The sequence below is a fragment of the Macaca nemestrina genome, chromosome 8 (assembly GCF_043159975.1).
Source record: "Macaca nemestrina isolate mMacNem1 chromosome 8, mMacNem.hap1, whole genome shotgun sequence".
Classification (NCBI taxonomy): domain Eukaryota; kingdom Metazoa; phylum Chordata; class Mammalia; order Primates; family Cercopithecidae; genus Macaca; species Macaca nemestrina.
This window is the reverse complement of record NC_092132.1, coordinates 44,620,023-44,748,767: the sequence shown is the minus strand read 5'-3', so window position 1 is coordinate 44,748,767 and position 128,745 is coordinate 44,620,023. Positions and strand designations below refer to the sequence as shown.

The following is a 128,745-nucleotide window of genomic DNA, read 5'->3' as shown; positions in this document are numbered from 1 at the left end:
AAAGGTGAATTAAGAGAAAGGAAGTTATACGTAGCTTTGTTTTGAAGTCACAAAGTAGTAGTAATAGCATACATTTCAAGACATTTCATTTTATGAGGATAGTAATTGTTCTCATTTTAAGACTTGCTCTGATTTTGCAGAGCTTTTGAAGACATTTTCCCCTTGTTTGGGAATCAATATGAAAACATTGATTGTCCTGCAATTATCAATGTTACATTGTCTCTGGAGTTTCTGGCCTTGTTTCAACGCAATAAATCAAGTTGTAGATTGCTGGTGGCCTTAGCAGAGCAATTATCACTGCAGCACACAATATCCAGCTTGCTGCCTTATTGTGATTCAGAGACCTAGTCACAAGCTTGCTTTTTGTCTAACAGCCAAGAACTAAAAACCCAAGTTTACATCATCAACAGAAGGAATAAATTGTGGTATATTCATACATGGAGTACTATGCGGCAACACAGGAGCTAACTACTGCTACATATAATACGGAGAAATCTCAGACATGAGTTGGACAAAAGCAGACAAGCACAAGTCAGTATGTGTGTATTTATTTACATGAAATTCAAAACAGCTACCACAAATATAAGACATAGGAAGAATGTCTACCTTTGGGGAAGGGGGCAAATATTAACTGAGTAGGGGCCCAAGGGAACCCTCTGAGGTACTGGAAATGTTCTACATTTTTATATGAGTGATTACAGGATATAAACATTGGTCAGGGCCAGGCACGGTGGCTCATGCCTGTAATCCTAGCACTTTGGAAGGCGGAGGCAGGTGGATCGATCACCTGAGGTTTGAGACCACCTGAGGAGTTTGAGACCAGCCTGACCAACATGGCAAAACCTGGTCTCCACTAAAAATACAAAAAATTAGCTGGGCGTGGTGGCAGGCGCCTGTAATCCCAGCTACTCAGAGGCTGAGGCAGAAGAATTGCTAGAACCTGGGAGGCAGAGGTTGCAGTGAGCCGAGATTGCACCACTGCACTCCAGACTGGGTGAGAGCGAGACTCTGTCTCAAAAAATAAAATACAATAGGCCGGGGGTGGTGGCTCATGCCTGTAATCCCAGCACCTTGGGAGGCCGAGGCGGGCAATCACCTGAGATCAGGAGTTCGAGATCAGCCTGCCCAACATGACAAACCCCTTCTCTACTAAAAATACAAAAAATTAGCTGGGTGTGGTGATGGGCGCCTGTAATCCCAGCTACTCAGGAGGCTGAGGCAGGAGAATCACTTGAACCCAAGAGGTGGAGGTTGCAGTGAGCCGAGATCCCATCCCTGCACTCCAGCCTCGCGACGAGTGAAACTCCGTGTCAAAAAAATTAAAAAATGAAAAATGAAAAATAAATTAAAAATAAACATTGGTCAAAAATCATAAAGCTATATCAATTGTACATAAATAACTCCATTAAAATATCATACATAAAATCTGGGTATAGTAAAAACAAAGAATAATTTTTTTAAAACCCAAAGCAAGGCAAGGGGTGATGTTCCCAAACTGCCATGTATCAAAGATGTGATTAAAAGGAAATTCTTCAAGGGGAGCTTATTTATGGTATGCTAGATGTCTTCTGGCTCAATTCACACATGATAAATAACACCACCTCTCCAAGTCCACTGGTTTGTTTCTTCAAGGAAAGAGCTGGAACAGGATCAATGTTTACACTCACATGGCACAAAACATCTATGTCATCTCCACGAGATCAGATGAAAGCTAAGTTTAAATGACAGTAGTTATTATTCATTAATATAATCGGTAAAGAAAATATCAAACATTCTTGTCTTCATAAATAGCAAGAGAAATAAAAGCAAAATTAAACAAGTTAACAGCACAGACCCTGATGTCAGAGAGCCAGGAGTTCTAGATTGGGCTTTGCTACTTAACTGGCAGTCTGTACTTATCTGAAAGAAAACATTCCCAATTTATTGGAAAGTTCTTTAGCAGTAGTAATCCGTGTTTTATCCAACATATTTCTTAGTAACTGTTGAGAAAAGGTTGAAACATCTTCCTAATTGGCACAGAAGTGCAATACAAGGTCAGAACATTAATTTCACATGTTCTATTAAAAACTCATGGTAATTAAAAGGTTTTCATTAAGTCTATTTATCAATTCTAAGAGAACCTAGAACAGGAATATGAACAAGCTCAGCAAAATGTTCACAAGGCCACTAAAGGAATGTCTGATATTCCCCAGGCAGTCGAAGATGCTCAAAGGAAGTATCCTGATTTAGAATTTTATACCCAGCACGGGTAAAGATCTCCTTTTTCTTCTATTTGTTTTTCAACTTTCTTTTTTCTTCTCTTTCAAGACAACTCGTCACTACGATTCCTTTTCTTCTAAACAATGACTTTCTCATTCCTTTTGACTGCCTTAAAATATGACAACAAAAAAGCATCTTTGTACATTAGGAAGCCGAGGCAGGCAGATCACTTGAGGTCAGGAGTTCGAGATTTGCCTGAGCAACATGGTAAAACCCCATCTCTACTAAAAATACAAAAATTAGCTAGGTGTGGCGACATGTGCCTGTAGTACCAGCTACTTGGGAGGCTGGCGCAGGAGACATGCTTCAACCTGGGAGGTGGAGGCTGTGGTGAGCTGAGATCGCACCACTGCACTCCAGCCTGGGTGACAGAGTGAGATTCCATAAAAAAATAAAAATTTAAATTAAAAAAAAAAAAGCATCTTTGTTTTTGCTTTATATTTCATGCTTTAATAAACATAAAAATTTGCTGCCTGTGTCTCCCCATCCCCCATCTCTCAGACTGAAGGTAGTCCAAGCACCTGAGATTTTATGGAGTTTTACTTTTTTATAGTTTATAGGCAGTTTACGCCAAACCTAAAAGCGTGAACTCTAGAGTCTGTACGTCGGCTTGGATTTAAAGCCCAGCTCCACCCCCACTTACTCTGTGACTTTGGACAAGTAACGGTTCAGTTTGATGCTTCAGTTTCCTCATCTGCAAAATCAGAACATATTACTGAACCAATTTCATGGGGTGGTTTTAAGAATTAAATGAGATAGGGCATGTAAAGAGTTTGCTTGATAAGTAAACACATTCATATACTCAATATTAGCAGTTACAAATGTTAATTCCGAGTTGGCTCTGGTAAATTTTTTTTAAATTAGTTGATTAAAAAACAGGCTTATCAGCCAGGCACAGTGACTCACACCTGCAATCCTAGCACTTTGGGAGGCCGAGGCAGGATAACTAGACTGCCTGAGCTCAGGAGTTCAAGACTACTCTGGGCAACATGGTGAAACCCTGTCTATACTAAAAATACAAAAATTAGCCAGGCATGGTGGCGGGTGCCTGTAGTCCCAGCCACTTGGGAGGCTGAGGCAGGAAAATCATTTGAACCTAGGAGATGGATGTTGTAGTGAGCAGATATTGCACCACTGCACTCCAACCTGGGCAACACAGCAAGACTCCATCTCCAAAAAATTCACTGCTCTGTACCTCTAACAATCTTCTAAGAATCCCTGCTTCCCTTTTTTTTTTTTTTTTTTAAGTGCACATGAGCTTGGTTCCTCAGGCAATTATTTTACAATTTTCATTGTTGGCCATAATTGCAGTGCCATCAAATTACCAGCGCATCACAATTGGATTTGTAAAGAATAGTCACCCGTATTTATAAATGATTTGCTTATAAAAATATGTTAAAGCTGGGCGCAGTGCTCATGCCTGTAATCCCAGCACTTTGGGAGGCTGAGGCAGGCGGATCACCTGAGGTTGGGAGCTCGAGACCAGCCTGACCAACATAGAGAAACCCCATCTCTACTAAAAATACAAAATTAGCTGCTGGGTGTGGTGGCACATGCCTATAATCCCAGCTACTCAGGAGGTTGAGGCAGGAGAATCGTGTGAACCCGGGAGGCGGTGGTTGCAGTGATCCAAGATTGTGCCATTGCACTCCAGCCTGGGCAACAAGAGTGAAACTCCATCTCAAAAAAAAAAAAAGAAAAAAAGAAAAAAAGAAAAAAGAAAAAAAAAAAAAGAAAAATATTAACTTAAAAATTTAAAGGACTTGTTTAGCACATAATCTGGCATTTAGTCCATTTTACATTACAACTTTTTATTCTTAACAGCAAAAATGTCTTCTAATGATTTAAATAGTTTGGGAAATATTGACATTTAGGGGCTTAAAATACTTTTGAATGTCAGGTGGCCATCTACCTGGCAATTCCAAATAAGCATAATAAAAAATATTCCATGTACCACACACTTTTTTTTTCACTTGGCGTGGGGTATAGAAACAAAAACCCATCACCAATCATAAATCCAGCTGCTCATGTATGCCTTATCAATGATTATATATCTTGTGGGAACTTTCTGAAAAGGACAAATATTCTAACATGTAGAGCTTTTTCTCTACAAAAAGAACATCAGAGCTAATGAAAAACTCATGTTGTCTCTGTTTCTGGGGATATTGTAAACAAAGAAAATAAATTGCATGTTTTTCTACCTTTTTAGATAATACAGTATTTTGCAAACTTGCCATGATTTTGAGGGTCAAATAAAATAATACTATCTAAAATTTAAAAATTAAGTTATCCTGGCTGGGTACAGTGGCTCATGCCTATGATCACAGCACTATGGGAGTTCAAGGCAGGTGGATCACCTGAAGTCAGGAGTTCAAGGCCAGCCTGGCCAACATGGCGAAACCCCGTATCTACTAAAAATACAAAAATTAGCTGGGTGTGGTGGCACGTGCCTGTAGTCCCAGCTACTCCGGATGCTGAGGCAAGAGAATCGCTTAAACCTGGGAGGTGGAGGCTGCAGTGAGCCTAGATTGCACTACTGCACTCCAGCCTGGATGACAGAGCAAGACTCCCATCTCAAGAAAAAATAAGTAACAAATAAAAATTAGGTTATCCTGCAATTCTGCCATGTATCTCTCTAGCATGTGAACCTAGGTGGTAGAGAAGATACAGCAACAGAAGATGTATCAAAGTGATCTGAGTGTTATACAAAGTGGTAACTAAAAACCCTTAAATTTAACTTAGAAGACAGGCTGTATTTACTGAAGAGGGAGAGTCAATATGAGGCCTAGAAAATGGAAGACAAATAATTCATTCCCAGGCATGGTGGCTGACACCTATAAGCCCAGCACTTTGGGAGGCCTAGGCAGGAGAATCAGTAGTTCAAGACTAACCTGGGCAACAGAGCAAGACCCCATTTCTAAAAAAGTAATAAATTAACCAGATGTGGTGGAGTGTACCTGTGGTCTCAGCTACTCAGGAGGCTAGGCGGGAGGATGGCTTGAGCCCAGGAGGTTGAGGCTGCAGTGAGCTGTGATCATGCCACTGAACTCCAGCCTGGGTGACAGAGCAAAGACCCTGTCTCTATAAAAAATAAATATAAAAATTAAAAAATCATTGGTGTGGGGCCAGGTGTAGTGGCTCACACCTGTAATCCCAGTACTTCGGGAGGCCAGGAGTTTGAGACTGGCCTGGGCAACATAGCAAGACCTCCATCTCTACAAATAAAAAAATTAGCTGGACGAGGTGGTAAGTGCCTGTAGTCTCAGCTACTTGGAGACCGAGGTGGGAGGGTCTCTTGAACCCAGGAATTGCAGGCTACAGTAAGCTACAACTGTGTCACTACACTCCAGCCTGGGCAAGAGTGAGACCCTGTCTCTATAATACAAAAAAGTAAAAAAAATTCGTTGGTGTAGCACTGGCATTGTGTGTCTGCCCTGACTGGTTTACTCAAAGATGTCCCTATGACTGGCTAGGTCTCCTAGCAGAGAGCCAAGAAGCAGACTATCATAGTCGGACAGTGTTAGGCAGTATATTGAGTAGCTCCACCCATGGTGCTTCCAACTCAGACTTAGGATTTTACTTTGCTTCCATGACAACTTGTCTACTGCACTCATTAAATGTTAAGTATCCAGATGCTCTTTAAAGTTATATACTTGATTTCGGCCAGGCATGGTGGCTCACGCCTGTAGTTCCAATACTTTGAGAGACTGAGGCAGGCAGATCACTTGGGGTCAGGAGTTCAAGACCAGCCTGGCCAACATGGCGAAACTCTGTCTACTAAAAATACAAAAATTTTAGCCGGATGTAGTATTGTGCACCTGTAATTCCAGGTACTTGGGAGGCTGAGACGTTAAGAATTGCTTGACCTCGGGAGGCAGTGCTTGCAATGAACTGGGATCGCACCACTGCACTCCAGCCTGGGTAACAGAGCAAGACTCTGTCTCAAAAACAAAAACCAAACAACAATAACAACAACAAAAAAGTCATATACTTGCTTTAAATGAATAATCTGGGATCACAATTTTAAACCAAAAATAAGCAATTTTCAAAGTACTCTCCATTAACGTCTCTCGCATAACCAAACCAAAGATAGCATACTATAAACAAGGCACATTACTTGAGCTTATTTCATCTATGCAAGTCTTAGCATACATATTGAAACAGAGAAAAGATTCCAGAAGTTTCTAATTAACCATCATACATCTAGTATCCACAGAAAAATGTCACCTATTAGTTTGTGTCAAAACTGTCAAATGATGCAGTCATATACATGCTTTAAAAGATACATGGTAGCCCAAAAAATGTCAGTTGTCTTATTCTGTTTTGCATCTCAAATCCTGCTATGAAACTAGGCAGTTTCAAACAAACCATTGTGGATTATAAGCTACGTTATTTACCATATACAACTACAGTCAGTTTTTTTTACTCATAGCAGTTATATTCTATGAAATCACTATGGGCCAGGCCCCATGGCTCACGCCTGTAATCCCAACACTTTGGGAGGCTGAGGAGGGTTATCACCTGAGATCAGAAGTTTGAGACCAGCCGGGTCAACATGATGATACTCTGTCTCTACTAAAAATGCAAAAATTAGCCAGGCGTGGTGGTGCACGCCTGTAATCCCAGCTACTTGGGAGACTGAGGCACAAGAATCGTTTGAACCCAGGAGGCAGAGGCTGCAGTGAGCCAAGATCGTGCCACTGCACTCCAGCCCGGGCATCAAGAGCAAGACTCTGTCTCAAAAAAGAAATAAATCACCATGAACACTGAATTAGAAAATACAGGTTGAACATCCCTAATCCAAAAAGCTCCAAAACCCAAAACTTTTGAGTGCTGATATGACACAAGTGGAAAATTCCACACCTGACCTCATGTGATGGGTCACAGTCAAAAACTTTGTTTCATGCACAAATTTACTGAAAATACTGTATAAAATTACATTCAGGCTGTAACGTGTATGAAATAAATTGTGTTTAGACTTCAGTCCCATCCCCAAGATCTCATTCTGTATATGTGAATATTCCAAAATCCCAAGCATTTCTGAAAAGGGATAATCAACCTGTACCAAATTGTTGCCCCCCTAGAGGAAAGACAGGGTTAGGTTCCCGTAAGCCTGTGACATGTCCAGCAATTAATACATGACCTTGTTTTATGTGTTTCTGTTGAGATACCTTATTTAACATACATTAATACTGAACTCATATACCTCATGACACCCATGCCTGAAAAAAAGCCTCCCTAATACCCATTTTCTCCAAAAGGCTCATCTCTTCCTGCTTGTGCTGAGGAACACCAGGTAACACTTCTGCACTATCCTTGGGGCCATTTTAAACAGCAAAATCCACCCACAAAAGGCACAAAAATGTCAAGAACATAGTACTCAAGAGACCATGAAAGGGATACTCGTCTGGAAGTGTGATGTCAGGTGACGCAAACTTTTTGTTGCTCTGTACACGTCCATGAAAGCAGCATATAGGGGTTACAAATAAATTTTAGTGAGCAGGCAAATTTGCAAATATGGAATCTGCAAATGAGGATCAACTCTGTTTCCTTAATTCCTGCAAGAATCCAAATGTCTACTCTCCAGAGCTGTTGACTCTGGCCACTTAGTTTGCTACACCTGAAAAAGTAGACATTTCAAGAACAGATGAATGACTTATCTTCGAATTCACAACAAATACTGACTTCCAATCAGCCACCTAACATAGAAAGCTATAACCCAACCTGGCACTAGATTTTGGAACTAGTGTGTGAACTTTATAGATCTGACTTCAAGTGTCTCAAAATAGCCAGCTCTTTTAAATCCTCAAAATCTGAATCATTTTGTATTACAATTTTGAAAAAATAAGGTGTTTCTCTGCCTTCTTAACACAGTGAAGAAAATCTTTCAGAAGAAATTGTAATGAACCACCAGCCCGAGAGGGTATGTCTGCAGTGAGGCAAAACACAAAATAATCAGGATCCCCACTGGATGCACTGTTCTATGCTAAAAGGTAGGAGGGTGGAGTCTGTATTATCTTGAGTTTCAAAAGAAGCCAGAGTGAAAAGCATCCTAGGTACGGAAGCATCACTAGGCTTCATCAGCAGGGAGGGCTGCCACTGTCACAAGCCAGGGTTTTGTTTGGATTTATTTAATCCCAAAGGTTAATAGAATTGTTTATTTAGCATGGAATGAGATAACCACATGTTTAACTTAGAAAGCTAACTCTGGCAGTAGTCCACAGAGAATGATGGGTTAGAAGTTAAAACTCAAAAGTGTAAATTGCCTGGGTTATCAGTTTTATGCAGATACTCTATACCCCAGGCTAGATCTTGTAAATCCATCCTCCTAAAAGAACCCCATATCTTCACCTTTAACAAGTACTTGGGGTATTACACTAAAATTAAGTCACAATCATGAACTACCAAATTAAAGACCTTACAAAAATAAGGTTTAAAACTAATCATAACTTTTAACACTTTAATATTAAAATCATACCAAAGCTTATCTTATCTACATCCTCTTCAAGAGTAGCTGTCATTGTTTTACATGATGTAAGAGTTTAAGCTAATAATCTCATAGCCTAGAAACCTCAATATAATCATAAACTGGCAGGCCAGGCATGGTGGCTCATGCAGGAGGACACCTTGAGCCCAGGAATTCAAGACCAGCCTGGACAAAATAGGAAGACCCCACCTCTACCCGCAAAAAAAAAAAAAAAAACCCATAAACTGGTTTATCTTCAAAAGCTGATGGGTGTCAGTCTTGTACATGAAATATTAAGATCATAATCCATATGGAAACCTTAACTCATAAAATGCACTACAGGAATTGTCTTGTGCCTTTTACATAAAACCAATAGACCCCTTGAACTTAACAGTACATTTTTCAAAGATTCTTATGTCAGCTCAGCACCATTAAGATATTACCTATTTATGCATGGCAATTATAAAGACTTTGAAAAAAAGCAAAACCGTGCACTGTTTAAGGAATTTTTATTAAAGCAAGAATTTTATAATCCAAATTACGTTTCCTTGCTCAGTTATCAATTCTGTTATTTAAAACAGAACTGACATTTTGAGCTATTCCACAGTAAAGAATTACAAAATTAAAGAAAGGAATGCTTTAAATTTTTGTACTTTGCTGAAAATTCTTTTTCCCAGGGTCTATAAAACATTAATTTGTTTTTATATTTTACTATTTTTTTGTGTTTTTTTTTTTTGTTTTTAAATCAATAAGTAATCTAGGACTAGCATTATGTTTGCTAGACCTGGCATTTGCTCGGTACATAAGGTTCAAAGTTTCCTTTCCTTTTTTTATTTATTTTATATTTTGCAATGTTTTTTTTCCATAATATTTAAGTTTTTCGATGTTTAGATATTTTTCTTCGGTGAAGCACAAGTTTCTTTTCGTGGTCCCTGATCAATCTGTAAATGTTAAAAAAATAAATTAAGACCAGGACTATCACTTGTCAGTAGCAAATTAAAGCCCTTAGCCAAATCCAATGTAGCTGCCTGTTTTTATCTATAGTTTTATTGGAACACAGCCATAACTGTTCATTTGTATATATACTGTATACGGTTGTCGTGACATGGTAACATTGGAACAAGATCATTTCAGAGATAACATGGTCCTCAAAGCCCAAAATATTTCCTATCTGGCCCTTTACAAAAAAGATTTACCAATCCCTGGTCCTGATCCTGGCTGCACTACTCAATTTCTTGGGAGTAATGAAAGACAGCAGTAGAGACCCAAGGACATCACCCGAAAAGGAAAGGTGTAACCATGAAAGCCAACCTGTGACAGGCCATTTAATATATATTACTATACAAAATCTGGCAGGGCGCAGTGGCTCACGCCTTGTAATCTCAAGACTTTGGGAGGCAGAGATGGGAAGATCACTTGAGGTCAGACGTTTCAGACCAGCCTGGCCAACACGGCAAAACCCCGAGTCTAGTAAAAATACAAAACTTAGCTGGGCATGGTGGCATGGGCCTATAATCTCAGCTGCTTGGGAGGCTGAGGCAGGAGAATTGCTTGAACCTAGGAGGCAGAGGTTGCAGTGAGCCGAGATCGCGCCGCTGCACTCCAGCCTGGGTGACAGAGCGAAACTCCATTTCAAAAAAAAAAAAAAAAAAACCTGAAAGTGCTGGGATTTTAAGAATCCAACAGTTAACAGCTAAAATTCCTTTAATTCCTCTATAGTTAGTTCTACTTTTCCTTGAAAAATTAGCAATACATTTAAATGACCTGTAAAATGATCTTTTACTACGTACATTTCAAAAATATGCTCAACAAACTTAATAAAAGATGAAGAAAATAAGCTTAAAACAATAAACCAGAGGGAAAAGCTCACTTTAAACAGTTGGAACACCGGTGGCACTGTTAACTGCTTTCTGGGCAGCCTCTTTAGCTTGGTGGGCTTGTAGTACAGCTACAGCTTCATCAACCTAAGAAAGGTGCAAACAGATAAACTGGTTCAGGAAAGGAAATAAAGAGTTTCATATTGGTAACATACCAATTCCCAACAAAGGTAAGTTTCTTCCCTCAGATGAAAGTATAAATTGTTACGTTAAACTATATACATTCAATTTTGAGTTCCATTACACCATTATTCTAGAATTATGAATCGCCCCCTTGCACTTCTCTTTCCTTGTCCTCCCCATGCTTGAAAAATATTTCTGTCTCCACTAGAGAAAGCAGCAGCAGTTGAGAGTATGACTGTTGGAGCTGATGGGATTTGAAGCCAGGTTCTGCCACTTAAGAGCTGTGTAGGCATTTGGCAAATTACTCAGCCTGTTTCAGTTTCCCTATCTATAAAATGGGGATAATAGCACCACAGGTTATTATGCAGACTTTACAATTGTACATGGCTTATATATAACATGATGTAAGTGTTCTGTACAATTAAGTCCCCATAAAAAGCCATGTAATAACTGTGTAAAGAGGCAACATGGTAAATAAATTTAAATCACCTTAGAACGGAGTGACTCAGGAGACTCGAGCATATGAAGAAGTTCTGAATTATCAATCTCCAACAACATGCCAGTGATTTTACCAGCAAGAGTAGGGTGCATGGCTTGAATAAGAGGAAACAGCCGTTCACCTAGGAACAGAAACATTCAAAAACTCCCTTCAATAAAAAAAAAAGTTTTTAACTGCATTGAATTACCACATTAAACTGGGGTTTAAGAACCATACTTCTGTCTTACGTATATAATAAACCATAATCCACAATTTCATTATGTCTTCATGGGAACAACAGAGTTAAGAAAATCAGCCACGAGGCAATTAACTCTTGACATTATCGGCTTGCCAATTAAGCAATGTTACCATTAGATTGTCAAATCGGTGTTCAGGCAAAGTCACAAATTTTCTTCTCATTTGCTTCCAAATTCCTTATCTCAAAAATGTAGTGAGGGCCCACAGTGACTAATGCCCTACTACCCTATTTATTACTAACAATACATTTTCTTACTGGCTTTCCAGTGGTTTTAATTAGGCAGACCAACTGTGTATCATAATCATTCATGCCAATTCAGATCAATTCCACTGCCCTAGTTGTCAATTTTAGGTACAAACGGTTCCTAAGTGATTCCTATATTTTCTAGTCTCTTTAAACTGGCAAGGTGAGACGAAAGTACTCACCCAACATTTGCTTTTGCTCTTGAGGAGGGGCAGATGCCAACATGGAAGCAGTCAAAGGTTCCTGACCTTGTACATGAACAGCAGGCTAGACAGAAAATGAGAACTTAAGTTTAAAGCACAGAAAAAAAGGCAAATACAGTCATCAATGGACATCTGCTGAAGTGGTAGACTTCCATCGAAACATGAGGTGGAGAAGTTGAGTCAGTGAATCAAGAGGCCAAAGTAGTTATTATATATCATATACCATAGATATATATATATTTTTTTGAGATGGAGTCTCGCTTTTTCGCCCAGGCTGGAGTGCAATGGCGCAATCTTGGCGCACTGCAACCTCCGCCTCCCGGATTCAAGCAACTTTCCTACCTCAGCCTCCCCAGTAGCTGGGATTACAGGCATGTGCCACACCACACCTAGTTAATCTTTGTATTTTTAGAGCTGGGGTTTCACCCTGTTGGCCAGGCTGGTCTCAAACTCCTGACCTCAAGTGATCCACCCGCCTCAGCCTTCTAAAGTGCTGGGATTACATATAGGTGTGAGCCACCACGCCCGGCCCATAGCTACTTATAATAGTTGTTTTAGACCAGGCATGGTGATTTAGGATGTGAATTTCTGGCTGCTTGACCAATTCCTGAAGCATAAGACATCTTACATACTATCATATTAGCAGGATGATCCAGATAGGCTAAGCTCTCAAAAATCTATCATGCAGGTGTCTTTACATTTTTTCTTTTGAGACAGAGTCTTGCTGTCACCCAGCAGGGATTACAGCTTGCTGCAGCCTCAAACTCCTGGGCTCAAGCAATCCTCCTGCCTCAGCCTTCCTAGTAGCTGGGACTACAGGCATGTGCCACCACATCCAGCTAGTTTTCTTTGTGGAGACAGGGTCCTGCTATGTTGCCCAGGCTGGTTGGTCCCAAACTCCTGGTCTCAAGCAGTCTGCCTGCCTCAGCCTCCCAAAGTGCTGGGGTTACAGGTGTGAGCCACTGTACCCAGCTGTCTTCACACCTTTGACTTCACCCAAGAAATGTGATTTTTATTAAGAAATCATTAAATCCATACCTGTTGCATTGTAACTTGTGGCTGTGCATTAAGATGTTGCTGAGGATTGCGAACTCCTGCAGCATATTTATACTGTGGAACGGTGCGGACAGCAGGAGTAGCTGCAGCAGCTGCAGCTGCAGGACGTGGACCCATTGTCTGTGTTGATGTGTTAGCTAAAAAATAAGAACGTTTTGTATTTTTATCTTGCTCTTTCAAATTGGTGATCAATTTTTAAAGGAAGGATTAAGACTCACCAACACGCTGTGTTGACATGACTCGTGGAACCTGTGAAGAAGCTGGTCTCATAGTACTAAATGGTGGTCTAGGAGCAGCTGGGCGGATAGCACCGGGCATATTTTGGAATGCTGCATTTTAAAGATTTGAATATACATTAACTGGGAAAATTTACTGACTGAAAAGTGTTCATGCTTTTTTCTTCGATCTGAGGTTTGCATAAAAGACTAAAAAGTGACAAAGCTTTTTAAAGCTGAGTCTTACATCTGCCATTTTCCCAGACTCAAGAGCATCAGTAAGTAAAAACATTAATTCATACAGGATGAGTACTTATAAATATACCTGGAACAAAATCATGGTAAAATTCTAAGTGCTCCCAGCCGGGCCAACAGGGCAAAATCCCGTCTCTACAAAAAATTTAAAAAATTAGCTGGGTGTGGTGGTGTGTGCCTGTAGTCCCAGCTACTTGGGAGGCTGAGGCCGGAGGATCACTTGAACTCGGGAGATGAAAGCTGCAGTAAACCAAGATCATGCCACTGCACTCCAGCCTGGAAGACAGAGTGAGACTCTGTCTAAAAAAATAAACTCTAAGTGCTCTTGGAATATAACGTACTGTTCCACAGGACAAGACTTAAAATGCCACGACTCTGATTCTCATACATGATTAAATGGAACGAGACCTTTAAAACTGTGGCCTAACAAAATACGAAACTGGCTGGGTACCACAGCTCACACCTGTACTCTGAACACTTTAGGAGGCTGAGGTGGGCGGATGACCTAAGATCAGGAGCTCGAGACGAACCTGGCCAACATGGTGAAACCCCGTCTCTACTAATAATGCATTAAGTTAGCTGGGTGTGGTGGCGGGCACCTGTAATCCCAGCTACTCCAGAGGCTGAAGCAGGGAGAATCGCTTGAACCTGGGAGGTGGAGGTTGCAGTGAGCCGAAATTGAGCCACTGCACTCCAGCCTGGGGCAACAGAGCGAGACTCTGTCTCAAAAAGAAAGAAAGAAAGAAAGAAAGAAGAGCTGTACCTATTCCCAAAACTCTTATAAAAGGAAATCAAACCACTGTAGACATTACTATCTTAGCACTGTTTTTAAATGCTATAAAAATGAACATCCATAACCACAAATTACGTGAAATGCAATAGTTAACCTAACATTGATATAGAAGAGCTGTTTTACCCAATGCGTATTTTTAAACTCAATCCCCAACCTTAATTAAAAGAAAAAATACTTACGATGAGGTCTGGCACCCTGAGCAGTCCAGCGAGGACTTGGTCTTAGTTGAGCAATTTGGCTAGGAGGATAGTATGCAGCACGGTTCTGAGTCTGCAGGGAAAAAAAAGCACATGAGTTTATCAGTTGAAGAAAAAAGCAAATAATACAATAAATTATACATACTTTTTCAAAACATTTACCAGGCCTTCAGACTCAGGCATTTTTTCCAACTCAATCATAATTCACCTTTCTTAATGTTTCAGATTTGGGGGGCATGGGGCATAAAAAACACTAGAAATGACCAAATATGAAAACCTTCATGGTTCTGGTTGCCTCCTAAAACCTACCTGTGGGATAGCTGCCATGAAGTAACCTGAAGGAGGTGCTGGCTGGTAGGGGTTGATTACAGGGTTGGGCACAGCTCGTACACTTGCCATTCTCTGCATATACTGGTTAGTGAGGTGAGCCTGGCGCTCTTCTTTGCGCTGAGCTAAAGCTACATACAATGGCTTTGTGGCCACAATTCTACCGTTCATTTCTGTAACTGCTTTAGTGGCTTCTTCTGGGGAGGAGAAACATACAAAACCAAACCCTTTGCTGCGACCACCCTCCATCATAACCTATTAAAAGGAAAAAAAAAAAGTTAATGCAATGGTAGAATGAGGCACATAAAAACAGTATTACAATTTAGACAATGATAAATCACCGAATCAAATAACTAAACCATATTAATGCTTAATCTTGTATTCACCCATTGAGTTCACAATTTTTCCTTAATACCCAAGTTACTAAGGGCAAACTACACACATGCACTGCCCTAGTCAAGCCAAAGAACTGACAGAAGTGAAGGCCGCACAGAAACTTTTAAAGATTTTAGATACTAAATTTGATTGTATTTTCAATATTAAAATTATCTAAATAAATACATCCCAGGTCTACTAAATGGGCTTTTGGGCACCACTGGAAGCATTTCCCAATTAAATTGTGACTACTCTAACAATTCAAGCTGACAAGATGCTTTACTATGCCTTTGAGAAAAAAAGTAGTTGCATCTTACAATACCCACATCTTAAAGTTTTCACATTCAAGAGCAGAGGATCCATAAATATTACACTACAAAGAACACTCAAGAGGAAGGTTCCTCTAAAATTGATTGCAAAGACCTTTTAAATGAGAAATGAAGACTTGCAAAGAACCACTCGCTAGGCCAGCAACATATATACACGTGCTATAAAACTAAATTAACAGTATGCGAGTGGCACAGGAACAAATGGTAATAAAATAAGAGTTCAGAAATATACCCAAGCAATTATGGGAATTCATTGTGTTAAAAGTTAACATTTTAAAGTACTGGGGAAAAAGGACTTTGGGCTACTCAATATATGATACACTGGGACAAATGAAAAAATGTAGAACTCTTATTCACATTACATTGAAAAATCTTAAATGCCAGGTAGATTCTGAATCTGAATGTAAAAAATGTAGAAATAGAAAGCCTTTCTAAGATCACACACACACACACACAACTGAAGTCTATAAAGTGGAAAATCCGAAGAAAATATTTCCAATATAAAACAAATGTTCGGCCGGGCGTGGTGGCTCATGCCTGTAATCCTAGCACTTTGGGAGGCCGAGGCGGGTGGATCACCTGATGTCAGGAGTTCAAGACCAGCCTGGCCAACATGGAGAAACCCCGTCCTTACTAAAAATACAAAAATGAGCCAGGCGTGGTGGCAGGTGCATATAATCCCAGCTACTCAGGAAGCTGAGGCAGGAAAACTGCCTGAACCCAGGGGGTGGAGGTTGCAGCGAGCTGAGATCGTGCCACTTCACTCCAGTCTGGGTGAAAGAGCAAAACACCGTCTCAAAAAAATAATAAAACAAATGTTCCCTCAATCAGTAAAAAGACAATCAGCCAGGCACGGTGGCTCGCGCCTGCCCAACACTTCAGGAGATCACCTGAGGTCAGGAGTTGAAGACCAGCTTGCCCAACACGGTGAAATCCCATCTCTACTCAAAATGCCAAAAATTAGCTGAGCGTACGCACGCCTGTAATCCCAGCTTCTCGGGAGGCCGAGGTAGGAGAATCACTTGAACCCGGGAGGCGGAGGCTGCAGTGAGCCGAGACTGCACCACTGCACTCCAGCTCAGGCGAGAGTGAGACTCATCTTTAAAAAAGGCAAAAAAATAAAAAATAAAAAATAAACCCTCCTAAGTTTAAGCATTTGCGTTGTGCCACATTAAAAGCACTCTTGGGCAGCATGTGGCCTGCAAGCAGCAGGCTGGACAAGCTTGGCATAAGCCCAGGAAAGGCTGAGGCTGCAGTGAGCTGTGACTGTGCCATGCCCCTGCACTCCAACCTGGGCAACATAGTAAGATCCTGTCTCAAGAAACAGAAAAACATGCATGCTTCATACATTCAAAATATGCTGATGCACAACACTCAATTTAAACAACATCCAGGGAACACACTGAAGACAAAAACATTCAGGAATAAATTCTATCATACTCTAAGTACTCTTACATAAAAAGCATAATCTGAAACACAAGACAACCATAGGACTTCCATCTTACTTGTATTCACACACCTTTCCCCTAACATTTCCTCACTCTCACAGAAGCTTCCTCGGGCTTGCCAGGAAAAGCTGACTAGAAAGATCAGCCACAGCGTCATTCCAGTTCAGTTGAGTTGTAATTTTTTCTATGCACTCTTCCCCAACCCCAGCAAAATTACATATGCACAAAACTTTGCATATAGAGGGACTCTTGGCCCACGGACACTAGACAAAAACATCTAGAAGAAAACTTCTTAAATCAAGATTTCAGAATCTGTACTAGAATACTACTGTTGTGTTTCTTAATCTCTCATTTCAAGTAAAAGAAAATATGATCTCTATTCTTACTGCTAGGGGGCAGGGGAAGGAATTGGGGCTTGACTACCCAGAATGAATTGTAGACATGAACAAACAGATCAGAACTATACTAACAATTATAAGTCCCTAATAAATTGCTTTAGTAAAATGACTAATTGTTGGAATACTGCATATCATGTGAGGATTATCAGTCTTCCTTAGCAAAGAGTTCAGCACTTGCCATTTATAAGTTAACCCTTAGGCTACGACAACTACTTCAAATGTGAATATAAGTTTTAGAAGTAATGAAGCAAACACCTCTCTAATGGCTATAATTAATGCAAAATTTATATACATATATCTACATGTATGAATTTTTATCAAACCTCAAAAAAACTGCACCATATGTTTTCTTACCTTTGCACTAGTGATTGTACCAAATGGAGAAAACTCTTTCCGGAGACGTTCATCATCAATACCATCATCAAGATTTTTCACATAAAGATTAACACCCTAAAAAGAAGAAAAGAAAACTATAAAAAAAGAAAACCATGGTGGTACCTAATTACATCTCCTATTATTTTATCCCATGTTTCTTCTCCTATTCCCCTCTCAAACCCTCCAGTTACCTGGGAGTAACTGAAATCAACGTAAAATAGGTTTCCTCATCCCTGTCTTATTTTGCTTGTTCAATTAAAAATGAACCTGGTATCTGGTGATCCTATCTTGCTTCATCTGTTCAAATTTGCGCTTAAGTTCCGTCTGCCGTTCCACCTTTTTCTGAGCTCGACCAACGTAAATTTGTTTTCCATTGAGCTCCTTTCCATTCATCTCATCCACAGCCTTCCAAAAAAAAAAAAAAATCACAAAACTTTCAACTTATAGTTCATTTCCTTAACAGTTAAGACGAATTTGTTAAGTCACAAAAGCTAAAGACAAACCCATCCCAAAATCTCAAGGTTTTGGGACAACATAGGTTACCAATTTATACTCTCAAAGCTAATGCATAAAATGCAAATAACTGAAAATATAAGAACATGTAAAATAGCTATTAGTATGCACATAAACTTCAACACAAGAGCAACTCAACTTTGCACCCCCTTCTTCCTGCTGAATACAGACCACTTACTTTCTGTGCATCTTCATGCCTTTCAAAGCTTACAAATCCAAATCCTTTGGATTTTCCACTTTCATCAGTCATTACTTTCACACTTAAGGCAGGCCCTAAAAAATTTTTTTAAATAAATCAAAAATATTCCATACAATATTCATGTTATACATTTCAAATTTCAATATGCAAAGACAAAGCCACGAAAAAAATGAGATAAAATTTCAAAACTCCATAAATTGACTCCTCCCTCCCACCTTGAAAGACCCTTTATTATTAAGAAGGTAAATACCTTCCCTCCCCTGAAGGATTCCTCCTTCCATTTAAGGTTTACTTTAAATGGCTGTAAAAAGTTTCATTCTCAGCTCTAGCACAAAACAGAGTTGCGTTTTTTACCCAATAATTTGAAGCCTTCCCTTTTCTATATAGTATCTCATTCCATCGCCCAGGCTGGAGTGTAGTGGCACAATGAATAAGCTCACTTTAACCTCAACTCCTGGGCTCAAGTGATCCTCCTGCCTCAACTTACCGAGTAGCTGGGAACTACTGGCCCACATACCACCATGCTTGGCTAACTTACTTTTTGTAGAGATAGGGTCTTGCCATGTTGCCCAGGCTAGTCTCAAACTTGTGGCTTCAAGTGATCTTCCTTCCTTGACCTTCCCAAACGCTAGGGTTACAGGCATGAGCCACTGTGCCAGACCAATTTGATTTTCTTTGTATCAATTAAGACACAAGTATTTATTAAGCCTTGGCCTACCTGACTTTCAATAGGGAGTGGAGGGAATACATGGTTGGACTCTTTGGTAAGACACAGGTGATTTAGGAATTTGAAAGACAGGAAAAAAAAATTTTTTTTAAAGACACAGGTGAATTACCTGGAGGAGGAAGCATTTATTTCTGAAGACATGTTTTCCCTAACTCCCTCTAAAGTGGGAGAGATAAGTAACTGAGGCAGGTGGTCTCTCAAGCAAGTGGGGCAGAAAAGGTTAAAAATCACATTTGATTACAGAAATTTAGAAGATGTATGGGCCAAGGCAGATTTTCTTCTGAATGTGCCTCTCTCCTGAGGCCAAAGAAAATACAACATATTCACATATTTGTGGTCAACTTATGCAGCATTACTCATAGGATAGGTAGTTAACAACATCAACTTTTACAAATAGCTTCTAATGAAAAGATACTAAGAAACACGATAGTTGAAATATATAAAAGACAGTAGCTAAAGACAATTTGGGGGTTGAGCTGTGAAACATGATGTCACTTTCTACATTTTATATTATCTTTGTGCAAAATGGTATGTTTTTTGCTCTAGTGGAGGGCTCAATGTGACACGCTAGCATGGCAATAAGCTATTACATTTCCTGGCCAGGCGCAGTGGCTCACATCTGTAATCCCAGCACTTTGGGAGGCCGAGGTGGCTGGGATCACTTGAGGTCAGGAGTTGGAGACCAGCCTGGCCATCATGGTGAAACCCCGACTCTACTAAAAGTACAAAAATTAGCTGGGCATGGTGGCGCACACCTGTAATCCCAGCTACTCAAGGAGGAGATAGGAGAATTGCTTGAAGCTGGGAGGTGGAGGTTGCAGTGAGCCAAGATCACGCGACTGTGCTCTCCAGCCTGGGTGACAGAGCAAGAGTCAAAAAAAAAAAAAAAAAAGTACTAGATTTAGTATTATATTTCCAAATTCTTTATTATTTGACATACTAAAAAAAGCCAGCCACCTCTAAGTTCAACAAAAAGTGCAAAGGGCAGGGTCAAGCAAATCATCTGCACGTGTACGCTTAAAAGTTATTTTCTGTTACACCCCTACCTAAACTAAGGCTGGTTTGTGCTTCATTAATTTCAAGTTTTACGAAGTTATTTTTAAATGCAGGAAATAAGTATTTTAAATCCCAAGGAATCACTGGAAAATCTGGATTTTTGGCTTCATTGCTGAAAATCATTGTTTTAAACTGCTCAAACATGATGTTACTTAAACTGACCAGCTTTATTGTCCTATGAGACTGCATTCCACTGTAAGCTGGCTGTGTCAAATGTATACTTCTGACGACACGGGATCTCTAATCACACACACGTGCACACACACATATATATATCTCCAGCCTCTTAAAATATTTTAAAATCTGTCCTAATTACTTAGTCATACCTTACTGTGCTAATCTAATGCTATTAACCTTTAACCTGGATAGAATTCTATTTATGTGTAATAGATGGCCAGCAGCTTAATTCTAATAACCACAAATATTTTAAAGTACCACGTAAGTCTAATTTTATTGACATTTTTAGTATAAAGTAATAGCTAAAATTAACATTGAGCACTAATTCAGAACTTTGTGTGTAAAAATTTAATTAAGACACATTACCAAACTTGCCAAAGAGATCCTTAAGGCGCTCATCATCCATGTCTTCTCCAAAATTCTTGATGTAAACATTGGTGAATTCTTTTGCCCTAGCTCCAAGTTCAGCTTCTCGTTCTTTACGAGACTTAAATCGTCCAACAAATCTAAGATATACAAGGACTACAACATTAGATACTATTTTATAAAGTTCAAATTAATTAAGCCTGATGGTTGGTTTTGTTATTGTTACTGAGAATATTCAGAATCCCTAATAAAGAGCACTCTACAAAAGAGAAATAGGGCCATAATTTAAGATATGACACCATGAAATACATGAATAAACCTCTAACTACAATCACAAAAAAGGAAACTTTTAATACACACTTCTCTAGCTAACCCAGGGTTAAAGGGATCACTCCCATCAATACAAATGAGTGGAAGTGCATGTGTACCATGCCAATAAAAAGACCTCTATCAAATTAAAAAGCTTTCATCGTCATTTCAAAGTGGCCGTTGAGCTTTCTCTGCCATCTCCTAGAATAAAAATTTAAACTTCCCAATCCTGTACTCTAACATACAACAGCCTGACATAACTGCAGCATTTTCAACAAAATGACACTAAAATTTAATTTTTCCTGAATGTAAGAGTAGTAATTCACAACAAGGATCACTGGGCTAGGCAGTGGCTCACACCTGTAATCCCAGCACTTGGGGAGGCCAAGGTGGCATAATCACTGGAGCCCAGAAATTCAAGTTCAGCCTGGCCAACATGGTGAAACTGTCTCTACTAAAAATACAAAAATTAGTTGGGTGTGGTGGTGTACACCTGTAATCCCAGCTACTTGGGAGGCTAAAGTACGAGAATCACTAGAACCCGGGAGGCAGAGGTTGCACCACTGCACTCCAGCCTGGGCAAGAGAGCAAGACCATGTTTCAAAAAAATAAAAATAAAAAGAATAAGTATCACTGAAGAAGAAAAGGTAGCACGTGTGTCATAGCATATTGTAATACACAGCAAAGCAGAAGGAAAAACCATCTTCCATAATCTAACCCTAGTCATCTAAATCTCCTTATCTCTAACCTAGCTTTGGAATAAAAAGTAAAATAAAAATAATTGCCTTATCTCCCCACAAAATATGGTTGGTCTTCACTATGCTGTTAGTTTCATAAATGTTCTCAAAGGGAGTGTATTTCATTGTGGGCATCACTTTCTGCTTTGTAAATGAAGCTGCAACTTTTTTAAGTGACAAGGTCTTGTTATTTTGCCCTGGCTGGAGTGTAATAACTGTTCATAGGCACAATCACAGCACACTACAGTCTTGGCTCAAGCATCCTGCCTCAGCTTCCCAGTGGCTGGGAAGAAAGGCACACTGCAGTAAAGCTGAAACTTTATGAAAGACACTTTGTGTACTTCTTCATAGGACAGCTACAAATTTCCAAAAGAGTTATATCACTTTTACTCCAAAGAGCAATATAGCATTCTTTTCTGGATCCTGCCAGGGTTGGGCTTGCTTTTTTTTCCTCCTAAAGCACTGGTGACAGGCATTTGTGAGTACTAATTTTTTTTTTTAGACAGAGTTTCAATCTTGTCACCCAGGCTGGAGTGCTATGGCGCAATCTCAGTTCACTGCAACCTCCACCTCCTGGGTTTAAGTGATTCTCCTGCCTCAGCCTCCCGAGTAACTAGGATTACAGGCATGTGCCACCACGCCCGGCTAATTTTGTATTTTTAGTAGAGATGGGGTTTCTCCATGTTGATCAGGCTGGTCTCAAACTCCCAACCTCAGGTGATGGGCACACCTCAGCCTCCCAAAGTGCTAGGATTACAGGCATGAGCCACCGCGGCCAGACTTGTGAGTAATGTATGTCTCTCATTTTACAGTACTTAAAAGCAAATTATTTTGAGTTTCCTCACCTATAAAATGGGCTAATTTAACCAGTACCTCAAGAATTATGAATATTAGGTCTGAATTCCTGATTTTTCACTAATGCACTGATTTTGAAAAAGCTTCATATTTCTGTTTACCTATCTTCTGTTATCCTTTTGGCATGAATGTTAATTATACTAAACCTGTTATTTGTATGTTATACTTATTGTGTAAAAAATTCAATTATAAAAATCAAGATTAGCTTATTTTCACTCCAGTACAACTGTATTCAATTTTCTTGTTATTCATCTTTATTTTTATTCTTTTATCTTACGTGTATCTAACTTCTCCCTGACAAATATTAACTTAAAATGAATGGATTTGGAATTATTAAAAATAAGATTCATAATATGATTATTTATACTTACACTTTGCGATCATTTAGGAGCATTCCATTCATTTTTTCAATAGCTCGTTCAGCTGCTTCCTGCGTCTCAAAGTGTACAAATCCATAGCCCTTGGAACCATTTTCATCACAAACCACCTAGGGAAAAACGTATACCCATTTTTCTTTATTTGCTATTGATTTAACATTTGTTCAGTGTTGAGAAACAACCTGTTAGCCATCTAACCTGGATATTTGTGAAATAAAGATATCCATTACAGCACAGTTCCTATTTCAAGCACTAAACTAAAAGTAGCTCAACAATATAAACATGTTTACCGGACATTTTTGGCTTACCTTACATGAAAGGATGTTACCAAAAGCAGAAAATGTATCATACAGTGCTTTATTATCAATGGATTTGTCCAGATTTTTAATGAATATGTTGCCTACTCCACTTTTGCGAAGTGATGGATCACGCTGAGACCACATGATGCGTACTGGTTTGCCCTTTATAACATCAAAATTCATGGTGTCCAAAGCACGCTCCGCTGCAGGAAAGACATTTTCAGAGTCAATATTATTTTTGCTGGCTACTTTACATAAACTATGGTGAGTGGAGTGGGTGGACACATGGTCTCACAGTTGAACACTTCCTCTTTAAGCTTCAAGATGGCTAGACCTTTTCAAGTATCACACACTAGTGTAGGACCTAAATTGTATAAAGCAAAGACAAATACCAGAAGCCCCTGAAATTTCTCACATATAAAAGGATGCCATATTGCTAATAATTAATGAATTCCTGAAGCAATCTCTTGCCTTAATTGCCATTAAATCTAGAAGCACTTTTTTTCCCTACTTAACAAAATCCAAATTCCTTCACATATGACCCATTTAATAGTATAAGACATTACCCAATAGATTTATCTACAAGCTGGAAGTAGTTTACAGATTTCAATAGTTTAACTTCTTCCCAACTACTTGCTAAAATTGATCATTTCATTGCTAATGACTGACAATATTATACGAAAACCAGTCCATTTCCTAAAAAATGAAAGTTTCTTAATTATTGGGAGGAGGGAGGATTTCAGTGATTCATGGCACAACTTCCATTTAAGAAAATGAAAGGCTAGACCAAGATTTGAATCATGCTTTCAAAAGCTAATGTGAAGTTGGACATACTCGGTTTCATAATCACAGAATTTTAAAAACACCAGGTCTGCAATATTCAGAAATCACTATTAACGCTTTCTTGACACATAAAATCAATTTCACTTTAGATCGCTGATTTTCTTAACAATTGATTTAGTTATTTCTGAATAGTGCTAGAAAATTTCAAAATCTACAATTAATTTCAGGGTCTATAAAGGATTGAATTGGATGTATTCCTGTACCATTAAAGGCTCTAAATGAAATAACACATCCTTAAATGAAAAGACTGGTCCCCCAAGAGAGGAAAAACAGTCCCTTTTAAGTCCTGAAACAATTTCCACAAATTCCATGCCAATGTAAATTTAAAATTATTCACAGGACGAATTTTCCAGCCACCTTTTTTATAAATGAAAGTTCCAGTTTCTAGAATATAGTGATAATCAGCTGTTAGCTCATTATCAAGTGACCACACCTACTCAGCTTCCCTAGTTTTTTTTTTTTTTTTTAGCTGACTTTGCTTGAGCTATTTTTCAATGAGTCACCTCTTCCTATGAAATTGAAAACTGGTCACTTTCAGAAGCTATTCTGCCTATCAATGTAGCAATAAGGTTTTAAAAAAATAAGAACAAGAAATCCACTGAATTAGTTGGATGGCAAATTGTACACACAGAACTAGACAAATGGAAAACTGCCATATTCTTTTCAGTAGTTAGGGTACTGGTCTTACTGGTACAGACTGTTAATATATACTGTACACTGTAACCACGGCAACCTGAAGTTCAACTCTTCGAACCCCAAGAAACGTAAAAACTGTTTTTTGGATTTAAAAACGTCAAGTTCAGAAAGAGTAACACTTTCAAGTTACCATTTTACGGTCTCTAGAATTCACTCCCGTCTTTTCTCTACCAACTCTTAGGTTGTGATAACCTGCCCCAAAGTTATCTACCCGCATCTGACAGGCATTGATACATCCTGCCTAAAGTTGACAAGAACTGTTATGAAGTGACATTTGGAGTTACTGCTTACAGAGCAAAAGGGCAGGAAACCTGCAGTGCAGTTTTACAACTTCTGGCTCTGTGTCACTCAATATTCGCTTCCAAAATCAGTATCAATTTTACACAGTGAAGAGCTGATCAGTAACCTAAGTTCTACTGAATGAATGTTAATAGAAGCTTAAATCCCACCCTTAAGGCATTTTCTACTAAAATAAAAATGAATTCTTATTTCTATTATTTGACACATATTCAAGTGGCCAGCCTGTAGGGGGGAAAAAGGCAAAATTGGGCTGTAAAATGGAATGAAGCTGACTTCTCAAAGCCAATTGATCTAAAGACAAATCCTAGCAACTCAACAGACCATCATAGATATTATCTGTTTACAAAATTGTATTTCTGTTAACTGTTTAGCTTCCAAATAAAAGCACAAAGTTAGCTGCATTTCTCACCCATAAATTTCAAGCTCAATTTAATCTCTGTTGGTTTGTACTCAGTCATTTCCCAAGATTTACAAGTATCATGGGCCACTTTTTTAAAAAAAAAAGAGAAACTTGAAGTTCTTGCATGCTACAGGTAAGACTGGTCCAGTTGGAATTACACTAAAGTAGTATTTTATAGCCAAAAGTGACTATTTTATAAAGAAAACCCCCTCAAAACGACAAGAACTATTTCAGAAGGTAACATATAATATACTCGAAAACTACCAATATTGTGAATCTAAGGTAAAATTTAACTAAACATGGTGTAAGTTGCCTGAGAAAACTGGCCTTCAAAGTGGTCGGCTCCCACAACCCCTCCTCCCACTCTGCCCTTTTAATGTTAAAGAAATGCTTGATCTAGGGGAAACCCCCAAATGCACGTCTCCAGTAAATTCCATTTCTAGATCCATCAGTCACTGATGAGTTCTGGGGAGTGGATTCACAAGCCTCAGGACCACCACCACACCACACATCGCCACAGGAACTTTATTCTAAGGCCTGGTGGCTCCCCCAGGCGACTGGGCCAGGAAGAGGAGCAGGCCTCGGGCCTGCGAGGTTACAGGGTTCAACACGTGGTATTTTTTGAGCACCAAACTGCACTTCCTCCCCAGGCTGGGGCGCCGGCAGGAACTCCGGGTGGTGGGAGCGCCTCCACCTCTTACCCACGAAGGGAGCTCAGCGCTCAACGTCCCAGAATCCCGGGGCCACCGGCGGGAGCGCGGCGGAGGAACCGAATCTACCCACCCTCCCGGCGCGTCATCACCCTAAAGTTTGAGAGCGTCTGAGGCCGAGAAAATGGTCGCAAAGGAGGAAGTAGCCGGGCGTGCGGCTGCCGGCAGCGCGAGTCCCCGCCGGTTCGGGGAACGTGACTCCAGGGGCCCCGGCGCCTTCCCGCTGGCCGTCGCGGGGTGACATGCCCTCCCGCCCCCCGCCCCGGGCCCGCCGGCCTACCCCGCCCGCCGCCGCCGCCCGAGCCTCATGGCCGCCCGCCCGCCCGACCGCGGAGCCCGGCGCTCACCGTCCGCCGGCTGCTGGAAGTTCACATACGCGTAGCCCAAGGAGCGGCGGGTGATCATGTCCCTGCAGACCCGGATGGAGAGGATGGGCCCGGCCGGGCTGAACTTCTCGTAGAGCATCGCCTCGGTCACGTCGGGGTGGAGGTCCCCCACGTAGAGCGAGGCCATGGGGTAGCTGGGGGCGCTGGGGTTCATCTCGGCACGGCTGCCCGCAGGGCCACAGGCCGCGACCTTTCCGTGAGAGGAGGAGAGCGAGTGCCGGGGCTGGGGGCCGGAGCCGGGGGGAGGGGAGCGGGAGCAAGCGCAGAGGGACAAAAATCAACCGGAATTGAAAACTACTCAACGGCCGCAGAACGGGGTCGATCCACTGCCGCTGGCTGCCGGCTGCCGGCGGGGAGGGAGGGTGGCGGTGTCGGGTCCGGGCAGCGGGAAGGCCTCGGTCTCTTGGTTCCTTCTTGGAGCTGCTGCGGGGCCGCGGGCGGGCGGGTCGGTCTCGGCTGCTTCACCGGGTTATTTTATAAAAGAGGAAGAAAAAAAAATAAAAGTCTCCGGCGGGGGAGACGCGGATTTTTTGTAAATTTTTTTGGGGTTTTTTAAAAGATTTTTTTAGATTTTTTTTGGATTTTTTAATAATAAATGTGTGTTCCGAGCCCGGAGCACACACTCCGCACTCTCAGCACTAACCGCCGGGGAGAAGGGGAAGCACCGCCTCCTGCACCCTGTACTTATACCCCCCGCCGCACTCGCCCCGCCCCCGCGCGTCTGACGCCAGGGCCCTACGCGAGCGTCAGCGCCGAAGGAGGAGGAGACGCGGAGGCCAGGGGGAGGAGGGAAGAGAAAACAGCAGGAAAGAGCAGAGAGGAAGGGAGAGGTGGCGGCGGCGGAGGCTGCGTTGTGGGGGTGGGGCTGGGGCGAAGGGGCGGGGCTTCTGCGCAGGCGCCGCGGCCGGGGAAGCGGAGCTCGCGCTGCGTCGCGTCCGTGGGGGAGGGGAGGGCGGCACGCGGGCGGTCCTCGGGGGTGTCGGCTGAGGCGGCCCCGCCTTCCGCCCCGCCCTCCCCCGCCTCCACCAGGAGGAGCGTTAACCCGTCACCGCGGCGGTGGGCGGTGCAAGGGGCTTCCGGGTTCCTACGCGCTAACCACCCCCCACGTGCGCGGCCGCTTGGGGTCTCTTCCCGCCGCGGCCGGCCCGGCTTCTCTCGCCCCAGCTCCGAGGGACGCCGGGCACGGGTGAGCGGGCGTGGTCCCCTCCGGGCCCGGTTTCCGAAACGTGCGTAGATGGATCCGGGGTGGCTCCCCGCTCTCTCCTACCCGGACCGCACTACGAGTCCCAGCGGGCACCGCCGCCACGCGCGTCGGCCGCAGAAGCGGTGCCTGCTGGGAGCTGGAGTCCCCAACGGCCGCGGCGCTCGCTGACCCCAACTGGCTGCGGGGGTCGTGGCCGCCCGCTCCGGGACCCGCAACCGTCCTGCGCGCCCGACCCCGGCGCCAACCCGCGAAGCTCCCGGCGGGGAGTTGGGTGGGGGGAGGGAGAGAGAGGGGAGGGCCCCTCGGGTTCCTCGTCCTCTGCTTTTCCAGCCCGATCCTCCTCCGTGTCTTCACTGGAGATTGTCGTTGGTCAAAGTGGATTTAATTTGGGATAGCTGTGTTGGGGGTCTTTGATCACTTCTTACCTTAAGGTGCTAGATTGGAGTCAGTGATTTGTGCTGCTTCTGCCAGACATTTCTTGGCGATAGAAACCAGGAGTGGAGAAAAATGAATGTTTTTCCTGAAAGTATGGGTTTGTCATAATCACTACTATATGGCACCACAGCCCTGCAACCAGACAAAATTAGGAATAGTCTAAAACAACGTCATTATAGATAAATAAAACAATTCTGCACATTAGTAGTGGGTTTTAATAGGAATGCTAAATTTAACGAATTGATAGTAATAAAAATCGGCTGTAGGAATGACATTAAATCAACATACAAATTCCACTCGAAAGTAGTAAAGTGCTTTTACAGTTTTTAAAGCACTTGTGTAAACATACTATCATTTGTTCCTGAGAGCAATCTTGTGTGGGAGGTGGAGCAAGTAGTAATAATTTTATTTTACTGTTAAGGGAACAGTCTCAAAGAAGTTAAATGACTGTCCAATTTATTCTTTAATTCAATAAACTTTAATGGATGCCAACTGTATTGCTAGATGTGGAATTAAGTACTTTTTATCTGTTCTCATTTAAATAGAATTTAAACCAATGGAATCCCACATAAATACCATTTTGCTCCTATTAGGAAGAAGATAAAATGTGACCGGGCATGGTGGCTCACGCCTGTAATTCCAACACTTTGGGAGGCTGAGGCATGCGGATCACTTGAGGTCAGGAGTTCAAGACCAGCTTGGCCAACATGGTGAAACCCCGTCTCTACTAAAAATACAAAAAGTAGCCAGGCACGGTGGCTCATCCCTGTAATACAGCACTTTGGGAGGCTGAGTGGGGCAGATCACGAGGTCAAGAGATCGAGACCATCCTGGCCAACATGGTGAAACCCTGTCTCTACTAAAAATACAAAAATTAGCTGGGCGTGGTGGCGTGCACCTATAGTCCCAGCTACTCAGGAGCCTCAGTCAGGAGAATCGCTTGAACCCAGGAGGCGGAGGTTGCAGTGAGCCAGGATCATGTCACTACACTCCATCCTGGTGACAGAGTGAGACTCAAAAAATAAAAATAAAAACAGTAGTTAGGCTTCCAGGGCAGCTTGACAGGCAATGATTCCCTGGATGGTAAGTGGAAGCATTCTCATCACTAGAAAAGGATATTAGTGCTTTGTAGGAGAATACATAGTTTGGGAAGGGAGTCAGTCATTAGGATGTCCATGCAGCTGTGGCTCTTGGGTTTAGTAGATGTCATTGTCATATTTTATGGAGGTACAGTTGAGTAAGTGCAAGGGAAAGTAGAAGCAAAGTCCATCCCTGAGGAAAGGCAACTGCTATTTAATAGAATAGGAGAGAGAGTCAGAGCCCAGGAGGAAACAGGAGTGGCATCTGGAAGTGAAACCAAGAACCTGTTCCCTTGATCCATCAATCAACAGCCAGCTCCTTTCGCTCAGATCAGAAACTGGTCAATTCGGATCAAAAAGAAAACAAACCAGTCTTCTCTTAATGACATATTCCTCTCTCATTCACTTTTTTTTTTCATAGCCAAGCTTTTCATTTCTACTTTATCTCTCCTTAGTTCCTCAACACTACTGTATGACTTCCAACTCCACTCAAATTGCCCCGTCAACAGTTGCCAATGATCCCTTTCTATTTGATGAATCCAGTGGACTTTCTTCAGGTCAGTTTTACTGGACATCTGCAAAGTTTGACACTGTTTTCCTCCCTCTCTTTTGTCACACACACTCTTGGCGTGTGGACTACACTCTCTTGATTCTGCCTCTCAGACTCCTCCTCCTCTCCCCCAGTAACCATTCCCTGACCACCAGGTAGGATTGGGCACCCCTCCTTCGGTTTTTCCCCTGCCCTCCCCACACCCCGACACTACATTTACTACATTATATCAAAATAGTCTGTTTATGAGCTGTCTCCCAAAATAAGTTGTAAGCTCCAAAAGAGGGCTTATGTCATGTTTATCTGCATCCCTATCATCTACCATGAAGCTTGGCACACTGAGGGTGTATTTTTTCTTTTGAAACCTAAGAGGAGAGGTTCTTTTCAAACCTTCAGGAGAGGACCAGCTAGGCCTTATGGACTGACCATATAGGATGAGGAGGGGGTTAGTTGGGAGGTCTCAACCTGATGGTCACGTGGGCACCTAGGGCCGTGTTCACCTCCAGACTCCTTGGCCTGCCGCAGCATGTTACCTCTCAACTCCACGAGCTGTTTCAGGGAGTGCTTCCTGACATGCAGGTTGGGCTCTCATTTCTAGTGCTGGAAGTAGTGGACTTTTAGTACTCAAAATCAGGCAAGGAGGGACAAGCAAGGACTCCTGGACAAAAGGAGTTTCTGGACCTCCAAAGCTGAGGACACTGTATAGTGGTAATCCCACTAATGTTCTGAGACCCCCTTTTTGATGTTAGCAGTCTGATTGCTTGTGATAGAAGTAATTAAGGCTACGAATAAAAGGCAGAAGATGAAATATTTGTTGATTCCTTCTGCCTTTTTGATTCACTACTCTCATTTTTATCTCCCATCATTTTTTTTGTCTTAAAAAATGTGCTGTCTATGTTTATCTGGCTTGCCTGTGTTTATCTAATTTTAGATTGCAAGCTGTGTGACAGAATAATGTCTTTATATGTGCAGCATCTCACTGTGGGTGCCTAAGAATATCTAATGACATTAAAGTCATTCAATTAACCTGTTTTTATTTAATGAGTAAACTGTAAAGTTCTCCGGAGAGCTTATTCACTTGAACTTCACTAGCAATTTATAAGTAATTTTCAGGTTATATCCAGGATATGTTCAGAATATATCCAGGGTAATTTATAGTATCTTGTGTAATGTAAGATAAATTAAAGTTGCCTGGCCTTGTAAGAGCTTTAGGTAATATAGAAAGATATATTTGAAATGGATAATAAGTGAATAGAGCAGATCCCTCTCAATTGAAGGGGTATACTTTCTATAGATCCTTGACATAGAAAAAAAATATTATATGCTGTCTGTGATAAAATCAAAACTATGCAGTGTTTCAGAAGATGAGCTACCCACTTAATTGCTTTGCCGGGTTGGTGAGGAACATAACACCTACTCAGATTTGCAAATTGTCAGGCCCATGATCGGAGGAATTCCTGAAATGAGACTCACTTCGAGTTTATGTTTTCTTCCGTACTCATTACATGTTTTTCTCATACCAATCAAGAACGAAGGAAGGAATTTATATGAGTTTGAAATGGGGTCCTGTTTCTAGATTGTGTGTCTGATGTTGTAACCTGACATTAGTTCTGAGAAAATGGCAATTAGACTGCTAACATCAAAGAGGGGATCTCAGAACATTAGTGGGGTCACCGCCGTACAGCGTCCTCAGCTTTGCAGGTCCAGAAACTCCTTTTGTCCAGAAGTCCTTGCTTGTCCTTGCTTGCCTGACTTTGGGTACCAAAAGTCCACTACTTCCAAGCTAAGCACTAGAAATGAGAACCCGGCCGGGCGCGGTGGCTCAAGCCTGTAATCCCAGCACTTTGGGAGGCCGAGACGGGCGGATCACGAGGTCAGGAGATCAAGACCATCCTGGCTGACACGGTGAAACCCCGTCTCTACTTTAAAAAATACAAAAAACTAGCCGGGTGAGGTGGCGGCGCCTGTAGTCCCAGCTACTCGGGAGGCTGAGGCAGGAGAATGGCGTGAACCCGGGAGGCGGAGCTTGCAGTGAGCTGAGATCCGGCCACTGCACTCCAGCCTGGGCGGCAGAGCGAGACTCCGTCTCAAAAAAAAAAAAAGGAAATGAGAACCCAGCCAGCATGTCAGGAAACACTCCCTGAAACAGCTCCTGGAGTTTAGAGGTAACATGCTGCGGCAGGATCAAGGGTCATAAAGTCAAGGGTCATAAACACAGAGTCATAAACACAGAAACAATATTGGGAAAAAATGTGGTTAATGATTTTGTTGTAGAAGAGAATAAGAGAAATCTCAAAATACTAGGGTTTCTTACAAGGTGCTTTTCTAATGGCATAGCCATCTATGTTAAACCAGTGTAGTTGTTATAATAATCATTTAATCTAACAGGGATACTATGGCCAGGAGTGGCAGCTCACGCCTGTAATCCCAGCACTTTGTCAGGAGTTCGAGACCAGCCTGGCCAACATGGTGAAACCGTGTCTCTACTAAAAATACATAAAATTAGCCAAGTGTGGTGATATGCTCCTGTAATCCCAGCTACTCAGAAGGCTGAAGCATGAGAATCGCTTGAACCCAGAAGGTGGAGGTTGCAGTGAGCCGAGATCACACCACTGCACTCCAGCCTGGGACAGAGTAAGACTCCATCTCAGAAACAAAAACAAAAACAAAAACAAAATAAAACAAGGATACTATTACCTACCTAATAGGATTCTTGTAAGACTTGAGTAAAATATTATATGTAAACTTTTTTTTTTTTTTGAGACAGAGTTTTGCTCCGTCCCCCAGGCTGAAGTGCAGTGGCACGGTCTCTGCTCACTGCAACCTCCGCCTCCCAGGTTCAAGTGATTCTCCTGCTTTACCCTCCCAAGTAGCTGGGATTACAGGCACGTACCACCAAGCCTGGCTCATTTTTGTAACATGTTGCAGACTGGTCTTGAACTCCTGACCTCAGGTGATCCACCAGCCTCAGCCTTCAAAAGTGCTGGGTTTACAGCGTGAGCCACCACGCCTGGCCTATATGTAAACTTAAATAGCATAATATACGGTGCTACCACTTATTGAGTACCTCATATCTCTCTATTAACACACATCAATTGATTTGGTAGATACCGAGGTCAAATATATGACAGAAGTATTAAACAGAGACATACATGGGGGGGGGGGACAAAAAAAAATAAAACAAACATACACATGCAGACACATGAAAGAGATACAACTGTTACTGTCCTGAACTAATTTAGAGAACAGAAAAATGCAATGACCCCATTGAGACAATATTAAATATTAGATGCATAACAAAAAAACTAACAAGAGGGGTCAAAGTGAGAATATTCTTGTGATGGGTCATATTCTAGGATCACTGTTCTTAAGGCACAAATACTTTAAGAACATAGGTTAAGATGTAAAGTATTTGGGGCTGGGCATGGTCACTCATGCCTGTAATTCCAGTACTTTGGGAGGCCAAGGCGGGCCCATCACTTGAGGTCAGGAGTTCGAGACCAGCCTGGCCAGCATGGTAAAACCCCATCTCTACTAAAAATACAAAACTTAGTTGGGCGTGGTGGTGCATACCTGTAATCCCAGCTACTTGGGAGGCTGAGGCAGGAGAATTGCTTGAACCTGGGAGGTGAAAGTTGCAGTGAGCTGAGATCATGCCACTGTGCTCCAGCCTGGGTAACAAAGCTAGACTCCATTTCAAAAAAAAAAAGATATAAAATATTTGGCCAGGCATGGTGGCTGGCTCATACCTGTAAACCCAGCACTTTGGGAGGCCGAGGTGGCACAATTGCTTGAGGCCAGGAGTTCAAGACCAGTCTGGGTAGCACAGTGAGACCTCATCTCTACAAAGTTAAAACAAAACAAAACAAAGCCAGGTGTGGTGGTGTGCATTTGTGGTCCCCCCTACTGGGAGACTGAGGCAAGAGGATCACTTGAGCCAGGGAGGTTGAGGCTGCGGTGAGCTATGATTGCACCACTACACTCCAGCCTGGGTGACAGAGCGAGACCCTGTCTCTAAACAAACAACAAGAAGATATAAAGAATGACAAAAATACTTTTCAGATAAATAGAAGAAATTTTAATTTTATTAACAGCTAATATTAATGGAGCATGGATATTTATTGAACCTGGATAATTTTCTTTTTTTTTTTTTTGAAACAGAGTCTCGCTCTTGTTGCCCAGGCTGGAGTGCAATGGCACAATCTCAGCTCACTGCAACCCCTGCCTCCTGGGTTCAAGCGATTCTTCTGCCTCAGCCTTCCGAGTAGCTGGTATTACAGGCGCCCGCCACCATGCCCAGCTACTTTTTTTGTATTTTTAGTAGAGCTGGGGTTTCACCATATTGACCAGGTTGGTCTCAAACTCATGACTTCGGGTAATCTGCCCGCCTCAGCCTCCCAAAGTGCTGGGATTACAGGCATGAGCCACTGCTCCTGGCTGAACCTGGATAATTTTATTGCCTCCTCACAGAATCCTAACAGGCAGGAAACTACAGTATTGCCAATGAGGAAACTGAGGCTTCAGTAGTAGAACAACTTTGATTCAAACACAGGCAGTGCAAATTTCAAAGGATGCCTTTGATGTGGGAATGACGGGGGGCAGACCAGCATTTGGAGTGAGGAAAGGGCATTGTAAGGTGGAAGAAATAACCTCAGGAATGTGGTGGAGGTGGAAATAAGCAGCATGTGTTGAAGGGATGATGAACCCTTGGCTGAAACGGTGAATAGGAGGGCGTAAAGGCAGGCGGGAGAGGGGGCAAGTACGATAAACAATAGATTAGGGCTTGAATGAAAAGGGAACACAGGATCTAAACTTTTGGCTTTCAGGTTTTTTCCAAAAGGTAATTCTAGCGGTGGTGTAAAAGTACTGGATTGGAAAGATGAGAGCCAAAGGAAGACCAGCTGAGATATTCTTGGAATAGCCTCACTTTCATCTTCCTGGAAGTCAAAGAAATAAGTTCCTAACTGTCTAATGAAAAGCAGCACAACAGTTTTATTCAGGAAGACTAATTTTTTTTCCTATAGTAAATCTTCTAAAGAACTTACTGTGTAGCTCTTTAAAGACATTGAATTATGTAAATCAATTATTCATTCACTACAGATCAAATGCTTTTTAGGCCTACAGCATGTGTTGTTATAAATGTTGTTATAAAACATTAAAACCACTAAAGTGTCTGCCCTTATGGAGCTTACTTTCTAGAGAAATTGTCTAGGGCAGTTGTCTTAAATAGTGATTTTTGTTTTTATATTCTATTTTTTCTGAAACAAAAGCCACATTCAAGTGACTGTTTTTAATGCAAGAACAATTTTTTTGTCAACTCTTTCCTTTTTCTCTCTCCCCTTTCCTTTCCTTTCCTTTCCTCTTTTTTCCTCTCCTTTCCTTTCCAGACAGGATCTCACTCTATTGCCCAGGCTGGAAATGCAGTGGCACGATCTTGGCTCACTGCAGCCTCCACCTCCCAGACTCAAGTGATCCTCCCAACTCAGCTTTCTGAATAGCTGAGATTACAGGTGAGTGCCACCATGCCCAGCTAATTTTTTATGTTTTGTAGAGACAGGGTTTTGTTATGTTGCTCTGACTGGTCTCAAACTCCTGGGCTCAAGCAATCTACCCTCCTCAGCCTCCCAAAGTGTTGGGATTACAGGCATGAGCCACCATGCCCAGCCTCTTTTGTCAACTCCTAGTAATGGCATATCACCAGCTTCGCTAACATGGTGAAACCCTGTCTCTAATAAAAATACAAAAATTAGCCAGGCATGGTGATTCTCGCCTGTAGTCCCACCTACTTGGGAGGCTGAGGCACGAAAATCGTTTGAACCTGGGAGGCAGAGGTTGCAGTGAGCCGAGATCACACCATTGCACTCCAGCCTGGGCAACACAACGAGACTCTATCTCCGAAGAAAAATAAATAATGGCAAATTGTAATGTACTAGTGGCATTCCTGTTGAGAACTAAATTTAACATAAAGCTTACGAAATCTACAGAAACTGATGGTGGTGCACCCTTTAGGCAACATATCTCAAATATCAGTGATTTTATCTGGGCTTTTTAAAAGAGCTGGAGTTGGGCAACTGTTGCTCACACCTATAATCCCAGCACTTTGGGAGGCTGAGGTGGGTGGATTGCTTGAGCCCAGAAGTTCCAAACTGTCCTGGGCAACATAGTGAAACCCCATCTCTACAAAAAATACAAAAATTAGCCAGGTGTGGTGGTGCACACCTGTAGTCCCAGCTACTTGGGAGGCTGAAGTGGGAGGGTTGCTTGAGCTCAGGAGGTGGAGGTTGCAGTGAGCCATGATCACACCACTGCACTCCAGCCTGGGAGACGCAGTGAGACCCTGTCTCCAAATAAAAAATAAAGCCGGGAGCAGTGACTCACGCCTGTAATCCCAACACTTTGAGAGGCCAAGGTGGGTGGATCACTTGAGGTCAGTAGTTGGAGACAAGCCTGGCCATCATAGTGAAACCCCATCTCTACTAAAAATACAAAAATTAGCCGGGCACAGTGGCGGGCACCTGTAATCCCAGCTACTCAGGAGGCTGAGGCAGGAGAATTGCTTGAAACCGGAAGGCGGAGGTTGCAGTGAGCCGAGATCATGCCACTGCACTCCAGCCTGGGCAAAAGAGTGAAACTGTCTCAGAAAAAATAAAATAAAATAAAATGAAAAATAAAAAAAATGATAATAGTCACCACTTAAGGAGCCCTATTGCTTAAAACAACAGCTCAGGGGAGCCAAGTGAGGCCCAAATAAGGTCGGCTCACAGCCAGACACAGGTCCAGGCTCACTAGCAGTGTGCTGAGTGGTAGCACTGCCTTCTCTGGGATAGGCCATGACAGAGGTGCCAGGCAGCTCTTGTGAGTCATAAATGACCTACCTATCAGATTAAATGACAAAATCAGTTCCAGCTTTGTATTACTAATTATGGGACAGCTCCTGTAACTATGGTTCATTGGTTTGTTTTCTCTTCTAGGAAGCCAACCAGGTATGAATAACTTCCTTCTAGTAATCTTTCTTTTGGCTCCTTCACAGGCTGAGCAAGAAAATATGTTTACGCTGAATGGTGGTAATGGCCTATGTCCTGACAAGTGTGTGTCGAATGATTGTCATGACAGAATGTTGTGTGTAGGTACCTGTCCAGTGTGTCTCTGTCTTGCAAATCTATAGTTGTATTGTCTGAATGATAACCTACTGTTAATTAGAATTACCTCAAGTTACCTACATTATACCATTTCCTTGTCATGAATAATTTTGGAACATTGTTCATTTCCTTCCATATAAAAATCTATTTTTAAAAGATAATGTGAAGGTAGCCTATCTGCCATTTAACTATTGATAAGATAATTTGCATTTTTAAAAAGTCCTAGCCTCTGAAGAGGAAAATTGAGACGCTGAAAGCCATTCCCGTCTAAGAACTCAGAGGTGTCAGTTGTTTGCCTGCCAATGCTCTCATGTGAACTAAGAGGATGGAACCGCACATTCGTGAAGTATTCAGTAAGCAAACAAAATGGAGACTTCTTGTGAGGGACAAAATCATTGGTTTGGTCATCCTTAGTGAGATACATTATAAGAGAAAAGCAAATAATTTGAACGTTATTCAGTATTTTACTGTTAGTGTTAATAATTGCATTACTATTTCATGCTTTTTTATATTGCCAAATAAAAGAAGGGATTATGCTAACTTTGTTAAGAATTTAACATTTTTATTTAGAGTGATAATTCATGTTTCATTGAATTATAAAGAAAGAGAATTACAATTATAACTTGGAAGAAGAATAAAAAATTGGAGTAGACATGCAGTAACGTAAGAACTAAGGTGAAAATATTAATACAAACTAATAACATTGAATAGAATATGTCTTTTCTAACTTTGTTCAATGAAATTGTCAAGGAGCAATATTACACCACCAATGTGAGCCTGATCATATGCACTCCTGCTGGCTAAATTTTAAGGTCTAAAACCATTTTTCACTTAAAAGAACCAACATACCTCAGAAAAATGGCTGATTCCATGTCTGGGTCTAGGGAAGCACAGGTGAGTCTTGGAACCTTTTGTTTGGGCCAGAAAGCAAGTACTTTCTGAAAGTAATGGTGTTGGGGCCTGGTATGGTGGCTCACGCCTGTAATCCCAGCATTTTACAGCACGCCTGTAATCCCAATCCCAGGCTGAGGCAGGAGGATCATTTGAGGTCAGGAGTTCAAGTTCAGACTAGCCAACATGGCAAAACACTGTCCTACTAAAAATACAAAAATTAGCTAGGTGTGATGGTGTGTGCCTGTAGTCCCAGCTACTCAGGAAGCTGAGGTGGAGGATCACTTGAACCCAGGAAGTGGAGATTGCAGTGAGCCAAGATCATGCCACTGCACTCCAGCCTGGGTGACAGAGCGAGACTCCATCTCAAATAAATAAATAAATAAATATACAAATAAAAATAACAGTGTTGAAAATAATGGAAGAATACGGAAGCCAGTTTAATGGGACACCCATTGACTAAATTCTGTTAAACTGTGTATCAAAAGGAAAATGATGGCTATAGTTAGTTGAAATGCTTTAAGTAGGGAGGTGATGAATTCATAATGATAGCAAAAATGAGAAAAGTCGATGAATTGTACTAAAGAAATTGAATATAATCAATCTCATTATTTACCCTGTTATCATGTTAGCACTACTGACTCATTTATTGAATCAGTGCAGAATACCAAATTCAGTAAATAACAAGTATGTTAGTTTTAAGTTTACATTGAGAAAAATAGTTCTTTAACTCTTAGGCCATAACTACCTGTGTCTACTAGTGCAAACTGCTTTTTTGTAGTGATGAAATTATTTGTGTATGTAGGCACCTTCCCAGGGTATACCTGGCTGCCTTTGAAATTGAGTACTGAGGGTTTTGATTACACCTCAAAATGTCATTTTAGTGAAGCATCTCAGGAAAATTGGTGTTGGAATATATTCGAATTTGTTTCGGTTAACTAAGTTTTGTTTTATTTATGTATTTATTCTGAGATGGAGTCTTGCTCTGTCACGCAGGCTGGAGTGCAGTGACTCACTGTAACCCTTACCTCCTGGGTTCAAGTGATTCTCCTGCCTCAGGCTCCTGAGTAGCTGGAATTACAGGTGCATGCCACCACACCTGGCTAATTTTTGTACTTTCAGAAGAGACTAGGTTTCACTATGTTGGCCAGGCTGGTCTGGAACTCCTGACCTCAGTTGATCCACCTGCCTCAGCCTCCCAAAGTGCTGGGATTACAGGTGTGAGCCACTGTGCTGCCTGTCAAATAAATTTTAAGAGGTAGTTTGTAACCCTGGTGGCATTTTGTTTAAGTATATAGCAGGCTGTTCAATAGAACTTTCCATGATGATGAAAATATTGTATATCTGGGCTGACCAATATGGTAGCCATTAGTCACATGTAGCTAATGGTTACTGAACACTGAAATGTAGCTACTGTGACCAAGAAACTGAATTTTTAGTTTAATTTCATTTAATTTAGATTTAAAGTAAAATAGACACATGTGGCTAATGACTAATGTATTGGATAGTATACGTCTAGATTTTAAGCCACTTTTAATTTTTTTTAGAGACAGGATCTCACTCTGTTGTCCAGGCTGGAGTGCAGTGGTGTGATAATAGCTCACTGCAGCCTCGAACTCCTGGCTCCAGCAATCCTCCCACCTCAGCCTCCCAAGTAGCTGGGACTACAGGCTTGTGCCACGATGCCCAGCTAATTTTAAAATTGATTTGTAGAGATAGGAGGTCTTGCTATGTTGCCCAGGCTACTCTAGAACACTTGGCCTCAAGAGATGCCCCTAAAGCTCTGGGATTATATGCCTGAGCCACTGCACTGTTCTATTAAACTTCCTTCAAATTAGATGGTTTTTCCTCAGTGTGGCCTCTTGAGAAAAAAACAAAAGAAAAAGAAAACATAAAAACAAAAAAATAGATGGTTTACCCAGTGATGCAAATTTCTTCTCATCAATTCTGGAACATTGTCCATTTTCTTTCAGATAAGGATCTATACTGAAAAAATTTACAATTTAAATTTATTGTTTGAATAGGTAAATTCATATTGTTTCAAAACACTAAAACAACAGAAAGATGTATAGTAAGAATTCTCTCCCATCCTATCCCTCAGCAACCCAGGTCTCTTCAGCACAGGTGTGACCGATGTTATCAGTTTCTTATATATCCCAGAGATACTTTATGCATTTACAAGTAATGTTAGCACATCATTGTTATCCACAAGGCATTTTTAATTCCTCTTAACATATTTTAAGGGTTACTTTATATCAGTTCATCAACTGTCTCCTTCCTATGACTGTGTAGTCTTAAGAATCTGTTTTAAAAGATACCTGAAGGTGGCTTGTCTGCCATTTTGACAGTCAACGAGATAGCTTGCATTTGAAATGTTAAAAATCCTAATTTTGACCGGGCACAGTAGCTCACTCCTATAATCCCAACACTTTGGGAGGCCAAGGCAGGAGGATGACTTGAAGCTAGAAGTTTGAGACCAGCCTGGACAATGTAGTGAGACCCTGTCTCTCCAAAAATAATTTCAAAAAATCATAATTTCATAATACAGGTGATAATAACAGCAAGTAGAGCCTATGACAGCCGCTCCTTAGTGCACCCTGCCCATATGCAGAAGCTCGCATTTCAAAATACCTTGTCCTTTTTCTTTTCAAAACTTGTGTTTTGGGGACTGGGCATGGTGGCTCACATCTACAGTCCCAGCACTTTGGGAGAATAAGGCGGGCAGATCACGTGAGGTCAGGAGTTCAAGACCACCCTGACCAACATGGCGAAACCCCATCTCTACTAAAAACACAAAAATTAGCCGGGCCTGGTGGCAATGCCTGTAATCCCAGGAGGCTGGTGCAGGAGAATCACTTGAACTCAGGAGGTGGAGATTGCAGTGAGCAGAGATTGCACTGCCGTACTCCAGCCTGGGCAACAGAGCTGGTCTCCAAAAAAAAAAAAAGAAAAAAAAAAAACTTGTATTTTGAACAAAATCTAGTTAAGTTTTGTGAAGTGACCCAAGATATAATAATAAATATGACTGTTTAAAAAATAACACAATTTAAATTTCAATACTATGTAATTTCCTTTAGTGGTTTTCCATTGCACAAAGAGTAACATCCAAACTCCTCCCTAAGGCTCACCAAACTTTGTGTGATCTGGCTCCAGACTTCTTAATCAGGAGGCTCCAGCCACATAGACCTCTTAGCACAGCCAACTCTTTGCTGCCCTAGGGCCCTTGCACTCACTCTTCTCTCAGCTGGCACGCTCCCTCCTGGGCTCCTGTGCCTCTCTACTTCATCCTCCATCCTGGCTGGCATGGTGGCTCATACCTGTAGTCCCAGCACTCTGGGAGACCAAGGAGGGAGGATTGCTTCAGCCCAGGACTTTGAGACCCACCTGGGCAATATAGCGAGACCTCGTCCTTACTAAAATTTGGAAAAATTAGGCTGGGCACAATGGCTCACACCTGTAATTCTAGCCAAGATGGTCACATCACTTGAGGCCAGGAGTTTGAGACCTACCTGGCCAACATGGTGAAACCCCATCTGTACTAAAAGAATACTAAAATTAGCTGAGTGTAGTGGCACACACCTGTAGTCCCAGCTACTCAGAGGCTGAGGTGGGAGGCTCACTTGAGCCCAGGAGGTGGAGGTTGCAGTGAGCCGAGATCGCACCACTGCATTCCAGCCTGGGTGACAGAGTGAGACTCCATCTCAAAAAATTAAAAAAATTTCTTAAAAATTTAAAAAAGTTAGCTGGGTGTGGTGGCACATGCCTGTAGTCCCACCTACTTGGGGGACTGAGGCAGGAGGATCACTTGAGCTTGGGAATTTGAGACTGCAGTGAGCCTTCATCATGCATGCCACTGTATTCCAGCCTGGATGACAGAGTGAGACCCTGTCTCTACAAAAAAGGCACCCTCATTGATGTCTTCCCTAAATATGCCATCCATAGTCCTTCCCACCCAGTCCCCATTCTGCTTTCTTCATAGCACTTAACTATAATCTGTAATTATTTTGTTTATTTAATGCTACTTATCTGATTGAAATATAAGATCCCTGAGAACATGAACTTGAACTGTCTTCACTGGTATGTCTCCAGGGCCTAAAATAGAGCTTGGTATATAGTTGGTATACAGCTAATATTTGCTAAAGCAAAAAAGGTTGAATAAGCAAATTTGAATGCCTTTCAAATATAGGATCAGAACTTGGGGGAATTTGGACAAATGTTATGCTTTTCAAATAGTCCCTCATAATTGAATAAATATAATGAATTACTTTCATAGAAACAGTGATTTATGTGAGGTTTTTGATTCATTAGCCTCTATCTGGAGTCCCATTAACTTGTTTTGTAAGTCATAGACATTCAGTGTGTTTGAATCACTAGGCTGCTTGCTCTGCTGTGATTGCAGTTTATGAAGTGATGCTGCTTATGCCATAATGTATGCTCTTCATCTTATAATCTTGTTGAATCACTAAGTTGACACGTATCTGTCTCTTAGTCAAAATTTATTAGTCAAGTGCTTACCTTGTCATTACCAAAAAATACATGGTAGCTCACACTGGAATCCCAGCACTTTGGGAGGCTGAGGCAGGAGGATCACTAGAGTCCAGGAGTTGGAGACCAGTCTGGGCAACATAGTGAGACCTCGTCTCTACAAAAAATAGACAAAATTAGCTGGGCATGGTGACATGAGCCTGTAGTTCCAACTCCTCAGGAGGCTGAGGTTGGAGGATCGCTTGAGCACGAGAGGTTGAGGCTGCAGTGGGCCGAGATCATTCCACTGCACCCTGACCTGGGTGACAGAGCAAGACCCTGTCTCAAAAAAAAAAAAAAGAAAAGAAAAGAAAAGAAAACAAAGGGAATGTGCATTTGTTGGTGCTTTAAAGTTTGTAAAACATTTTTATTTTTCTTTTTGGAGACCTGAGTTGCCCAGACCGATCTCAAACTCCTGGCCTCAAGTGATCCTTCTACCTCAGCCTCTCAAAATTCTGGGATTACAGGTGTGAGCCACTGTGCCCAATCTGCAAAGTTTCTATTGATGCCAATTTATTTGATCTTCCCAAGCCCCCTACTCTGTAAAGCATTTTGTGGCCATTTTACTGGTGAGGTTACTGCAACTTAGGAGGGATTGAATTTTTCTGGTAAAACTCTTCTCTAAAAACTTTATATAGCCCTTTTTTTTTTCTCTCTCTCTCTTCTCTTTGAGACAGAGTCTTGCTCTGTCGTGCAGGCTGGAGTGCAATGGCATGATCTCGGCTCACTGCAACCTCTGCCTCCTGGGCTCAAGCAATCCTCATGCCTCAGCCACCAGAGTAACTGGGACTACAGGCACTTTTGTATTTTTAGTAGAGATGGAGTTTCACCATGTTAGCCAGGCTGGTCTCAAACTCCTAGCCTCCAGGAATCCACCTGCCTTGGCCTCCCCAAATGCTGGGATTACAGGCACGAGCCACCGTGCCCAACCAAAAACTTTATATATTCTTTTAAGGAAATAATACACATGTAAAACCAAAGACATTGTTACAGAATAATATAAACACGTGGAAATTAATTACAGAAATGTGTACTGATGCCAAGGAGATTGTGAATTGTTTATAGCCAAATGAGATCTATTATAAAGCGTCAGAAGAGGTGAGTGTTTAACAAGGTTTGGAAGGAGAGGAAGAAACCAGAGTTGAGGGGTGGAAATCAAGAGGGGTCAGAGTTTTCCGGACAGAGGAAATGGCCTGTGCAAAGATGTGTGTGTAGGCACAACGCCATTGGAGAACGGGACCAGCAAATTAGCTTCACTAAACAGAGGGGTCCCATCAAGGAATAACAAAAGATGAAGATTAAGAGTACCCCTATTGGTAAAAACGTTTGGATAGCAAAGGGAGCTTGGGTTTTATTTGACAGACATTGGGGAATCCATAAAAGCTTATGCAAATAAAAATTAGAGATGAAAACAAAGTTTGATGGCTCTTGTGGGAGCTCTGTGTGGAATGAACTGCAGCAGGAGAAATTGACAGAAGGCTGCGGCAGTAATCGTGGCATGAGGTAACGTGGCCGAAGCTGATGGTGGTGACTGAGGATATTGGAGCAAAGTGGGCCCAGCGTGAAAGGCTCATCAGGACTGACTGATGGATTTAGAGTAAAAGAGAAGGAGAGGAAAGAGTGAAAAAATGACTGCAAGGCGACCAGCCTGTTGTGCTGGGCTGATTATGGTGTAATAAACACATTATTTATGACAGGAAGCCTTTTGGCTGAGGCCAAGAATAGAGAGATGGGGATGAGGAAGTGATGAGCTAAGTTTTTGAAATGCAAAGTTGAAGATGAAGCAAGGTTGTTCAATTGCAGGTCTGTAGGCAACTGGAGAAACAAGTCTGGAGAGAAGGTAAGAAGTCAGAGCTTGTGTTGTGTCATTCTGATTAGCCTCTGGCTCGCTTTCCCAACTCTGCACACTTGCTGCCTATTCACCCAACTCAAATGCACTTTTCTTGTACATTTACTATTACAAAGAATTTACATTTATAGATTCAGACATTTCCTAGTGAACTTTCTCTATGGTAGCATAAAAAAGAAAGATAAAAGGCTTTTTAAAAACTCATTAGGACTTTTCACCCTGAAATGATTATTTAGAAGTTACTTAGGGGCCAGTTGTGGTTCGTGCCTGTAATCCTAATACTTTAGGAGGCTGAAGTGGGCAGATCCCTTGAGGTCAGGAGTTCAAGACCAGCCTGGCCAACATGGTGAAACCCCATCTCTACTAAAAATACAAAAAATTAGCTGAGCATGGTAGCGTAATCCCAGCAGCTCAGGAGTCTGAGGCAGGAGAATCACTTTGAACCCGGGAGGAGGAGGTTGCAGTGAGCCGAGATCGCGCCATTACACTCCAGCCTGGGCGACAGAGCGAGACTCCATCAGAAAAAAAAAGTTACTTGGGGCTGGGCATAGTGGCTCACGCCTGTAATCCCAGCACTTTGAGAGGTCCAGGCAGGTGGATCACTTGAGCTCAGAGTTTGAGACCAGCCTGGGCAACATGGAGAAACCCTGTTTCCGCAAAAAAAAAAAAAAAAAGCCAGATGTGGTGGTGAGTGCCTTCCGTCCCAGCTACTCAGGAGGCTGAGGTGGGAGGATCACTTGAGCCTGTGACGTGGAAGTTACAGCGATCCGAGGTCCACTCCAGCTTGGGCGACAGAGTGAGACCCTGTCTCAAAAAAAAAAAAAAGGTAAAAAAGTTACCTTTTTTTTAAATTATTTTTTAAAGATAGTCAGATGCCACGAAGTATGTGGCAATGCCTTAACTATGTGTGTGTTGTCAGGCTTGAGGGCCTCTTTCATCCTTGTCAAGAGGTGTGCTAACTTTCTCTCCTTTCATACAACACTGCTTGGGTTTTTAAAAATTAATATTCACTACTTTCATATTTAAAATCTCAAGCTTTTACATTAAACATTTCAATTTTATTATGCTATTTAAAAATCAAACCGTGTCTGAGCCACTTGGTTAATCATTTTAAACATTTTAAATTGCACTTATTAATTTAAAAATTTGATTATTTTTCAAATACATCAATTTTCTGATTAACACACTTTTCCAAATTCTTAAGTAATTCTCATTAAACAAATACATTAAACTAATACATACAGTAAGTTGTAATTTCTCTTAAAATTTCCAAAATAGGGCCGGGCGCGGTGGTTCATGCCTGTAATCCCAGCACTTTGGGAGGCCGAGGTGGGTGGAGCACGAGGTCAGGAGATCGAGACCATCCTGGCTGACATGGTGAAACCTCGTCTTTACTAAAAATACAAAACATTAGACGGGTGTGGTGACGGGCGCCTGTAGTCCCAGCTACTCGGGAGGCTGAGGCAAGAGAATGGCATGAACCTGGGAGGCAGAGCTTGCAGTGAGCCAAGATCATGCCACTGCACTCCAGCCTGGGCGGCAGAGTGACAGTCTGTCCCCCCGCTCCCCCCCAAGAAAGGGGATGACAGGAATAAGTTAGGAGTAAAATAGCGGACGCAATAAATTATCAATTCCAGAGGACAGTCTGAGAGGAAAAGGGAGGAAAATTAGAGTGAATGGGGAGGGAGAGAAGTCAAGCTCTGAGGATAAGGTAGGTGGGTGGACTCCATGGGAGGGGCGCATGCCAATTCCCTGGTGATAGGCTTGGTGCCTGTGCATTATAGTTTGTTCTGCAGTGTACCCCTCCCTGTCATGACCATAGTGGTGTCTGATGAAAGTTAATCTGAGAGCAATGCGCTACGGTTTGGATCAGAGCTAGGAGATACTTGAGATTAGAACAGTTAGGAGACACTCATAGTTGACCAGGAATGAAGACTTTAGTTATCGTGGCGTCAACTGGAATAGAAGGGAATAGAAGTGACAGATGGAGGACAGACTTAGGGATATCAGTAAGAGTAGTAAGAGTAGGAGCCACAGTAAAAGAAAATAGTGGGACCAATCACAGAAGGAATGAAGTTAAAACATTGGGGGCAGGTGGGCAGGAGGAATGATGGGGTAGAGAGCGTGGGGTAGCGACGCCGAATGCTGTGTGCTGGGGCCTTCAAGTGGATTCTGTGTCTGGAAGATAGGCCATGGTTGTGATACTTGGGACAGTGAATGGAATACATTTCCGAAGGACTGAATTTAGAGAGGAAAGCATGGACTCTGCACAGCAGGATGGTTTGAGAGCTCTGCACACTGGAATTAGGGAGATGGGGAAGGGAGAAAAGAAACCCTGGGGAAAACTGAAAGAAATGATGTGAGGCCAGGTGCAGTGGCTCACACCTGTAATCCCAGCACTTTAGAAGGCTGAGATGGGAGGATCACTTGACGTCAGGAGTTCGAGACCAGCCTGATCAGCATAGCAAAAATAAAATAAAATAAAAATAGCCGGGTATGGTGGTGCACACCTGTAGTCCCAGCTACTTGGGAGGCTGAGGCAGGAGGATTGCTTGAGCCTAGGAAGTTGGGCTTCAGTGAGCCAAGATCACACCACTGCACTCCAGCCTGGTCAACAGAGTGACAGTCTGTCCCCCCACTCCCCCCATGAAAGAAGAAAGAAAGAAATGGTGTGAGAGAGAGGAGAATTTGAATATTGCTGAATCATAGAGAGCTAAGGAATGGAATAAATGAACTGATTCCAAACACATATAAAATATGCACTTCAGTTTAGTTCATTAGCTATTCTTTTTTTTTTTTTTAAAGACAGATTCTGACTCTGTCGTCCAGGCTGAAGTGTCGTGGTGCAATCTTGGTTCACTGCAACCTCCCTCTGCCTCCCGGGTTCAAGTGATTCCCCTGCCTCAGACTCCTGAGTAGCTGGGACGACAGGTGCATGCCACCATGCCCAACTAATTTTTGTATTTTTAGTAGAGCCGGGGTTTCACCATGTTGCTCCGGCTGGTCTGGGACTCCTAAACTCAGGCAATCCACCCACCTTGGCCTCCCAGAGTACTAGGATTACAGGTGGGAGCCACCAAGTTTGGCCCATTAGCCATTCTTAAATACTTCCTGTGTGCTAGACCCAGGGAATACATAAAACGAGGCCCCTGACGTTGTCCAGGGTAAAGCCACGTTTTAGCATCAGGAGGAACCCATCCAGGAAGCAGGTCTGCCTGGCTATGGGTCAGGGTGTGCCTTGTGAGGAGGGCCCTGGACTCTGCCCTAGATCAGTGATTCTCAAATCCAAAAACAGTCACCTCGAGGGTTTGTTCAAACAGATTGCTGGGTCCAACCACCAGAGTTTCTGATTCAGTAGGTCAGAGGTGAGGCGCTGAATTTCTACCAAGTCCCCTGCAGTGCTGATGCCACTGATGTAGAGACTGCACTTGAGATCCACTGATGTTGAGATGGTGGGGTGGGGCTAGGTATGGGTGCACAGAATAAACCGTGCTGGCCAGTGTGGTGGCCTATAATCCCAGCACTTTGGGAGTCCCAGACGGGTGGATCACTTGAGGCCAGCAATTCCAGACCAGCCTAGGTGATATGGCAAAACCCCGCTTCTACAAAAAATACAAAAAAAAAAAAAAAATTAGTGAGACTCTGTCTCAAAACAAACAAACAAAAACACCAAAACAGCGCTATTCCTCACCTTCCTTCTCTATAGGTCTCAGGGTCTGATCACTGAGCTTCCATCACTTCCCTATGTTCTTTTCACCACAATTTTACTGCTGTGGCAACTTCTAACCCTAACAAGTTGTTAAAAGAGCTGCAGCTCTTGAAAATTGTGCTGGAGTGGAGATAGAGGAGAGGAATCATTGCCTAAAATTTTCACCAAGAGCTGGGTGCAACGGTTCATGCCTGTAATCTCAGAACTTTGGGAGGCGTAGGTGGAAGGATTACTTGAGCCCAGAATTCAAGGTCAGCCTGGACAACATACTGAGACCCCAACGCTACAAAAATATTTTTAAAATCTAGCCAGGTGCAGTGGTTGGAGCCTGTAGTCCCAGCTACTTGGGAAGTTGAGGTGGGAGGATCACTTGAGCTCAAGAGTTTGAGGCTACAGTGAGCTGTGATTGCACCACTGCACTCTAGCCTGGGTGATCGACACCATGAAAAAAAAAAAAAAAGAAAGAGAGAGAGAAAGAGAGAAAGAGAAAGAAAGAGAGAAAGAGAAAGAAAAGAGAGAAATAGAGAAAGAAAGGAAAGAAAGAAAAAAGAAAGAGAAAGAAAGAAAAAGAAAGAAAGAAAAGGAAGGAAGGAAGGAAGGAAGGAAGGAAGGAAGGAAGGAAGGAAGGAAGGGAGAGAGAGAAATAAAGAGAGAAAGGAAGGAAGGAAGGAAGGAAGGAAGGAAGGAAGGAAGGAAGGAAGGAAGGAAGGAAGGAAGGAAGGAAGGGGAAGAAAGAAAGACAAAAATTCATCTCTTAGCGGTGGGCTCAAATTAACTATTTTCTTGAAAAATGTGTAAAGTCTCCAGGGACAGTGGCTCACGCCTGTAATCCCAGCACTTTAGGAGGCCAAGATAGGCGGATCATTTGAGGTCAGGAGTTCGAGACCAGCCTGACCAACATGGAGAAACCCCATCTCTACTAAAAATACAAAACATTAGCTGGACATGGTGGCGCATGCCTGTAATTCCATCTACTTGGGAGGTTGAGGCAGGAGACTCTCTTGGACCCGGGAGGCAGAGGTTATGGTGAGCCGAGATTGCGCCATTGCACTCCAGCCTGGGCAACAAGAGCTAAACTCTGTCTCAAAAAAAAAAAAAAAAAGAAAAAAGAAAAAGAAAAATGTAATGCATGAAGCAGGATATGAACAGATTAATTTAAAAAAGAATGATAATTTTCTTAAAACTGTAATACTGGAATGTGAGAGACTAACGCACTCTTTCCCTGCAAACAGACTTACCCTTTTACTAAAGTCAATGCAGTTGGCAAAATAGTAATAGTCATTATTGTTATAAATAGCAAACAGACCTACCCATGGAGATGAATGAAAATCAGAACAATGGAAGCTGAGTAAATCAAGCATTTGGTGGAATCGGGGTGAAAGTTTGATGCCTCTATCTCTACATCAGGAATGGGTTTGCCAAAGGGACCATGATATCAGAAGACAGTTCATTTGTGTCCCCTCATCCCAGGCTGAAGTCTGGATAATCACTACCCATGCTAGTTTATGTGACTCCCTTTTTACTTTCCTGGCCTACCAAAAGTCACTCCCCAAACCCTGGCCTGGGTGCCTCTTGCTCATTAATCCTTTAATGTAGCTGCTGAAGAACCTGTTAGTAAAAGCCATCCTCTCAGCTTGTACTTTGATCCTTAAAGTCATCAAGATCCTTAAAGTCATCATTCAAGAGCTGAACTGTATTTCCAAGCTCTTGTTGAAGGCCTCTCTGTAGCAGCCAAATAGAAACTAGAGGCCGGGTGTGGTGGCTCACACCTGTAATCCTAGCATTTTAGGAGGCCGAGGCAGGTGGATCACCTGAGGTTGGGAGTTTGAGATCAGCCTGACCAACACAGAGAAACCCTGTCTCTATTAAAAATACAAGATTAGCTGGGCATGGTGGCGCATGCCTGTAATCCCAGCTACTTGGAAAGCTGAGGCAGGAGAATCACTTGAACCCGGGAGGTGGAGGTTGCAGTGAGCCAAGATCGCGCCATTGCACTCCAGCCTGGGCAACAAGAGTGAAACTCTGTCTCAAAAAAAGAAAGAAAGAAAGAAAGAAACTAGAAACTTTCACATGTATCTGTTATTATCAGAAGCATGGGGTGAGAGCTGTGCAGGGAAAGTGGGGTGAGGAGTGGAGATATTGAGGAAAACTTTATTTCCTGAGAAATACCTCCCAGGCTAATGGGATCCTCCTACCTCAGCCTCCTGAGTAGCTGGGACTACAGGCACGCATCACCACGCCTGGCTAATTTGTTCTTAAAATGCTGATGAAATCAGATTTCTGAGTCAGCTAGGAAATATCTCAGCAGACAGGCTGCCAGTCTTCTTGGAATTTATTATCACAAGGTAGCCACAATCCTGCCTGAGGGTTCAGGGGAGGATTCTTGGAGATATTAACATCTGAATTGCTTTTTTTGTTTTCTCTAAGATGGAGTCTTGCTCAGACGCCCAGGCTGGAGTGCAGTGGTGTGATCGCAGCTCAATGCAAGCTCTGCCTCCTGGGTTCAAGTGATTCTCCTGCCTCAGCCTCCCAAGTAGCTGGGACTACAGGAACTCCCCACCACGCCCAGCTAATTTTTTTTGTATTTTTAGTAGAGACGGGGTTTCACCATGTTAGCCAGGATGATCTCCATCTCCTGACCTTGTGATCCACCCACCTCAGCCTCCCAAAGTGCTGGGATTACAGGCGTGAGCCACCGCGCCTGGCTGATAACATCTGAATTTTATCTTAAAAGGTGATAAGGTTTTCAGGTAAAGGGAGGTAGGCAGGGCATTCCCAGCATAATCCAAGGCACAGAGAAGAGAATTAGCACAGCAAAGTGGGAGGACAACTAGTGAAAGTTGGGGGGTAGCTGAGAGATAGGGATCAAATCAAGGAGATCCAGACGTCTCGAGGGGAAGAAAGAGTCATTCAAGTTTGTTTGTGTGTGTTTGTTTGAGACAGAGTCTTGCTCTGTCATCCAGGCTGGAATGCAATGGCCTGATCTCGGCTCACTGCAACCTCCGCCTCCCAGGTTCAAGCGATTCCCCTGCTCGGCCTCCCGAGTAGCTGGGATTACAGATGCACACCACTATGGCCAGCTAATTTTTATATCTTTAGTAGAGATGGGGTTTTGCCATGTTGGCCAGGCTGGTCTTAGACTTCTGGCCTCAAATGATCCTCCCATCTCAGCCTCCCAAAATGCTGGGATTACAGGTGTGAACCACCACACCCAGCCTTCCCCAGGCTCTTAAAAGCAGAGAAGAGTTGTGGAGGAACTGGGCTCCTTTCCTTTGTCACTGTTCAGTCCGTCCCACTCTGCTCCAGACCTCAGCCAGGATCCATTTATCACCAACATGGAAGCCAGCTCTTCCATGAGAAGGGAGGTATACTTAGCTTTCAGGCTTGAGCTGATCTTGGAAGTCCTGTCCCAGCCTGAGGGGTCTGACCAGTCGCTCAGGCTCTTTTTAAGTTTAGTGATTAAAACTTTTCATACTTAAAAAAAAAATCTTGTTAAGAGAGAAGACAAGAGTGGGAAGTAATGGAAAACACACAAGAGTTACCAATGGGCTTTTTGTTTCAAGTATGAAAGACGTGACTGGGCATGGCGGCTCATGCCTGTAATCCCAGTACTCTGGGAGGCCAAGGTGAGCAGATTGTTTGAGCCCAGGGTTCAAGACCAGTCTGGGCAATATAGCAAGACCCCCATCTCTACAGAAAATAAAAAATTAGTCAGACGTGCTGGTGCATGTCTCTGGTTCAAGCTACTCAGGAGGTGGGAGGATTGCTGGAGCCTGGGAGTTTGAGGTTGCAGTGAGCCATGATGGCACCACTGCACTCCAGCCTGGGTGGCCGAGTGAGTCTGCCTTAAAAAAAAAGACTTCAGCAAACCTGTGAGAGAAGAGAGAGTCAATGGACAAAGAGAGATTCAAGATAGAAGAGAGAAAAAACTAACGATGAAAGCAGATCCTGGAGGAGCAGGAGGAGGGTTGCAATGGAGATCAACTGCAGAGGGGCTGACTCCAGACAGGAAGAGAGAGACTCCTCGGGGACCTGCAGATGCTGATGCCACAGAGTCGGGTGTGGTCGGTCATGGAAGACACCCCCGGGGGAGGTCATCTGAATTTTACATAAATCCAAAGTCATTTAACCATGAGATGACTACTTGTTGAGAGCCATTCACGTATATCATTACATTTAATCTTCACAACAACACTAGGAGGTAGGTATTCTTCGATTTTATACTAGAGAAAAGAGCTCAGAGAAGTTAAGCAAGATGTCCTAGGTCACACAGTTTTCAAGAAGTAAACCTGGGGTTTGAATCCAGGCTGTTTAGCCCGTGTTCTTTGAATGACCCCATATGAAACCACACTGCCTTAGAGCAAAGGAGATGGAGTTGTGCCTGTCATAGAAAGCCCATGTGGGTGATATCGGAGGGGAGTACATCTCTTAATCTCTGAAACCACCGCCAGGGTGTTGTCTGTCTAGACGTTGAACTTGTCCTGAAATCCAGATTTTCTAGTTTGTCTAGAAACTTGTCCAACTGCAGCAAATGGCATAGGCCTTTCTAGGGCCTGAAAGGGCTGGGGAATAGCCTGGTAAGAATTTGAATTAAAACTGGTAAACAATCTTCTGATTTTGTATCTTGTATTCATTACACAAGTCTTTGTGATAGTTGAACATGTGGGAAGGGCTGGAGAAAATATTTGCAGCCTGAAGATTCTGATCCAGTAAGCATGAGTGAATCCCATGAATGACGTAATCATTTATCAGGTTGGTAGTAGTAGTTGCCTCTAGGAAAAGGGACCTAGGGGATCATCCAGGGAATATTGACCTATGTATATATGTTATTGAATCAAATACATTTAAAATCATATCTCTACATGACGGCATAAACTTACTTGTTAAATGCAAAGTCCAGGTCGAGCACGGTGGCTCAAGCCTATAATTCCAGTGCTTTAGGAGGCTGAGGTGGGAAAATCATTTGAGGCCAGGAGTTCAAGACCAGCCTGGGCAGTATAGTGAGACCCTGTCTTTATAAAAAATAGAAACAATTAGCTGGACGTGGTGGCATGCACCTGAAGTCTCAGCTACTTGGAAGGCTGAGATGGGAGGATCACTTGAGCTTGGGAAGTCAAGGCTGCAGTGAGCTGTGATCTCACCACTGTACTCCAGTCTGGGTGACAGAGTGAGATCTTGTCTCAAAAAAAAAAAAAAAAAAAAATTGGTCAGAGGAAAGGATTTTGCTTCCTTTCTCTTGATGAGTATAGACTTGTAATTTGAATCAGCCACCTTTCCCCTAATCTTATTTAAAAATAGTTGATGCTTTCTTTGTGCTGGGCTCTGTTCTAAGTTCTGGGAAAATGGCTGAATAAGAAGGATAAAGTAGCTTCTCTTTACTTTGGTGATGCAGGCAGTTAGAAAATAGAAAGTATCGGGGGTTATAGTGAGAGTGACCAGCTGGAGAGGACTGGTGGGCTCTTTCTGACGCTCAGCAAAGGCCCCTCTGCAGAGAGGAGGTTCAAGCTGAGACCTGAATGAGAAGAAGGAACAGGCAGCTAAAGATCCGTGGGATGAAGGCTCGAAGGCTGAGGGAACAGCAAATGCAAGCTCTCCCTAAAGTGTGAAAGGACCTGGCATGTTTGAGAAACAAAAAGAAGGAGCGAGTGGGAGAAGTGTCGAGGGGGAGAGGTGTCAACGGGGAGAGGTGTTGGGAGAGGAGGTTGAAGCATGAGTTCCAGCTGGGGTGAGGAGTGTGGGTTTTATTGTAAGGGTAATTGGGAGCCATTGGAGGTTCTAAGGCAGGGGACCGACATGATCCTCTTTATGTGTCAGAAGCTCTCTTTGGCCATGACATGGAGAAGTGATTGTATAGGGCAGAGAATGGAATCAGAGAGATCAGTTAGGAGGTTATTGTGGTATAATCCAGGTGATAGGCTTGAACCAGGGTGGCAATGGAGGAAGAGCAGGAGAACAGGTGAGATACTGGATACATTTCAGAGGTAAGGTTAACAGAGCTTGCTGATAAGTTGGGTGTAGGAAGTGAAAGAGAAAGGACTGTTTCTAGATTTAGAACTGGGCAACTGTGCAGCCAGGCATGGTGGCTCATGCCTGTAATCCCAGCACTGTGGGAGGCCGAGGCAAGCGTATCTATCACCTGAAGTCAGGAGTTTGAGACCAGCCTGGCCAACATGGCGAAATCCCATCTCTACTAAAAATACAAAAATTAGCAGGGCATGTGGTGTGTGCCTATAATCCCAGCTACTTGGGAGACTGAAGCAGGAGAATCGCTTAAACCTGGGAGGTAGAGGTTGCAATGAGCCGAGATTGTGCCATTGCACTCCAGCCTGGGTGACAAGAGAGAAACTCCATCTCAAAAAAAAACAAAAAACAAAAAACAAAAAACAAAAACTGGGCAACTGTAGATTTTCCCTTATTTTCCACTGTTACTGTGTCCCTTATGAAAACTTAATTTTTTAGTATAAAAGCAATATATATTGATGTAGAACAATCTAAAGCATACAGAAAATATAAATGAAGAAATATAAAATATTCATGAACCCATAATTCACTTCACAGGAAACTACTACTTACTAATCTGTGGGTTCATTTACTTCTTTTTTTTTTTTTTTGAGACCGAGTCTTGCTTTGTCACACAGGCTGCAGTGCAACGGTGAGATCTTGGCTCACTGCAACTTCTGCCTCCTGGGCTCAAGTGATTCTCTTGCCTCAGCCTCCCGAGTAGCTGGGATTACAGGTGCCCACCACCATGGCTGGTTAATTTTTGTATTTTTAGTAGAGATGGGGTTTCCGCATTTTAACCAGGCTGGTCTCAAACCCCTGACCTCAAGTGATCTGCCCACCTCAGCCTCCCAAAGTGCTGGAATTATAGGTGTGAGTGACTGCGTCCAGCCAGATTCATTTCTTTCTTTTTTTTTTTTTTTTCAGAAAAAACTTCCTAGGTAGCAATACATGTTATTTAGGAAAAATCCAGAAAAAATAAACTTGGAAATTAAAATCACCCAGCTACAAGCAGAATCAAAGTTTTTGTGAATTATATATACATATATATTCAACTCATTTTGGACATTGTTAATATATGGCTTTGTATTCTGCCTTTAAAAAAATTTGCCACAAACTGCCTCATTTTCATAAAAATTATTTTAAAACATGATTTTATTGGCTTGTAGGCCTATTCTTTTCTTTTTTTTTTTTTTTTACAGTCTCATTCTGTTGTTCAGGCTAGAGTGCTGCAGTGGTGCCATCAAAGCTCACTGCAGCCTTGAATGATCCTCTAGCCTCAGCCTCTCAATTAGCTGGGACTACAGGAATGTACCACCATGCCTGGCTAATTTTTTAAAAATTATTTTTTGTAGAGATAGGGTCTCCCTATGTTGCTCAGGCTGGTCCTGAACTTCTAAGCTCAAGTGATCTTGTATTTACCAGTTTCCTATGCTCCCCTACGAGTCTCCCCACTTTCTTTTTTTTTTTTTTGAGACGGAATCTCGCTCTGTTGCCAGACTGGAGTGTAGTGGCGTGATCTCAGATCCCTGAAACCTCCAACTCCCTGGTTCAAGTGATTCTCCTGCCTCAGCCTCCCAAGTAGCTAGGGTTACAGGCACATACCACCATGACCAGCTAATTTTTGTAGTTTTAGTAGAGACGGAGTTTCACCATGTTGGCCAGGATGGTCTTGATCTCCTGACCTCATGATCTGCCAGCCGTGGCCTCCCAAAGTTACAGGGATGAGTCACCGCGCCCAGCCATTTTCTTTTTTTTTTTTTTGAGACGGAGTCTTGCTCTGTCACCCAGGCTGGAGTGCAGTGGCACGATGTTGGCTCACTGCAACCTCCACCTCCCGGGTTCAAGCGATTCTCCTGCCTCAGTCTCCCGAGTAGCTGGGACTACAGGCACCTGCCACCACACCCGGCTAATTTTTGTATTTTTGGTAGAGACAGGGTTTCACCATCTTGGCCAGGCTGGTCTGGAACTCCTGACCTCGTGATCCACCCGCCTTGGCCTCACAAAGTGCTGGGATTACAGACATGAACCACCATGCCCAGTGAATCTCCCCACTTTCATCTTGGCCTTGCCTTTTGGATTTGACTCTGAAGCAGCAATTCTGGCTTCCCACAACCTGGTCACCTCTCTGGACTAGATTTGGCCTTGGAACCTTTTGAATCCAGAGCTGGCACTGGGTGGGGCTTTGGACCATGTAAAACCAGTGAGAACAGACCAAACCTAGAAACTATACACCAAATGGAATGATTCCTAGTGGAGTCTAAAAGTCCCTCTTCTCGTTTTTTGTTTGTGCGTGTGTGTGTGTCTTGGCACAGAACTCACCACTTTGGGAAGAGGAGGGAAGAGGGAGAAGAAGGGAACAGGCTGGGGATGGGTGGTCCTGGTAATTCTGCTGGAGCTGAATTCAAGGAGCCTCCCCTGAAGTCTTTTCCTTTCCTAGTGAAGGTTTCCATCAATAATCCTTTCATAATCTCAGCTCAGTAGCCTGAGCATTCTCCCCATGGCCAAACTTTCCCACTTCCCATTCTGCCCTCCTTCCTCTCAGCACTGCAGGATGTACAAGTCACATGGCTGGTTTATCAGGAAAGAGGATAACTTCTGGCCTTAGAGCCGTCTGAAAAATTCTAAGGGCCCTAAAGTCAGAAGTCAAGCAGCAGTGCATTTGCTCGGAAGAGGGACAGAGAACAAGAGAAGGCTTGTAGCCTGGAGCCAAGGAGGGCAAGGGCGGGAGTTCAGTACACATGCTGAGAGCCCCTGGGCATTCTTTTTTTTTCTGTAGAGATGGGGTCTGTTATGTTGACCAGGCTGGTCTGGAACTCCTGGCCGCAAGGGATCCTCCTGTCATGGCCACCAAGCTGCTCAGCACCCCCAGGCGTTCTTTTCGTTGTAAGGGTTCAGAACAGACTCTTACAGGGGCCTTTTCTAGGTTAGTGAAAACTTTTTGCATGCCCATTTTTATAGTTTCTTATTATTATCTATTAATAATTATTGCCAATTACTGAGGACTTTTACTTCCCATATATACATTTCCTTGAATCCTTAGAATACCTGTTCAAAGTAGATGCGATTCTCTCCCTTTTTATTTATATTTATTTATTTATTTTTGAGACAAAGTCTCCCTCTGTCACCCAGGCTGGAGCGCAGTGGCGCATCTCAGCTCACTGCAACCTTCACCTCCTGGGTTCAAGCAATTCTCTTGCCTTGGCCTCCTGAGTAGCTGTGATTACAGGTGCCCACCACCATGCCTGGCTAAATTATTTTTGTATTTTTAGTAGAGATGGGATTTCACCATCTTGGCCAGGCTGGTTTCAAACTCCTAACCTCAAGTGATCCCACCCGCCTTGGCCTCTCAAAGTGCTAGGATTACAGGCGTAAACCACCGCGCCTGGCCTGTCTCCATTTTTGGAAATAAGGAAACTTATTTATAAAATAAAAGCCAAGAGGGTCAAGGAGTTTTTACAAGATCAAACAACTAGTGTAGTGGAGGTTGGATCGGCAGGTGGGTCTGTCAGACACCACGCATACTGGCTGTACAGAAACACGTATCCGAGGCTGGGTGCCGTGGCTCATACCTGTAATCCCAGCACTTTGGGAGGCCAAGGCGGGCAGATCACTTGAGGTTAGGAGTTGGAGACCAGCCTGGCCAACATAGTGAAACCCAGGAGGGTTTCAACATGGTGAACCCAGGAGGCGGAGGTTGCAGTGAGTGGAGATCACACCACTGCACTCCAGCCTGGGTGACAAAGCGGGACACCATCTCGAAAAAAAAAAAAAAGAGAGAGAGAAAAAAAGAAACAGGTACCCAAGCCAGTTGTTAGGTATACATGGCTCTACCAGCCACTCACTATGTGAATGTGAGGTTTAAAACTTCATGTTCATATTTTATAGAAAAGGGATAATAATAATACCTACCCCATAGGACTACTGTATGTGCATTCTGTTAACTCTTGCTGTTATCCCTTTTGTGTGTAGGCTGTGAATTCTTTTCTTTCTTTTTTCTTTTTTTGCTGGTTCACCATAACATGTCTTCAATCTGTCCACACCTATTTGCACTAGTAAATCTTGCTTATACTATAAACAACAGAGGGCAGGTCCAGGATTATGTCATTCTTTTGTGTGGCTTTTTTTTATAGTCACTTTGATGAAGACAATGATGAACATGTTGCTAAAAAAGAAAACTTTCATCCTGGCATTCGGCCAGTTCCTTTTTCAGGCCAAACAGCAGCGTGCTGGCCTGCTGACTGTGCAGAGGTCCCTTTTTGGGGAGGAGAGGCTCTCTTCCAGTTAGGGTGAACTCCTGGCCTCTCTGGATTTATGCACATCCAATAGGAATTTATAAGCACGGAGGAACTGTTCGCAAAACATCCTGCTCCCGCTTGGATGCTACTTTCATTTTTTGTGTGGTTTGCATGTACTTTTGCACAATTGATTGAAAAGTAATCTTTGGTTAAGTAAATTCGTTTCTTAGCCCTGAGTTACTAGACATTACAGTTTGGTGGATTACAAAGATTTTTATCTCTAGTGATTGATGCAGAATTGATGGTTGTTTCTGTCTTAGTCTCTCAGGTTTTAACTGGAACTGGGTGGTCTTGAATTATACTGGTTTACATTACATAACTAGAGGATTTGCTCCAGTTATGAGCAGTTTTATGAAGACTGGAAGAGTCAGAAAGACCAGGCACCTAGAAAATATGGGGAAAAGGATAGTCTGGGACTAGTATCACCAGGATTAGGGCAATTGAGGGAAGAGCTCAAGGGTATCTCTGAACTGACTGAGTGCCCAACTCTATCCCAACTCCCAACTGATCCTTCCCTTCCTTTCTTCCTCCCTCCCTCCCTTCCTTCCTTCCTTCCTTCCTTCCTTCCTTCCTTCCTTCCTTCCCTCCCTGCCTCCCTCCCTTCCTCCCTCCTTTCTTTTTCTTTCTTTCTTTCTTTCTTTCTTTCTTTCTTTCTTTCTTTCTTTCTTTCTTTCTTTCTTTCTTTCTTTTTTTCTTTCTTTCTTTCCTTCCTTCCTTCTTTCTCTCTCTTTCTTTCTTTCTTTCTTTCTCTTTCCCTCTCTCTCTTTCTCTCTCTCTTTCTTTTTCTCTCTCTCTTTCTCTCTCTCTTTCTTTTTCTCTCTCTCTTTCTCTCTCTCTCTTTCTCTCTTTCTTTCTTCTTTCTTTCTCTCTCTCTCTCTCTCTCTCTCTCTCTCTCTCTCTCTCTCTCTCTCACTCTGTTGCCCAGGCTGGAGTGCAGTGGTGTAATCTCAGCTCACTGCAACAACTGCCTCCGGGGTTCAAATGATTCTCCTGCCTCAGCCTCCCAAATAGCTGGGATTATAGGCACACGTCAGGATACCTGGATAATTTTGTATTTTTAGTAGAGATGGGGTTTCACCATGTTGGCCAGGCTGGTTTCAAACTCCTGATCTCAGGTGATGCGCCTGCCTCAGCTTCCCAAAGTGCTTGGATTATAGGTGTGAGCCACCACGCTGGCCTTCTTCTTCTTCTTTTTTTTTTTTTTAAGAGAGAGACAGGGTCTCTGTTACTCAGGCGCTGGAGTACAGTGGTGCAATCATAGCTCACTGAAACCTGAATTCTGGACTCAAGTGATCCCCCCACCTCAGCCTCCAGAGTAGCTGGAAGTACTACAATTGTCAGTTGTGCACCACCACACCCACTATTTGTTGGTTTTTTTGTTATTTTTTGTTTGTTTGTTTGTTTTTGAGGCAGAGTTTCACTCTTATTGCCCAGGCTAGAGTGCAGTGGCACAATCTCGGCTCACTGCAACCACCGCCTCCCAGGTTCAAGTAATTCTGTTGCCTCAGCCTCCCGAATAGCTGGGATTACAGGCACGCTCCACCATGCCTAACTAATTTTTTTATTTTTAGTAGAGATGGGGTTTCACCATGTTGACCAGGCTGGTCTTGAACTCCTGACCTCAGGTAAGCCACCTGCCTTGGCCTCCCAAAGTGCTAGGATTACAGGCATGAGCCACCGTGCCCGGCTTTTTTTTTTTTTTTTTTTTTCCTCACAGAGACATGGTCTCACTATGTTACCGAGGCTGGCCTTGAACTCCTGGCCTCAAGCAGTCTGCCTCAGCCTCTCTAATTGCTGAATTACAGGTGGGAGCCACAGTGCCCAGCCCACTAACTGATGCATTTTCTGCCCTTCTCTGCCTCGCTTTGTGCCTGGAAGGCTGATGTCTATGTGGTGCACTACCTAGGCTCCCTTGCTGGAAGGCTTGGGTTAAGTCAATGGGAGGCACCAGTGGGTGGCAGGAGGCTAGAAATAGAGAAAGGTCAGAATATGTATTCCTCTCGCTCTCTCCCTATGATTCTTCATTATGAATCATAGTGATTGTGTCCCTTTGTGGTCACAGCTTCCATGGAGCATTCACTTTTCCGGGGCTCCAGTTATTTATTTATTTATTTATTTATTTATTTATTTATTTAGAGACGGAGTCTTGCTCTGTCGCCCAGGCTGGAGTGCAATGGCATGATCTCGGCTCACTGCCACCTCTGCCTCCCAGGTTCAAGCAATTCTCTGCCTCAGCCTCCCCAGTAGCTGGGATCACAGGTGTGTGCCACCACGCCCAGCTAATTTTTGTATTTTTAGTAGACACGGGGTTTCATCATCTTGGCCAGGCTGGTCTTGAACTCCTGACCATGTGATCCACCTGCCTCAGCCTCCCATGGTTCTGGGATTATAGGCATGAGCTACTGCACCTGGCCTATTTATTTATTTTGAGACAGAGTCTCGCACTGTCACTGGGGCAGGAGTGCAATGGTGCAATCTCGGCTCACTGCAACCTCCCCTCTCCTGGGTGCAAGTGATTCTCCTACCTCAGCCTCCTGAGTAACTGGGATTACAGGCACCTGCCACCACACCTGGCTAATTTTTTGTATATTTAGTAGAGACGGGATTTCACTATGTTGGCCAGGCTAGTCTCGAACTCCTGACTTCATGATGTGCCCACCTCGGCCTCCCAAAGTGCTGGGATTAACAGGCGTGAGCCACTACACTCGGCCTTTTTTTTTTTTTTTTTTTTTTTTAGGCTAGTCAAGCGAAGCAGTGGGAGTGGAGAAGGAACAAAGGAATCAGTAGCTGGTTGTGATAAATTAGTTGTAAATACCACTGCACTTGGTGTTTACACCAGGGCTCCAGTTTTTAAGCTCTGGTAATAGCAATTTTTGCCCCTGACTCTTGGCATTGGTAGTGATGTCTTCCACTGTTCTTGGTCCCTAGGTGCCTCGCTTGGTTATCTTGACTCTGCCCTCACTCAGTGAGTCATCTTTTCATTAAAAATCTCTTTTTTTTTTTTTTTTGGCCAGGCACAGTGGCCCATGCCTATAATCCCAGCACTTCGGGAGGCCAAGGCAGGTGGATGACTTGAGGTCAGGAGTTCGAGACCAGCTTGGCCAACATGGTGAAACCCTGTCTCCACTAAAAATATGAAAATTAGCCAGGTGTAGTGGCACCTATGGTCCCAGCTATTCGGGAGGCTGAGGCAGGAGAATCGCTGGAACCCAGGAGTCAGAGACTGCTGTGTGCTGAGGTCACACCACTGCACCCCAGCCTGTGTGACAGAGTGAGACTCCATCTCAAAAAAAAAAAAAAAAAAAAAAGGGAAAGAAAGAAAAAAAAAATCACTTTTTTTTTTTTTTGCAAGTTTTGTTTTTCAAGAGATAGAGTCTCATTATGTTGCTCAGGCTAGACTTTAATTCCTAGGCTCAGAGGATCCTCCTGCCTCAGCCTCCTGAGGAGCTGGGACTACAGGCACACACCACCACATCCGGCTCAAAATTCTTTTTCTATTGCAGCTGTGTGGACCATCTGCCTCCCCCCATGTCTGAGACTTACAGTACCCACATGAATCCAGAAAGCATACCTGGTATCAAGCTGCGTGAGAGGAATACTCATTGACTTGGTATAGTCTACATTTTGTGATATTTTTCTCTCTTTCGCCTCATCTGGATGTCTCTTTGAATGTTATACCCTTCAAACAGGCAGGAGATGACAAGGCTGGTATCTCCTGCTCATTTGGGGGAGGTCGATAAGCAAATGTCTTTTGTAAGCCCAGTGCCTCCTGGAGAGAGGTACTCTGTGCCTGCTTCATGATTGATTGATTGGTTGCCTATGGATTGAAAGACACATCCTTTTCATTGAAATCATTATAATTACTTTCTTATAATTGGCAAAGAGTGCCACAGTTGTTATCCTGAAGAGGATACGGTTTATTTTTAAACTATAGATGAATCTGAGTTTTTAAAATCGCTAGCGTCTGAGCAAATGCCATGAGTAAACACACTTCAGCTGCATCCGTCTGAACTGCTGCTGGCTGGAGGGCTGACGGGTAAAAATACTTTATATTTGTACCACTCGATACGTGTTTCTACGCTCTCTCTCCCAAATTATCACATTTGCTCATTACAACAACTTGAGACAAGCAGAGTTGATATTTTTATTTCCATTTTAAAGGCTCCATTCATCAAATATTTATTGATCCTCTTTCATATACCTGTCGCTCTGCTGGGCATTGGTGATACCGAGAAGATGATAATATAATTTCTGTCCTCAATACAGTGCAGTGGGAGATGCGAACATAGTAACCAACTAAAGTATGGTGTGGTGAGCAGTGTGTAGGTGGTAAGAGTGAAATGCTATGGGTGCCAGGAAGAGGGAGTAATGAAAGGGGTGGGGAGAGTACATGTCATTGAGTGCTAGCCAAGTGCCAGGTGTTGGGCTAGGGCTCTGCCCTGCTACTCCAAGTGTGGTCCACGGACCCCCAGCAGCTGCATCACCTGGGAGCTTGCTAGAAATGCAGAATCTCAGGCCCCACCCCAGACCCACTGATTGAAAATCTGCATCTGGCTGGGCGCAGTGGCTCACGCCTGTAATCCCAGGACTTGGGAGGTCAAGTTGGGTGGATCACCTGAGGTCAGGAGTTCGAGATCAGCCTGGCCAACATAGTGAAACTCCGTCTCTACTAAAAATACAAAAAATTAGCTGGGTGTGGTGGGGGGCACCTGTAATCTCAGTTACTTGGGAGGCTGAGGCAGAAGAATTGCTTGAACCCGGGAGGTGGAGGTTGCAGTGAGCCAAGATTGCACCACTGCACTCCAGCCCGGGTGACAGTGCGAGACTCTGTCTCAAAAAAAAAAAAAAAAAAGAAAAGAAAGAAAAAAGAAGAGAATCTGCATCTGAGCAAAACGTTCAGGACATATTTATGCACATTAAAGTTCGAGAAGCACTAGGCTAGGTGGTAGACAGATTTATTTTATTTTATTATTGTTATTATTTTTAGAAATAGGGTCTTGCTGTCATCCATGCTGGAGTGCAGTGGTGCCATCATAGCTCACTGTAGCCTCCAACTCCAGGGCTCAAGCACTTCTCCTGCCTCAGCCTCCTGAATAGCTGGGACCACAGGCACGTGCCACCATACCCAACTAATTTTTAAAAGGAAAGTTTTTGTGGAGACAGGGTCTTTCTATGTTGCCCAGGCTGATCTCAAACTCCTGGCCTCGAGTGATCCTCCTGCCTTGGCCTCCCAAAGTGCTGAGATTATATACCTGAGTCATGGTGCCCAGCTGATGTATAGATTTCGTTTAATTCAAAACCTGGTAAGTAAGTTGCTATTATCGTCGTGTAGGATAGGAGATGGAGTTAAGGACTTCTCTCCATGTCGCATAGCTATGTCATGAAGCTGGAATTTGAACTGAGGCCTGACAGACTCCCAGGCTCCATTCACTACCCCAGACAGCTCCTTCCTCTCTGGGGACCGCAGGGAAGCTTCACAGAGGAGAAGGTGTCTGAGTTAGGCTTGGAAGGACCTTGTCAGGAGGAAGGAGGGCGTTCCTGTCAATATACCACTTGAGTAAATGCTCGGAATGGGAATGGAGTAGGGCCTGTCTTGGGGAGTGGTGGGAAATAAGGTGAGTGAAGAATATTGCAGTCACATTATAAAGGGCCTGGAATGCCATGCTAAGGAAGTTGAATTTCTCCTGTGAGTGGATTTTGCAATGCACTGTGGATTTGTGAACATGGGCAGATTGCTTGTGTTTGAAGCCCAGCTTCCCCTACTCATGGGCTGGGCTGCAGGTTGGGCTCTTTGCAGGCAGACACTGGAACACATTTGGAGTGTAAGATGTTTATTAGGAATTAACAGCTATGAGAGGAAGAAGGAAGAAGCAAGGTTGGGCAGAGGAAGTCAAACAGCAGGCCCAACAAAGTCTTGGCCAACCTGATGGGAAATTCTGGAACGAGTGTGGCCTGCCAGGGTTGACCTGTATCAGACTGAAATGGCCAGGCCTTTATAACCCTGCCTTGCTCCATCACCAGACACAGGCTGCCCCAGGTGGGGCCAGGCCTCGGGTGATGTCTGCAGCAGTGGAGACCCTGCAGGAGGAAGTTGTCTGCTCACTGCACTCCCTGTAGCTGGGTGAAGTACACAGGCTCTGAGCAGCACATGTTGGTACCTACCACAGGTGGTCTACTTACTTCTGCATCTCTGTCTCTTCAGTGGCAAAATGGAAATATTAGTAGTAGATCTCTTGCAATTGGAGGATTATATGCCTGGTATCTAACCCAAAGGATACTAGGTATTATTATTCTCTGCCCTGATGATGAAGTCACTATATACTTTCTACTTTGAGAACGCTTGGATTTTGAAAATCCCTCACCATGGCCCAAGGAATAGAAGAGGGTCATGCCCGTCCCTCCCACCCCAGCTGGCTGCCTGGGATTCCTTCCCTTCCTCACAATGCTTCAGGTTAATGTTTGTCAGGACATCTTGGTTGCGTCAAGCTGTGCTGGACAATAGGAAAGATTTGAAGAATTTAATAAAGGGGAATGACATGTCAGATTAGTGGCTTAAGAGATAGTGTAAGCTGGGCTGGGCATGGTGGCACACACCTGTAGTCCCAGCTAATCAGGAGGCTGAGGCGGGGGGATGGCTTGAGCCCAGGAGTTTAAGGCTGTAGCTATGATTACACCTGTGAATACCCACTGCACTTGAGCCTGGCAACATAGCAAGATCCCATCTCAAAACAAAACAAAAAGATAGTGTAAGTTGTATCATGAAGGATGATCTAAGGGGTGTATTATTTGGGTATAGGCTAAACTTTTATAACGTTGAGACTCAAAATAAGGCCCAAACAAGAGTTTCATGTAACAGTGTAAAAGTGAGTGGTCAAGAGCCACAGAAGGGACACGGCTCTGTGAGGCCACTCAGGGGTCCAGGTTTCTTTTACCTGATTACTTTGCTACCTCTTAAGAGAGTGGCTCTCAAAATGCAGCTGCTGGAGCAGCAGCATCAGTATCACCTGGGAACTTATTAGTAATGAAAAATTTCAGGCCTCTCCCAAGTCTTAGCAAATCAGAAACTCCAGGGGTGGGGCCCAGCAATCTGTGTTTTTTCCCTGGGTGTTGCCATGGCAATGGTAAACTGACATGAGCAATCTGTATTTCAACAAGCCCTCCAGTTGATTTAATTAATTAATTTATTTTTTTGAGACAGAGTCTCGCTCTGTCACCCAGGCTGGAGTACAGTGGTGCAATCTCAGCTTACTACAACCTCCACCTCCTGGGTTCAAGTGATTCTCCTGACTTAGCCTCCCGAGTAGCTGGGACTACAGTGTGTGTCACCACGTGGATAATTTTTTGTGTTTTTAGTAGAGACGGGGTTTCACCATGTTGGCCAAGCTGGTCTCAAACTCCTGACCTCAGGTGATCACACCTCAGCCTCCCAAAGTGCTGGGATTACAGGCATGAGCCATGGCACCCAGCCACCTCCAGGTGATTTTGATGCACACTCAAGTTTGAGAAACACTAACCTAGAATTTTGTGCTCATCTGTCATGTTAGGACTATGGGAGCAGCCTGTGGAGAGGCAGAAAGGAAGAAGAGAAAGGAAGAAGGAAACCATTTCCTTTTTCCAGAAAGTACCTGGAAGTTGAGTGTATCACTTTTGCCCACAGTCTTCTGGTTGGAACTTAGTTATGTGGCCATGTGGTCCTGTGGCTTAACTAGCTGTAAGGAACCTTGGAAAATCTAATCTCTAGCTGGGAAGCCTTCTATACAGCTCAAACTGGGCTTCTGTACTAAAAGAAAAATCAAAGGAATGAATATTGGCAGAAAATTAACAGCCTCTGCCACCATTGTAATAGAATAAGACAGACAAACAGTGAAGGACAGAACTAAAGCAGTGGGTGTGTGTCAGAGAGGAAGAGATATACTTCAGAAATAAATTCTGTTCTGATGACTGCTTTGATCTTGTGGTGAGGGAGAGGAAGGAGAAGTGGACAACTCCTAGGTTTCTAGACAATTGGATGGTGATGGTGTTAACTGGTAGAGAGTCTATTTTTTTATTTTTATTTGTTTATTTATATATGACAAGGTCTCACTCTGTCACCCAGGCTGGTGTGCAGATCTACATCATAGATCACTGTAGTTTTGAACTCCTGGGTTCAAGCGATCTTCCCACCTCACCCTCCCTAGTAGCTGGGACTATAGGCGCGTGCCATCACACCTGGCTAGTTTTCCTTTTTATTTTTAGTAGAGATGAAGTTGCTATGTTGCCCAGGCGGGTCTCAAGTTTCTGGCCTCAAATGATCCTTTTGCCTTGGTGTCCCAAAGTGCTGGGATTACAGGTGTGAGCCATCACCCCTGGCCTGCGGTAGAGATTCTAGAAGAAGAGAGAAGAATATGAGCTCAGTACTAGACTTAATGAATCTGAGTTGACTGCAGAATATCCAGGTAGGGCCGGGAGCAGTGGCTCACACCTGTAATCTCAGTGCTTTGGGAGGCCGAAGCAGGAGGATCACCTGAGGTCAGGAGTTTGAGACCAGCCTGGCCAACATGGTGAAACCCCGTCTCTACTAAAAGTACAAAAAAAAAAAATAGCCAGTCATGACGGTGTGTGCCTGTAATCCCAGCTACTCAGGAGGCTGAGGCAACAGAATCGCTTGAACACTGGAGGCAGAGGTTGCAGTGAGCCACGATTGCGCCACTGCACTCCAGTCTGGGCAACAGAGCAGGACTCTGTCTCAAACAAAACAAAACAAAACAAAAAACAGAATATCCAGGTAGAAATGTCCAATCCTGTGGGTAGTTGCAATATCTGTCCAAGGACCCTGAAAATGGTTGAAGTTGGAGACAGAAATTTAGAAAACGTCATGGTAGTCAGAGCTTGGATGTGAACAGGATTGCCCAGAGTATGAGATGGGAAGAGGGAGCACTGCCACTTAAGAGGTGAGCACTGGAAGAGAAACGAATGAAGCAGATGAGAACGAGGGGTCGGAGTAACTGGGAGAGTCAGAGAACACAGGGTGAGATAAGTCAATGGAAGAGGCAAGGCACTTAAGGCCAGGGTAGGTACCAGTGTCAAATGCTGCAGAGATGACACATAGGACAAGCACTCAGGAAGGTCTTTGGCAACAAATGAGAAAAGCTGAGATCCAAACAGCTTAAGGAACATGCCTAAGGTTCCACAGCTAGTAGGTGGCAAAGCCAGGACTAGCCCTGTCTTCTGGCTTTAGTCTTCTCTTCCCATGAGAAGTTGCCAAGGAGCCCCTGTTTGCTCTTCTGATACCTCTGTGCCTACGCAGGAGCCCTTAGCACTGTCTACCACACCAGGCTGGGATAGAACTGCCTCCTGGTTAGTATCTGTCTGTAGGACTTGTTTCTAAAATTATCAGGGATCTGTCTTCCTCCTATTTGCTTGAGCAGACCCACCTTGAGTCTAATTGACACACCAGGTGGGTTTATGGGCTTCTCCTTCCTCCCAAGCATCCCACAGCCGCGTTGCCTATTGTCTTCGTGGCAAGTCTTGCCCGGCAGCCTAGCTTCAGAGCAATGAAAGTGGTTGCTATTATACCTTTCTGCCCACCATGTGCTGGAAAGAGGAGCATCATGACTAAAAGGCGTGACTCATGTTCTAATCCATGGCACTACTGATCCTACTTTTCTGCATTTTAAAGTACAAACAGCTGGATATTGCTGAAGATGGCTCAGGGGGTCAAGGACAAATTTCACCCGTGTGACCTCATTCTCCAGGTTGCCTGTTTATCCTGGAGGTCAATCTCGGACTTGGGACGATATAAGGTTGCCTATCTTCAAAATGCTTAGCTTGGCTTTTTAATTCTGTACTCCTAAATCTTTGACAACTGTGCATCAACAAGCTTTCAAGGTAACTGAAGCCTATGGCAGCTTTCAGCCCTCTGTTACTGGTGAATGTTTTTGCCTGTTGGAAGGACGTTGCAGCTACAGGCAGACTCCCACCATCCACCAACGGCCTTCTTGTCAATCCATGGTCGTGTGCTGACTGCAAAGTGGCCCAAGTTTTTTGCATATCTTGTGAGATCACTATGGGAACACAGTCATTATAATACAGCAATTCCTGTCTTGAGGACTTTTGATAGTTTTATTTCTTACAGTTTCATTTCCTATTGATACAAAAGTGACTCTTGGTAACCAAAAATGAATAAACCGGAAATGTCAGATTCTTTGTTTCATATATGAACATGATTTTGTAATGTAAATTGAATAAGCCCAGATCTATTATGCAACTATATACTCTCGGAACAAGTGAGTCACAGAAGCCTCCGTCAACACTGACACGTTGATGACCTTAAGAAGTTAGTGATTACCTCTGATGTAGAACAAACAAGGCTGGTAGCTGCCAGCAGAAACTAGGCATAACTACTTCTAGTAATTACTACTACTAGTTCTCAAATTTAAACGAAATCAGCTCACACCTTATTTTGTGCTGCTACCACTAAAATCCAAGCCACCATGACACTATCACTAACCTGGACTACTAACTCATCTTCCTGCTTTCACTCTGACCCCCTCCATTCATTTTCCCTGGTGAAGCCAGTGTCACCTTACAAGTAAATCAGATCATGCCATTCATCTGACAACTCATCTGCCTTCCATCTCACCGCAGGATAGAATCCAAACTCATCACCATGGTCTGTGACACCCCCTGTGACCTGGCCTGGCTGACTCTCCGATCTCATGGCATTACCACTCCCCTCCCTCTTGTGAGGAGCTGTCCACATTGACTTTGCTGTTTCTCGTGCATGGCCCACCATGTGCAGACATGCAGGTTGTACCCTGCATAACTCCAAGAGAGGCATTCGGTAGGCTGCAGGGTGAATGATGCCCTATGGAAGTATGTAGTGTGGTGACCCTGCTCACATGCCCAGCTCTTTCCTACCACAAAGCCTTGGCGCTTGCTGGCCTTTCTGCCTGGACATCCATCGAAGATTTTTTGCATGGCTGACTCCTTCTAGTCACTCCCTTGACAAATATTCCACCAAACACTACTCCAAACCAGGGAGGCTCCATACCAGGCAGGACCAGCTATATACTTTGCAGGTCCCAGTGCAAAATGAAAACCAGGGCCCCTTGTTCAAAAAGTATTAAGAATTTCAAGACGGTGACAACAGAACATTAAACTAAGCATGGGGCCCTTCTCAGTGTGGGGCCCTGTGGGACAACATAGGTCACACCTCCACCAAGGTGGCAAGGTTGATGTATTCATGAACTCAACTGTATTTTAAAGTTTAGTAGAAATTGCACAATTAATAACTGGCTAGTGTATATTTACCTCTGCCTTTGGAGGTTAAAGTTTTGTGTTTTTTTTGTTTTTTTTTTTATGAACTAAAAATTCCTTAAGTGTAAATTTCATCCTTGAAAAGTCAAAGTTTTGTTGTTTTGGCACATTGTCAAGTTTTTAAAATTTAAAATACAGTTAGCAGCTTTCATTCATAAGACATTTATAAATATTGGGTTATAAAATTCCACATTTAGTATTTTACTCAAAAAAAAAAAAAAAAAAGGACGCCTGTAACAACTTCTTTACATATAAGACCTTCTCACTTAGTCACGGGTTTCTCATCCTCCTAGGAATCCAATATTCTCAGTCTAAATAACAACAGGAGAGGCAAAAAGTTTAAGGCTCTGTGACAGTGAGATAAGGCAAGAACGTGTCTTTCTCCGAGGGAGTGCCATTGCTGCCAGCTCTCCTGAAGCCGTCTGGGGGATCAGATACTATTTCTGTAGTGGGTTACTCTTGGGTTAGTGCCAGGAGCTAAGTAGTTGTAAAAATGCGAACAGTCTGAAAGCACATGTAACCAACCAAGGAAGAAAACATGTTTCTGCCCCAATTTTTGCTAATTTTGTAAGCAACCATTAAAAAGAAGAAAGAAGAAAGAAACAATCCAAGGAATGATGTGCATTTATATTTGTGTAATGTAAAGAACAAAAGCAAAAGGTAAATGCCCAAGACTAATTTACGATGTAAGCAAACTGTGACTTCCTGCCTACCCACCCCACTTGCTCTCTGAAAAGTAGCTGATAAACTCTGATAAACTCATTTATATTAAGGTATAAATGACCAGTAAGGATTAATTGCTCATCTTCTACAGGAGTATTTGCTTTAGAGCAGGGAAAAAGCATCTTTGCCAAAGGGCTGAAAGTTTTAGTGGCTGAATTTCTGTAAAGCTCAAAAACCAACCACAGATAAATTGTTCTACCTTGAGAAAATTGTGATATTTGCTGCTCCCTTTTGATCTCCTCCCATTCTCTTTCTCAATGTTTTGTTTTGGAATAATTTTTGATTTATAGAAAAGTTGCAAGGGTAATTCAGAGAACACCCACATACTCCTGACCGAGTTTCTCCCAGTGTTAACACTTTATATTACTATGCCACATTTATTTGTTAAAACCAAGAAACTACGATGGAGACATTGTCAGAGGCATTTGAACCAGAGCAACTCCATCTTTTTTTTTTTTTTTTTTTTTTTTTGAGACAGAGTCTTACTCTATCACCCAGGCTGGAGTGCAGTGGCGCCATCTCACTCACTGCAACCTCCGCCTCCAGGGTTCAAGTGATTCTCCTACCTCAGCCTCCCGAGTAGCTGAGACTACAAGCGCATGCCACCACGCCCAACTAATTTTTGTATTTTTAGTACAGACAGGGTTTCACCATCTTGACCAGGCTGGTCTTGAACTCCTGACTTCGTGATCCACCCGCCTTGGACTCCCAAAGTGCTGGGATTACAGGCGTGAGCCACCGCACCTGGCCACGCAACTCCATCTTGAATAGGGGCTGGGTAAAATGAGGCTGAGACCTACTGGGCTACATTCCCAGGAGGTTAGGGCATAGATAGGAGGTCAGCACAAGGTACAGGTCATAAAGACCTTGCTGATAAAACAGGTTGCAGTAAAGAAGCCGGCTAAAACCCACCAAAACCAAGATGGTGACGAGAGTGACCTCAGGTCGTCCTCACTGCTGTACTCCCACCAGCACCCAGAGAGTTTACAAATGCCATGGCAATGCTAGGAAGTTACCTTATATGGTCTAAAAAGGGGAGGCATGAATAATCCACCCCTTGTTTAGTATATAATAATAATAATAAAAACATAAAACTGGGCAATAAGCCAAGCCTGGCCAACGTGGTGAAACCCCATCTCTACTGAAAATACAAAACTTAGTTGGGCTTGGTGGCAGGTGCCTGTAATCCCAGCTACTGGGGAGGCTGAGGCACGCAAATTGCTTGAATCCCAGGGGCTGAGGTTGCAGTGAGCCAAGATCGTGCCACTGCACTCCAGCCTGGGTGACAGAGCGAGACTCCGTCTTAAAAAAAAAAAGAAAGAAAAGAAAAAGAAAAAGAAAAAGCAACAAGCAGCCCTTGGGGATTCTTTGCCTGTGGAGCAGCCATTCATTTATTCCTTTACGTTCTTTTGTTTTTATCTTTATTTTTTTAGATGGAATTTGGCTCGGGCTGGAGTGCAGTGGCATAATCTCGGCTCACTGCAAACTCTGCCTCCCGGGTTCAAGCGATTCTCCTGCCTCGGCCTCCCGAGTAGCTGGGATTACAGGTGAGTGCCACCACCTCTGGCTAATTTTTGTATTTTTAGTAGAGACAGGGTTTCGCCACGTTGGCCAGGCTGGTCTTGAACTCCTGACCTCAGGTGATACACCCACCTCGGCCTCCCAAGGTGCTGGGATTACAGGCATGAGCCAGCCTGCCCAGTCTATTCCTTTACTCTCGTAATAAACTTGCTTTCACTTTACAGACTTACCTGAAGTTTTTCTTGCTCAAGATCCAAGAACCCTCTCTCGGGGTCTGGATCAGGACCCCTTTCTGGTAACAACATGACTATTCACTAAGCTCCAGATTGTATTCGTATTTCACCAGTTTTCTCACTGTTTTGATCCAGTCCAGGGTACTGCATTGTATTTGGCCTATTCTCTTTTAAACCCAACCTAATTGTGCTCTCATCTTCAGAACTCTGCAAAAACAGCTCCTGTCAAGGGCATCCATGGCCATCATGCTGTCAAGGGCAGTGGCCTTTTCTAAGCAAGGTAGGGTGACTGATTTCTCTGGGTTCTTCAGGGACTCTCCGGTTTGAAAACTGAAGATCCCTTTATCCGGGCCCCACTCTGCTCCTGGCAAACCAGCACAACTGGTCATCCTTGCGTGGGATGAGGGTGTGGGCGTATGGGGATTTGCGACATTTAATATAAAGGTCAGAGAAGGCCCAAAGAAGACATCTGGACAAAGGCTTGAAGGAGGTGAGGGATTGAATTTGTCACTCCTTAATGTTGTGTGATTCCTTGGGGGCCTGGCTACAGAATCCACTGAGCACAGATAAAGGAAACTTCAGTGGTTATGTAAACATACACTTTTAGACATCGTTTTTAATAATCAAACTCTCAGATTTTAAGAGATCCACAAAGAATACGAGTCAAGGAGACTTTAGAGTCAGACAAATTTATAGTCTTGGCTCAGCTGTGTGACCCCACAAGTTACTCAATTTCTCAGAGCCTGAGTTTCCTCATCTGAAAAAAGAAATTATAAAAACCAGCCAGGAGTGGTGGCTCACACCTGTAATTCCATCACTTTGGGAAGCTGAGGTGGGCAGATCACAAGGTCAGTAGTTCAAGACCAGCCTGACCAGCATGGTGAAACCCTGCCTCTACTAAAAATACAAAAATTAGATGGGCATGGTGGTACGCGCCGTAGTCCCAGCTACTCAGGAGACTAAGGCAGGAGAATTGTTTGAACCCAGGAGGCGGAGGTTGCAGTGAGCCGAGATCCCACCACCGCACTCCAGCTTGGGCGACAGCAAGACTCTGTCTCAAAAAAAAAAAAAAAAAAAAAAAAAAATTATGAAAACATCAGTGGTTATTGTGAAGATCAGAAGAATTAATATGGTTAAAATGACCATACTACCCAAAGCAATCTACAGAGTCCATGCAATCCCTGTCAAAATACCAATGACATTCCTCACAGAAACAGAAAAAAAAAAAAAAACCTAAAATTTGTATGGAACCACAAAAGACCCAAAATAGCCAAAGAACTCCTGAGCGAAAACAACAAAAGCTGGAGGCATCACATTACCAAACTTCAAAATATACTACAAAGCAGTAGTAAACTAAAACAGCATGGTACTGGCATAAAAAATAGACATATAGACCATTGGAACAGAATAGAGAACCCAGAAATCAATCCATGCATCTGGAGCCAACTGATTTTTTTTTTTGTTTTTTGAGACAGAGTCTCAGAGTCTCATTCTGTTGCCCAGGCTGGAGTGCAGTGGTACAATCTCAGCTCACTGCAGCCTCCACCTCCCAGATTCAAGTGATTCTCCGGCCTCATCCTCCCGTGTAGCTGGGACTACAGGCATGGGCCACCATGCCCACCTAACTTTTGTATTTTTAATAGAGATGGGGTTTCACTGTGTTGGTCAAGCTGGTCTCGAACTCCTGACCTCAAGTGATCTGCCTGCTCGGCCTCCCAAAGTGCTAGGATTACAAGCGTGAGCCACCACACCCAGTCACCAACTGATTTTTGATAAAGGTGCCAAGAACATACATTTGGGAAAGGATAGTCTCTGACAAGTGGTGCTGGGAAAATTGGATATCCATATGCAGAAGAATGAAACTAGACCCCCACCTCTCACCCTCTACAAAAATCAACTCTAAATTCATCAAATATTCAAAATGTAAGACCTAAAACTATAAAAGTTTTAGAAGAAAATATAGGGGAAACAATTCAGAAAATTGGTCTGGGAAAAGATCTTATGAATATGGCCTCAAAACCAAACAACAAAAGATAAAATAAACAAATGTGATTATATTAAACTAGAAAGCTTCCACATAGCAAAGGAAATAATCAACAGTAAAAAGATGACCTACTGAATGGGAGAAAATATTTGCAAACCATTCATTGGACAGGCGATTAATATCCAGAATATATAATGAACTCAATCATTTCAACATAAAAAAAATCTGATTTAAAAATGGGCAAATGATCTGAACAGACATTTCTCAAAAGAAGACATACAAATGGTCAAGAAATGTATGAAAAAATGCTCAACATCGGGCCAGGCACGGTGGCTCATGCCTATAATCCTTGCACTTTGGGAGGCCGAGGTGGATAGATCACCTGAGGTGAGGAGATTGAGACCAGCCTGACCAACATGGTGAAATCCCGTCTCTACTAAATACAAAAAATTAGCCAGGCATGGTGGTGGGTGCCTGTAATCACAGCTACTTGGGAGGCTGAGGAAGAAGAATCTCTTGAACCCAGGAGGCAGAGGTTGCAGTGACCTGAGATTGTGTTACTGCACTTCAGCCTGGGCAACAAGAGCAAAACTCTGTCTAAAAAAAAAGAAACAATGCTCAACATCAATAATCATCAGGGAAATGCAAACCAAACCACCATGAGGTGTCATCTGACCCCTGTTAGGATGGCTATTACCAAAAAGAAAAAATAAATGACAACTGCTGTCAAGGGTGTGGAGCAAAGGCAACTCTTATACATTGTTGGTGGGAATGTAAACTAGTAGTACAGCCACTATGGAGAACAGTGAGGAGGTTCCTTAAAAACACACACACACACACAAAACTACCATATGTTCCAGCAGTCCTGCTACTGGGCATTTATCCAAAGGAAAAGAAATCAATATATCAAAGAGACATCTTCACCCCCATGTTTACTGCAGCACTAGTCATCATAGCCAAGATATGGAATCAACCTAGGTGTCTAACAACAGATGAATGAAGAAAATGTGGTGTGTGTGTGTGTGTGTGTATATATACATATATATATAAAATATATATTAAAAAAATATATAAATATATGGTATATATAAAGCTTGTGTGTATATATATATTTTAGATGGAGTTTTGTTCTTGTTGTCCATGCTGGAGTGCAGTGGCACCATCTCCACTCACTGCAGGCTCCACCTCCTGGGTTCAAGTGATTCTCCTGCCTCAGCCTCCTGAATAGCTGGGATTACAGGCGCCTGACACAACGCCTGGCTAATTTTTGTATTTTTAGTAGAGACAGTGTTTCACCATGTTGGCCAGGCTGGTCTTGAACTCCTGACCTCAGATGATCCGCCCACCTCAGCCTCCCAAAGTGCTAGGATTACAGGTATGAGCCACCATGCCTAGCGTATATGAATATATTTTTATAAATACATAAAATATATAATTATATAAATACAAAAATACATAAAATATAAAATATATAAATACAAAAATACATAAAATATAAAATACATAAAACATAAAATATAAAATATATAAATACAAAAAAATATAATTATATATAATGTATACATTACATATATATATAACGGAATACTGTTCAGCCCTTAAAAAGAATGAAATTCTGCCATTTGAAGCAACTGGATGGAACTGGAGGACATTATGTTACGTGACTAAGCAAGGAACAGACAATTAAACACCGCATGTTCCCACTAATATGTGGAAGCTAAAAAAAAGTTGATCTCATAGAAGTAAAAAGTACAACAGGGAATACTAGAGGCTGGGAAATATAGGAGGAAGGGGTATACAAAGTGACAGCTAGATAGGAGAAATGAGTTATAGAGTTCCATAGCACTGTAGTATGACCGTAGTTCACAAAAATATATTATACAGTTTCAAATAGCTAGAAGGAGGATATTGAATATTCCCAACGAAAAGAAATAATAAATATTTGAGATGATGGATATGCTAATTACCCTAATTCGATTACTGTACATACATTTTATGTATTGTAACATCACTATGTACCCCATAAAAATGTACAACTATTATGTGTCAATTAAAAAAATTTTTTTGCAGGGCATGGTGGCTCATGTCTGTAATCCCAGCACTTTGGAGGCCAAGGCAGGTGGATTGCTTGAGCCCAGGAGTTCAAGACTAGCCTGGGCAGCATGGTGAAACCTGTCTCTACTAAGAATACAAAAAAAGTAGCCAGGCGTGGTGGGCCTGTAGTCCCAGCTACTTAGGAGGCTGAAGCAGGAGGATCAATTGAGCCCAAGAGGTCGAGGCTGCAGTGAGATGTGATGGCACCACTGCACTCCAGCCTGGGAGACAAAACAAGACCTTGTCTCAAAATAAATAAAATAAATAAATAAATAAATAAATAAATAAATACAAATATATATGAAGTGTTTGAAACCTTTCTGGCTCATAATAAACACTCAATTATTCTCTATTATTATTATTTTCTCTCCAGGTTTTTGGTGGTGATTGGTACAATGCAACGTAAGTGATGTTGTACGCAGGATATCAGGAATAATAAAGACCTGTGGAAAGGGAATTAGGGAGAAAAAAGTCCACAAAAAAGAAGGTCATGAAAAATAAAAGTTTGTATTAGCCCATTCTCACACTGCTGTGAAGAACTAAAGAACTACTTAATCTTAAGAACTAAAGAACTGCTATAAAGAACTGGGTAATTTCCAAAGAAAAGAGGTTTAATTGACTCACAGTTCCACAGGTTGTACAGGAAGCATGGCTGGGGAGGCCTCAGGAAACTTACAATCATGGCAGAAGGTGAAGGGGAAGCAGGCATGTCCTACGTGGCTAGAGCAGGAGGAAGAGCGAAGACGGAGGAGCTACACACTTTTAAACAACCAGATCTCGTGAGAACTCACTCAATATCATGGGAACAGCAGCAAGGGGGAAGTCGGCCCCCTTGATCCAATCACCTCCCACCAGGCCCCTCCTTGAACACTGGGGTTCACAATTTGACGTGAGATTTGGGCAGGGACACAAATCAAACCATATCAAATTTAAGTATTTATTTTAAAATTTTTTTTTTTTTTTTTTTTTTTTTTGAGACAGAGTCTTGCTCTGTCGCCCAGGCTGGGGTGCAGTGGCCAGATCTCAGCTCACTGCAAGCTCCGCCTCCCGGGTTTAGACCATTCTCCTGCCTCAGCCTCCCGAGTAGCTGGGACTACAGGCGCCTGCCACCTCGCCCGGCTAGTTTTTTGTATTTTTTAGTAGAGACGGGGTTTCACTGTGTTAGCCAGGATGGTCTCGATCTCCTGACCTCGTGATCCGCCCGTCTCGGCCTCCCAAAGTGCTGGGATTACAGGCTTGAGCCACCGCGCCCGGCCTATTTTAAAATTTTTTAAAAATTTGAAATAATTGTATATTTATATGCAGTTATAAGAAATAATATAGAGCAATTCCATATATCCTTTACCCAGTATCCCTCAATGGCATCATCTTGTATTACTACAGTACATCACAACCAGGAAACTGCTATTAATACAACCCATAGGAGGTACTTATCATTTTGATACTGAAACTAAGACTGTCATCTTCATGGGATTGAATGACCAATACCACTACCTTTGGGGCGGGAAGGAGTACTGGAGGCCAAGTAGCATAGGTCAGTAGCCCTTATCACTTCATTGCTGGACAGTTGCAGTGGGTACTCTTCTTGCACTTTGTACTGCAATCCACGGTAAACCACACATTGTGCTTCTAATATATATATATATTTTTTTTGAGACAGAATCTCACTCTGTTACCCAGGCTGGAATGCAGTGGCATGATCTCGGATGACTGCAACCCCTGCCTCCTGGGTTTAAGCGATTCTCATGCCTCAGCCTCCCGAGAAGTTGGGACTGCAGGCACCCACCACCACACCCAGCTAATTTTTGTATTTTTAGTAGAGATGGGGTTTCACTATACTGGCCAGGCTGGTCTCAAACTCCTGACCTCATGATCTGCCCGCCTTGGCCTCCCAAAGTGCTGGGACTACAGGCGTGAGCTGCCGCACCCAGCCAGGATTATTTCTTAGTGATGTTCTTCTATTAATACCTTGAGCATAATCAAAGCTACCACTTACTGAATGTTTTCTATGACCAAGGGCTCTGTGCTAAAATACTTTTCCAGCATTGCGTCAGTCTTTACAATGGCCCTTTACAATACTAGGTAATAGTATTGTTCCCATTTAACAGATGATAAATCTGAGGTTTAGTAAGATTAAGTAACTTGCCCAGATCATATATCTAAAAAGTAGGATAACTGGGATTAAAACTGAGAACAGCCTGATTCCAAGGCAGTTTTTTTTTTTTTTTTTTTTGAGACAGAGTCTTGCCCTGTGGCCCAGGCTGGAGTGCAATGGCACCATCTCAGCTCACCGCAACCTCCGCCTCCTGGGTTCAAGCGATTCTCCTGCCTCAGCCTCCTGAGTAGCTGGGATTACAGGTGTGTGCCACCACGCCCAGCTAATTTTTTGTATCTTTAGTAGAGATGGGGTTTCACCATGTTGGCCAGGCTGGTCTTGAACTCCTGACCTCGTGATCTGCCCGGCTCAGCCTCCCAAAGTGCTGGGCTTATAGCGCCCGGCTATCCAAGACTGTTCTTAACCACCCACCCATATCCTCCTCACACTTACAGCACAGTGTAGTGGAAAGGGCTGGATTGAACATGGCCAGTGAGAGGTATTTTCTTTCCTTCCTCAGTGGGTTGACATGTGAGTTGAGGAGGCCGAATATAAAACCATCAATGATAATAGAAGGCAGTATAGACAGAGCACCAACCCATGTCCTAGAAACCGAGGCGTGGGGCGGCTGGGAGAGGCTTCTGTAAAAGGCATTTGAGAGAGATGGGGCCAGGCCTTCAATGTGGGCCTGGACTTACACCTATGAGAAGCCCCTGTTTGGCAGGGCTCACACTGTCCCCACTCTTATGACTCATTTCACCATGCCTTCCCGTGTCTCTATCCTTCTCTTCAACCAAATGGATCTGTGGGAGGCTTTCTTCACAACACATAATGAGCCCAAGAGCTAACACTTATGGAGGGCGCATATTGTGCTAGTCACTATTCTGAGCACTTTACATACGACAGTTTAATCCTCACAATAGGCCTGTAACATAAGTACTGATATGAGCCCCATTTTACAGATGAGGATACTGAGGGACAAAGAGGTTAAGTAACTTGCCCAAGGTCACCCAGTTGGTGTGACAGCCAGAATCAGAACCCGGGCAGTTTGGTTGTAGACTCCCTGCCTTTGAGCTCTGGGCTGGATTACATCTCCAGTATAATTTCTGTTCTCCTGCATCTGAGCCTCTCTGGAGGCCCTGCGCTCTACTTTGCAAGTCGTTTTCACACATTTCTATAAAATCCAACCCAGTCAAATTCAAGTTAAATAACACAACAGCAATCACTGTAAGGGGAGTAAAGACTTTTTGAACAACAAACTTCTGTGACTGGCCCTGAGCCCGGTGGTTCCCGTTTAATTTTCACAACAATCCTGTAAGATAGTGGTCTCCAACCTTTTGACATCAGGAACCAGTTTCATGGAAGACAATTTTTCCACGGACAGAGTGGAAGTGGTTTCAGGATGAAACTGTTCCACCTCAGATCATCAGGCATTAGATTTTCATAAGGAGAGCACAACCTAGATCCCTCACATGTGCAGTTCACAACATAATTTGCACTTCTATGAGAATCTAATGCCACTGCTGATCTCACAGGTGGTGGAATTCAGCTGGTAATGCTTGTTTGCCCTGCCACTCACCTCCTGTTCTACAGCCTGGTTCCTAACAGGCCACAGAAGGGTCCCCCCAAGAGTAAGGGACCCTTGCTGTAAGGTTTTTATAAATGGGGAAATTGAGTCTCAAAGACATTAAGTAACTCATTCAAGGGCTGAGACCCCCATGCAAAACCTAAGCCCTCCCCTGTATAGCTTGGTCTCAAATCCCTGAAGCCTTCCTCCCCACCCCAACAAATGCACATCAGTCCCTGCTCAGCACTGACCACACTTTTTTTTTTTTTTTTTCAGAGACAGGGTCTCACTCTGTTGCCCAGGCTAAAGTGTGGTGGTCTGATCACGGCTCACTGCAGCCTCAACCTCCTGGGCTCAAGTGGTCCTCCTGCCTAGGCCTCCCAAAATATTGGGATTACAGCCATGAACCACTGCACCCAGCCCACTCATTCATTTTTTAATGAACTTTTATTCTTCTGCAGTTTATCAGATATTCTCCCAGTGCCTTCTGTCTGGCGTTCTGAGTTCTGCCTTCAGTAGTTGTACATGACAAGTCCAGCCAGTCTCTTAGGACAGCCCTTCACCTGCCTGGGAGCAGCTATTATTGTATTTCCTTTAGGGAGTCTCCGCAGAACCTGAACATCCTCAGTCCCTCCAGCTGTTTCCGGAATGACGGTTTCAGTGCCTGTCACCCTACTGGCCGCCCCGCTTTGAATGAACTGCACTTGATCTCGAGAACAGAACATTTGACTCTACAATGTAAAGTTGTAGGTTGTGGGTAGATCACTGCAGAATATTCTAGATTATTTCTCCCTGAATATGGACCCAGTAGTTTTGTAAAGACAAAACATGGGCCAGGTGCAGTGGCTCACACCTGTAATCCCAGCATTTTGGGAGGCTGAGGCGGGCAGATCATGAGGTCAGGAGATTGAGACCATCCTGGCTAACACGTGAAACCCTGTTTCTACTAAAAATACAAAAACAAAATTAGCCGGGAGTGGTGGCGGCACCTGTAGTCCCAGCTACTTGGGAGGCTGAGGCAGTAGAGTGGCGTGAACCTGGGAGGCAGAGCTTGCAGTGAGCTGAGATCGTGCCACTGCACTCCAGCCTGGGCAACACAGCAAGACTTGGTCTCAAAAAAAAAAAAGACAAAACGTATTTTTAAGCTCTATCCTAATCAGAGTTCAGTTCTCAATGTGGGGAGCAAGACTAGGTGCTTTGTAACCTAGAAGCTAGGCTGAAAAGCTGCTGCCAATGGAGGGAGAAGACTTCCCTTCCTCAAGGGCCTCTATTCAGTGGTGGTTCCTAGCCAGAGGCTGGCCACGGAGGCCAAGGGGGAGAGAGGCAGTGAAGAGCCTGTATTTGCTGGTCGCTAGGAGTCATAGCAGGACAGGGAAGGGCACAGTGTCAGGGAAGGGGGCCCAAACCAAATAGCTTACTGTCATTTTGATTTGTCCACTTGACTTCTTGAATGAGGGAAGTTAAGCACCTTTGTGTATATATAAAAATAATATATATATATTTTCGAGACAGAGTCTCACTCTGTTGCCCAGGCTGGAGTGCAGTGGCACAATCTCAGTTCACTGCAACCTCCGCCTCCTGGGTTCAAGCGATTCTCCTGCCTCAGCCTCCCGAGTAGCTGGGATTACAGGCGCCCATCACCACACCCAGCTAATTTTTTGTATTTTTAGTAGAGACGGGGTTTCACCATGTTGGCCAGGCTAGGCTCAAACTCCTGACCTCAGGTGATCCACCCACCTTGACCTCCCAAAGTGCTGGGATCACAGGCGTAAGCCACCGTGCCTGGCCTCTGTTGTTGATTTCTAGAAGATTTTTATATGTTAAGGAAATTAACTCCTTGTGTTATACAGTACAAATGCATTTTTCCAGTTTGTCGTTTATTTGCTTAATGTTTAATTTTAATTTTAATTTTTTTTTTAGAGATGGGGTCTCACTCTGTTGCTCAGGCTGGAGTGCAGTGGTGCCATTGTACTCACTGCAGCTTTGAACTCCTCAGGCCAAGCAATCCTCCTGCTGAGAGGATCCTCCTGAGGGAGGCTCCCAAGTAGCTGGAACTATAGGCACCCACCACCATCCCCAGCTAATTGTTGTTGTTGTTGTTGAGAAGGGGTCATTCTGTCTTGCCCAGGATGGTCTGGAACTCCAGGCTTCAAGTGATCCTCCTACCTCAACCTCCTAACATATGCGGTTAATAGGCATGAGCCACTGTGCATGGCCAATACTATTTTTTTTTCCTATGTAGAAACGTTTTATATTCCAAATAGTCAAATGTATTAATCTTTTCATTTGGGGATTCTTTGCTTCTATTTCTCCTCCTTCTTTTTCACATATATCAGATCTAAGAAAGTCTTCTCTATTCTGATATTATAAAAATAATATCCTATGTTGCCTTCAATTATTATTATTATTATTTTGAGACAGAGTCTTGCTCTGTCACCCAGGCTGAAGTGCAGTGGCACTATCTCAGCTCACTGCAACCTCTGCCTCCTGGGTTCAAGTGATTCTCATGCCTCAGCCTCCCAAGTAGCTGGGATTACAGGCGTGTGGCACCATGTCCAGCTAATTTTTGTATTTTTAGTAGAGACAGGGTTTCATTATGTTGGCCATGCTAGTCTCGAACTCCTGACCTCAAATGATCCGCCTGTCTCAGCTTCCAAAAGTGCTGGGATTGCAGGCGTGAACCACTGTGGCTGGCAGTCTTCAATTATTTTTATTATTTTACTTTTTACATTTCAATCTTTGATCCATCTGAAATTCATTCTGATGTACCATTTATTGTTCATTTACTGTATGTGCTGAGCATGGCACTCAGCACTTTATATACATTATCTTATTTAATAGTAATTATGGAAACCTTTATTATAACGATGAGAACATTGAAGCTTAGCAAGGCTAATTCAGTCAAGATCTTACATCCAGTGTCAGGACAGAGCCCAAGTCTGCCTGAATCTAATTTTCTTTTCTTTTCTTTTTTTGAGACGGAGTTGCATTCTTGTTGCCCAGGCTGGAGTACAATGGTGCAATCCCGGCTCACCTCAACCTCCATCTCCTGGGTTCAAGTGATTCTCCTGCCTCAACCTTCCGGGTAGCTGGGATTACACATGTGCCACTACGCCTGGCTAATTTTGTTTTTTTAGTAGAGACAGGTTTTCTTCATATTTGTCAGGCTGGTCTCGAACTCCCGACCTCACGTGATCTGCCCACCTCGGCCTCCCAAAGTGCTGGGATTACAGGCGTGAGCTACCGCGCCTGGCCCCTGAATCCAATTTTCATGTGCTTAACTCATATTTATGAAAGAGACATGCCGTGTTGTTTGGAAATCTCCAACTTCATGACCACCCATTTTGGGAAAGACTGTTGAGTGTATGATGACAACTGTCCATGCCATAAGGTGTAAAGAACCAGGAACGCCGGGCGCGGTGGCTCACGCCTGTAATCCCAGCACTTTGGGAGGCCGAGACGGGCGGATCACGAGGTCAGGAGATCGAGACCATCCTGACTAACACGGTGAAACCCCATCTCTACTAAAAATACAAAAATTAGCCGGGCGTGGTGGCGGGTGCCTGTAGTCCCAGCTACTCGGGAGGCTGAGGCAGGAGAATGGCGGGAACCCGGGAAGGCGGAGCTTGCAGTGAGTGGAGATCGCGCCACTGCGCTCCAGTCTGGGCGACAGAGCGAGACTCCGTCTCAAAAAAAAAAAGAACCAGGAACATGCACCAAGGTGGGGCTACTGGATGTCAGAAGCCAAAGTCACCCGGCGGCTGAGTCACTGACTCATGCTTCTGTCTGAAGGCTGAGGATTCAAACTCTTCTCATAGCAAACTTATGGGTGACTAGATCAAGTCACACCAGAGTAGACAGAACTATGAGTACAAAACCCATGAATGTAAGAGTTTCTTGAATGTCCCCTTGTCATGGACAGGATGGGTCCTGAAGTTTGGATGGAGTTCAACCTGCAAATAGAGCAAAAATACTGAATTTTATTGATTCTTAGATGCACAGCTTTCTACATTTAACATCTCTGAAATCAGGATGCCTTTTCTGATAAGTGGTGTGTACAATTGCTATTGTACTGGCAACAGGCATGATGGAAGTGTCACTGCCTGTACATGAACCAACTTTCTGCATATTTCTGATGGCATGAATAGACAACTAAATGCAATACACCAACTTTTTATTCACCAGGCAACCTAAGGACTGTTTTAAGAAGTAATATAATCTTGGTTGTTTTTTGTTTTTTTTTTTTTTTTTGAGGCAGAGTCTTGCTCTGTCGCCCAGGCTGGAGTGCAGTGGCACCATCTCAGCTCACTGCAACCTCTGCCTCCTGAGTTCAAACAATTCTCCTGCCTCAGCCTCCCAAGCAACTGGAATTACAGGCACCAGCCACCACACCCAGCTTTTTTTTTTTTTTTTTTTTTTTTTTGCGTTTTTAGTAGAGACGGGGTTTCACCATGTTGGTCAGGCTGGTCTCGAACTCCTTACCTCAAGTGATCCACCTGCCTTGGTCTCCCAAAGTGCTAGTATTATCGGCTTGAGCCATTGCACCCAGCCTATCTTGGTTGTTTTTTGAAACCTTCTATCGACACCTTAAAAAAATCAAGAAAGGACCAGCATTAAAATTTTAGGGGTGGGATAGGATATCTGTGTTGGAAGAAAATCCTTAAAAGAATTATTGGCCGGGCACGGTGGCTTACTGCAGCTTTGAACTCCTGAGGTCAGTTCAGTCACTTGAGATTAGGAGTTCTAGACGAGCCTGACCAACATGGTGAAACCCCGTCTCAACTAAAGATACAAAAAATTAGCTGGGCATGGTGGTGTGCACCTGTAATCCCAGCTACTTGGGAGGCTGAGGCAGGAGAATCTCTTGAACCTGGGAGGCAGAGGTTGCAGTGAGTCGAGATCGTGCCATTGCACTCCAGGCTGGGCAACAGAGCAAGACTCTGTCTCCAAAAAAAAAAAAAAGAAATATTTAAGGTAGGCTGGGTGCAGTGACTCATGCCTGTAATACCAGCACTTTGGGAAGCTGAGGCAGAAGTATCACTTGAGCCAAGGAGCTCCAGACCAGCCTGGGCGACATAGTGAAACTTCGTCTCTACAAAACAAAATAAAATAAAATTAGCTGGATGTGGTAGCACATGCCTGTGGTCCCGGCTATTGGGAGGCTTAGGTGGGAGGATTGCTTGAGCCTGGGAGGTGGAAGTTGCAGTGAGCCAAGATCTTGCCACTGCACTGCAGCCTGGGTGACAGAGTAAGACTGTGTCTCAAAATAAGTAAATAAATAATAAAAAGGTTTTTTAAAAGAAATACTTCATAACTGACACTCCTGATGGTGCAGGGAACAACTGTGGAAAAACAGAACATACACACGACTTTGAAGTGAAGTGCATTTCAGAAGATTGGACTCCCAATGAGAAGTTTGGGGAATACCTTAACCAGTTTTTTTGGTCTTACATTTTTCTTTTGTTTTAGGCACACTTGATACGTGCCACAATCTATGTCTATTAAACTTTTTGTTTTAGCAACTGATAATCAATTAATGAAAGTACAGACATTGATTTAATCATCAGCAATGGCGACTTTGGCTTCAACTCGTGGTTCAATGCTGATGGGAAGAATCAGTTTAGCCGTCTCAAAGAACTATGCAAATCAACGATTGCTTGTGGATTCTCATCTGGAAAGGATCCCATGTCTCAGAACCTTGAGCACAAGGAGTTTATCTTCTAGCAATTCTCAGAGTTTTGGTAGGTGTCCGGACAGGCCCTTTCACTTTGAGGATCTTCCCTTTTGTGACTCTGATCAAGTCAGCCACACCTTCTCCAGGGGTTTTCCTCTGCGACTGGATAGCTTCAGTTCTGTGACTCCCCACCTCTGGCCCCATGGTGTCTTTCCGGTGTCTTTAAAGGCCAAGGCTTTGGCAAGGCTTCCTGGCCAACCTGTTCCTAGGCCAGAACGAGTTGCTCAGGAGCTGTGAGTCAGGTGCAGGAGTGGCCAACCCCACTGCAGGGGCAGCTCACCTTCCTCAGAGTTTAAAGTTTAAAAGATTCTTTTAATCATTATGAAATAAAAGTGTGAAGTAATACAAAGACATTGTGTCAGTGCCTTTTGTTGATGCATACATAGTTGTACGCTGCTTAACGATAGGGATACATTCTGAGAAACGGATCGTTAGGTGGTTTTTGTGTGAATGCTATAGAATGTGCTTACATGTGAATCTTAGTTTACTGTAACTTTTTAACTTTCTAGACCTTTTAATCTTTTGAAACTTTTAGGCTCTTTATAATATCACTTAATCTTTTACAGTTTCACTTAGCTTAAAACACAAACACATTGTGCGGCTGTACAAAAAATTTTCTTTCTTTATATCCTTATTCTATATGTTTTTTTATTTATATCCTTATTCCATATGCTTTGTATCCTTATTCTATATGCTTATTCTGTATTCTTTTTTCTAATACATATGTTAATATGCATTAACCTAGGCCTACACAGGTTCAGAATCATCAATATCACTGTCTTTTACTTCCATGTCTACCTGACCCACAGGAAGGTCCTTGGAGGCAATAACACACAGGGAGCTGTCATCTCCTACGACAACACTGCCTTCTTCTAGAACACTTCCCGAAGGACCCCTCTTGAGGGGGTGACATTCTTTTCAGAAATATGTCCATGGTGGTTTGCTTGGTTTGTTTCTTTTTTTAATCAAAGATTTTCCTGAGCAATGATATTGGGCTACAAATGTAATGACAGCTACAGTGTCACTAGGTGATAGGAATTTTTCAGCTCCATGATCGTCTTATGGGGCCACTGCCATATACACAGTCCACTGTTGACTGAAAGGTCGTTATGTGGCAAGTGATTGTATATCATTTGAACTCCATCTTTGACAACTGACTGTATCAATGGCTCTAATTAGTCTCCTAGGTTGGTAAATTTTTTCTTATGCTCTTAGACTGGGTGTCCCTACTTGTATTTACCATTGAAACCAGACTAAAGGATTCTACCACTGCCTTTATTAAGTTTCATCTTTTTTCTTTTTCTTTTTTTTTTGAGACGGAGTTTTTGCTCTTGTTGCCCAGGCTGGAGTGCGATGGTGAGAAGGCTCACTGCGACCTCCACCTCCCCAATTCAAGCGATTCTCCTGCTTGCACCTCCTAAATAGCTGAGATTACAGGCTCCCACCACCATGTCTGGCTAATTTTTTGTATTTTTAGTAGAAACAGGTTTCTTCATGTTGGCCAGGCTGGTCTCGAAATCCTGACCTCATGTGATCCACCCACCTCAGCCTCCCAAAGTGCTGGGATTACAGGCACGAGCTACAACACCAGGGCATTTTTTTGTTTTGTTTTGTTTTTTGAGATGGCGTCTCACTCTGTCACCGAGGTTGGAGGCAGTATGGCTCACTGCAACCTTCACCTCCTGGGTTTAAGCGATTCTCCTGCTTCAGCCTCCTGAGTAGTTGGGTTTACAGGTGCATGCCACCGTACCAGGCTAATTTTTGTATTTTTTGTAGAGACAGGGTTTCGCCATGTTGGCCAGGCTGGTCTCGAACTCCTGACCTCAGGTGAGCTCCCCATCTCAGCCTCCCAAAATACTGGGATTATAAGCATGAGCCACTGCACCTGGCCTTTTTATTTTTTCTTTTTTTTTCTTTTTCTTTTTCTTTTTTTTTTTTCAAATGGAGTTTTGCTTTGTTCCTAGACTGGAGTGTAGTGGTATAATCATAGCTCACTTTAGCTCCAAACTACTGGGCTCAAATGATCCTCTTGCCTCAGCCTCCCAAGTAGCTAGGGCTACAGGCACATGCCATCTTGCCCAGTTAATTTAGTTTTTTAAATTTTTTTGTAGAAATAGGCTCTTGCTTGTTACCCAGGCTGGTCTCAAACTCTTGGCCTCAAGTGATCCTCCTGCCTCAGCCTCCCAAAGTGCTGGGTTCACAGGCATGAGCCACTATGCCTGGCTTTTGTGATTTCTTAAAGATTGGTGTTGATGTCTGTATGGACATATCTGCAAATTACTTCATTATCTTGGAAGTATTCCATAAGATTAGAATTAAACTTATTTGAGGCAGTTAGTAGTCTCTTACCATCTCCTCACTTGTCTTGGGCTTCATGGTGGTTTTATTTATTTATTTATTTATTTATTTATTTATTTATTTATTGAGACAGAGTCTTGCTCTATTGCCCAGGCTGGAGTGCAGCGGCACGATCTCGGCTCACTCCTCCACCTCCCGAGTTCAAATGATTCTCTTGCCTCAGCCTCCTGAGTAGCTGGGACTACAGGCACACAGCCATTTCTAGCTAATTACATGGTTTGTGCTGTGCTCTTAAATATTTCTTTTCTTTTTTTTTTTTTTTTTTTTTTTTGAGATAGAGGCTCACTCTGTCACCCAGACTGGAGTGCAAAGGCGCAATCTCCATGCACTGCAACCTCCACCTCCCGGGTTCAAGTGATTCTTGTGCCTCAGCCTCCCAAGCAGCTGAGACTGAGCACATGCCACCATGCCCAGATAATATATATATATATATATTTTTAATGTACTTTTAGCAGAGATGGGGTTTCACCATGTTGGCTAGGCTGGTCTTGAACTCCTGGCCCCAAGTGATCCACCCATCTTGGCCTGCCAAAGTGTTGGGATTACAGGCATGAGCCACCACGCCCAGCCTTCATGGTGGTTTTAAATCTTTAGAGAACATCCATCAGAAGTGCATGGAGTGGGCAGAGCCTGTTCAAAATGTAGATTCCCAGTCTGCTCCCAGAGATTTAGGTGTAGTAGAGCTGAGATGGGGCCTGAGAATATGCATTTTAACACAATGGGTGATTCTGATGCTCCACTCTATGAGAAGCACCTTATAGAGAGGAAAATGATGCAAAATAATAACTCCACACTTACAGCTTTTCCTCATAATCTGTTGGCATTACATAGCTCTCCCAAGCAATGGATCCTAGTCTTAGTTGGTTGGTGTTTTTGATGCAGACATGGCCTATAAAAAGCCCTTTTGCTTAACATTTTCCACAAACCTCAGATTATTCTGCATTTTGTCCTTCCTGACTTCCTCCCAAAACTGCCTCTTAAGAATAATTATTCCTGGCCATAATTATTCCTGTTATGAGTAGCATGGGTGCTTTAAAAACCTGAGCCCACCAGAGCACTCTCTGTCCAGCCCTGCCTTCGCCACTTCAGGTTCTCACAGGGCAGTCGCCTTCCCTGTGTGGCATTCAGCAGGGATTCATTGATAATGTGATGAAGACTGTGGTCGACAGGGAGAAGAGCTATACGGGCTACTTATTAGGGTGCCTATAGGAAATTTGCCCAGGGATGGGTAATATACTGGGGCTCTTCCATCTGGAAGCAGTTGAGGTAAGAGGATAGTGGATTCACACCAAAGCTGAGGCTGTCCAGCCTTCTGGAACTGCTGACATCTGACCTTCTACCCCTCCCCAGATGCCCCCATCCCAACCCTTCCTCTCTGACTCTCTGGATCTTATATACACTTCCACTACAGCATATTCTACACTGTATTTTAATTGTTTGTATGTCTGCCATTTATTATACTTTCTGAAAGGCAGGAACCATGTCTCCTTTATTTAAAATTAAAACAATACAAAAGCCAGGTGTGGTGGCTCACGCCTGTAATCCCAGTACTTTGGGAGGCCAAGGCAGGCTGATTACTTGACGTCAAGAGTTCAAGACTAGCCTGGCCAACATGGCAAAACCCCTTCTCTACTAAAAATACAAAAATTAGCCGGGTGTGGTGGCACGTGTCTGTAATCCCAGTTACTCGGGAGGCTGAGGCAGGAGAATCGCTTGAACCTGGAGGCAGAGGTTGCAGTGAGCCAAGATCGTGCCACTGTACTCCAGCCTGGGTGACAGAGGGAGACCCCATCTCAAACAACAACAACAACAAACAAGCAAACAAACAACAACAACAGAAGCCTGTGCTTTAGACACTACTTGGCACATAATAGGCACTCAATAAACACGTGTTAAATCAAACCAAAGATGACAAATATTTGATGTGCGTCCTGACCTCCCTCTCCTGCATGGGGGCAGATGTTGCTAATGGATCTTAATGCTCTTTCCTACTGAGCCTGGAAGCAGCTTCAATATCCTTCAAAACATGGCTTTCCATAAAATCTGCCAGAATTGGCTTGCAAAAGAAACCTATTTGCCAATTTAAACAAAATGGAAGTCCTTTTCTCCCTACAGTTCAGTTCTTCACTCTGTTCATAGCATCACAAATAAAAACTTACAAATATAAATTAGGTGCTTAAAACGTCAGTCCAAGTTGGTGTGATATATACTAAGGGGATAATACAGGGAATTACAGTGAAATGTAATGCCGGAGGAGCTAGCATCTAGCAATAAGCAGATGGCTGAGTCTTCCAACTTTTGAGGCTCTAGAATGATACTGGTGAGATAATAGTGAGAATGACACTACAACTCAGCACCTCTTCTCGTGGGATCAGCAGAACCGCAGCTTTTCAATTAATGATTCTAATACCAGAAAAGCAGGGCCCACATTTCAGTTGAATCCAAAATCAATATGTAAGTTGGGAATCCTGGCTTCTGACACTCACCAGGAGGCAGGGATGGTATTCATGCTAAAGGAGAGATAAACAATAGCAATGAAGGCCAAAGCATGGTGGCTCAGGCCTATAATCCCAGCACTTTGGGAGGCCGAGGTGGGCAGATCACTTGAGTTGAGGAGTTCGAGACCAGCCTGGACAACATGGCAAAACTCCGTCTCTTTTAAAAATACAAGAATTAGCCAGGCGTGGTGGTACGTGCCTGTAGTGCATGCTACTTGGGAGGCTGAGGCAGGAGAATCACTTGAACCTGGTGGGCAGAGGTTGCAGTGAGCTGAGATCACGCCACTGCACTCCAGCCTGGGTGACAGAGTGAGACTCTGTCTCAAAACAAAACAAAACAATAGCAGGGAAGTCCGGGAGCATTTTCTTTTCTACTCCCTTCCCCTTCCCTCTCCCTTCCCCATGTACCCTTTGAACGTCATTATCATCTTTTACTTAGCAATCTTGAGGTTTCCACTGATAAAGTTCTTTTGTGTGTTTACATAACCTGCCCAAAGTGGGACTGCTCTGAAGTAAAGCCAGATCCTCTATCGCCGACTCTTTCTCTCTCAGCAGTGGCCATTATAGTTTTTTTCTCTCAAATCCATTCTTTAGAACTCAGCGACACTGAGAAAAACTTCTTAAACTCCTAGATTGGAGACTACAGAACTTAACGGCATATTGAAGACTTGAATAAGCTCCAAATGTTCTGGTCTCAGTCTTAGAGGGGAATTGGGTTTTAAGGGGCTTTAATACAGAAATCCTTACTTATTGGACTCTACTAGTAAGTGAGATTTTCCAAATTAAAACCAAAACAAAACAAAAATGACCAGTTGAGCATGGTGGCTCACACCTCTAATCCCAGCACTTTGGGAGGCCAAGGCAGGAGGATTGCTTGAGGCCAGGAGTTTGAGACCAGCCTGGGCAACCTAGCAAGACCCCACCTCTACAAAAAATAAAAAAAATATAGCTGGGAGTGATGGCCACACCTGTAGTTCCAGCCACGTAGGAGGCTGAGGTGGGAGGATCACTTGAGACCAGCAGGTCAGGGCTGCAGAGAGCTGTGATTGCAACACTGTACACCAGCCTGGATGACAAGGCAAAACCTGTCTTTAAAATAATAATAATAATGATAAGGCCGGGCGCGGTGGCTCACATCTGTAATCCCAGCACTTTGTGAGGACGAAGCAGGTGGATCACGAGGTCAGGAGATTGAGACTATCCTGCCCAACATGGTGAAACCCTGTCTCTACTAAACCCTGTCTCTACTAAAATAAAAAAAAATTAGCCAGGTGTGGTGGCACGTGCCTATAGTCCAGCTACTCAGGAGGCTGAGGCAGTGGAATCACTTGAACCCGGGAGGCGGAGGTTGCAGTGAGCCGAGATCATGCCACTACACTCCAGCCTGGCAACAGAGCAAGACTACATCTAAAAAAAAAAAAAAAAAAAAAAAAAAAAAAAAAAAAAATTACCATAAAAGCAATTTTTCTATGAACATACAATGTAAATATAGAATATAGAAAATATATTAATGTATTAATGCATTAGATCCATCTCTGCTTTCATAAACAGCCTAACTAGTTCTGTGCTGCCCCAGGATCAGAACCAAGAACAGAAATATTTGTTCACTATGCTGTCGAGTAGTGCAGGAGCTTCCCACAAGTTTTTGTGGTATGTCAGCTTAAATGTTTCCATTGTGAGGCCAGGCATGGTGGCTCACACCTGTAATCCCAGCACTTTGGGAGGTTGAGGCAGGTGAATCACTTGAGGTCAGGAGTTTGGGACCAGCCTGGCCAATGTGGTGAAACCCCATCTCTATTAAAAATACAAAAATTAGCTGGCTATGGTGGTGGGTGCCTGTAATCCCAGCTACTCGGGAGGCTGAGGCAGGAAGATCACTTGAACCCAGGAGGCAGAGTTTGCAGTGAGCAGAGATCCTGCCACAGAACTCCAACCTGGGCAACAGAGTGAGAGTTTGTCTCAAAATAAAATAAAATAACATAAAATAAAATAAAATAACATAAAACAAGTTTCCATTGTGCCTCTTTTTGAGGTTTTAGGATAGGTTTTTATAGTCCTGTCTGTTCTCTCCTTGTGAAGCTGTCAGATGCCATACCTGGCTCTCGCTATGATCCCACCTTCTTCCTTCCTTCCTTCCTTCCTTCCTTCCTTCCTTCCTTCCTTCCTTCCTTCCTTCCTTCCTCCCTCTCTCCCTCCCTCCTTCCCTCTCTCCCTCACTTCCTTCTTTTCTTTTTTCTTTCTTTCCTCTTCTTTTTCTTTCTTCTGCTTTCTTTTTCTTTCTTCTCTTTCTTTTTCTTTCTTCTTCTCTTTCTTTCTTCTGCTCTTCTCTTTCTTTTTCTTTCCTCTTTCTTTCTTTCTTTTTCTTTCTTTCTTTTTCTCCTTCCTTCCTTCCTCCCTCCCTTCCTTCCTTTCTTGTCTCACTGTGTCGCCCAGGTGGGAGTGCAATGGTACAATCTCAGCTCACTGTAACCTCCGCCTCCCAGGTTCGAGTGATCCTCCTGCCTCAGCCACTCGAGTAGCTGGGATTACAGGCATGCACCACCATGTTCAGCTAATGTTTGTATTTTTAGTAGAGACAAGGTTTCATCATGTAGGTCAGGCTAGTCTCAAACTCCTGACCTCAAGTGATCTACCCACTTCAGCCTCCCAAAATGCTGGGATTATAGGTGTGAGCCACTGCATCTGGCCTATTTTAATTCTTTATTTTAAAAAAAATAAAATCAGGGCCTCACTATGTTGCTGAGGTTGGCCTCAAACTCCTGGCCTCAAGTGATCCTTCCACCTCGGCCTCCCAAAATGCTGGGATTACAAGTGTGAGCCACAGTGCCCAGTGAGCCCACCTTTCAAAATGTATGTCTACTTTCAAGTTATTGTTTCTAAGAGGTTATGGGCTAGAAAATTAGAGAATCAGGTTTCTTTGAGTTGTGTATAAAATCAGAGTTACTAGGCCCTAAATGAAGCCTTAGGAACTTTCTGATGTATAAAGTGCTTTAAAAAAAGTAATGAACATTGTGCCATCTAATTGGACTATGTAGAGTCATGTTATACTCATTCCTGGATTCCTGGGTGTCTGAGTTTGTTGGAAAAGTAATTTTTGGATAAAGTGTTACAATTTAAAATAATTTAATAGTGGTTAAAAAATTAAATTAAAAAACATTTCTTAGAAAATTTCTGATATGTTCCTGAGACATTTTATGTAATTCAATTTTTGTATCTATTTAAGGGAACCTTGCAATGACAATTTTCCTGAAGTACATAAAAGGTAACAAAACATATGCTTGCTTTTCCACATGTTAAGTTGTGGAGAGCACGTTATGTTGGATTTTTAGTTTCTAAGTGTGCAGTTCAACAGAGCCTACAAAGATCAGGAAGGGATTTACATGTCCAGGAATAAGGCAAAATAGGTATTCAGACGAATTTCCACTGAAAACAACCAAAAATATTCACTAAAAAAAATGTTGGCCAGGCACGGTGGCTCATGCCTGTAATCCCAGCACTTTGGAAGGCCAAGATGGGTAGATCACTTGAGGTCAGGAGTTCAAGACCAGCCTGGCCAACATGGTGAAACTCCATCTCTACTAAAAATACAAAAATTAGCCGGGCATGATGGCGTGTGCCTGTAATCCCAGCTACTCTGGAGGCTGAGGCACGAGAATCACTTGAACCCGGGAGATGGAGCTGAGATCATGCCACTGCACTCCTGGCTGGGCAGCAGAGTGAGACTTCGACTAAAAACAAAATGTTTAACTTCTCAAAAGCATAAAAGATCTGGCAAAATAGTAAAAAACTAAAGTCCAAAATCAAAGGGAAAATAAGAACTCCGAAAGTTATATAGAGCCCTGAAACTGTTTTTGCACTGAGGGCATTTGCCAGTTTAGGCAAACTTGAACTTTGGTTCTGAAGGCCTTTCAGGACAAGGGGTACAGAATCATCGCCCACAGCCTGTCCCTTCCCTTACTAACATGAGTCAACTCCACAGACAAGGGTGAAACAAAAGTCAATGTGCCTTCCCCATCAGGCCCAGAAGATCACAGGCAAAGCTGCCCTTCTGATAAGCAGACTAGGGCAGGTAGCAATGGTAGGAAACAACCTTGAGAAGTTACAAGTGCAAATTAGTCCTTTCATGGCTTCCAAATATATATCACTTCGGTGGTCAAAAATAAATAAACAAAAGCAAACAAACAAAAGAAACCATAAAATCGTAAAAACCTCTCAAGTTGTGAATTTAGTTTAAAGTACCTTAGTACAAAGTGCCCCTGGGTACCTGGCACTAGTAAATGAAAGTCCTTTCTGTAGGAAATTAGCATCACCCTATGCTTCAAATAATCCCCCCAAATAATTTTTAAGGACAATGATCATCACATAGTGAAAAATAACCAAGCCTATAAGGAAATAAGCCATCAAGAATCAGAACTAGAAGAAAGAGACCTGCAAAGACTTTAGATTTTGAAATTATTAGATGGAGTCTATAAAAACAACTATGCTTACTAAATTCAATAAAAAATTAGTAAAAAAAAATTTTGGAAAAGGGAACTATAAAAGTGATCCAGCAGATTTGAAAAAGAACCAGGCCAAGTGTGGTGGCTCATACCTGTAATCCCAGCAATTTGGGAGTCCCAAGGGGAGGACTGCTTGAGCCCAGGAGTTCAAGACCAGCCTGGGCAACATGGTGAAACCCTGTCTTTATAAAATACACAAAAAATTAGCTGGGCATGGTGGTATGCACCTGTAGTCTCAGCTACCTGGGAGGCTAAGGTGGGAGGATTGACTGAGCCCAGGGAGGCTGAGTCTGTAGTGAGCCAAGATCATGCCACTCCACTCCAGCCTGGGTAACAGAGTGAGACCCTGTCTCAAAACAAACAAACAAACAAACAAAACCCAAATTGAACTTCTCAAAATAAAAGATACAATAACCAAAACTTAAAACTCAATTGACATATGTTAACAGCAGATAAAAACTAATGAAGAGAGAATTAGAGGACTGCAATATAGATCAGAAGAAATTAAGTGCAGTACAGCACAGAAAGACAGCAGTATAGAAAATATGAAAGATAGGTTAGGAGACATGGAGAATATAGAGTGAAAAGGTCTAACATTCCTTTACTCAGACTCCCAGAAGGAGAGGAGAAAGGGACTTAGAGAAAAATAATATATGAAGACATAATAGCTGAAAATTTTCCAGAACTGATCAAAAACATCAGTCTACACATTTAAGAATGGTAGAAAAAAACGGCAAGAAAAATAAAAAGAAATCTGTATTTAGACACATCATTGTGAAACGTTAACAAACCAAAGACAAACAAGGTCTTAAAATCAACCAAAGAAAAAGATGATCTTCAAAATAGTGGCAAATAGGCAATAGCTGAATGAAAGTAGCAAAGGAATTCCAAAGCCAGTGGAATGAAACCATCAGTGAACTTAAATAATTGCCAAACCAGAATTCTATACCCAGCAAAAGTATCTTTCAAGAATGAAGGCAAAATAAGTCATTTTTAGAGAAATCAATACAGAGTTTCCTCCTAGTACACTCTAACTTCAGACCTTTCCTTTAGGTAGATTAAAGTGATCTCATAAGGGACACCTGAGATAAAAGAAAGAAGAAAGGTCAAAGAAAGTGGTAAGTATACGGACACATCTAAGTAAATATTATTAAAGTGGTGCAAAAGTAATTGCGGTTTTTGCAAGGAAACGAATTCTCCCACTGAGTCTCTAGAAAGACCACAGCCCTAAAGACCCACTTTAGACTTCTGACCTCTAGAAGTGTAAGGTAATAAATTTGTGTTGTTGCAAGCACTAAGTTTGTGGGAATTTGTTACAGCAACAATAGGAAACTAGTAAGTACACACATACATATATGTATACACACACACACACACACACACACACAGAGGCAGTCCCCAACTTAATGATGGTTTGACTTAACAATTTTTTGACTCTATGATGGTGGGAAAGCAATATGCATTAAGTAGAAACTGTACTTCCAGTACCCATACAACTATTATGTTTTTCACTGTCACTACAGCATTTAATAAACTACGTGAGATATTCAACACTTTATTATAAAATAGGCTTTGTGTTAGATGATTTTGCCCAACTGTAGGCTAATGTAAGTGTTCTGAGCACATTTAAGCTAGGCTAGACTAATTTTTATTACTTTCTTTACTATCATTCCCAATAAATGCATTTTTAACTTACGATAGTTTTGGCTAGATGCAGTGGCTCACTCCTGTCATCTCAGCACTTTGGGAGGCTGAGGCAGAGGGATTGCTTTGAGCTCAGGAGTTCAAGCTCAAGACCCCATCTCTACAAGAAATTTTAAAAGTTTGCCGTGCGTGCTGGTGTGTGCCTGTGGTCCCAGCAACTCAGGAAGCTGAGGCAGGAGGATCCCATGAGCCCAGGAGGTTGAGGCTGCAGTGAGCCATAATCATGCCACTGCACTCACTCCAGCCTGACAGAGCAAGACCGTGTCTCAAAAAAAAAAAAAAAAAAAAAAACAGAGAGAGATTTTCAATTTACAATGGGTATATCTGGACATAATCCTATTATAACTCAAGGAGCATCTAAATATATGTGGGGGGGGTAGTTGTGTGTGTGTGTGTGTGTGTGTGTGTGTGTGTGTGTGTGTTACTTATAACAAAGAAATAAATAAAAGAAGGAAGTGACTATCACAGATGGTGGTTCCTCTAGTGATTGAGAAGAGAGACAGAGAGGACATGGCTCTGAAGGCCTGGCAATTCTGTGTCTTGAAATAGGTGGCGTTGCACAGGTCATAATTTTTTTTTTTTTTTTTAACGGAGTCTCACTTTGTCGCCCAGGCTGGAGTGCAGTGGCATGATCTCAGCTCACCTCAACCTCTGCCTCCTGGGTTCAAGCGATTCTCCTGCCTCAGACTCCCAAGTAGCTGGGATTACAGGTGTGCACCACTGCACTCAGCTAATAATTATTCTTAAACCATCCATATATGTTTATCCACTCTTTCTGTAATAGTTAACATTTCACAATAACAAAAATGTAAAAAGCAAAAAAAAAAAAAAAAAAGGCCCAAACAAAAAAAAATGAGGAAGCCTGGAATTTAGATGGGATTCACAGACTATTTAATTATTAATAAGTTTCCAGTCACTGAGAGACGGATGAACAATCTGTAGAATATCCCTGCTCCTTATAGTTCTCCTCACTGCCACCTCGCATTTGACTTCTCCTCTGCTTGTTAGTTCCCCCACCATAGTTGGGAATGGAAAGAATGTGGAGGAACAAAGGCCACGTGTGGGCTCTTTCGTTAATTAAATACGTGAACTTGGACAAGTTACTTAAACTCCTTGTTTCTTAACCTATAAAATGGAAGTAATCATTTCCTATAAGAATCTCTGTAGGGTTCTTAAACAGGAAATAAATGAGATAAAGCACTTACAACAATTTCTGTGTGGAAATGTCACTACTTTTTGAATTTCATTTATCCATCCCCTGTATCTCCACCCCTAAATGTTTATGGAGAACTTGCCTTGTACTAGGCCCTTTGCTGGCTCCTAGGTATGCAAAGCCAATAAACCAAAACCCCATCTTCAAAGTGTTCATAGTTTAATAGAGGAAGCAGATGAAAAATACACGATGGTAAATGCAAAGGGTCAGTGAGACAAGTAAGGTTTAAACAATGCACTGAGGCATTCCAAGGGAAGGAGTCATTAACCCTGCCGAGGGTGGAGTGAGGCAGGGGCCTAGTCAGGGAGGCCTGCCCAGGGAGACACTTGAGCAAGGTCTTGAAAGATGAGTTGGAATTTTCCAGCTGGAGAAAATGAGGGAGGAAAGGATAAATGTCCAGAAAGGGATCAGTATAGGCAGGCTCGGAAGGAGATGATGGATTGGGGAAATGGCAAGTTGCTGGGTATTAGGGTATTGAGGAGGGAGATGAAATTGGAGTAATCCACTGTGGTCAGAAATCAAAAGGCCACATTCACCAAATGTAAGAGTTTGGAACTTCTTCCCCAGGCAGTGGAGGGCTGTTGGGAGCAGGGGTGAGGAGGATCAGAGCTGAATTTTGGAAAAACCCCTCTGCCTCTGGGGGGATGGATGGGAAAGGCTCTACTTGCAGTGAGAGGTGAGACTACTGAACTAAGGCAGTGGCCTTGGAATGGATAAAGGGGACATAGATTAAGAGTCATTTAGGAGACAGAATTGGGTGCACTTGGTACTCATTGATTCAGGGTGGGAGTAATTGCTAGATTTCCAGCTTGTGCTAATAATGATGGCAGATAATAATACCATTAACCAAGTAAAAGGAAACCAACAGGTCAGCTGTGGGGTGAAGATAAGAAGAAGTTTATTTTGGATTTACTGGGGGACATCCAGGCAGAGATTTCTAGTAGGGGGTTGGAAATGTTGTTCTGAAACTCAGGAGAGAAATGAAATGTGGACACAGAGATTTGGAAGCCATTAATATAGAAGCCAGGGGAATGTGTGGGGTGTCCCAAGCAATCGATGTTTGTTGAATCACTTGAAAAACGTGAGCAGTGTACTCCCCTCAGTGCCTTTTTCCTTAGCATGTTTTTGGACCTGGATTAAGAACGTTTTCATTGAATACCCGAGATCCTTCACCCCAGATCATACAGATCATAGAGTAGCTGCTAATAACTTGGGTCCAGGTTACAGCTTAAATTTGGAGTGTTGGATTTTACCAAAGTCATTCAGGAATGACAGACAAGCAGAAAGCTCTCTTAGAGTATTCTGACAGGCAAATCTTGTACCTGGATACTGATTAAGTAAAAATTGTGCACAAAATATTCAATATAATAGCAAGGTTCTGAGAATGTCAAGATCTGTACTCTTTTCAGATGGAAATTTGGTGAGTAACTTATTAAAATTTTGTAGCATAAATAAAAAATCCCTGATGTTTTAAATTTTTCGTATATTATTGTGATTTTCAGTAGCATACCTTGGAAGTTTCAGCCTTTTGTATGCAGAATCATAGAATTTTTTAGCCCTGGAAGGAGCCTTAAAGTCATTGAATCCAGTCCTTTAAGTTTGCAAGTAGAGATACAGAGACTAAGGTGACAGTGCCACACAGGGCCACTCGATTTGGGATGAGTGACCAACCCGAGTGGCCATCTGAGTGGCCCAGCTGACCCCTGAGTCATTCCTTCCCCTTTCCACATCCTTCCTTTCAATGAAGTCCAAACTTGCTAAGGTTTCAGGATAAAAATGAACTAAAACTCAGCTGTCCAAATTGAAAGGTTTTAATTTATTTATGAATTGAATGCATATCTGTGATGCTTGGAGCTAGATAAGAACAAAAAGCCAAGTGTGATTAAGATTTTTCCTTTGCCTCCTTCTGTCCCAGGTTTCTTGGCAGAATGCATTATTGGAGTTCCATAAGGACAGACCTGCCTGCAGGACAGGACAGTGACAAGGGTCTGATCTCACGTAGGGTTGCCAGATTGAGCAAATAAAACTAGAGGATGCCCAGTTAAATGTGAATTTCATATAAGCCATGAGTAATTTTTTAGCATAAGTATGTCTTATGCAATATTTGGGATACACTTATACTAAAAAACAGTATTCACTGCTTATCTGCAATTGGAAGTTAGCTGTGAGTCCTATATTTTATCTGGCAATCCTAATCTTAAAGGACACAGATTTTTAAGCATTTACAGATTATTGAGGCAGTCAGAGTTAGCCCCACTACAGGTAGCTGATGTTTTACAAAATTGTAAATATCAAAACTACCTAGGATTCGCTGTTCTTTGTGCAAAAGTGAAGGAGCTTTTATGCTGTGCCACTCCCATCTCCTGCCCCCTAAATGGTAGTATAATGTGAGACCAATCTTTCACAAGATTAGCAAGCGTGGTGGCGGAGGGGTGGGTGGGCACAGACAGTGCCTCACTCTCTGTGTGTTCTAAAGTAGTTGCATTCGCCTTTGTCTTTAGTGGCACAGACCAATTTTGCAGGCACAGAACCAGAATTCATTACATAATCAGTGATTACAAAACCAGAGCTAAAATGTGGAACAATACAATGTTCCATTACAGAAAACCATAAAAAGAAGTATTTTGCAAGACAGTGTTTCACTCTTGGCAGATCCTCCATGTGAGCCTCGTTTAATGAGAGACTGAGCTAGTCCCACCGTACTGCAGGGAACCTCATCACAAAAAAAGGGCTGAGCGATGAGCGCGGTGAAATGCCAGCTGTGTCTTAGCAAATTAGCAGAGTTTGGCCACACGCTCAGTGGCAGTAAGATGTCATGACAATACTAGCTATAAGAGTGATTTTCAAGTTCCGCCCCTGTGTCCACACAATGAAATCACCTTCCCAGGTGGCTCCGATGTGGTCCGCTGGAAGTGGTAGGGGTGGTGACAGCAGTGTCAGTGGAGGTGGGAAGAGGGTTAAAGTGATTTGGCAAATCCAGAAAGAAACACAATTTAATCAATAGAATTGGGATACAGTTGCAAGGATGTTTGTGAAGTCACACCTAGAGCCACGGCCACATTTTCTCATGGCAGCATTGAGAATCATGCAGTCAGTGTCAATTTCAACAGAAAGGCTTTTATAGGACATGTGAGTCTAATATTTTTTAAAAATTCATCATTCAGTCTTAATGTTGTGTAGAGTGAAAAATAAATGTTGAAAACCAGGCCATAGTGAGGTTAAGAATATGGCTAATTGACCTGGTATGGTGGCTCATGCCTGTAATCCCAGCACTTTGGGAGGCCAAGGCAGGCGTATCACATGAGGCCAGGAGTTTGAGACCAGCCCGGGAAACATGGCGAAACTCCATCTTTACTAAAAGTACAAAAGTCAGTGGGGTGTAGTGGCATACGTATGCCTGTAATCCCAGCTATTTGGGAGGCTGAGGCATGAGAATCTCTTGAACCCAGGAGGTTGAGGCTGCAGTGAGCCGAGATTGTACCACTGCACTCCAGCCTGGCAGACAGAGCAAGACTGTCTGGAAAAAAAAAAAAAAAAAGAAAAAAGAATTTGGTTAATTGTAGGAAGTCATATGTGGCTGTTGCCATGGCCAAAATTCACATTAAACAATTATATAATAGTTCTATTTTCTGAAACTTTAATAAAGAATGGTATTTGGTGTCTACTATGGGTCACATGTTTTACAGGAGATTTCTACAATCCCATCTAATTATTTTTAATAATTATTATTATTATTATTTTGGTAGAGACAAGGTCTCACCACGTTGCCCAGGTTGGTCTCAAACTCCTGAGCTCAAGCAATCCTCCTACCTTGGCCTGCCAAAGTATTGGGATTATAGGTGTGAGCCACTGCGTCTGGTGGCTCAGCATAGGTTTGTTTTGCTTTTTGTTTTAGAAGCAGTGTTCTTGCTTTAGTGCCCAGGCTGGAGGGCAGTGGTGTGATCATAGTTCACAGCAGTCTCCAACTCCTGGGCTCAAGTAATCCTCTGACCTTAGCCTCCTGAGTAGCTGGGACTACAGGCTTGAGCCACTGTGCCCAGCTAATTTTTATTTTTGGTAGAAATATGAGTCTTGCCATCTTGCCCAGGCTGGTCTTGAACTTCTGGTCTCAAGCAATCCTCCTACCTTGGCTTCCCAAAGTACTAGGATTACGAGTGTGAGCCACTGTGCCCAGACTTAATGCCGCTGAATTTTAAGAATCAATTCAGTGGCATGAAGTGCATTCACAATGTTGTGCAACCATCACCACTGTCCATCTCTGGGACTTTTTCATCTTCCCAAATTGCAGCACTACCCATGAAACAATAGCTCCCCATTACCCTCTCCCTCCAGCCTCTGATAACCATTATCTGACTTTCTGTTGCTATACATTTGCCTATTTGAGATACTTCATATATGTGAAATCATACAATCTTTTTCCTTCTGTGTCTGACCAATTTCACTCAGCATAATGTCCTCAAAGTTCACCCATGTTGTGGAGCATGTATTAGCTCATCTAATTCCTAGAACCTGCGAAATCAGTTCTATTATTACCCTAAGGAAATGGCACTGTCCCCGCAAGCACTGCATGCTTCTGACTCTGAAATTAAAGTGAAAGTGAACGGTCTATCCTGCTGGGATTGCCCTATGAACACCGTAAAATGTGGCCACATCCTGGGGTTAAGGATCTCAAGTCCTGAGAATCATCCTGGAAGAGGGTTTGGTGATGCCATGGCAGGTGTTTTTGAGTTCTTTCAGCCTCCAAGAAGGGATGAAATGGGCCTGGGTGAGAAATAAAGCTGGTTGGTGACTTTCTGGGAACAAAGCCAATTTGTCCAAAGCAACTTTCAGAGGCCATGAACCCTGAAATGATCCTGGTGCCTCATCCTGTCTCCCCCAAATCCCAATATGGAATTCGCAGTAGAAACAATACCAAACCATTCAACTAATGCAAAGATTCAACGAATACAGGGAAACCCACATGGTCCCACTACTCCAATGCTTTTTTATTCTCCCCAGAGACCAAGCTCGCTCTGTCATCCAGGCTGATTGCAACCTCCGCCTTTAGGTTCAAGTGATTCTCCTGCCTCAGCCTCCTGCGTAGCTGGGATTACAGGCATGCACCACCATGCCTGGTTAAGTTTTGTATTTTTAGTAGAGATGGGATTTCACCATGTTGGCCAGGCTGCTCTCTAACCCCTGAGCTTAAGTGATCCTCCTGCTGCAACCTCCCAAAGTGCTATGATGATTACAGGTGTGAGCCACTGTGCACGGCCCCTGATTTTTTAAAAAAAAATATATGTTTTATTTTGACGTAATTTCAGACTTACAGAAAAGTTGTAAAAATAATACTTTTTCCTAAATGCTTCATGTAGCTTTCCTTAGTGCTAACACCTTGCATAACTATAGCACATGATTAAAATTCAGAATTAACACACGTACAATACTATTAAACTTTGTTCAGGTTTAACTAATATTTTCACTAATGTTCTTTTTCGGTTTCCATATCCAATCCAGGATTCTGCACTGAATTTTGTTGTCATATGTCCTTACTTGGCTCCAACCTGTGACAGTTCCTCAGTCTTCCCTTATCTCTCACAATCGTGACACATTTTTTTTTTTTTTTTTTTTTGAGATGGAATCTCGCTCTGTCTCCCAGGCTGGAGTGCAGTAGCGCAATCTCGGCTCACTGCAACCTCCACCTCCCAGGTTCAAGCTATTCTCCTGTATCAGCCTCCCAAGTAGCTGGGATTACAGGCGCACCCCGCCACGACTGGCTACTTTTTGTATTTTAGTAGAGATGGGATTTCACCGTGTTGTCCAGGTTGGTCTCAAACTCCTGAGGTCAGGCAATCACCCGCCTCAGCCTCCCAAAGTGTTGGGATTACAGGGGTGAGCCACCGCAACCCGGTCAATGATGATTTTCTATCTTCTTAATTATTTCTATATTTATTTACTTTGAATTCTTCTGTAAGGAAAAGCTGTCCTTTCTCCCACATTTATTTATTTATTCAATTATTTATTGATACCAGTTTGGATACATGGATATTTATTTTATACTTTGATGCTTTAAACAATTAATCAAATGTCAAATTATTTTTAAATTTTCTTTCTTTCTTTTTTTTTTTTTTTTTGGTGGAGTCTCACTCTGTTACCCAGCTAGAGTGCAGTGGCATCATTTCGGCTCACTGCAACCTCCACCTCCTGAGTTCTAGCAATTCTCCTGCCTCAGCCCCCTGAGTAGCCGGGATTACAGGCACCTGCCACCACACTCAGCTAATTTTTTGTATTTTTGGTAGAGACAGGGTTTCACCATGTTGGTCAGGCTGGTTTTGAACTCCTGACCTCAAGTGATCCACCCACGTTGGCCTCTCAAAGTGCTGGGTTACAGGCGTGAGCCATCGCACCGGGCTTAAAACTTCTTTTCTCTCTCCCATATTCATTCTCTGCCTCTTCTTCTGTTACCCAGCATTGTTGGTATCCTAACCATGGAGTGTGCCTGCCTGTTGAGCCATTCTGCTCTGAAGAGATAGGGGTAAGTTCACGGAAAGCTGACATTTGAAGGATGGCTGGGAAGTCTCTGTGCTGGAGCAGGGCAGGCAATGGCAACGTGTGTTCTAGATACTGCTGTGACTCACCTGCAATGAGGAGCAGAATTCCTAAGGTCCCCAGGAGGGCAGGAAAGGTGGGGATCTTCACATTCAGCAACAATGGTCAAGAAAGAGAAAAGGAGTGGGGCTTCAGAACACCCGGGGGTTGATGATGTCTTACGCTTGGTGTTTCTCAAGTCCCGGGGCTCAGGTCTGGAGAAAAGGTGATTATGTAGGTCAGCGTCTCTAACCATAGAAAACAAGGCACTCACTAGGGTCAGCTCAAGGCCACCCTCAGGAATGAATAGCTGTTGACTTTTCATTTTAAGTGTGGGTTCGGGCATATGAGGACAAAGTAATAATTTGGGTGAAAGGTCTCCCTTATGAAAGGATTCACTTTGAATCACAGAAAACAACTCCTCCTCCTAAGTACACCTTAACATTATTCCTTTTATAAGGGTAAGAGTCAAACTGGGACTTGGTAATCCAGCCAAAAACTGGATTCAGGGTGTGCATGAGCCTTATTGACTCTCTATGCATCCATAAACCACCTTGTAATCCCCCACCTGACATTATGCCTGCCTGTCCTATTGAATCGGAGGTCCCCAAAGCAAGCTGAGGGTGCCTACCCTCTTGGGAGAGAAGGACCCAGGCTCCATTCCTGCCACCATGGGTTTGTGAGTCTTCACAGACAGTGAGCCCCTTCCGCTGGGCTTCTCCTCCTCAGCTTTTGCAGGAAAGCTAAGGCTTTAGCCTTTCCTCGAGGGAGCCTTGGCCAATTTAGGGCAAAGCAGAACGGTGTTTGGTAGTAACCTCGGGTTTCTGTGTCACTCAGCATATGTGGAATGTGTATGTGTCTGTCTGCCTTCACTTTGGAGCATCTTCTGTGCACCAGGCCCCATACAAAGTGCTTTAGGTAAGTATCACTATCCCATGACACATGTTTCAGGTAAGTATTATTATCCCATTTCACACAGGAAGACACTGAGACTCAGAGATTTCCACCACCATGGATGGCACACAGCTAGGACCCAGGTCTCTCCAGCCCTAAAGTTGAGCCTGCGTCCATCAAGCCATGCCACTTTTGGAAGGGTGTCTGTCCAATGTCAGAACTTCTTTCATTCCCTGTCACTATCCTTGCTGAATGTTGTATGTTCAGAACTTTTTCCTCGGCTTTAGGGTCTGGGTCACAACTCCGCCACACCCTCAGGAACATAGTGCATCTCACCAGGGAGGTTCTTCCTCCAAAAGTGTGGACTCTTGGGGTGACACTGAACAGGGAGTCAGAGCTTCGGAGTTTGTGGTTTCCTGGGCAAATTCCAGAGTGAAAAGAACATGACAAGAATCACTCATTTGAGTGTTTTAAAATAATAAATTATTGTTTGTATTTCCTGAGCACTTACAAAGTGCCAGGCATTGTGACAAGCACTTCACACACATTATCTCACTATATTTCCAACCCCCCAAGGTATAGGTCCCAATCCCTTACCTGGTTCCATTCAGATTCAGGTATGTTTCAGAATTCCAAAGTGTTCATGTTTTTAAGGGGCAAATCTGTGCATGTACTGTATTTTTCATAACACCTCTCAGCAAGATCTGGGGTGACATCCATCATTAGACACTGATATTTCTGTAGCCGACATATGGATAATCGTGCTTAATGGGATAAATAAAAACTAGATTATATAAAGTCTCATAAGCTTTCAGGTTAGGTTTTACCATCAAATGAATTTCCTGCAAACGTAAAAAAAAAACAAAAAACCTGTTTTTCAGAGCCCACTGGATTTCTGAATTGCTGACAAGGGATTATAGATCTGGAATACTATTATTCCCACTGTACAGATGAGAAAACTGAGGTTTAGAGACATCGGGGGCTTATCCAAGGTCATACCACTAAGTGGTGGAGCCAGGGTTTGGAGCTAGTTTGAAATGCTTGTACCCCTGCACTTTTTTTTTTTTTTTTAACCTCTGTTTTAACTTTAAAGCTTCATATGGCAGGAGATAAAAGTGTTTGGAGGCAGGGATTTGGAGGTTTTTTGCTGTTGTTGTTGTTGTTGTTTTGGAGACAGGATCTCACTCTGTTGCCCAGGCTGGAGTGCAGTGGCATGATCATGGCTCACTGCAACCTTGACCTCCTGGGCTCAGGTGATCCTCCCATCTCAGCCTCCCAGGTAGCTGGGACTACAAGTGTGCGCGACCACATCCAGCTAATTTTTTGTAGAGATGGGGTTTCTCCATGTTGCCCAGGCTGGTCTCAAACTGCCAGGCTCAAGCAATCCACCCTCCTCATCCTTCCAAAGTAGATAAAAGTTTTCAGACTCCATCGACTTTATTTCTTCGTGAGGATCCACTTAGAGCTAACATCCAAATACATTTTCACTGGGAATGATTAATAAATTTTTCTCATAAATTGATAGGCTAGACCATATTTCTGTATCCAGTCACCTTCTCAAAGAGGTTAACGAAACAGAACATCATCATGTTCGGGAAGAGGAGGTGTGTAACTTTCCCATTTTCAGTAAGAAAATAGTTTGTCTCTTTCTGTTCTTTCCACCTTCATGTGTTTTCTTGTTTGGTTGCATTTCTGCTCTGGTTAATGGGCTCGAGACCTGTGGTTTCTGTTCATCCAGGTGCCAGGAGCTGCTGGTGTCCCCATCGCCTCATTCTTTTCCCCTAGGCAGGGCTTCTCCTCAGCATCTCATTGACTCCATTGTTCCAAGTTCTTGCCTATCCTCCCCTCCATGGATTTCAATATGTAAACCCCATCTTGACAGCTACTTGCTGACTGAATATTAGAGAAATAGGATCATTTCACATAAACATCTGCTACTTCATTCTAGAACTTAAAAGTTTGTGATTCCAGTTAAAGCAGACGAGCCTGTTTTTCAGGGGATTGCAGAGGACAGAGGTGAGGGGTTTGTGTGAGTATTCTTGCTGCTTTGCCAAGTCTCCTGCCTCCTCCAAGTCACTAAGAATCAGGATACTTGGCCAGCTACTCAGCAAGACATCAGATTCCAGGAGGCAGACAAGAAAAGCAGGGAGAGATTCGCTTTTCGGCACTTGCATCTCTGCAGTTCAGCTGGTCTGAGCCTGAGCTAAGGGACTGTTACTGGCTACCGATTCTGGATAATGAGTTCAGAGACTGGGATCCATTGACCGGCACTTGGTTGACTTTGTCTCTACAGTTTTTCAATTAAGTAGATTATTCTTCTGAAGGCAAGTTTGAAACATCCAAATTTTGGTGGGACAGAGCAATTGCTGGTATTGTTCAGGTTATTTGGTAGCATCAGAGTATGGGGAAAAGAAAAATAATACAAAGTGGATCTGTTCCCTTTTAAAATTTTGTTTTTCCACAGTGATCTCTCTTCTAACAAAATCCCGTCTCACCCCTGATGATCTTACGAAAAACACTCTTTTGTTCTTCAAGTTGTAAGAAAACAAACCATGGAAAGTAACTGATTTTCATTAAAAACTGATGAATGCTTGGGTCAAATCTCCTAATTACAGAGATCAAAGGAGACTAATAAATTTTAACTCAAAGTTCTTTTTTTCTTCAAAAGAATAGCCTTCAATGAAAACAAGTGTTTCCTAACCCAATAAAGAAATCTGCAACAATCCATTCTCCCAGCTAATTTACTTAAGAGTTGTGTTTGTTTAAATTACACATGCTCTGGTGTGTCTGGCCTTCCCTTTCTTCTTTACAACTCAAGTCAGTGAAATATCAACAGGGTTTTTTCTTCTCTTTCTTTCTCTTTCTTTCTTTCTTTCTTTCTTTCTTTCTTTCTTTCTTTCTTTCCTTTTTTTTTTTTTTTTTTTAGAGACAAGGGTCTCACTATGTTGCTCAGGCTGGTCTTGAACTCCTGGGCTCAAGCAATACTCCTGCCTCAGCCTCCCAAACTGTTGGCATTACAGGCGTGAGCTGCTGCACCCAGCCCACAGGGATTTTCATGGGCACCATTTCTTTTGACAATAAAACATCCCCCCATTTCTCCTTTGTTTATGTTTGAGGTAACTATGCATTTCAAGCCTCACAGATCCTCTCTTCTCTCACCTTTGATTCCAGGTGATGTTTTCTCCCCTTGACGATGCAGACCTGCAACCCATGGTTCTGTTCTCAGCTCCCTCGTTCCTTACTCTGCCCTCTGTCCCTCTGTCCCTCTTCCCTCTGTGGTTATCCATTGCTGTGACCTGATTGCCCTCCTATAAGCTGGAGACCAGCTCTCCAGAGCTAAGAACTCAGCGGCCTTCTCTTGGACTCCTCTGTTGGGATATTTCATGGGCACCTCAAACTCAACATGTCCTGAAGCGTCCTTGTCACCCCCCACCACCCTTCCTCCCGCCATCACCACCTCCACACCTTATTGGCCTCTTCCTCAACCCTAGTCTTTCTCTTAATCCTCAAGCTCAATGGATGGTTCTATTCTTTACTATTCTTCTAAACCGGAGTCATCCTCCGTCATCCTCTGTGATTCCTTCATCCCTCAGATCCTGTCAGGCATGCAGTTCTGTCAACACTGCTTCCTGACCAGCTTCAGAAGCCATCCCCTCTCCCCTATGTCACTGCATTGCCTTAGTGCGGGTCCTCCTCCCTCACCTGGACTACTCGACCTCCTGACACTAACTCCTACAGCCCTGGGTCATCCTCAACCCACTCATCTTGACCTCATCCCAGACCGGTCTTTGGGTACTGTATTCTCACGGGAGTTAAGTTTCTCAAACACAAGTTTGATTTTTTCCCCTCTTTGGGTATTCCTTTTCACTTACAAATGAAAACCCTACATTTGCAGCACTGTCTTCAAGGCCCTCCACGTTCTGGCTGCATTGTCTGCCTTGCATGTTTAGTGGTATCTGACGCTTCTCACGAACCCTTGAATGTAGCATATGGCTCCACATCTCTGGGCCTTTGCACATGACGTTTCCTCTATCTAGAATGCTCTTTCCCCTCCTCTGCCTAGAAGACACTCACATGGTCATTCACGTCAACAGACATTTATCAAGTATCTACTATGAGCCCCAAGACTGCTAACAGTGGAGACAGAAAAATGAGAAGGCGTGATCCTCTTCCTGGCCATCCAGTTGAAACATCAGTCCTTGAAGCTCCCCTTAAATCTCCCCTCTCCAACCCCATCACCTATGCACAGTAGACCATTTTTCCTTACTAATCTTCTTTCCACTTGGTGCATAATTCCTTCATTGCACTTACATGGTATAACTTTTGTTTGTCTGCTGAGGCTCAGACCAATGTTCATTGCTTTGGAGGAGGAAGTATGTAGTTTGAGAATATATGTTTGTTTGTTTGTTTTCTGTTGAGCACTTCCTTACTTTCTGGCACTACAAGATGCTCCAGGACCATCTCATATTTCCCCTGTCTCAGCCCTAGAATCAGCCATTTCTCCAAGGAGTAACTGGGCATTTAAAAATAGTAGACTTTTAAATATAAAAGCAATGCATTCTTTTTGCAGAAAATTTGGGAATTTTAAGAGGTTAAAAATACAACAATTCTCTCTCTGAAAAAAAAAAAAAAGAATATATGGGCACTAGCATCTGTGTGGTAGGTAGAATTCTAAAATTGTCCGAAGATTCCTGACCCTTGGTGTGCATGCCTTCCCCTTGATGTAGGCAGGAGTAGTGAATATGATGGAATTTTACTCCAATGACGAGATTATGTTATATAGCAAAGGTGAAGAGGTTTTGCAGATTAATTAAGGTTGACTTTGAGTTAATTGAAAGGGAATTTATCCTGGGTAGGCCTGACCTAATCAGGTGAGCCATTCAAAAGAGAATACAGGCCTTTGCTGAAAGGAGAGATCTGAAGCAGCGGAGACCTTCTCTTATTGGCCATGAAGAAGCAATTTTCTATGTTGTGGAAAAGGTTGTGTGCCAGGAGCAGTGGGTGGTTTCTAGGAGCTGAAGGCCTTAGTCCCACAACCACAAGCCACTGGATTCTGCCAGCAAATGGTAAGCTTGAAAGAAGATCCCAAACCTCATATGAAATTGCAGTCCTGGCTGACATAGTAATTTTAGCCTCATGAGACCTTGAGCAGAGACCCCAGCTAAAATGTGCCCAAACTTCTGACCCATAGAAATGGTGAGATAATAAATGTGTGTTGTTTCAAGACACTAAATTTGTGGTAATTTGTTACACAACAAGAAAAAACTAATACAATCTGATAGGCTTGTGTTGAATTCCTGTTCTTTAGTTACTACAAATGTGATCTTGGACTTAACCTCTCTGAGTCTGAGTTTCCTCATCTTAAAATGGGTAATACCTACCTGTAAAATGAGTAATAGTAAAACCTACTTTATGGTACATTTGTGAGGGTTAAATGTGCTCAGTATATTCGAGTCGAATGAATGAATGATGCTGAGTGTCTTTAAAGAACAAGTATAGCACATGTACCATCTGAACCTCAAGTAAAAATTTTTTAAAAAAGAACAAGTATAAACACAAGCCTTTTCATCTAATTTTTTTTTCTAATTTAGTGCTGGTATAATCCTAGTTCACTCATATACAAAATTAGGGACCATCCAGATGACATTTTAGATGCCTTCTAGTTATACATTCTATAATGCTGATAATCTTGAGATAAGGTCTTGGAATAATAATCTTAAAGTTGCCAAAAGAAATTAGTATTCTTAAAGAGTACCCTAAAGGAGATATTTGTTAATGAGACGTTCTTCTCTCCTGAGCGTCTCTCCTGAACCAGTCACTATCCCCAATACAATAATGTCAAGTATTAATATCCAGATGTCTGCACTGACATTGACAGCATTAGTGCAAAGGTTTTGCCAGCTGAAAATGCAAAATAGTTTTTGATCAAATGTTAAAGATGCATTTGACACATATGAATTCCTTTGATTTTTTTTTTTTTTAGATGAATTTTCCCTCTGTTGCCCATGCTGGAGTGCAGCTGGAGTGCAGTGGCACCATCTCGGCTTGCAGCAACATCTGCCTCCCGGATGTTCAAGAAATTCTCTTGCCTCAGCCTACCAAGAAGCTTGGACTACAGGCACACACCACCACACCTGGCTATCTTTTATATTTTTAGTAGAGACAGAGTTTTGCCATGTTGGCCAGGCTGGTCTTGAACTCCTGACCTTGAGTGATCCACCTGCCTCGGCCAAAGTGCTGCGATTACAGGCATGAGCCACCGCACCCTGGCCTCTTTGAATATTAATATATAGTTCAATCAAACCCAAAATCCTAGTAATAGGAGGAATATGACCTAAAAGTAGAAATAAAGAAGTGCATATACTTAACAGGTGATGAAATTTCGTTTTACTTATGCTTTTCTCCGAAATGCCATGAAAGATTCAGTCCCTAATATTTGGCAGAGGGAGGTGATAAGGAATCCTTCTATAGCTGTTGCTGCTGCTATTTGGACAAGTAGAATATATATACACACATTTTATTATGAACACAAATGTAAACATTGACTTACCATTGGGATGGTTGGCAACTGTCTGTCAACTGAGATCCCAAAGGGATCCTGATGACTATCCGGAGATGTAGTTTCTCTTTAGAGCTACCTTTCCACATCAAGTGATACTCCAGACTTATCTACCTCTTAGCGAGAGGGAACAGTAGAACGCCCTCTCAGAGGTGCACACCTTGGTGTGCTATGGGGAGGTCCATGTTGTGCCAGCACTATCTCTCCTCAGCCATAAGGCTCACGTTAAACTTCTCAGCCAAAAGCAGAAGATTGTGTTCCCTAAGAAGCCTCTGTTAACCATATACTACCTAGGCAACAGCTTGTGAAGAATGAAATTCAAACAGAGCAACTAGTCAAGGGATGTGGGGGGGGGGGGCACGCACGCGCCTATGGGTGGAGAGAAATGGCACAACCAGCTCTTCCTAACCCACCCCTGCTCCCAGCAGACACACCCATGGTCACCTTGGCTGTACCAGGGTGGAGATGGAACCACAAAGGGTCTTGCCACAGTTAGGACAGCCCTGAGGGAAGTAAAGGCCCTGTGTTGCTCACAGTAGTACAGCCTTGCCCTCCAAGGGAGGCGAGGAACAGGTAGGCCTGTGCAGGGAGTAAAGAGGGAGGTATCTGTGATTATATAGGTGGAGAAAGGAGAGACTGAATGCTCTCAGTCCCCGAAGATGCAGGAGCCTCAGACAGGCTGCAAACCCCCTCCTCCACAGGGTGACCACAGCTGAAACAGCCCCAGAAGCTGCAGCTCCTTCACTGTGGCTGTTCCAACACTGGGGTCGGCTCAGACCAGGCAAAACACCAGGTCCCAAGATACACTTGGTTTATGAAAGGCCTCCCTTCCCCTTAGTGATGAGGCGCAGTGTAGGGTAGAAAAGGCCCACGTCCCTGCCTCTGGGACTGAGTCAGTTGTGGATGCTGCAGAGTTACCAAAAACCTGCCTATGCCTGGTCTCAGTAGCCCCACCAGAGAGCAATTGTTATTGTGATTATTGTTCTATAGAGGAGAAGACAGTTTCAGCAAGGTTAATGGGCTTGCCCAGACAACAGTAAAAATGACCCCTAGCTCAGGCCTCCTTAGCTAGACCTTTCTGCAATTTTGTGCTCTGTCTGTCTGATATTCTGAGGCGGGAGAGAGAGTCCGGGGCAAGGATCTCAAGACTCTTTTAATCACCAACACCCTGCAAGTCAGTTTGGGCAACAGCATATGGGCTTGTTCTCTGCCTGGTTTTCTAGTTGAGCTGGTTCCCCATAGTATGGGGAAGCTTTAAAATGGCCTTCAGCTGTGCATGGTGAGCGAAGGCATACAGCACGTGAGTACCTTGCATATGGGGGAGGAGGTGAGGGGCTTAGGGGGAGGGAGTATTGCCAACCCCATCTCCTCCCAGGAGGCAGGAGAGCTCAGGTCCACAGCATGGACTGTGGAGCCAGGCAGAGCTGAAACCAAGTCTTAACCTCTGCAACAATTAGTTATATGACCATGAGCAAGTCGTTTACTTTTTCTAAGTCTCTGGCTCCTCAACAGTAAAAAATGGGAAAAACGATGGCATCTCTCTTACGTTATTAAGATGATCATGTGAGATAAGGAATGCAAAGCACTTAGCACAGGCCCATTGAAAGAATTCCTTAATGATATATAACACGTGCCACGGAACACCCATTTATTCATTCGGCAAGAATTTATTGAAGGCCACAGCTCTGTCCAGTGGTGTGCTAAAAATTTTATACCTGGGGACTTTACTCACATTGCTCTCCTTAGAATCAAATCACACAAATAGTCCTTTATCTATACATATTGTAATATGTGCTGGTTGTATAGACATGGAAAACGGGTTTTGGTGCTTAAGTTATTTCTGCCCTTTATCTCTGCTTTATTTCCAGCATGAGGATGTAGCCGAACGCGTATGGGATTGGAGTGAAGGCAATTGCATACTAGCTGTGAACAGCTGGGCAAGCCACTTAGCTTCTCCAAGTCTCCGCTTCTCACCTGCAAAATGGGGAGAATCACACCATCCCAAATGGGTTGTTGAGTAAATGCAGCAATGGCTTGGGTAAAGCACCAGACTTGGGGCAGATGCTCAAGACTTATTAGTTGTTTCTCTACATTTCAACATGTTTTGGTGGGATTAGGAGGTATTTACTCATGGCCATTCCCAGCCTCCACCCACCACTCCCCAACCCCTGCTGCTAAAGTGGACTCAAGCCTGGCTGTCCAGTCCTCTTCTCTCAAACCAATTTGGGGCTTTGTGCAGGAGATTTCAGAAAAGGGTGGAAAGAACAGTAAGAAGCTGAGGGCAGAGGCAGCTGTTGGAGGTGCTGGAGGGTTTGGGAGGAGATTTATGGGCCATGTGGGAGCAGTGGGCTCAGTGTGGGGCCAGTGCATGGGGGAGGAAACTGAGGCGAGGGCCCACAGGAAAGAGCAGAGGCCGATGCCAGAAGCAGAAGGCTCTGCGCTCTGCAGGCCCTCCCCATTGTCCTCCTTTTGCTGGTCTGCTGTGGTCTCAAAGCAACATACTTCACAGACTGCTTCACAGCGTATTTCTGAAAATTAAGAGGCATTTCTTCATTCATTCACTGAGTAGCAGTTGAGCAACCTCTCTGTACCAGGTGCATAAAATAATAAATTTGATCATCTCTATCAACAAGAATAATGAGGAAACAGGTTTGAGAGTGATGAGGAGGGAGTGAGAGCGAGAGAAAGTGAGTTCTGATACATTTCTTATGCTTTTGTCAATAATTAAATCTCTTCTTAAGGCGGGGCATGGTGGTAGCTCACGCCTGTAATCCCAGCACTTTGGGAGGCGGAGGTGGGAGGACTGCTTGAAATCAGGAGTTCCAGACCAGCTTGGGCAACATAGCATGATGCTGTCTCTATTTATTTTTTCTTTTTTGCTGTCTCTATTTAAAAAAACAAAAAAAACAAAAAAAAAAAAGCTGTTCTTAAGAAGCACCTCCCTGTCCCAAAATTTTGCATTCCAGATGAAAGCAGAATGGAAACATCACTATTTCACGAGGGTAGAGCTGAGCACTTGGCCACCTCATACACCTGCAAGCCCCATATACATCCACCAGAGTGTCTTCACAACGTCACGCCCTCGTTTCAGTGTTTATTCCTCAGCCCTCCCCTCTACCACGCCCAGCCACCTCTTATTGGTTAATGGGATAATAGTAACATTACTGAAAGCCTACTCCTGCCAACATTTCTGCTCCTATCTTGTCAATATTAGTGTGATTCTCAGACCGTGCTTTCAGAATATAGCATAGTCCCTGTGCCCAGCCTTTCATTTGAGTCTGTGAGAGCTAAAGACTCAGGCACCACTGACATTGTGCTATTCACACACAAGCACATGTTTATCCTAGAACTGACTTAGGGGTTTTTTCCCAGATTACATTTTTACATTTAATTTTTATGTGTTTTTTATAGGCAGATTTAGATATGGCAGGAGTGTGCCTGCATATGCACACGTGCACATATATGCAGGCATGCATGCATGCATGCACCACTAGAGTGTAAAGTATCTTTTGGCCCAATCCCTTAGGTCACCTGGAATGCTTCTAGTTCACAGGTACTGTGAGCGGGTCACATTCTAGAAATGGTGCTCTAGGGTGGTTCTAGGGCCATCTTTGCTGAAAGAGCAGGGCACATGGGTATTGAGCACCTGCTTTGCCTCCCCCAGAGCAGCTGGAAAGTGCTAGATTGTCCTTGTGAGAGTCTGACCTTGCTTTGGAGCAAAGAGAGATGAGAGGCTCCCAAAACACCATGGGAGAGAGAGAGAGAGAGAGAGAGAGAGTGTGTGTGTGTGTGTGTGTGTGTGTGTGTGTGTGTGTGTATGCACAGGGCCATTTTGTGCTTGGAAAGATGGAGCCTCAGCCTTCTGGAATGCATGTCCTACTGAGGACTTGTAGCTCTTCCTGGATCCTTATATGCCCATTTGCTATTGTAAACAGCTACATGACATTGTGACACTATTCCAAACCCTATTCATAGCAACCACATACCTAATAGCCAAGAGATAACCATAATATCTTCCCTTTCTGAAGAACCTTTCAGCAAAAGATTTCAGGGAATTTTACCAAGAAAACAATCCCATCCCCTCCTCCTTCCATTTGACAGGTGGAGACGTGAGGCACAGTGAAGTCAGAGGAGCCTGGTCAGAAGGTGAGTCAGAAGTGAAGCAGGGCTGCACCTGGTGACACCTATTTCCTCCCTTGTGGTTTGGCCCCTGCCTCATAGGCTTCCTGGAAAAGTGTAGCTTCTTCATGGCTTATCTGTTAAGTAAACACTGCTATGAGTTTTCAAATGTTTCCCTAGGTTGCAGGAAGTTGTGTCTCTGAGCAAAAAGTAAGTGTTGAGGCCGGGCACAGTGGTTCACACTTGTTATCCCAGGCCTTTGGGAGGCCAAGGCAGGAGGATCACTTGAGCCCAGGAGATTGAGATCAGCCTGGGCAACATGGTGAAACCCTGTGATGTGGTTTGCCTGTGTCCTCACTCAAATCTCATCTTGAATTGTTGTTCCCATAATCCCTTGATATTATGGGAGGGACCAGGTGGAGATAATTGAATTATGGGGGCAGTTTCCCTGGTCCTGTTCTCGTGATAGTGAGTTAGTTCTCATGAGATCTGATGGTTTTATAAGGGGCTTCCCCCTTTGCTGGGCACTCATTCTTCTTGCTGCTGCCATGTGAAGAAGGAAGTGTTTGCTTCCCTTTCTGCCACGATTGTAAGTTTCCCGAGGCCTCCCCAGCCATGCTGAACTCTGAGTCAGTTAAACCTCTTTTCTTTATAAATTACCCAGGCTCAGGGAGTTCCTTATAGCAGCCTGAGAATGGACTAATACACCCTGTATCTTCCAAAAATTTAAAAATTAGCCAGGCATGGTGGCGTGTGCCCTATAGTCCCACCTACTTGGGAGGCTGAAATGGGAGAATAGCTTGGGCCTGGGAGGTCAAGGATAGAGTGAGCCAAGATCATGCTACTGCACTCCAGCCTGGGCAACAGAGCAAGACCCTGTCTCAAAAAAATACGTAAATAAATATAAATAAAGTAAGCACAGTACAATTAAAAGGGCTTGTTTGTCACCTCTGGTCAACCCAGCGTAGGATTTATTTGTGCCCCTCAGGGTCCAGTCTCTTCCTGTTGAGATCTGTTGCAACACCGTTCAGCAGTTCTTTGGCAAAATTACTGCTTAGTAAGCCCCACAGTGTCACAACCCATCTTCTACCCCAGTTTGTGAGAGCAGAACTACTGGGGTATCCGGGGCATCTATTTCATCTGGTGTCATATCATCCCATTTCCATGAAGATCAGCTTTGGCAAACTTTCTGTCCCTTGACTTTTCACATGGCCACCAGTTCTGTCCCTGGATTCTTTTTCCCAGGGGAGCACTTTGCTCTTCCCTAATCCGAAGAAAGAATTGGAAGCAATCACACTTCTCCCTCTATTGAAACTGATACTTATATTTCTCAAGGTCTAAAAAATTTAGGGTTTTATAGAGATAAGGGCAAAGAAGAAATGTTCCCAAGGATAAGAAAATAGAAGGACTTCTGATTCCATTACAACATAATCATAATATGGGAGTTCAAAACAATTGCTTCTATTGCCAGCTGGTGATCACTCCTTTCCACTTTTACAGTCAGAAGCTCTAGGAATATATTTTTTAAAGATAGGTGTGAGAGAAAGCAGGTTTGGTTTCCATTTTTCCTTTGGTAGATAGTCAGCTATGAATGCTTTCTTTAAGAGTATTTGTAAATGTGCTCAGAGGTTAATGAAAACTGAGAACATCTGATGTGGCAAAATAATGCCAGCTTTGTGTGTTCTCCCGGAAGTTCCCTGAGCTTGGATCCTACGTTGGAACCATTTTCTCCAATATCTTAAAAGATAACACGAAATAAAAGGCAGAGAAACTTCATATACTCTAGAAAAGTAATATTTACAAGCAAATAAAGGAGTGCCTGTAGATTTATTTTTCTGTAGATAAGTGAACATTCAGGAAAAAAAAATCTCTGAGGTGCTAAAATAGTTATGACAAAGCCCAAGCACTTATGTATTGCTAACTAGGTGAGCGGCCCTTTGATGATGCTTCAAAGCTATTGGTTCCACCTCATTTCTACAGGACTTAGTTATATTAGAAGCTATCTACAGTTATCTGTAGGAGACGGATCCTAGCCAACAGGAAAGGAGCGTTTGAAAAGGGGCAACATTTGGGGCAAGCAGGGATCATATAACAGAAGTGACATCTAGGAGTGATGGCTAGAAAAGAGACAATGAATAAGTACGTTTAAAGCATCATTTAAGAATGATTAGCCATAACCATAAGCATGATTTATGATGAAAGAGTTAGAATATATTCATCATCATCCTCCACTGAACAGAGCAAGGATATATGTAATTCATTTCAGGTATTGTCAAAACGTGGCTAGGAGGATAGGCTGCATATGCAAGTGTGGGAACCACCCCCTTAAATGGAATGCGATGTTGTTCAGCAAGGAACTCCCGAGACATCCTTCCACCGTCGTGCCAGTGGAGGGCACGGCGCTGGCTTCCTCCCTGAGTCACTCACTGTTTACGGGCAGCCACTGGCTTCCAGGCCGCGTCCCCTCCGGTAAAAAGGGGCGTGCTTGGTAGAGATCCTTGAGACCTTTGATGGCAGGATCTGAAACAAGACCAGGCCCCATTATAGGGCAATTACCCTTTAGGCTGATTGGTGCAGAGACACTGTAAACGCACCTTTGCGGAACACAGATGACACAGGAAAGGCGTTTGACAGTAATACTACCACACCGAGGGGCCGGGAAGCCCGCGGGAACGCAGGAGGAGGGCAGGAGCGGCAGCGCCACACACATCCCACCTTCGGAGCCCTGTCCTAGCTTAAGCTGAGACCACTGGGAGGGGCTGGCTTCTTTGTTCCCCTCTTTCCCTGCAACCTGCCAGAGCCAACTGGAGAGAGGGGCTCTCCTAGCTTTAGGCACACTTAAAGCAGCCTGCCAGGAAGGAAATGCGGGGGCTGCACCTTAGAGGCGGTGGAAGCCAGGGTGAAAGCACAGGGGGGCGACCACTTCCCCCACCGCCCACCCCGGTTCTCATCCCCGGCCTACCCTCCTGCCTCCTGCCCAGAGCCCAGACTACATGCAAGGCCGAGCGCTAGATCCTGGAGATGACACCATGAAGGTAGGAGGTGACATTTTAAAATGTCCCTCAATTCCAGCACTTTGAGAGGCTGAGGGGGGCGGAATACTTGAGGTTAGGAGTTCGAGATCAGCCTGGTCAACATGGTGAAACCCCGTCTCTACTAAAAATAAAAGAATTAGCCGGGCGTAGTGGTGCACACCTGTAATCCCAGCTACTCGGGGGGCTGAGGCAGGAGAATCACTTGAACCCAGGAGGCGGAGGTTGCAGTGAGCCGGGATCATGCCACTGCACTCCAGCCTGGGCGAAAAAGCCAGACCTTGTCTCAAAACAACAGCAGCAGCAGCGGCAGCAGCAGCAGCACCAGCAACAAAACCACAACAATACTGATAGAGGTTTTCTCCCCAGCTTCCTGTCTCTAGTCTTCACTGTCCAATAGGAAGCCACTAGCCACATGCAGCCATTGAGCTCTTGAAATGTGGCTGGCGCTGTCAGTGTAAAATATGCACCAAGGTTAGAAGGCTTGGTACAAAGAAAAAGCAAATTATCTCATTAATAACCTTTTTATACTGATTACATGTTGAAATGATAACATTTTGAATATATGGGTTAAATAAACTATATTAAAATTAATGACACCTGTTTCTATTTGCATTTTTTTTTCAGGTTTTTTGTTTGTTTGCTCTTTTTTTTTTTTTTTTAGATGAAGTCTCGCTCTGTCACCCGGGCAGGAGTGCAGTGGCACAATCTCGGCTCACTGCAACCTCTGCCTCTCAGGTTCAAGCGATTCTCCCATCTCAGCCTCCAGAGTACCTGGGACTACAGGTATGCATCACCACGACCAGCTAATTTTTTTGTATTTTTAGTAGAGACGGGGTTTCACCATGTTGGCCAGGCTGGTCTCAGACTCCCGAACAAATGATCCGCCTACCTCAGCCTCTAAAAGTGCTGGGATTACAGGCATAAGCCACCGCGCCCAGCCTGTTTTTGCACTTTTTAGTGAGGCTACGGCAAAATTTACAGTTATATAGATGGCTTGCATTACGTTTTTCCTGGATGGTGCTGCTCCAGGCAGCTCCCACTGAGGCCGCTCAGGTTGGAGTCCTTGGCTAACTCCCTTAGGGTCTCAGAAGGGAAAGGTCTTTCCTAGCCTTTAAGTTTCAATAGTTTGGGCCTATGGGGAAAGGGAAGCACTCTAGCAAAGGCTAGATCCAAGAAGGGTCCATGAGATTTCCAAGCCACCTTCCCACCCTACCTACCAGATCAGGTAAGGAGTCCTCAGGGTGGAGGGAGCGGAGAGAGCTCAGGTTCTGGGGAGTCCCTGAGAATGTCAGGGGAAGCAGATCGGTCACCACACAGAATCATACTGAGCACTGGGCATGTGTGCCTGGACTGTTCTAGGGTGCTGGGCTTTCAATGGTGAGAAGTAGACAGAGTCCCTTTCCCCAGGGTGTGTAAGACAGAGCATAAACCTGTGAACAAATGATATTTTAAAATGTCAGGCACTGCCAAGTGCAACAAGGACTCACTGATGTGTTTGTGGGACCGGACAGCACCACGTGGAGCTTGGGTCCCACTCTCCTGCCCTCCCTAAGTACAGCCCATGGTGGAGGTGGCTGTGTGATGGGTCCAGGTGTTACCGGTGGAGGGTGTCCAGGTTCTTGGTGTCTTGAACAAAGATTTGGACAAAATATACAAACAAAGCAAGGAAAGAATGAAGTAACAAAAGCGGAGATTTATTGAAAATGAAAGTACGTTTCACAGCATGGGAGCAGGCCAAGTGTAGGAGCTTAAGGGCCCTGTTAGAGAATTTTTGGGAGTTTAAGGGCTGGGCGTGGTGGCTCATACCTGTAATCCCAGCACTCTGGGAGGCCGAGGTGGGCAGATCACAAGGTCAGGAGATCGAGACTATCCTGGCTAACACAGTGAAACCCCATCTCTACTAAAAATACAAAAACAAAATTAGCCAGGCGTAGTGGCGGGCACCTGTAGTCCCAACTACTCAGGAGGCTGAGGTGGGAGAATGGCATGAACCCAGGAGGTGGAGCTTGCAGTGAGCCAAGATTGCACCACTGCACTCCAGCCTGGGCGACAGAGTGAGACTCCGTCTCAAAAAAAAAAAAAGAAGAAAAATAAAAAGGAAAAAGAGAGAGAGAGAGAGAGACTTTTTGGGAGTTTAAATACCCTCTAGAGGTTTCCATTGGTTACTTGGTACATTCCCTATGTAAATGAAAAGGATGAAGTAAAGTTACAAAGTCATTTACTCGGCGTACGCCCTATGAAGAGGATATTTCCTGGCATAGCTGAAGTGTGAATCAGCCTTAGGTTCCCTGCCCCCACACCCGGTTTTCCTGCCTCACAGGCACATGGCAAAGGCAGTGCCCCAGGTTTACCTGGGCCAGCCCTAGAGCAGGCAGCAGAGGACCTGAGGGTGCCGAGAGAGCTGCGCCCATAGAGGCCACGTGGTCAGGGCTGGCCATGAGAAGCAGGCGGTGAGAACTGGAGCCCCTGGACGGCGGCGCAGCCTGTGTCTAAGCAGGGGCTGTGGCGCAGCTTCAGCAGACTCTTGCCGTAGAGGAACATAAGCCCGGTACTAGCAGATCTAATTTTTCAGGAGAAATAAGAAATCTGGATTTCATGTGAACTATTCCAACTTTTAAACTTTTGCATGAAAAACATTCCCCTGTGTAGGCCAAAGGAAAGTTATCTGCAAGCCAGATGTGGCCTCCAAGTACAATATGGAATTGGTCTTGTTGGAACTCGGTCTTGTTGGAACTCAGAAAAAAATACCCCGAAGTAAGGGGCTTTGGCACGCTGAGAGCTTTGCACTGAAGGAGATTGGAAGGCCTCAGAGCGGCCTCAGGTGCAAGTTCTCTCTGACCTTCTCCTGCCCTCTGTCTCTCCCCTCTTTTTCCCCTGAAGCAAGTCATAGAAACCAGAATTCCTCTTCCCCAAGGTGGGCAACAGAAACCAGAACCCCTCTCCCCTACAGCAAGCAATAACATCTAGAAACGCCACACTCTCCCTTTTCCCTTGAAGGTCCTCATTCCAAGTGGGCTCCTGCCCCACACCGGGAAAGAAGAAATGCTACACAAAGCCCAAGAAGAATCTGAGCAGATGCGTCCCCCTCAGTCCGTTACCATTAGATCACACCTTTTTGCCCATCACATTTTTACACAGCTGTCCCTGCTTTGTTGAACCTAAGCATAAAAATGGACAATTTTTTCTTTGGGTCTTTGGGTCTGAATAGTCCTGTGTCACATAAAACTTTGATTAAACAAATCTGTTATGTTTTTCCCTTGTTAACCTGTCTTTGTTACACAAGTGTCGGCTATGACGCTTATGATGTGTGAGGAAAGGGATCACACCTTTCCGCCCCTACAGTAGAAACTGAGGCAGCACCCTGAGGTGACTTGTTTCCTCCACTCACCACCCTCCAGCCACCAGAAGCGTCCTTCTACTCCTTGACCATCACCTCTAGGGACTTTGTGCATAGCTCCAGTTTGTACCCTCCTCTACCTTCCCCCATGCCCTCACCCTTTTGCTGGCTGACTCCTATTTCCCCTTAAGGGCTTAGCAGAGCATTCATTTTCAAACTTTCCTTGCTGCAGCCCAGAATAAGGAATGCATTTAATATCAAGCCCCAGAACACAAATATAACATAACTATTTGTTATGTAGTGGAGGATGGGGCTTTCAGAATAGGAGGTGAGCAAAAGTGAGTTTAGGAAGACTGAAAATTGAACAACATTGTCTCAACATTAATTCAGCTGCTATTTATTGAGAATTTACAGTCTACATGGTGACAGGGACACAGGGATGAGCAACTGTACAATTATGCTTTAAATATTCCTATTTATTGAGTTCCTACTACTTATAAGGTATTTTCACTGTTTACTAACTTCAGGGATCACTGCAAGATAACAGTCTAGTGGAGACGTAAGAAATTATTTACAATGATCGCTAAAACAGTGGTCTTCGGTTGGGCATGGTGGTTCATGCCTACAATCCCAGCAGTTTGGGAGACTGAGGCAGGAGGATCACTTGAGTCTGGGAGTTTGAGACCAGTCTGGGCAACATAGTGAGACCCCGTCTCTACAGAAAATGAACAAAAATAGCCAGGCATGGTGGCATGGACCTGTAGCCCCAGCTACTCTGGAGGCTGAGGCAGGAGGATCACTTGAGCTGGGAGGTTGAGGCTGCGGTGAGCCAAGGAAGTGCCACTGCACTCCAGCCTGGATGACAGAGTAAGACTGTCTCAAACCAACAACAAAACAAAACAATAGTCTTTGACTTCTAGTGTATTAATGAAATCCACAGACTGTTCATGGTGGTGAGCAAGGTGTTGGATAATTTCTTTTGATAATCATCCCCCACTTTCAGGTTTTAGCCCACTAAGCCATCAGGTGTGTACGTTTTCAATCCTATAACCTTTACTTAGTGTGGTTGACCTGTCTATTGTAATAGAGTTTTGCTATCCATTCGCTGTTTCTCTGAGAACACTGATCCCATTTGCCTGCCTTGTAGATTATTTTACAAATACGAATGGTAAAATTTCTATCTTACACATAATGTAGCTAAGCTAACCGTCAGGACTCATCTTGCTTTTCTGTTTTGTTTTTCGTTTTTTGTTTTTTGTTTTTTTTTTTTGAGACAAAGTATCACTCCTGTTGCCCAGGCTGGAGTGCAATGGCGTGATCTCTGCTCACCGCAACCTCCGCCTCCCAGGTTCAAGTGATTCTCCTGCCTCAGCCTCCTGAGTAGGTGGGATTACAGGCATGCACCACCATGCTCGGCTAATTTTTTTATTTTTAGTAAAAACGGGGTTTCTCCATGTTGGCCAGGCTGGTCTCGAACTCCTGACCTCAAGTGATCTGCCTGCCTCGGCCTCCCAAAGTGCTGGGATTATAGGCGTGAACCACTGCACCTGGCCTCATCTGGCCTTTCTAATTCACCAGACCTTGTGCCATAGCTGCTGATTAAACTTTCTAAAAGTGGCTGTTCCTAGTCACTGTATCCCTTATCATTCATTTTTTAAAATTCCATTTGTTTCATTAATTTGTAAATTTATTTCATTTATTTACGTTTTTCTTTTTTTTTTTTTTTTTTTTTTTTTTTTTTTTTTTTTTTTGAGACGGAGTCTCGCTCTGTCGCCCAGGCTGGAGTGCAGTGGCGCGATCTCGGCTCACTGCAAGCTCCGCCTCCCGGGTTCACGCCATTCTCCTGCCTCAGCCTCCCGAGTAGCTGGGACTACAGGCGCCCACAACCGCGCCTGGCTAATTTTTTTTTGTATTTTTAGTAGAGACGGGGTTTCACCGTGGTCTCGATCTCCTGACCTTGTGATCCGCCCGCCTCGGCCTCCCAAAGTGCTGGGATTACAGGCGTGAGCCACCGCGCCCGGCCTATTTACGTTTTTCAACTTGTGTCTCTGAATGTAATTTCTCCTTGGAGGTTTTTGCTACTGTGTCAACCCAGGGAGTCTACCCTTTAAGCTTTAACCAACATTTAGGTTTTCTTGCCATAATTAAAGTTAAAAATGTGTTGTTTAATCTGCCTTGCAGAAAAGTAGAAGCCCTGCTGGAATTCCTAAAAATATTTTGTAATAATCTAGTTAGCTTGATATTAGACTTTTCCCTTGTGTTTATAATTTAGATTTTCTCCCCTTACCTTTATTTCATTATGTCTGATTACATCTGATATATGATGCAACTTAACTTCCCAGCCTTTCTTTGTTTTAAACCAACATATGCTTAACTACTGTATAATTATGATTCATGCCCCCCAACTTATATTAAACTGCCCCCACTCTCCAGTCCTCCCGCTCCAGAGCCAGCTTGGGGCATTTATGAAGTTTGGTCTCTCTCATGTGGGAGTAACAGGCCTTTAGGGCTTCCTCAGTGGGAAGTGGGGCATGTCCGTACCAACACACATACAGTGGGCACGTCCCCAAACACAGGAGGGGGTTAAGATGCTTGGCTCCTGTTCCCCTACCTGCCAGAGAGTATGACTATTCCTTACAGTTAGGCAAGCCCTCCAGAGATATACTGTACCTTTACAGTAGCAGACTGAGGGGCAGCCGTGTGACCTGTGGTCTTTCTTTTTCTTCTTTCTTTTTCTTTTTCTTTTTTTTTTGTTTTTTTGTTTTTTTGAGATGGAGTCTCACTCTGTTGCCCAGGCTGGAGTGCAGTGGTGCAATCTCGGCTCACTACAACCTCCACCTCCTGGGTTTAAGTGATACTCCTGCCTCAGCCTCCTGAGCAGCTGGGATTACAGGCACCTGCCACCACGCCCAGCTAATTTTTGTATTTTTAGTAGAGATGAGGTTTCACCATGTTGGCCAGGCTGGTCTCGAACTCCTGACCTCAGGTGATCCACCCACCTCAGCCTCCCAAAGGGCTGGGATGATGGGCATGAGCCACTGTGCCCAGCCAATCTGTGGTCTTTCTTTCCCACTCCTAGCTTCTACTTCTGTGGAAACAGGAAATGTATTAGGGGAGCGTTTACCCAGTTGTTTTAAGGGAAAGACCTGCTCAAAGGCTCCTGGGAGGAACTTAGTCATGTGGTCACGCAGCTGCAAGGGAACCTGGGAAATGTGGTCTTTGCTTGAGCCACCATGTACTCAGCCAGACCTGCTATCATGGGAAAAAGGGGAGAATGGATAGAGGCACAACTAGCACTGGGCCACAGGTATCAAGAACCACTCCCAAGCAGAACCACAAACCTGCAGTCCAGAGCTCAGGAGCCCAACATGATAGCTGGGAGTCAGTCAAGTTCTCAGCACACCTGCTGTCACCACTGGTGACATCTTAAAGGCACTGTGTGGCTTCTGAGGCTGCTGGAGGGAGGATTATTTTCAGGAGTCCACGAGGACCAACAAATGTGTTTCCCACTGAGATTTTTTTCAGGATTTGAATTCCTTAGCATATCTTAGGATTTCTGGCATACTAGGTGGATTTTAGCTGGTCCCCCTCTGCCCATGGTAACCTTATTTTCAGAACAACAAAGAAGGGTATGCATGCTGACAGGTGGCTTGACCATAGATCTGGATACCTCAACATTTCTGGAAATTTCAGCAAGTGCGATCATCCTGCTGTTGCTTGTATAGTATAATTATGTCCTGCTCCTGTAACAGTCACTGAAGGGGGCCTTTGGGATGCCTCTACTTTCCCAACAGAGCTCTTCTTCACAGAGCTCCACACCTGTTCTTGGCAAGTCATTCTTGTGCAAAAACACAATGGCATGAAATTGTGGTCGGGGAGAGGAACAGTCCAGGTGCAGTGACTCATGCCTGTAATCCCAAAACTTTGAGAGGCAGAGGTGGGCAGATCACGAGGTCAGGAGTTCGAGACCAGCCTGACCAACATGGCAAAACTCTGTCTCTACTAAAAATACAAAAATTAGCTGGGCATGGTGGTGCACACCTGTAATGCCAGCTACACAGGAGGCTGAGGCAGGAGAATTGCTTGAGCCCGAGAGGTGGAGGTTGCAGTGAGCCAAAATCATGCCACTGCACTCCAGCCTGGGTGACAGAGAAAGACACTGTCCAAAAAAAAAAAAAAAGTTACATAAAATAGATTGATTTCCAATTAAGAGAAAAGGAAAGAGTTGCAGCCATATCTCCACCATAGCCATTAAACAACGCTGTCTGGAGCAGGATAAAGTTAGAAACATTCAGCAATAGAGAACAGAGAGGAGACCAGGATAATTCGCAGGAGATAAATTCTTATCACTGGAGTGGACAAGATATAATTTTCAAGACGGTAAAAATATTAATCAAATCTTCATTGTTTTTCAGCAAAGAAATCCAGATTCCTTACCCTGGCATTCAGTACTTTTAAAATTAAGGTCTTAATCTCATTTATGAGCATAGATGCAAAAACACCAAGTAAAATATTTTTAAATGCTGCATTATTACCAAGTAGGGCTAATTTTAGGGATGCAAAAGTGGTTCAACACTAGGAAATCTATTAATGTAATTCAATACATTAATAGATTAAAGGAGAAAAACCATTTGAGTATCTCAGTAGATGGTGAACAAGCTTTTGATTAAATTTAACGCCATTGCTATTAAAGACTCTTAGTAGATGAAAAAGACAGAAATAGCTACTGGAAACACACAGCAAACATCACACTGAATGGAGTAAAAGTAATATTCTCATAAAGACACGAAGAAAATGATGCCTCCTACCATTGCTACTATTCACTGGAGTCTGCTAAAAGTCTTAGTGAAACAATAAAATAGGTACAAGAAAAGCAGTATAAAGATTGGAAGGGGCCGAGCACAGTGGCTCATGCCTGTAATCCCAGTACTTTGGGAGGCCCACGCGGGCAGATCACTTGAGGCCAGTAGTTTGAGACCAGCCTGACCAATATAGCAAAATGCTGTCTCTACCAAAAAATACAAAAGTTAGCTAGGTGTGGTGGCGGGCACCTGTAATCCCAGTTACTCGGGAGGCTGAGGCAGGAGAATTGCTTGAACTGTGGAGGTGGAGGTTGCAGTGAGCTGAGATAGTGCCATTGCATTGCAACCTGGGCGACAGAGTGAGACCCTCTCTCAAAAAAAAAAAAAAAAAAAAAGATGGAAAGGAAGAGATCAACTGCTACTATTTGCAAAACATATCATTATCCAGATAGAAAATACACGATAATAAAATGAGAAATTATCAGATTAATAAGAAAGATACGAAATCAATATATCAGAATACTACAAAAAGTACAAAATACTTATGCATAAGTTCTATCAGAAATATGGGAGATATTATAATTATCTATATTACAGATAATTATAACTATAATTATATTTATATTGTATTTATAATTAATAATTATATATAATTATTATATTACAATTATGCTATATATTATATATTATATTTATATTTAATTATATTATAATTATAATTAATTATAAAAGATCTAAAATTATAAAAGTTTATTGAAGAACATAAAAGAAGACCAAAAGAAGGGGAAAGATATTCTAGCTGCTGAATGAGAAAACTTGTTACTGTCTAGATGTCAGTTTTTAAAAAATTAATCTATAAATTTAATTCACTCCTAATCAAAATTTTAATTGGATTTTTTGGTAGCTCTTGATACACTGATTTTAAAGTTCATGGGTATGGATTATTTCTGAAGGGGCAGATAAGAAAGTGGTAAAGCCTGTTGAGGGGGAACTGAATGATAGAATTTAAGGGAGGGAGACTTAGTCATTGTCTGCCTTATTGTGTCTTTTGTATTTGGTAACATGTGCGTGTTTCCCCTAGACAACAAACTAAGTAAAATTAAAATATAGGGCTTATTCATGGAAAATCTATTTAAGAAAAGCAAGATGTTTTTGGGAAAAAAAAGTATAATGTTATCAAATAAGAAAACATAATCAAGCCATAATTCAAGGTTTTGTTACTGGGGCAGAGATAATTGAACACACCAGTGGGACAGATGAGAGAGTTAAAAACAGTCATGTAGGGCTGGGCGTGGTGGGTCACGCCCGTAATCCCAGCACTTTGGGAGGCTGAGACAGGAGAATCGTTTGAGCCCAGGAGTTCGAGACTAGCCTGGGCAACATAGTAAGATAAGACACTGTCTCTCCAGAAAAAATACACACACACACACGCACACACACACACACAAATTAGCCGGGTGCAGTGGCATATACCTGTAGTCCCAGCTACTCAGGAGGCTAAAGTGGGAGGGTCACTTGAGCCCAGGAAGTTGAGGCTGCAGTGAGCCGTAATTGCTCACTGCACTCTGGCCTGGAGGACAGAGTGATAATCTGTCTCAAAACAACAA

General features: G+C 43.3%; 1 protein-coding gene, 2 long non-coding RNA genes and 1 other non-coding gene across 7 annotated transcripts; 2 read left to right on the top strand and 2 right to left on the bottom strand.

Annotated features, from left to right (window-relative positions):
- Nucleotides 1–9,217: 9,217 nt before the first annotated feature.
- On the bottom strand, nucleotides 9,218–27,321 carry LOC105476050 (poly(A) binding protein cytoplasmic 1). Of its 2 annotated transcripts, none has more exons than XM_071067937.1 (16): nucleotides 26,930–27,321; nucleotides 26,588–26,816; nucleotides 23,301–23,494; nucleotides 22,987–23,102; nucleotides 20,715–20,854; nucleotides 18,368–18,462; nucleotides 17,944–18,081; nucleotides 17,656–17,751; nucleotides 14,734–15,006; nucleotides 14,407–14,497; nucleotides 13,183–13,293; nucleotides 12,947–13,101; nucleotides 11,888–11,972; nucleotides 11,215–11,345; nucleotides 10,596–10,689; nucleotides 9,218–9,666 (listed from the first exon to the last, which is right to left on the bottom strand). In XM_071067937.1, exons 2-15 carry the CDS (start codon nucleotides 26,778–26,780, stop codon nucleotides 10,597–10,599), a joined length of 1,911 nt encoding a protein of 636 aa, XP_070924038.1. In that variant the 5' UTR covers nucleotides 26,781–26,816; nucleotides 26,930–27,321; the 3' UTR covers nucleotides 9,218–9,666; nucleotide 10,596. The 2 variants fall into 2 exon arrangements, with proteins under 2 accessions (XP_070924038.1, XP_070924039.1); XM_071067938.1 differs by having other exon boundaries at nucleotides 20,724–20,854.
- Nucleotides 27,322–27,628: 307 nt separating this feature from the next.
- LOC139355795 (uncharacterized) lies at nucleotides 27,629–37,650 on the top strand. 2 transcript variants are annotated; one of them, XR_011606849.1, is made up of 4 exons: nucleotides 27,629–27,812; nucleotides 28,859–28,943; nucleotides 29,800–29,901; nucleotides 35,282–37,650. It is a non-coding gene; the product is annotated as an uncharacterized lncRNA (long non-coding RNA). The 2 variants fall into 2 exon arrangements; XR_011606850.1 differs by having other exon boundaries at nucleotides 36,925–37,622.
- Nucleotides 37,651–43,165: 5,515 nt separating this feature from the next.
- LOC105476049 (uncharacterized) lies at nucleotides 43,166–72,470 on the top strand. 2 transcript variants are annotated; one of them, XR_011606851.1, is made up of 4 exons: nucleotides 43,166–44,288; nucleotides 61,808–61,914; nucleotides 71,759–71,872; nucleotides 72,391–72,470. It is a non-coding gene; the product is annotated as an uncharacterized lncRNA (long non-coding RNA). The 2 variants fall into 2 exon arrangements; XR_011606852.1 differs by lacking the exons at nucleotides 71,759–71,872; nucleotides 72,391–72,470 and adding an exon at nucleotides 67,963–68,078.
- Nucleotides 45,156–45,279, bottom strand: LOC112425644 (U6atac minor spliceosomal RNA). The gene has a single exon (XR_003016763.1). It is a non-coding gene; the product is annotated as a U6atac minor spliceosomal RNA (small nuclear RNA).
- Nucleotides 72,471–128,745: the final 56,275 nt, after the last annotated feature.

Bases quoted from the DNA above. Each gene is read 5' to 3' on its own strand.
- LOC105476050 (XM_071067937.1), bottom strand. From the start codon at position 26,780: ATGAACCCCAGCGCCCCCAGCTACCCCATGGCCTCGCTCTACGTGGGG. The intron at 11,973-12,946 runs GTATGGATTTAA...TTTTCTGTCTAG, and splicing joins CACAAGTTACAATGCAACAG to CCTGCTGTTCATGTACAAGG. The intron at 11,346-11,887 runs GTGAGTACTTTC...TTCTGTTCCTAG, and splicing joins AGAGCAAAAGCAAATGTTGG to GTGAACGGCTGTTTCCTCTT.